Raw genomic sequence first — 144,179 nt, forward strand, 5'->3', positions numbered from 1 at the left:
TTGAAAATACTATTTGGCCAAATTATTTTTGCAAGAAATTATTTTGATGTCCTATACACATGGCATGATCATTGGGAAAGGTTTTTGGATCAAGGAGAAGGAGTATAAGAGTTGGAGGATTTATTTTATTTTTAGAGCACTTGCAAACAACAGACAAAAACCAATCAAGGCAAGGTCCAAAACACTCAAAAGTTTTTGTCAAACCACATTTTAGCATCATTTATTGACTTAAGTTTTGTGACATGAAAATCAGGGTGTGACAAGCCGCGTCGACTGTCCATGATGGAATGGATTTTTTGGTTAGAGGCGCTCTAATGAATACTCGCGGAAGGAGGATGGTGTGATTCGAATCTAGATCCTCGCCTCTCTTTATAGGCAGCTCATTCGCGCAGCTAGGGGGTAGAATGTAAACATACCCTGGCTTTTCGCATTCGTTCGACACGTGGAAGATTGCCATTATTGGACGTGGAAGCCAAGGAGTGCAACATTTATAAGAAGTTGGACACCATTCGGCGAGTACATGGAAGTTGGAGAAGAACCCGCCTTGCAATGCCGAAGACAATATGCGCACCGGACTCGTCGTCATTGAAGCCTGGTTCGGGGGCTACTGAGGGAGTCCTGGATTAGGGGGTGTCCGGATAGCCGAACTATCACCGTCGGCCGGACTCCAAGACTATGAAGATACAAGATTGAAGACTTCATCCCGTGTCCGGATGGGACTTTCCTTGGCGTGGAAGGCAAGCTTGGCGATACGGATATGAGATCTCCTACCATTGTAACCGACTCTGTGTAACCCTAGCCCTCTCCGGTGTCTATATAAGCCAGAGGGTTTTAGTCCGTAGGACGAACAACAATCATACCATAGGCTAGCTTCTAGGGTTTAGCCTCCTTGATCTCGTGGTATATATACTCTTGTACTACCCATATCATCAATATTAATCAAGCAGGAGTAGGGTTTTACCTCCACAGAGAGGGCCCGAACCTGGGTAAAAACATCGTGCCCCTTGTCTCCTGTTACCATCCGCCTAGACGCACAGTTCGGGACCCCCTACCCGAGATCCGCCGGTTTTGACACCGACAATGACCTTGAAGATAGAAAGGTTCCTGGGTCATTTTACCACATCTAGTCATAACACTAACAACATTATCATTGTTCTTACTATTCAACTCATTAAGAAAATCATCTTGTGACTTAAGTACTTGTTCTACTTGAGTTGTAACCATGGAAGCATGTTTACTAATAAGCTTAAGATCATTAACAATTCTACTCATATAATCACCCAAGTGGTCGAGCATGTAAGCTTTACGTTTTGATTGTCTACTAACATCAGCATTGAAATTTTCTTGTTTAACAATAAAAATATCAAACTCATCCAAGCATTGACTAGCAGACTTATTACAAGGAATATCACCTTCATCAAATCTATGGAGAGAGTTTACCTCTACTACCTGTGTCAGGTTGTCAAGACCATGTATTTCTTCAATAGGTGGTAGATTTTTAACATCTTCAGCTTTAATACCTTTTTCTTTCATAGAATTCTTTGCCTCTTTCATATCTTTAGCACTGAGAAATAGAATACCCCTTTTCTTCGGAGTTGGCTTAGGAGTTGGTTCAGGAAGTGTCCAATCATTAACATTACTCAATATATAATTCAATAGCAATTCAGCTTGCTCAATAGTTCTTTCCCTGAAAACACAACCAGCATAACTATCCAGGTGGTCTCTGGAAGCATGGGTTGGTCCATTATAAAAGATATAAAGTATTTCATTTTTCTTGAGAGGATGATCATGCAAAGCATTAAGTAATTGGAGAAGCCTCCCCTAAGCTTGTGGGAGAATCTATTCTTGAATTTTCATAAAGTTAAATATTTCCATTAAAGCAGCTTGTTTCTTATGAGGGGGGAAATACTTTGCATAGAAGTAGTAAATCATATCCTGGGGACTACGCACACAACCAGGAGCAAGAGAATTAAACCATAACTTAGCATCACCCTTTAACGAGACAGGAAACAACTTAAGAATATAGTAATAGCAAATTTTTCCTCATAAGCAAATAGGGTGGCCATATCATTCAATTTAGTAAGATGTTCCACAATAGTTTCGAATTCGTAACCATAGAAAGGATTAGATTCAACCAAAGTAATTAACTCAGGATCAATAGATAATTCATAATCCTCATCAATAACAAACATAGGTGAAGTAGCAAAACTGGGATCATATTTCATTCTAGCATTCAAAGATTTTTCTTCAAGCTTAGCTAATAGTTTCTTAAGATCTTCTGTATCATTGCAAGCAAAGAAGTCTCTAGCAATTTCTTCATCCATAACATAACCCTCAGGTACAACAGGCAATTCATACTTAGGGGAGAATCATAATCTTCATTTCAATAATATCATCAGTTTCAGCAATTTCATTCTCTCTAACCCTAGCAAGTTGTTCATCAAGAAATTCACCTAGTGGTACAGTATTATCAAGCAGAGAAGTAGTTTCATCATAAGCATCATGCATAGCAGAAGTGGCATCACCAATAACAGGCGACATATTGGAATCAATAGCAGGTGTAGGCGTCACAAGTTTTGAAGGAAATATGCCCTAGAGGCAATAATAAAGTTATTATTTTATATTTTCTTATATCGTGATAAATGTTTATTATTCATGCTAGAGTTGTATTAACCAGAAACTTGATACATGTGTGGATACATAGACAAAACACCATGTCCCTAGTAAGCCTCTACTAGACTAGCTCATTAATCAAAGATGGTTAATTTTCCTAACCATACACATGTGTTGTCATTTGATGAGCGGGATCACATCATTAGGAGAATGATATGATGGACAAGATCCATCCATTAACATAGCATATATATCGTTCAGTTTTACTACTATTGCTTTCTTCAGGTCAAATACATATTCCTTTGACTATGAGATTATGCAACTCCCGGATACCAGACGAATTCCTTGTGTGCTATCAAACATCACAACATAACTGGGTGATTATAAATATGCTCTACAGGTATCTCCGAAGGTGTTTTGTTGGGTTGGCATAGATCGAGATTAGGATTTATCACTCTGAGTATCGAAGAGGTATCTCTGGGCCCTCTTGGTAATGCACATCATAATAAGCGTTGCAAGCAATGTGACTAATGAGTTAGATGTGGGATGATGCATTACAGAACGAGCAAGGAGACTTGCCGGTAATGAGATTGAACTAGGTATGATGATACCGACGACCAAATCTCGGGAAAGTAAGATACCAATGACATAGGGAATAACGTATGCTGTCATAGCGGTTCGATCGATAAAGATTTTCATAGAATATTTGGGAGCCAATATGAGCATCCAGGTTCCGCTATTGGTTATTGATCAGAGAGGTGTCTCGGTCATGTCTACATAGTTCTCGAAGCCGTAGGGTCCGCACGCTTAATGTTTGATGACGATTTCTATTATATGAGTTATGTGATTTGGTGAAAGAATGTTGTTCGGAGTCCCGGATGAGATCACAGACATGATGAGGAGTCTCAAAATGGTCAAGAGGTAAAGATTGATATATTGGATGATATTATTCGGACACTGCAAGTGTTCCGGAATGTATCGGGTACATATCGGAGTACCGGGGGTTACCGGAACCCCCCAGGGGAAGATATAGGACATATGGGCCATAGGAGGGAGGCACACCAGACCACAAAGGGGTGGCCCCCCACATGGAAGGAGGCCGAATTGGAGTAGGAGAGGGGCGAAGCCCCCCTTTCCTCCCCCCTCTCTCTTTCCCCCTTTCCTCCTTCGGTAAAAGGAAAGGGGGGACGAATCCTACTAGGAGCCCAATTAGGACTCCTCCTACAAGGGGCGGGCCTAGGGCCGGCCTCCCCCTCCCTCCTTTATATACTTGGGGGGCGCCTACAACACACATCAATTTTTCCAAGCCGTGTGTGGCGCCCCCCTGCATAGTTTACGCCTCCGGACATATTCACATAGTGCTTAGGCAAATCCCTGCACGGACCACTTCACCATCACCATCACCACGCTGTTGTGCTAACGAAACTATCCCTCGAAACTTTGCTGAATCAAGAGTTCGAGGGACATCATCGAGCTGAACGTGTGTAGAACTCAGAGGTGCCGTACGTTTGGTGATTGATCGGTCGGAACGAGAAGAAGTTTGACTACATCAACCGCGTTAACAAACATTTCCGCTTTCGGTCTACGAGGGTACGTGGACACACTCTCCCCTTCTCCATGTTATGCATCTCCTATATATATCTTCCGTGAGCATAGGATTTTTTTTGAAATTGCATGCTACGTTCCTCAACAGTGGTATCCGAGCCAGGTCTATGCGTAGATGATATGCACGAGTAGAACACAAAGAGTTGTGGGCGGTGTTCGGCATACTGCTTACCACAATGTCTTATTTTGATTCGGCGGTATTGTTAGATGAAGTGGCCCGGACCAACCTTACATGACCTCGTTCATGAGACCGGTTCCACCGACAGACATGAAACTAGATTTGCATAAAGGTGGCTGGGGGTGTCTGTTTCTCCTACTTTAGTTGAATCGAATTTGACTGTGGCCGATCCAAGAGCATATGAGATGTTCCAAGAGCTGAAATTGGTATTTCAGACTCATGGCCGTGTCGGGAGGTATGAGACCTCTAACAAATACTTTGCCTACAAGATGGAGGAGAATAGCTCAGCTAGTGAGCATGTGCTCAGAATGTCTGGGCACTACAATCGCTTGAATCAAGTGGTAGTTAATCTTCCAGATAAGATAGTGATTAACAGATTCTCTAGTCACTATCACCAAGATACTAGAACTTCGTGATTAACTATAATATGCAAGGGGTAATGGAAAATATTCCTGAGCTCTTCACGATGCTGAAATCAGCGAAGGTAGAAATCAAGAAAGAGCATCAAGTGTTGATGGTTAACAAGACCACTAGTTTCAAAAAAAGGGCAAAGGAAAAGAAAGGGAACTTCAAGAAGAATGGCAAGAAAGTTGCCACTCCCATGAACAAACCCAAAGCTAGACCAAAGCCTGAAACTGAGTGCTTCTACTGCAAAGGAAATGGTCATTGGAAGCGGAAGTTCCCCGAATACATGGCGGATAAGAAGGATGGCAAAGTGAACAAAGGTATATTTGATATACACATTATTGATGTGTACTTTACTAGTGTTCGTAGCAACCCCTGGGTATTTGATACCGGTTCAGTTGCTAAGATTAGTAACTCGAAACAGGAGTTGCAGAATGAACAGAGACTAGTTAAGGATGAAGTGACGATGTGTGTTGGAAGTGGTTCCAAGATTGATATAATCATCACCGCACACTCCCTATACTTTCGAGATTAGTGTTGAACCTAAATAAATGTTATTTGGTGTTTGCTTGAGCATGAATATGATTGATCATGTTTATTGCAATACGGTTATTCATTTAAGTCAGAGAATAATTGTTGATACACATGAATAAAACCTTCTATGGTCATACACCGAATGTAAATGGTTTATTGAATCTCGATCGTAGTGATACACATATTCACCATATTGATGCCAAAAGATGCAAAGTTGATAATGATAGTACAGCATACTTGTGGCACCGCCGTTTAGGTCATATTGGTGTAAAGCGCATGAAGAAACTCCATGCAGATGGACTTCTGGAATCACTTGATTATGAATCATTTTATACTTGCGAACCATGCCTCACGGGAAAGATGACTAAAACTCCATTCTCCGGAACAATGGAGCGAACCAATGACTTATTGGAAATAATACATACCGATGTATGCGGTCCTATGAGTGTTGAGGCTCGCGGCGGGTATCATTATTTTCTAACCTTCACAGATGATTTGAGCAGATATGGGTATATCTACTTAATGAAACACAAGTCTGAGACATTTGAAAAATTCAAAGAATTTCAGAGTGAAGTAGAGAACCATCGTAACAAGAAAACAAAGTTTCTACGATTCGACCGCGAAGGCGAATATTTGAGTTACGAGTTTGGCCTTCATTTAAAACAATGTGGAATAGTTTCACAACTCACGCCACCTGGAACACCACAGCGTAATGGTGTGTCCGAACATCATAACCATACTTTATTAGATATGGTGTGATCTATGATGCCTCTTACCGATTTACCACTATTGTTTTCAGGTTATGCATTAGAGACAACTGCATTCACTTTAAATAGGGCACCGTCTAAATCCGTTGAGACGACACCGTATGAACTGTGGTTTGGCAAGAAACCTAAGCTATCACTTCTTAAAGTTTGGGGTTGCAATGCTTATGTGAAAAAGCTTTAACCAGATAAGATCAAACCCAAATCGGAGAAGTGCGTCTTCATAGGATACCCAAAAGAAACTGTTGGGTACACCTTCTATCAGAGATCCGAAGGCAAGATCTTTGTTGTTAAGAATGGATCCTTTCTAGAGAAGGAGTTTCTCTCAAAATAAGTGAGTGGCAGGAAAGTAGAACTCGATGAGGTAATTGTACCTTCTCTCGAATTGGAAAGTAGCTCATCACAAAAAACTGTTCACGTGATGCCTACACCAACTAGAGAGTAAGCTAATGATGATGATTATGAAACTTCAGATCAAGTTACTACCAAACCTTGTAGGTCAAAAAGAGCACGTTCCTCACCAGAGTGGTATGGTAATCCTGTTTTGGAAGTCATGTTACTAGACCATGACGAACTTACAAACTATGAGGAAGCAATGATGAGCCCAGATTCTGATAAATGGCTTGAGGCCATGAAATCTGAGATAGGACTCATGTATGAGAACAAAGTATGGACTTTGACTGACATGCTCGATGGTCAGCAAAATTGAGAATAAATGGACATTCAAGAGGAAGACGGACACTGATAGTAGTGTTACTATCTACAAAGCTCGAATTGTAGCAAAAGGTTTTCGACAAGTTCAAGGTGTTGACTATGATGGTATTTTCTCACTCGTATCGATGCTTAAAGTCTATCTGAATCATGTTAGAAATTGTAACTTTTTATGAAATCTGGCAAATGGATGTCAAAACTACATTCCTTAATGGATTTATTAAAGAAGAGTTGTGTATGATGCAACTAGAAGGTTTTCTCAATCCTAAAGGTGCTAAAAAAGTGTGCAAGCTCCAACGATCCTTCTATGGACTGGTGCAAGCATCTCGGATTTGGAATATACACTTTGATGAGTTGATCAAAGCATATAGTTTTATACAGACTTACGATGAAGCCTGTATTTACATGAAAGTGAGTGGGAGCACTAAAACCTTTCTGATAAGTGTATGTGAATGACATATTGTTGATCAGAAATGATGTAGAATTTTCAAAGGAGTGCTTGAAAGGAGTTTTTCAAAGAAAGACCTCGAGAAGCTACCTATATATTGGGTATCAAGATCTATAAAGATAGATCAAGATGCTTGATAAGACTTTCGATGAGTACATACCTTGATAAGATTTTTGAAGGAGTTCAAAATGGATCAGCCAAAGAAGGAATTCTTGCCTGAGTTGTAAGGTATGAAATTGAGTAAGACTCAAAACCCGACCACAACAGAAGATAGAGAGAGAATGAAAGTCAGTCCCTATGCCTCAGCCATAGGTTCTATAAAGTATGATATGCAGTATACCAGACCTATTGTGTACCTTGCCATGAGTTTGGCAAAGGGGTACAATAGTGATCCAGGAGTAGATCACTGGACAGCGGTCAAAATTATCCTTAGAGGACTAAGGAAATATTTCTCGGTTATGGGGGTGATAAAGAGTTCATCATAAAGAGTAACGTTGATGCAAGCTTTGACACCGATCTGGATGACTCTAAGTCTCAATCTAGATACATATTGAAACTGGGAGCAATTAGCTAGAGTAGCTCCATGCAGAGCATTGTAGACATAGAAATTTGCAAAATACATACGAATCTGATTATGGCAGACCCATTGACTAAACTTCTCTCACAAGAAAAACATGATCACACCTTAGTACTCTTTGGGTGTTAATCACATGGCGATGTGAACTAGATTATGGACTCTAGTAAACCCTTTCGGTGTTGGTCACATGGCGATGTGAACTATGGGCGTTAATCACATGGTGACGTGAACTATTGGTGTTAAATCACATGGCAACTGAACTAGATTATTGACTCTAGTACAAGTGGGAGACTATAGTAAATATGCCCTAGAGGCAATACTAATGTTGTTATTTTATATTTCCTTATATCATGATAAATGTTTATTATTCCATGCTATAATTGTATTAAACGGAAACTTGATACATGTGTGGATAGATAGAGAAAACACTATGTCCCTAGTAAGCCTCTACTAGACTAGCTCGTTAATCAAAGATGGTTAAGTTTCCTAACCATATACATGTGTTGCCATTTGATGAAAGGGATCACATCATTAGGAGAATGATGTGATGGGCAAGACCCATCCGTTAACATAGCATATTGATCGCTCAGTTTTATTGCTATTGCTTTCTTGATGTCAAATACATATTCCTTCGACTATGAGATTATGTAACTCACGGATACCGGAGGAATGCCTTGTGTGCTATAAAATGTCACAACATAACTGGGTGATTATAAATATGCTCTACAATTATCTCCGAAGGTGTTTTGTTTGGTTGGCATATATCAAGAATAGGATTTGTCACTCTGAGTATCGGAGAGGTATCTCTGGGCCCTCTCGGTAATGCACATCATAATAAGCCTTGCAAGCAATGTGAATAATGAGTTAGTTGTGGGATGATGCATTACGGAACGAGTAAAGAGACTTGCTGGTAACGAGATTGAATTAGGTATGAAGATACCGATGATCGAATCTCGGGCAAGTAACATACCGACGACAAAGGGAATAACGTAATGTGTCATTGCGGTTCGACCGATAAAGTTCTTCGTAGAATATGTGGGAGCCAATATGAGCTTCCAGGTTCCGCTATTGGTTATTGACCGGAGAGGTGTCTCGGTCATGTCTACATAGTTCTTGAACCCGTAGGATCCGCACGCTTAACGTTCGATGACGATTTGTATTATATGAGTTATGTGATTTGGTGACCGAATGTTGTTCGGAGTCCCGAATGAGATCACAAACATGACGAGGAGTCTCAAATGGTCGACGGGTAAAGATTGTCATGTTGGATGATAGTATTCGGACACCGGAAGTGTTCCAAAATGTATCGGGTACATATCGAAGTACCGAGGTACCGGAACTCCTCGGGGGAAGATATGGGCCATATGGGACATAGGAGGGAGGCACACTAGCCCACAAAGGGGTGGCACGTCCCACATAGGGAAGGAGGCCGAATGGGACTAGGAGAGGGGGCGGCGCCCCCCTTTCCTTCTCCCTCTCTCTCTCTCGTTCCCCCTCCGGTAAAAGGAAAGGGGGGTCGAATCCTACTAGGAGCCCAAGTAGGACTCCTCCTACTCGGGGCGCACCTAGGGTTGGCCTCCTCCCCTTTCCTCCTTTATATACGTGGTGGAGCGCCTACAACACACATCAATTGTTCCTAGCCGTGTGCGGCACCCCCCTCCATAGTTTATGCCTCCGGTCATATTCACGTAGTGCTTAGGCGAAGCCCTGCGTGGATCATTTGACCATCACCGTCACCATGCCATCGTTCTAACAGAAATCTCCATCGACACTTTCCTGGATCAAGAGTTTGAGGGACGTCATCGAGCTGAACGTGTGCAGAACTCGGAGGTGCCATACATTCGGTGCTTGATCGGTCGGAATGAGAAGAAGTTTGACTACATCAACCACGTTAACAAACGCTTCCGCTTTCGGTTACGAGGGTATGTGGACTCAATCTCCCCTTCTCGTTGCTATGCATCTCCTAGATGGATTTTGCGTGAGCGTAAGAATTTTTTGAAATTGCATGCTACGTTCCCCAACAAGTTTCCTCAAAACAGAAGGGGAATCAAGTGCAGAGCTAGATGGTAGTTCCTTACCTCCCTTCGTAGTTGAGGGAAAAATTTTAGTTCTTTGATCTTACAAATTCCTCATAGTGATCAACAGATATAAATGCCAAGTGACTCAGAGAAAAGAGCTATGCTCCCCGACAACGGCGCCAGAAAAAGGTCTTGATAACCCACAAGTATAGGGATCGCAACAGTTTTCGAGGGTAGGGTATTCAACCCAAATTTATTGATTCGACACAAGGGTAGCCAGAGAATATTCTCAAGTATTAGCAGTTGAGTTTTCAATTCAACCACACCTGGAAGACTTAATATCTATAGCAAAGTATTTAGTAGCAAAGTAGTATGGAAGTTACGGTAACAGTAGCAAAAGTAACAATAGTAGTTTTGTAGCAATCGTAATACTGGCAACGGAAAAGTAAGGTAGCAAACATCAATATGAAATGAGCTTGTAGGCAATGGAACAATGATGGATAATTATGTTTGGAAGGCATTCATCATACACCATTTATAACATAGGGTGACACAGAACTAGCTCCAATTCATCAATATAATGTAGGCATGTATTCTGAATATAGTCATACATGCTTATGGAAAAGAAATTGCATGACATATTTTGTCCTACTCTCCCGTGGCAGCGGGGTCCTATTGGAAACTAAGGGATATTAAGGCCTCCTTTTGATAGAGTACCTGACCAAAGCATTAGCACTTAGTGAATACATGAACTCCTCAAACAACGGTCATCACCGGGAGTGGTCCCGACTATTGTCACTCCGGGGTTGCCGGCTCATAACACGTAGTAGGTGATTCTAACTTGCAAGATAGTATCAAGAACACAAATATATTCATGAAAACATAATAGCTTCAGATCTGAAATCATGGCACTCGGGCCCTAGTGACAAGCATTAAGCATGGCAAAGTCATAGAAACATCAATCTTAGAACACAGTGGATACTAGGTGTCGGTGTCAAAACCGGCGGATCTCGGGTAGGGGGTCCCGAACTGTGCGTCTAGGCGGATGGTAACAGGAGACAAGGGCCACGATGCTTTTACCCAGGTTCGGGCCCTCACGGTGGACGTAAAACCCTACTCCTGCTTGATTGATATTGATGATATGGGTAGTACAAGATTAGATCTACCATGAGATCAAGGAGGCTAAACCCTAGAAGCTAGCCTATGGTATGATTGTTGTTCGTCCTACGGACTAAAACCCTCCGGTTTATATAGACACCGGAGAGGGCTAGGGTTACATAGAGTCGGTTACAATGGTAGGAGATCTACATATCCGTATCGCCAAGCTTGCCTTCCACGCCAAGGAAAGTTCCATCTGGACACGGGACGAAGTCTTCAATCTTGTATCTTCATAGTCTTGGAGTCCGGCCGACGGTGATAGTTCAGCTATCCGGACACCCTCTAGTACAGGACTCCCTCAGTAGCCCCTGAACCAGTCCCTACTGCACGTCTGCGCCTGTGTCTTCGATGTGCCGTATCCTGGACGGGCGTAGCACGGTGTCCATCTATAAAGGAGAAGAACTTAGTTTGAAAAAGGGATCGTGCGAAAAATGTATAAACAGAGTATAAGTCAGAAAACAAATAAAATTGAGCTTTGTTGTCTCTTATTGTACATGCGTGCAGCCCCTTGTAAGGGGGTACGCGGCTAGTAAGCCCCTTGTTTATTTGTGCCGGACTCGCCTAACCGCGTCCGGGATCTGAATGACCTGTTTGGGTGCTTTGATCGGCAAAGCCGGATTAATGTGTGGTTGTCAAGGCAGTCCCACTTTCTTCCGTACTCAAGGAACACTCGAGGTTTTCCCTTTAATGAGATTATGCCGCGTGGACCGGGCATTTTAAGTGTAAGAGATGCATAATGCGGTATAGCGTTAAAGCGGGCGAAAGCTTCGCGTCCCAATAGTGCTTGATAGCTACTTTTAAATGGGGCGATGTGGAAGACTAACTTTTCGCGACGGAAGTTGTCGGATGAGCCGAACACAACTTCTAGTGGTAGAGAGCCCGTACAATGGGCATATGGGCCTGGCATCACTCCTTTAAAGGAAGTGTTGCTATGGCGTATTTTGGTTGGGTCTATCCCCATTCTGCGGATTGTATCCTGATATAGTAGGTTTAGATCGCTGCCGCCGTCCATTAGGACTTGTGTAAATTGTAGTCCGTCAATTATAGGATCTAATATCAGAGTAGTCCATCCTGCGTTCCGGATACTTCTGGAGTAATCCCGATGGTCGAAAGTGACTGGTTTTGACATCCAGTGTCGGGACTCCGCTGGGGTGGACCGTGCGGCGCGTGCTTTAATGGGCGCCGCTCTATTTTTGCCTGTTGTCACACGAAGTGAGTTTACTGTTTTGACCTCCTGTGGGAAGTTCCTTTGTTTTCCGGTGCTCTGTATGTGGAGTTCGTCATCGTCCTCACTTGGCGTGTCGAGCCCCTTGTGTTCGGCATTTAGTCGGCCGGACTGTTTGAAGACCCAACAATCTCTGTGGGTGTGGTTTGCAGGCTTCCCGGAGGTGCTGTGGATTTGGCATATCTTGTCCAAGATTTTGTTTAGGTTGGATAGCTCGTCGTTGTTGTCCTTGAGAGGCAGTGTTTTGTTGTTCTGCCGAGAGCTTTTGAATCCGGCGTTGATTGCCATGCTCTTTGGGCCATTTCCCTTAGTCCGGCGCTGGTCCTTTCTGCGTCGTGGTTTCCCATTTCCATCCCTGACCTCGGATGTACTTGGGTCGCTGGTGCTGCATCTTGCCAGCGATCTATCCTCTCCCGCGCAAAAGCGGGGCATGAGGCTTGTTTGTGCGGCCATTGTCCTTGGCTTTTCCTGGCCGAGGTGTCTGGCGAGCCATTCGTACTGGACGTTATGTTTGAAGGCTGCTAAGGCTTCGGCGTCCGGACAGTCGACTATCTGGTTCTTTTTGGTGAGGAACCTGTTCCAGAACTTGCGGGCTGACTCTCCGGGCTGTTGAGTTATGTGGCTTGAATCGTCTGCATCTGGAGGGCGGACGTAAGTCCCCTGAAAATTTGCCCGAAACGCATCCTCGAGCTCTTCCCAACTTCCAATGGTATTTTCTGGGAGGCTTTTGAGCCAATGCCAAGCTATCCCTTTGAGCTTGAGGGGTAAGTATTTTATGGCGTGGAGGTCATCTCCTCTAGCCATATGTATGTGCAGGATGTAATCCTCAATCCAGACTCCAGGGTCTGTTGTTCCGTCGTACGCCTCTATGTTTACGGGTTTGAATCCCGCTGGAAATTCATGATCCAGCACCTCATCGGTGAAACATGATGGGTGTGCGGCGCCCCTATATTTGGGCGTGTCGTGATTTTCGAATACTCGACGTGTTGTTTTGCTTTCTGGAGCTTGCTTTTTGGACCCATAAATGGACCTGACCGGGCCGTCCTCTTTGCGAGGATCCTTATATGGATCACGCGCCGGCTTATGTGCGGCGCCGCTTGTCACTCTTTGTTTGCCATGTGGTCGTCTATCCGACCAGGCAGCCTCTTTGTTTTTATATTGTGGGGGCTATACGGCTTCCTCGTTAAATTCGGGCAGTAGTTTGCGCTTCGGGTAGCTTTTTTCTGGGCGACTATCGCCATATTTGTCTGCGGCCTTGAGTACTTTGCTCCATCTCATTCTGAGTACGTCTTCCGCTGTTTTGAGCTTCTGCTTCTGCTTCTTCAGACTTCGTGCGGTGGCGACGAGCCTTTTTTGGAGGTTCTTCTGCTCCAACGATGTGTCCGGCGTGAGATCATCCGGACTGTTGTTTTCACCGGGGATGGATTGTTTATCCAATTTACCCTGTTCGGATGGTTGCTCAGGGGCATGTTCGTCGTCCACCGGTTCGCCCTGCTCTATGGCTGGGTCCGTATGGGTGCTGTCGTTGTCGAGGCGGGACTTTGGGCGGCGCTTGCGTCGCTGTTTCGGCTGTTTTTCGAGGGAGTTATCCTTTGCAGCGTCCAGTTGTTCCTCGTTATCTCTTCCTTTAGGTGTGTCCACCATATAAACATCGTCAGTTGAGGTGGCCTTCCAGTGCCCTATAGGTGCTTGTTCTTGGTCGTCTCTGGCATCGTCGTCCATACCGTCGATATCTTCGGAGTCGAAGTCTCGCATGTCGGTTAAGTCATCGACAGTAGCTAGGAAGTGGGTGGTGGTGGGCTTTGAATTTCTTTGTTATCCGCATCCCAACCGTTCTGACCATAATCCGGCCAGGGCTCTCTTGATAAAGAGAGACACTTTAGTGAATTCATAATGTCGCCAAAAGGCGGGTACTGAAAGATGTCCGCAGCGGTGAACTCCATGATCGGCGCCCAATCGGATTCGATTGGCAGGGGCGCGGAAGGTTTGGGGTCCGGAGAGGAGTCCGGCACCTTGGAGTCACAAGCTTAACAAGGGACAGGGTCGGTATTCGGCTCCATTGCCGTAGAGGTAGTAGCCCCCGAGGCGGTGTCCAGCCACCCATCCTCGATCGGCGCAGTCAGCTCCGAGCTAAGGGTCGGAGCGGACTCTTGTGCGGCCTCCAGGGCACTGTCCGGCAGCAGAGCTAAATCATGCCCATCGTGACAGTGCGGCGCGCTCGGCTGTGGCTCGAATCCGTCGAAGATCAAGTCTCCGCGGATGTCGGTCGTATAGTTCAAACTTTCAAATCTGACCTGATGGCCAGGGGTGTAGCTTTCGATCTGCTCCAGATGGCCAAGTGAATTGGCCCGCAGTGCAAAGCCGCTGAATACGAAGATCTGTCCGGGGAGATAGGTCTCGCCCTTGACCGCGTTGTTGTTGATAATCGAAGGAGCCATTGGGCCTATAGGTGACGACACAGAGGAACTCTCAATGAAAGCACCAATGTCGGTGTCAAAACCGGCGAATCTCGGGTAGGGGGTCCCGAACTGTGCGTCTAGGCGGATGGTAACAGGAGACAAGGGACACGATGTTTTTACCCAGGTTCGGGACCTCACGGTGGAGGTAAAACCCTACTCCTGCTTGATTGATATTGATGATATGGGTTGTACAAGAGTAGATCTACCACGAGATCAAGGAGGCTAAACCTTAGAAGATAGCCTATGGTATGATTGTTGTTCGTCCTACAGACTAAAACCCTCCGGTTTATATAGACACCAGAGAGGGCCAGGGTTACACAGAGTCGGTTATAATGGTAGGAGATCTAGATATCCGTATCGCCAAGCTTGCCTTCCACGCCAAGGAAAGTCCCATCCGGACACGGGACGAAGTCTTCAATCTTGTATCTTCAAAGTCTTGGAGTCCGGCCGACGGTGATAGTTCCTATCCGAACACCCCTAGTCCAAGACTCCCTAGTGACAAGCATTTAGCATGGCAAAGTCATAGAAACATCAATCTTAGAACACATTGGATACTAGGGATCAAACCCTAACAAAATTGACTCGATTACATGGTAAATCTCATCAAACCCATCACCGTCCAGCAAGCCTACGATGGGATTACTCACGCACGACGGCGAGCATCACGAAATTGGTGATGGAGTATGGTTGATGATGATGATGGCGACAGATTCCCCTCTACGAAGCCTCGAACGGACTCCAAATCTGCCCTTCCGAGGAAGAATAGCTTGGCGGCGGCTTCATATCGTAAAACATGATGGATCCTTCTCTCTGATTTTTTTTCTCCCCTAACGTGAATATATGGAGTTGGAGTTGAGGTCGGTGGAGGTCCAAGGGGCCCACAAGATCGGGTGTCATGCCCTAGGGGGGTGGGCATGCCCCCCCCCCCCTTGTGGCCAGGGTGTGGGCCCCCTTCACTTGATTCTTTCGCCAGTATTTTTTATTAATTCCAAAACTTATCTCCGTAAATTTTCAGGTCATTTTGAGAACTTTTTATTCAAAAATAACATCATGGTAATTCTACTAAAAATAGCGTCAGTCCGAGTTAGTTCCTACTCAAATCATGCAAGTTATAGTCCAAAACAAGGGCAAAAGAGTTTGGAAAAGTAGATACGATGGAGACATATCAAACAACCACGTAAAACTTGCAACAACAAAGTAGAGGACGTCTAACTTGTTTTTGCAGGGCATGTTGTGATGTGATATTGTCAAGATATGATGTGATATATATTGATGTATGAGATGATCATGTTTTGTAATAAGTTCACGACTTGCATGTCGATGAGTACGACAACCGGCAATAGCCTTAGGGTTTTCTTTAATTATTGGATGACATGTGTGTCAATCACTAAGTGCAATGTAATTTCTTTACTTTATTGCTATGCATTACCAATAGTTGTACAAGAAATGGCTGGCGAGACAACCCCAACGCTATGATGGAGATCAAGTTTCGTGCCAGTGACAATGCAGATCATGCCGATGCTTTGGAGATGGAGATCAAAAGCACAAGATGATGACGGTCATATCATGTCACATATTTTTTTATGATTGCATGTGATGTTTATCCTTTATGCATATTATTTTGCTTAGAACGACGGTAGTATTATAAGATGATCCGTTCACTTAATTTAAGGATAAAAGTGGTCTCCTCTAGTATGCACCATTGCTAAAGTTCGTCATTTCGAAGCACCTCGTGATTATCGGGTGTGATAGACCCTACATTCACATACAACTGGTATAAGCCAGTTTTTGCACAAGCAGAATACTTGGGTTAAACTTGACGAGCCTAGCATGTAGCGACATGGTCTCGGAACACTGGAGACCGAAAGGTCGAACATGAGTCATATAGTAGATGTGATCAACATAGAGATGTTCACCATTGATGACTACCCCATCTCACGTGATGATCGGACATGGGTTAGTTGATTTGGATCATGTATCACTTAGACAACTTGAGGGATGTTGATTTAAGTGGGAGTTCATTAGTAATTTGATTATTTGAACAAAAAAATCGTGAACTTAGTCTTAATAGTTTTTGCATATCTATGTTGTGGATCAATAGCCTGTGCTACCGTTCCCTTGAATTTTAATGCGTTCCTAGAGAAAGCTAAGTTGAAATATGATGGTAGAAACTACACAAACTGGGTCCGTAACTTGAGGATTATCCTCATTGCTGCACAGAAGAATTATATCCTTGATGCACCGCTAGGTAACCAACACGTTCCCGTTAATCTAAACGTTGTGAACGCGTGGCAAACATGGACTGATGACTACTCGATAGTTCAGTGTGCCATGCTTTACGGCATAGAACCGGGACTTCAAAGATGATTTGAACGCCATGGAGCATATGAGATGTTCCAAGAGCTGAAGTTGATATTTCGAGCTAATGCCCGGGTTGAGAGATATGAAGTCTCCAACAAGTTCTATAGCTGCAAGATGGAGGAGAACAGTTATGTCAATGACACATATACTAAAAATGTCTGGGTATCATAACCACTTGAGTTAGCTGGGAATAGTTCTTCCAGTTGAGCTTGTTATTTACAGAGTTCTTTAGTCACTGCCACCGAGCTACAAAGGCTTCGTGATGAACTACAATATGCAAGGGATGCCAAAAACAATTCTTGAGCTCTTCGCGATGCTGAAATTGGTGAAGTTACAAATCAAGTGTTAATGGTTAACAAGACCACCAGTTTCAAGAAAAAGGGCAAAGGAAAGAAAGGGAACTTCAAGAAGAATGGCAAGCACGCGGCAAAGGAAAGAAAGGGAACTTCAAGAAGAACGGAAAAGAAAGAAAGGCCACCAGTTTTTGGTCCATTCGCTTTTTCGGGTTTTGTCACTGGCTTTTCTTTCCATGTTTGGATGTTTCTCATCTCAGTTGCTCTTATTGGAAAAAATAAACTGTAGGATGAAGCGGGGAGGCAGCAGCTCGCAAGCTTGTCAGGATGTCCCTGTTCGTCGTTCGGCAAGACAGGCAGGACACTCCCCCGAACCGTATCCGCAACCACCGCCTCCACCGCCAAATCCACCCTCCACTGAACAAATTATGCGCATGTTTGAGGAAAGAAGAAATAATAATTTGATTGAGTTGTTAAAAAGTATGCAAGCTATGGTTGGACAGAATGGAAACCCAAATGGACATCACTCTAAGCTGTCAGATTTTCAAAGAAATAACCCTCCCAGTTTCAGTCAAGCAATTGACCCTTTGGAAGCAGATGATTGGTTGCATACCATTGAGAAGAAACTTGAGATAGCTCGCACTGATGAAGCTGACAAGGTTCCGTTCGCTACCCACTATCTTGAAGGAGCCACTACTATATGGTGGGATAATGCTAAAGCACTATGGCCTGCGGGAGAAGAGAATGCGTGGAATAATTTCGAGGACCAAATTCTCAAGTATCATATTCCAGCTGGTATCATGAAGGTCAAGCACCGCGAATTTCTTGGTCTCACTCAAGGCAGTCTGTCAGTAAATGAATACTTGCACAAGTTCAACAATCTAGCCCGTTACTCCCTTTATGATGTGCCATGGAAGAGAGAAAGATAGACAGATTCCTTGGAGGACTTAACCAACAACTCAGGAGTGCTCTTTGCATGCTCGACTTTCCAGATTTTCAGTGTCTAGTGAACAAGGCTCTCATTGCAGAAAGAGAGTACAAACCTGTGCATGACTGTCAGTGTCAAAACCGGCGGATCTCGGGTAGGGCGTCCAATCTGTGCATCTAGGCTGATGGTAACAGGAAGCAAGGGACACAATGTTTACCCAGGTTCGGGCCCTCTCGATGGAGGTAAAACCCTACTTCCTACTTGATTAATATTGAAGATATGAGTAGTACAAGAGTAGATCTACCACGAGATCGTAGAGGCTAAACCCTAAGAGCTAGCCTATGATGGTATGATTGTAATTGTGATCGGCCTTCTAAGGACCAACCTCTCCGGTTTATATAGACACCGGAGAGGGCTAGGATTTACATGGAGTCGGTTACAAGGAAGGAAACACAATATCCGGATCGCCAAGCTTGTCTTCCACGCAAAGGAGAGTCCCATCCGGACACGGGCCAAAGTCTTCAGTCTTGTATCTTCAAGCTTCAATAGTTCGGACGATGTATACAGTCCGGCTGTCCGGATACCCCCTTAACGAGGACTCCCTCAGTAGCCCTGAACCAGGCTTCAATGACGATGAGTCCGGCGTGCAGTCTTGTCTTCGGCATTGCAAAGCGGGTTCCTTCTCGGAATACTCCAAAGTAATTATCGAACACTTGAATCGTGCCCGGATCCACAAAATAATCTTCACATATCGCTGTAGAGAGAATGATATTTCACAAATGCAATCTGCTGACAACTTTTTAGACAACGCGACAACGCATATTGCGAGGCGGTTTCCTTGACACGTCTTATCAAAGCAGAGATCGTCTCCCCTTATTACGGGATTCTCATCAATACGGGTATGGGTAATCCCACCACGCCATCAATCGTGGCGCTTGGGAAGCAAGCGATTCCCAACGGGCAAGTGGGGAGGCGCACCACTTTCATCGCCTCTATAAAGGGATAAGATTTCCCCATTTTTACCCACCCTTTCTTTCTCCCTTGCCCACTCTTGCCCCCTCAAGCTCCAGCGCCCAAGACCAAGTCTTCTTCGAATAGCTAAACATGTCCGGAGTAGGAGGCAAGTGGGTGGCTTCCACTGTCAAGGAGAAGCATATCGCTAATCTTCGGGCAGACGGATACTTGGCTGCAGACATAGAGCACCGGCTACCGGACGTTGGGCAGGTCATTCCGACCCCAGGACCCCACGAGAGGGTCGTGTTTGTCTCCCACTTCGTCCGTGGACTGGGGTTTCCACTTCACCCCTTTGTCCGCGGGCTCATGTTCTACTACGGGCTAGATTTCCATGATCTAGCCCCGAACTTCGTCCTCAACATCTCGGGGTTTATCGTCGTATGCGAGGCCTTCCTCCGCATCAAGCCTCATTTTGGCTTATGGCTGCAAACCTTCTGCGTGAAGCCGAAGATTGTGAGCGGCCAGCAGGCGGAGTGCGGAGGAGCCATGGTGGGCAAGATGCCTAACGTCACCTGGCTTGATGGCTCCTTTGCGGAAACTGTGAAGGGGTGGCAGTCGGGGTGGTTCTACATCACCGAGGTGCGTGACGCCAACTGGCCAGCGGCCCCCGAGTTCCGATCCGGCACCCCCATGCGGCTCACCTCCTGGGAAAAGAAGGGCATGTCCTGGGGCGAATCTACAGAGCTGACCGGAGTCCAAACCTGCATCAAGAGCATGAAGGACAAGAACATCAAGCTTGTCAACGTGATCCAGGTCATGCTCGTTCGCCGGATTCTGCCGTGCCAAAGGCGGGCATTCAATCTGTGGGAGTTTGTCCCAACCGAACACCAGACGCTTAAGAGGCTCTACGACATGAAGCACAAAGACGCATGGAAGGCGTTGTTCAAGGCCTCCGAAGTACCTCCTCCCACATCCGACGACCGTGGGCTCCACGCCGCATGACCTCCTAGTCAGGTGAGTTTTCAGGCTACCACCGGATTCAGTTCTTCCTAATATATTCATGGGGGAGCCTTAAGTAATTGTGCATATTTGCTCAGGATTATGCGGAGACAGCAGAGCAGATTGACAGTCCTGCTCCGCTGCCAGAAGGCCCTGCTGATGCTCTCCTGACGGAGATGCTAGTCCCGACGCCCTACAAGGTGCCGGAGAAGAAGGCCGAAAAGAAGGCCCCGGGGACCCGAAAGGGTCTCCGTCTTAAGGTTGTGCCGGAAGCCTCGTCCGAAGATGACGAGGCACACTCCTCCCACGAAGGGGAGGAAGAAGAAGAAGAAGACGCCCTATCCGGAAAGGATGAGGGGCCTGGGGAGGCGGACCAAGGGGCCAGAAAAGGCCCCCGGCGCAAGGCCGTCATACCCACGTTGTCCGATGACGACGAGACAGATTCCTCCCGCGGAGGCGGGAGGAAGCAAGAAGAAACTCTACCTCCCCGCACCGGGGAGGAGAAAAAGAGGAAAGCCGCCCCGGAGGGGGAGGCTGGGGCGTCCAAGAAGGGAAAGGTGTCCCTTCCGGATTACTCCGCCACGGCCGCTCATAGCAAGGAGGGGTGGCTGCCCAGGGGGAAGCCCCTGGTGCGATCGTAAGTATCCGCACTCTATCATGACTTTACTTCGTAGTTTTTGTTTTTATAATGCTGAACATATATGTAGTCCGGCCAGGGTTCATCCCGAGGTATCTTCTTCCGGGTCCCTAAGCGATTCGGAGATGAATTCGCTTCCGACGGCCACTACTCCTCAGCCCGCGGATGACACGGAGGTGTTGTTGTCACAGCCCTAGGAATCTTCTTGTACTTAGTGGCATTGCATCCATGCATCATTTTCAATTTCTATTAATTCTGAAATGGGGATGCTTAAACCCTAGCACCAAATGGATTCAACTAGGGTCAAAATAAAATCTTTTTCATTGAACTCAAAATGCCTCTAAAAATGTTCAACATTTTTGGTTTGAGGTGGAAGCATCTACCAAAAATGGTTTATATTTTTGCAGGACATGTTTGGGCTTTGAATTAATTCAAACATATTTGAATTGGAGCTATTTAAAAGCTATATATACTTTAGATGCTCCAAAAATGTTGGAAGTTGTTATGGGTCACTGGAATAATTCAGATAGCACCCCTAATTATTTCCAGGATTTTATAAAATGGTTTAGTATTTTACTAAATCAAAACAAAACAGAAGAAATAGAAAACAGAAACAAATAGGAGAGGGAGAGAGTTACCTGGACCTACCTACTATGCAGCCCCCCTGGCCGGCCCAGCTGGCAGCCCAACCAACTGGCCCAGCCCACCACCGCCTCCTTCCCTGTCGTCTTCCTCCTTGCCAGGAGGACGGGCGCGTGCCCGACACGCGCGCACCGCTGTGCGCCACCTCCTTCTTGCCGCCGAGGGTCTGGACGCCTCCCTGAGTGCCACGCACTCCCCCTCGACCCCTGCATCTCTCCCCTCTCTCCCGGAACCCCCTGCCCCTCCTCTGCTCTCTTCCTGCAACGCCACCATCGCCGCCGCTCGCTGTTGCTGCGGCCAGAGCCACCTCCTCGCCCTCCACCCAAGCTCAGAAGCTTCGCCGCATCTCCCTCATCCTCTCCCTCAAGCCACGCGCCTCGGGAGGCCCTAGAGCGCCTCCATCGTCGCCGTCTTCATGTCCGGTCACCGGAGATCGTCTTCGCCGCCCCGCCGACTCCAGCCTTTCCCCGAGATCACCGTCGATGCCGTTGAGTCCGCGGTGAGCCTCTGCTCCGTTTCCCTCTCCCCGTTCCTCCGTTCTCGCACTGTAGCCCCCTTCCCCGCCATGGCCGAAGCTCCTCGTCGCCGATCATGTCGCCGTCGTGGCCATAGCCACCGTAGCTCACTCCCAAACACGGCAACATGCTCCACACCTCACCAGGAGCCTGACACACACACCAACTCCCCCTCGCGTGCACTACAACGCCAAACCCGTAGGTGCCCGAAATCCGACCGCCGCGGAAATGCTCACCGCCGTCAACTCCGGCCATCCTAGCTGCCGCCGCTGCCACCACTAGATGTGCGAGAGCTCCAGCAAGCCGTAGCAGCAAACCGTGCTCAAACGGAGCCCCGTAGCGTTTTTCCGATACGCTCCACCGTGGGTTTGGTCGTCGCCGGCCGAACTCCGGCGAGGTCGACGTGGCCTGTCATTAGCCACTAATGACCCAGCTAACCACCCCTAGAGCCACTGCCATGTGGGCCCCAGTGCCTAGTTAGTTAGTTAACTACTCTGTTAGATTAGCACTGATCTCAGGAGGGCCCCGCCTGTCACTTTGACTTTGCCACGTCACACGTTGACCGACCCCGCACGTCAGTGTTGACCCGACTGACGTGGTTGTTGACTAGGCCCACCTGTCATCCACCCAAACTAGCCTGTGCCACTGACGTGTGGATCCCACACGTCAGGTTTGACCTGGACCCTCCTGTTGACCTGCTGAGGTCAGGATGACCTAATGCAGAAGCAATAACTGATTACTGGAATTTTCCTTATACAGGAAATTCCAGAAAATAACCAAAACTTCTAAAAATCATAGAAAATCAACCATAGCTCAGAATGAAATAAATTATATAGGAATAATGATCAGAAAAATGCAACCTATCCATCTATACCATTTTCATGCATGTTAGAACACATTAACCTTGCTGTTTAGGTGAAACAAGTTAATGCACTAATATAACCTCTTAAAATGGGTTTGCATTTGAATCTTTGGTTCAAATGGACTCATCCCAATCTGTTCTAGCTTGCATTAGCCCAAAACACATTCATATTGCCATGTCATAGCATGCATCATATTGTGCATTGCATTGATTGTGTTTCCTTCTGTGTTGCCGGTATTTGTCCCCTCTCGCTAGACGTGCTTCCGACGATGAGTTCGATGACACCGATGAAGAGCTATTTTATCTTCAGAAGTGCCAGGCAAGCAAAACCCCCTTGTTCATTCCGATACAATCCCACTCTCTCGCTCCTGCTCTCTTATACTGCATTAGGACAACAACGAATCATCTGTTATGTGTTGTGGTAGCTGAACCCCTTTATCCTCTGCATGACCTGTCATTGCCACAGTAAATAGATGAAACCGACTAGCATGAGTAGGAGTTGTTTGAGCCCTGTTGTGCCTACTCATTCATGCTTGTTTGTCATGCCTGCTACTGTTTAGAGTTGAGTCAGGTCTGATTCATCGGGGATGAGTCAGAGTTGTGTGAACATGTCCTTCTGTGTGTGAGCTAAGTGTGTGAACATGATTTGGTAAAGGTAGCGGTGAGAGGCCATGTAGGAGTACATGGTGGGTTGTCTCATTGAAGCCGTCCTCAGGAACTGAGTTCTGTGTTTGTGATCCATGAAACAGTTACTACCACGCATTGGGCCCGAAACCAATGGACCCTCTCGGCTTCTTAATCACCCTTGTCCTCTGTCTAGGAGTTGCAAGTAGTTTCTGGTGTTTGTAGTATGCTGGAGGCCATGGGCAGCGCTGACCGGAGGGGTGGGCTGTGATGCGGTAGGCATGTGGCCGGGTATACCAGGCGCCCATTTGGTGTCACGGAACCCTGTACACATCATTCGGGGCCGTATGTGGAAACCTCGGCCGGACTCCCTGCGGATGGAACCTGAATAGGCGATAAACCTGTACTAGAGACTTGAGTGTTTAGGTAGGTCGTGGCCAACACCCTCGTTGGTATTCCGCTTGAAGGTTGCCGAGTACATGTCGTGTAAACGGCGGTAAGTGGTGAGAGCGTGTGTGAAGAAGTACACCCTTGCAGGGTTAACATCATCTATTCGAATAGCCATGTCAGCGGTAAATGACTTCTGGGTTGCCTGTACAGTTCATAGACAAGTGAAAGTGGATACTCTAAAATACGCAAGATAAGCGTGAGTGCTATGGATGGCGTTCTCGTAGGGAGACGGGAGCGGATCCATAGTGGTGTATTGATATGGTGAATATGTGGACTCATGTGCGCCACCTCAAAAGAGTTACTTGCAGTCGTAGTTTAGGATAGCCACAGAGTCAAAGTTGGCTTGCTGCAGTTAAACCCCACCATCCCCTTTGTTGATAATGATGCATAAGTAGATAGTTCTGATGTAAGTCTTGCTGGGTACATTTGTACTCACATTTGCCTATTTTATGTTTTTGCAGAGAGACTTCAGTCTCACTAGTAGTTCTGTGTGGACTTCGACGTTTAGCTTGTTACCTCAGCTACGATCTTGTGCCCTCGGCAAGATCTGGTGGATAGTCAGGCTTCTCAGCCTTTTTCATTTGTAGATGTCTGTACTCGGACATGTTAAGCTTCCGCTTGTTCTTTGACATGTATGCTCTGAATGTTGGGTCGTGAGACCCATGATTGTAATATCTCGCTCCTCGGAGCCTATTGAATAAAATACTTGAGTTGTAGAGTCATGTTGTGATGCCATGTTGTATTTGCACATATCGAGCATTTTGTGTGTATGTTATTGAAATGCTTGGTATGTGTGGGGTCTGACTATCTAGTTGTTTATCCTTAGTAGCCTCACTTACCGGGAAATGTCTCCTAGTGCTTCCACTAAGCCATGGTAGCTTGCTACTGCTCCGGAACACTTAGGCTGGCCGACATGTGTCCTTCTTCGTTCCTGTGTCTGTCCCTTCGGGGAAATGTCACGCGATGAATACCGGAGTCCTGTTAGCCCGCTACAGCCTGGATTCACTCGCTGATGACCGACATGTTCGATGCTGGGTCATGGATGCCTGTCCCTGTAAGTTTGTGCCACTTTGGGTTTACGACTAGCCATGTCTGCCCGGGGTCCTTATCATATGGATGCTAGCAACACTATCATATACGTGTGCCAAAAGGCGCAAACGGTCCCGGGCAAAGGTAAGGCGACACCCGTGGGAATACCGTGCGTGAGGCCGCAAAGTGATATGAGGTGTTACATGCTAGATCGATGTGGCATTGAGTCGGGGTCCTGACAGTTGTCCCGAAGGCTCCTAGAGCGGGGGGAGGTGACTCTGGAGACGCCCCAAGTAGGATTCCAGATGTCGGACATGCGGGGTTCAAGATCCCCGCGGATCATGTCGATAAGAGCCACAGTAGGCCAGGCTCTCAGCCAAACACCGTTCCGGAACCCTCAATGGTTCCGGACTCAGGCGGGCAGCCCCTTGTTAGGGAGGGTGAGCCGTCTGCATCGAGGACTTCTGTTGCGCCCGAGGCGTCGGATTGTCTGCTGGAAGCGCTTCGCGGCGCTTCCATGGATGAAGAGCACCGTACTCTTATGAGTGCGGTGATTCAGAAGGTTTCGTCCGCCAAGAGCGGACTAACCGAAGCTTGCACCAACCTCCTGACAGGCTTTGAGATAAGTAATAAAATTGTGTGAAATTACCACCCGATAGGTAGTAGCCCCTAATACTCTATTTGGTGTTCGAAAAGAAAAACCAAACGGAGGGTCAATTATAATCCGCAGGAGTCTAATAATAAATATTCATGTGAATAAGCAGGCTGTGCTGCTTGCCGCTGCTGCCCGCACAACCGAGGTTGCCGAACTAAAGTGGGACCTGGACCAGGCGCAGGGAGAGCTCGACCTCACGAAGAGGCTGTTCGAATAGAACAAGGGTAAGTGATTCCCCGCTCTTATGTATTTAAGGATAGACAAAATTGGTTAGTGTAATGCCAAAGCATCGTGACTGTGTAACAGGGGCCACCGCCGAAGTGGCGTCCCTGAAGAAAGTGCTGTCCGAGGCCGAAGACAAGGCGGGCTTAGAATGCAAGGAGCGTGAAAAGCAAAGTGCTAGACTGGGCGAGGTGCAGCAAGAGCTCCGGGACCTTGGCAAGAAGTTCGAGTCCGTGGAGCATGATCTGAAGATGAAAGAGGCTGAGCTTGCGAAGGCCCTTGTGAGTATTAAAGACGCCAAGGCCGAAGCCGAGAAGGCACAATAGGAAATCCAGGAGGCCAAAAATATAGCGGCGGGTAAGAAATTCTTTATGCAAAGCAAACATGTGGAGGAGGCATTTCTTTTACTTACCCGAATTTGGAGCTCTCCAGGGGCATTCGCAGATCTGCCACGCAGCATATAAAATGCCACGGAGTTCTACCGGGCCCAGTAGGGGAGCTCAACGAAGAAGCTGTTCTGGTCCCAGTATGCTAGGGCCGAACACCCAATGCCTCTGAGTGACCAACTGAAGCAGTTGGTCGAACTCCATAGGGCGGCCGAAATGGCTATAAAAGATTTCATAGTCCGTATGTGGCCTGGTGAGCCCCTGCCGGCTAGCTACTTCGGCCTGATCAAGCGGATGGTGAATGCATGTCCGCGGCTCGAAGTCATCAAGCGGTCTGTTTGCATTGAAGGTGCCCGCCGGGCCTTTGCCCGCGCGAAGGTGCATTGGGGCAAGTTGGATGCTGAGAAGCTGGTGCAGGACGGTCCGCCAGAGGCAAGGAGCATCGCCATCCCGAGAAGTACTATGAGAGCGTTATGAAGGGCGCCCGTCTCTTGGCCGATGAGTGTACCAAGGACAAGATCTTTGAATAATGTACCTCTGCCATTGTTGTAATTTAAAGACGAAGTTACTTGTGCTATGTAGCACTGTTTGATTTAAAATATTACCTTCTATGCGGCTGTTTATAAAATTCTGAAAGTAGGCCAGTCGTCGAGTTCCGCCCCCATGTAACTAGTACTGGGGTGTTCGTGGAAAACCCAGACACTCTTTATCGAAATGTTTGGTCCCTGAACGAGGTATTCGGCGCAGTGAACAAGGCAATCGTACTATGCGGCTTTATAACTTTCACTTAGCCATAGAAGTCTACAATTTTAAATTTCGGCGAAGCCCCTAGAATCCGGAAGGCCGAATTCGGGCGCTATATACGCCTAGATCGAACGAAGCCGATTTATCGCCTAAAGCGGAAAAATCTTTAAGGATTTTAAAACCTCTCGAACAGCGACCAGCTCTCGCCACATCATGCTGGTCAGTTTTCGGCTTTCTCTACTGAGGTGCTCGTCCGGAAGAACCGGGACACAATCGCAGTAGTTCTCCCTGCGCTACCTTAGCCGATATAACAGAACGTAAGGTACCAAAACAAGGGAGCCGGGCTAACCCAACTGTAGACCCAAGACATGATTCAGAGCTGATGCATATAGTGCTATAAGTTCGGGGTGCCGCACTATTGAAAGTGTTCAGACTTGTCTTGCCGTATTATGGGGCGCCATAAGAAGCCCCTGGCAAACTGAACGTACCAAGGTGTACGGAGGCAATATCAAATAAACATTTGTAAGAAAAATGCTCAAATAAGACTAATAAGCTGACTCTATGTGTGATCTCCCATTGATGAATAATACGTTTAAGCGCATGTTTACAATGAATGCATTAAGCGGAGATAAATAGGACTATTTGACATGTCCTATCCAGGCGCAGGTCACGTACAGATAGATAAAACAGGTATACCGATCGTAAATAGATTCCACCTGTGTGTGTCCTTCTGTGCGCAAAACCTGTTGCCTCCTTGGTTTTCTCTCCTATGTAAGTCCGACAACCCGGCCCTTCTGAAGAGGCTGCACTAAAGCAATGTCCTGAAAGGTAAAAGGGAAATATTATGAAGGTATGTTGTGGTGATACCGCACTGTTGACTGAGTCACTGATGCGCCTCCGCCTGTGCCCATGGTAGTTTGAGTGCATAATTGTGTACGCGTGGCACGAATGCTGCTTTAATGGGGTTTGAGGGGAGGCCGGACTGCTAATCGCCCTCTTGGCGTGCCTGATGATCCTGTTGCGGGGTGCTCCGGACTCGCTTGACGGTGCTTGAGGTTGTCGTCACCGGATTGGTGGTTTGCCGAACGAGGCCGCATTGTACTTCTGCTGCGAGGGCTGCAGTATGCTCTTCTATACAAAGAGAGCGGTCCATGTTTCCATTTACTGTTATGACCCCGCGCGGGCCTGGCATCTTGAGCTTGAGGTATGCATAATGTGGTACTGCATTGAATCTGGCGAATGCGGTTCGTCCGAGCAGTGCGTGGTAACCACTATGGAAAGGGATGATGTCGAAGATTAACTCTTCGCTTCAGAAGTTGTCCGGAGATCCGAAGACCACTTCCAATGTTATGGAGCCCGTACTGCGGGCCTCTACTCCAGGAATTACACCTTTAAAGGTGGTTTTGGTGGGCTTGATCCCTGAGGGGTCGATGCCCATTTTGCGCACTATGTCCTGATAAAGTAGGTTCAGGCTGCTGCCGCCGTCCATTAGGACTCGCGTGAGGTGAAATCCATCAATGATTGGGTCTAAGACCAATGCGACCGAGCCACCATGATGGATGCTAGTAGGATGATCCCTACGATCAAAGGTGATCGGACAAGCTGACCATGGGTTGAACTTGGGGGCGACTGGCTCCATCGCGTAGACGTCCTGTAGTGCCCGCTTCCATTCCCGCTTGGGGATGTGAGTGGCGTAGATCATGTTGACCGTTTTCACTTGGGGGGAAATTTCTTCTGTTCCCCTGTGTTCAGGCACCGGGCCTCCTCGTCATCGTCGCTGTGTAGCACCTTGTCCTTGTTTTCGGCGTTTATTTTGCCTGCCTGTTTGAATACCCAGCAGTCTCTGTTGGTGTGGTTGGCTGGCTTGTCCGGGGTGCCATGAATTTGGCACGAGCGCTCCAGTATGCGGTCCAGACTGGATGGTCCCTGCTTGTTTCTTTTGAACGGCTTCTTCCGCTGACTGTACTTCGATCCACTGAATCTGGCGTTCACTGCCGTGTCTCCAGTGTTGTCGCCGTTGTTCCGTTGCTTATGTCTGTTGCGTCGTGGCTTGCCTTTATTGTCGCGGACATCCGAAGTGCTAGAATGTGGCGTGGTGCCGCTGCGAGCCAACCAGCTGGCCTCGCCCGCGCAAAAGCGGGTCATTAGTGTTGTGAGAGCTGCCATGGACTTGGGTTTTTCCTGGCCGAGGTGTCGAGCAAGCCACTCGTCACAGATATTGTGCTTAAAATCCGCCAGGGCTTCGTCATCCAGACAGTCGACTATTTGGTTCTTTTTAGTTAGGAACCGAGTCCAGAATTTCCAGGCTGACTCTCTGGGCTCTTGAGTAATGTGGCTCAGGTCATCAGCATCCAGTGGTCGCACATATGTGCCCTGGAAGTTGTCGAGGAATGCGTCTTCCAGGTTTTCCCAACTGCCAATGGAATTTGCTGGCAGGCTATTTAGCCAGTGCCGGTCTAGCCCTTTGAGCTTGAGGGGAAGATACTTCATGGCATGTAGATCGTCTCCGCGGGCCATGTGAATGTGGAGAAGGAAATCTTCGATCCATACTGCGGGGTCTCTTGTGCCATCGTATGATTCGATGTTTACGGGTTTGAACCCTTCTGGGAATTAATGATCCATCACTTCATCAGTGAAACAGAGGGGGTGTGCGGCGCCTCTGCACCGGGCTATGTGGCTACGCAGTTCGAATTGGTCTCGGTTGCTATGATCGTCCCGGCCGGACATGTTGATAATGTATCCGGCGTGACGGTCATCGTCGCGCGCTGGGGCGCGCCCCCGTGATCCATAGATCGATCTTGGCTGTCCTGTTTTGTTTTCTAGAATATCTTGTAGGTCCTGCCTATTGCCCCGGGCCGTAGTGTATTTGCGTGGGGGTGCGGGCTGGTATTCGGGCTGATATCCCGTTTTATCCCAGCCACGGGGTGGCCGGTGAGCCGTTTGGTGCTCGAGTCCGTATTCCTCGACTGCCAGGACTTCAGTCCATCTATCTGTGAGCAGGTCTTGATCAGCCTGGAGTTGCTGCTGCTTCTTCTTCAGGCTCCTCGCAGTGGCAATAAGCCGGCGCTTGAAGTGCTCCTGCTCCACGGGATCCTCAGGCATGCCGAACTTGTTGTCGCCGAGGCTAATCTCGTCTTCGAAGGGGGCATATAGTTGTCCTCCTCTAGATATCTGTCGGCCGCCTGTTCGTCTGGGCTGACCTTCTCATCTTCCTGTTCGGCCTGCTTGAAGGTGGGCTGGTCAAGGTTGTATTCCTCTTCAGCGCCATCCGGATTGCTTTCATCTCCAGGGCCGGTATTGCTGTGGCGGGGCTTGGAGCGGCGCCGTCGATGCCCATGCTATGCTTTTCTCCCTGAGGGGTTATTCTCCGTTGCCTCGTCGCCATTGGTTTCCTTCAGAGTGTCCACCATGTATATATCGTATGAGGAAGTGGCCGTCCACCGCCCTGTGAGCGGTGGCTCCTGTAATTCTCCTGCATCGTCGTCCATACCGTCGATGTCTTCGGAGTCAAAGTCAAGCACGTCGGTTAAATCATCGACCGTGGCAATGAAGTGGGTGGTGGGTGGGCAGCGAATTCCTTCGTCGCCTGCTTCCCACTCAAGCCGGACATAGTTCGGCCCAGAGCCTCCTGACAAAGAGAGAGACTTTAATGAGTTCAACATGTCGCCAAAGGGCGAGTGTAGGAAGATGTCCACTGAGGTAAACTCCATTACCGGAGCCCAACCTGGCTCGGCTGGCTCGAGGGTGTGCGGACCGGAACCAGCAACCGGATAAGAGTCTGGGGGCCCGGGGTTACAGGCTTCCACAGAGGTGAGACCTGTGTTCGGCTCCACCGCTGATGAGTGTGCGGTCTGCGGGGCGAGGTCCAGCCCTCCGTCCTTAGGCAACGCAACCTGCTCCAGATTTAGATCTGAGGCTTCTGTAGGGGTGATATCCCGAGCTTCGTCCGACAGCAGGTCTAAGCCGTGCCCATCGGAACTATTCGGTGCTCCTGGCGCGGGCCAAAATCCGTCGAAGATCAAGTATCCACTGTCGGATTTCGGGTTCCGGCAGACCCTTGAGGTTCGAACACTGGGGTGCGCACGAAGATCTCTCCCTACCGGCTCACTTCTCGAAGTCTCACAAAGATCTAAGCAAGAAAGATGAACACACAAGGGACACGAGATTTATACTGGTTCAGGCCACCATTGTGGTGTAATACCCTACTCCATTGTGTGGTGTGGTGGATTGCCTCAGGGGCTGATAGTGAACAGTATAAAGGGAGAACAACCTCGCGAGGGGCTGTTCTTGAGCTGGTGCGATGAACTGCTTGGGTGAGTTCACTCGCTTCTCTCTCTCTGGTCGATCTCCAGATGCCTCTACCCTATGGGTGGCTAGTCCTATTTATAGGCGGAGGCCCTGGGCCTCTTCCCAAATAATGAGCGGGAAGGGCGCCAACAATTGGACATTTTGAAGGGGAACATCTGGTACACTTATCCTGACTAAAGTTGGTCTTCGGCTGCCAAAGGTTCTGACGATGACACCGCCCTGGGCTCCATGATGACCTCCATCCTGCCGTTCTGCTGGTCTTGGTCTTGTTGCACCCAAACGGTAACCTTTGCCTGATGCCTTGGCTTGTGCTTGACCCCTTAGCACCGAAAGGGAAACAAGGACACTACGCAGGCCGGCGCCCGCCTGGCACCCACCTGGTCTTTGATCGTCGTGGCTTGCGTCACGGGCCCCTCGGGAGGTGCCCTGCCTTGATCTCTCCGCCTCCTCGTGAGCCTACCTGAGGAGGATGCTCCTGAGGAAGCTCCCTGTTGCCCCCCCCCCCCCCCCCCGCGAGGCTTGGCCCCTCGCGAGGGTCTTGAGCTTGAGATGATGAAGCTGGGCTGCATTGGGCCCCCACTTGAGCCATTCCGCAGGCCGTAGGCAGGCAAGTCTAGGGACCCCCGTTCCCAGAACGCCGACATCCGCGAATATCCGCCGTGTAGTTCAATTTTCTGAACCTGACCTGGTGGCCAGGGGCGTAGCTGTCGATCTGCTCCAAATGGCCAAGAAAATTGGTCCGCAGTGCGAAGCCGCCGAACATGAAGATCTGTCCGGGGAGAAAAGTCTCCCCCTGGACCGTGTTGTTGACGATTGAACGCGCCATCAAGCCCTGCAGCGATGACACAGAGGAACTCTCAATGAAAGCACGAATGTCGGTGTCAAGACCGGCGGATCTCGGGTAGGGGGTCCCGATCTGTGCCTATAGGCTGATGGTAACAGGAAGCAAGGGACACAATGTTTACCCAGGTTCGGGCCCTCTGGATGGAGGTAAAACCCTACTTCCTACTTGATTAATGTTGAAGATATGAGTAGTACAAGAGTAGATCTACCATGAGATCATAGAGGCTAAACCCTAAGAGCTAGCCTATGATGGTATGATTGTAATTATGATCGGCCTTCTAAGGACCAACCTCTCCGATTTATATAGACACCAGAGAGGGCTAGGGTTCACATGGAGTCGGTTGCAAGGAAGGAAGCACAATATCCAGATCGCCAAGCTTGCCTTCCACACAAAGGAGAGTCCCATCCGGACACGGGTCGAAGTCTTGAGTCTTGTATCTTCACGCTTCAATAGTCCGGACGATGTATATAGTCCGGCTGTCCGGATACCCCCTTATCCAGGACTCCCTCAATGACAACCGCCCCGCAAATAATGAGCGCAATCGCAAGTTTTAGCCAAAGAAAGATGGGTAGCCTATTCAAAAGGCCCGTACCTGGCAACAGACTCAAGTGGAATACAAACCAAATTGGCAGCAGAATGTGAACAAGACCACTACTCAAGTCAAGAATGTTGTGACCGGCCCAGTGCACAAGAGCGTGAGTGCAACAACGCCTGTTTTAGTTGTGGCCTGACTGACATTATGCTCAACAGTGTCCCAAGAAGTCAAATGCTCCTTTCCGACCGCAAGTCAATCACATGGGGCTCATCCAAGGTCAAGTTAATAATCTCTCCGCAGAAGAAGCCTTGGAAAACCCCGAAGTCGTTATTGGTATGTTTCTCGTTAATAACATACCTGCAATAATTTTATTCGACTCTAGGGCTTCCCACTCTTTTATTTCTCGGAGTTTTGTTGCTCAAAACAAATTTTCTTGCTCGCTTTTGGGGAAAAGTATGTTGGTTCAATCCCCGGGCTCCGTGATCAAAAGCCACCCGGTCTGCAAAAATTTGGAAATTGATATCAAGGGAGTCCGTTTTCCAACCACTGTGATAGTCATCGAGTCTGACAAGTTGGATGTTATTTTGGGAATGAACTGGTTGACTCAGTGGCAAGTGTGCATAAATTGTGCAACCCGAGAAGTCACTTTGACAAATCAGGAAGGCGAAATCATAAAATTTATTGCCCACAGAGGCATACCCAAAAGGGAGATTGTCTTCACTATAGTAGTTGAAGAATTTGATCTGATTCCTGTGGTCACTGAATTTCCCGATGTATTCCCCGAAGAATTACCAGGAATGCCACCAGACAGGGAGCTTGAGTTTGCAATTGATCTTGTACCCGGGACTGCACCGTTGTACAAAAAGTATTATCGAATTGCATCCTCCGAACTCATGGAATTAAAGAAGTAGTTGGATGACATGCTGCAAAAAGGATACATCCGCCCGAGTTCTTCACCATGGGGATCACCTGCAATATTTGTGGAAAAGAAAGATGGTGATCTCAGAATGTGTGTGGACTACCGTCAGTTGAACGATGTCACCATCAAGAACAAATACCCACTACCAAGGATTGATGATTTATCCGATCAGCTCAGTGGTGCAAAGGTATTTTCCAAGAATTATTTAAGGATCAGATATCATCAACTGAAGATCAAGAAGGAGCATATTCCTAAGACCGCGTTCACTACTTGTTACGGTCTTTACGAATATACGGTGATGTCCTTCGGTCTCACAAATGCCCCTGCCTTTTTCATGCATATGATGAATAAGGTGTTCATGGGATTCTTGGATAAGTTTGTGGTGGTCTTCATCGACGACATTCTCATATACTCTAAAAGTGACGAGGAACATAAGGAACACCTCCGAGCAGTTTTACAGAGACTTCGTGACCATCAGCTGTATGCAAAATTCAGCAAGTGTGAGTTTTGGCTCAAACAAGTCAGATTTCTGGGACATGTTCTATCAGCAGAAGGTATTGCAGTGGATCCCAGCAAAATAAAAGATGTGCTTGATTGGGCAGCACCCATGACAGTATCCGAAGTCAGGAGTTTTCTTGGATTAGCCGGATACTACCGCCGGTTCATCAAAGGATTCTCCAAAATTGCCAAGCCAATGACAGAACTCCTCAAGGAAGACAAGAAATTTGAATGGAATGAGGATTGCGAGTAGAGCTTTAACGAGCTAAAAACCAGATTGACATCAGCACCAGTCCTGACTCTCCCAGGTATTTACCGCAGCTTCGATGTGTATTGTGACACATCCAGAAAAGGTATTGGGTGCGTAGTTTTGCAAGACGGCAAGGTGGTAGCTTCCGCATCTCGCCAGCTATGACCTCATGAAGGAAATTATCCTACGTATGATTTGGAATGGGCCGTGGTTGTGCACTCTCTAAAGATTTGGAGACACTATCTCATTGGGAAGAGAAGTCAAATATTCACCGACCACAAAAGTCTCAAATATATCTTTACTCAGCCAGACTTAAACCTTCAACAGTGAATATGGCTCGAGCTAGTCAAGGACTATTATCTGGGAATAAATTACCATCATGGAAAGGTTAACATAGTCGCTGATATCCTCAGTCGCAAGCCTGCCAATTTAAACGCCATGATAGAGTCTTTGCCTCCAGAACTCCAGCAAGAGATTGCTCAACTAAACATGGTAATTGTTGATGCCGGTCTCGCAAATATTTTGGAAGTAACTCCTACTCTAGAAGAAGAAATCCGCATGGCACAGGCCAACAACAAGAGTCTGCAAGTATACTTCCAACGTCTGCGCGAAGGCCAGACTCAGGATTTCTCTACGGACGCACTGGGTACACTCAGGTTCCGAGGAAGGATATGCGTACCTGAGCAAGCAGATTTGAAGAAGAAAATTTTGGCAGAAGCACACAAGTCTTCATATTCGATACACCCAGGCAGCACCAAAATATACGAAGATCTTCGACAGATATTTTGGTGGGATGGAATGAAAAGGGACATCGCATATTTTGTCGCTTGTTGTGACATCTGCAGAAAAGTAAATGCGGAACACCAGAAACCCACCGGACTTCTCCAACCTCTACCCGTCTCACAATGGAAATGGGACGATGTTTGCATGGACTTTATCACCTGTCTACCCAAGACTCACCGAGGCAATGATGCTATATGGGTCATAGTGTACACGCTGACAAAAGTGGCCCACTTTATTCCCATCCGCACCACCCTCCGCGCTGATCAACTCGCACAGTTGTATGTATCTCGAATTGTCAGTCTGCATGGAGTGCCAAAAACAATCATTTCGGACCAAGGTTCATTGTTTACCTCCGCATTTTGGTCCCGACTCCATCAAGCTCTGGGAACTACTCTCAAATATAGCACCGCCTATCATCCACAGACAGACGGTCAGACCCAAATGGGAAGATTGTCTGCCATATGCGGGATTCTCATACAACAACAGTTTTCAAACCAGCCTAAAAATGTCACCCTTTGAAGCATTATACGGCCGTAAGTGACGCACTCCATTAAATTGGTCACAAACCAGAGACAGCCGTATCTTTGATATTGATCTGATATTGGAGGCAGAGAAGCAAGTCAAGGAAATTGGGGATAGACTTCAACTGGCTAAGTCATGAGAGAAAAGCTATTATGACGCCAAGCATAGACAAGTCAATTTTGAACCCGGTAAACAAGTGTATCTCCGAGTCACCCCCATGAAGGGAGTCAAGAGATTTTAGACCCGAGGCAAATTGGCACCAAGATATATTGGTCTGTTCCCAGTTATGACATGAGTTGGCACCGTTGCTTATCTGTTGGAACTTCCACCAAAATTATCGGATGCACACAACATGTTCCACCTGTCCGAGCTGAGAAGGTGTATTTCACCACCCGAGAATAGGACTAATTGAAGAAAATATGCCCTAGAGGCAATAATAAAGTTATTATTTATTTCCTTAATTCATGATAAATGTTTATTATTCATGCTAGAATTGTATTAACCGGAAACTTAGTACATGTGTGAATACATAGACAAAACATATAGTCCCTAGTATGCCTCTACTTGACTAGCTCGTTAATCAAAGATGGTTATGTTTCCTAACCATAGACATGTGTTTTCATTTGATGACCAGGATCACATCATTAGGAGAATGATGTGATGGACATGACCCATCTATTAGCTTAGCATTATGATCGTGTTAGTTTCACTGGTACTGCTTTCTCCATGACTTATACAAGTTCCTCGGACTATGAGATTATGCAACTCCCGAATACCAGAGGAACACTTTGTGTGCTACCAAACATCACAACATAAATGGGTGATTATAAAGGTGCTCTATAGGTGTCTCCGAAGGTGTTTGTTGGGTTGGCATATATCGAGATTAGGATTTGTATCTCCATGTTTCAGAGAGGTATCTCTGGGCCCTGTCGGTAATACTCATCACTCTAAGCCTTGCAAGCATTGTGACTAGTGAGTTAGTTGCGGGATGAAGTATTACAGAACGAGTAAAGAGACTTGCCGGTAACGATATTGAACTAGGTATTGAGATACCGACGATCGAATCTCGGGCAAGTAACATACCGATGACAAAGGGAACACCGTATGTTGTTATGCGGTTTGACCAACAAAGATCTTCGTAGAATATGTAGGAACCAATATGAGCATCCAGGTTCCACTATTGGCTATTGACCGGAGAATGTCTCGTTCATGTCTACATAGTTCTCGAATGCATAAGGTCTGCACGCTTAACATTCGATGATGATTGGTATTATGAGTTTATGTGATATATTGTAACAAAGTCCCGGATGTGATCACAGACATGACGAGGAGTCTTGAAATGGTCGAGACATAAAGATTAATATATTAGACGACTATATTCAGACACAAGAAGTGTTCCGGAGAAGTTTCGGATAAAACCGGAGTGCCAGAGGGTTACCGGAACCCCCCGGGGAACTAATGGACCTCGATGGGCCCTAGTGGAGAGAGAGAGGGGCCGGCCAGGGCAGGCCGTGCGCCCCCTCCCCCTGAGTCTGAATAGGACAAGGAAGGGGGCCCGGCACCCCCTTGCCTTCCCTCTCTCCCTCTCCTTCCTTCCCCCTCCCTTCCCCAAGTTGGAAACCTACTGGGAATAGGATTCCTAGTAGGAATCCTACTTGGGGAGCACCCTGCAGGGGCCGGCCGGCCTCCCCCCTTGCTGCTTTATATATGGGGCAGGGGGCACCCTAGAACACACAAGTTGACAATTGTTTTAGCCGTGTGCAGTGCCCCCTCCACAGTTACACACCTTGGTCATATCGTCGTAGTGCTTAAGCGAAGCCCTACGCCGGTAACTTAATCATCACCGTTACCACACCGTCATGCTGACAAAACTCTCCCTCGGCCTCAACTGGATCAAGAGTACGAGGGACGTCTCCGAGCTGAACATGTGCTGAAAGCGGAGGTGCCGTTCGTTCGGTGCTTGGATCGGTTGGATCACGAAGACGTTCGACTACATCAACCGTGTTAACTAAACGCTTCCGCTTTCAGTCTACGAGGGTACGTGGACATACTCTTCCCTCTCGTTGCTATGCATCACATAGATAGATGTCGAGTCATCGTAGGAACTTTTTTGAAATTACCGCGTTCCCCAACAGTGGCATCCGAGCCAGGTCTATGCGTAGATGTTATATGCACGAGTAGAACACAAAGAGTTGTGGGCGATAATAGTCATACTTCTTACCAGCATGTCATACTTTAATTCGGCAACATTATTGGATGGAGCGGCTCTGACCGACATTACGCGTATGCTTACGCGAGACTGGTTCTATCGACGTGCTTTGCACATAGGTGGCTGGTGAGTGTCTGTTTCTCCAACTTTAGTTGAATCGAGTGTGGCTACGCCCGGTCCTTGTTCAAGGTTAAAACATCACACTTGACGAAAAATCATTGTGGTTTTGATGCGTATGTAAGAATGGTTCTTGCTAGAAGCCCGTAGCAGCCACGTAAAACTTCCAACAACAAAGTAGAGGACGTCTAACTTGTTTTTGCAGGGCTTGCTATGATGTGATATGGAAAAGCATGATGTGATATAAATTGTCGTATGAGATGATCATGTTTTGTAACAAAGTTATCGTCAACTGGCAAGAGCCATATGGTTGTCGCTTTTTACTTTATCACTAAGCGGTAGCAATAGTCATAGTAACAATAGGTGGTGAAACGACAACGATGCTATGATGGAGATCAAGGTGTCGCGCGGGTGGCATTGGAGATCATGACGATGCTTCGGTGATGGAGATCATGAGAACAAGATGATGATGGCCATATCATGTCACATATTTTGATTACATGTGATGTTTATCCTTTATGCATCTTATTTTGCTTAGAACGTCGGTCGCATTATAAGATCATCCCTTACTAAATTTCAAGGTACAATTGTTCTCCTGAGTATGCACCGTTGCTATAGTTCGTCATGCCGAGACACCACGTGATGATCGGGTGTGATAAGCTCTACGTTCACATACAACGGGTGCAGGCCAGTTTTGCACACGCAGAATACTCGGGTTAAACTTGATGAGCTTAGCATATGCAGATATGGCCTCAGAACACTGAGACCGAATGGTCGATCATGAATCATATAGTAGATATGATCAACATAGTGATGTTCACCATTGAAAACTACTCCATCTCACGTGATGATCGGACATGGTTTAGTTGATTTGTATCACGTGATCACTTAGATGATTAGAGGGATGTCTATCTAAGTGGGAGTTCTCAAGTAATATGATTAACTCAACTTTAATTTATCATCAACTTAGTACCTGATAGTATTTTGCATGTCTATGTTGTTGTAGATCAATGGCCCGTGCTACCGTTCCTTTGAATTTTAATGCGTTCCTAGAGAAAGCTAATTTGAAATATGATGGTAGCAACTACATGGACTGGGTCCGTAACTCGAGGATTATCCTCATTGCTGCATAGAAGAATTACGTCCTGGAAGCACTGATGTCTACTTCACAACCTTCTTCTTGTAGACGTTGTTGGGCCTCCAAGTGCAGAGGTTTGTAGGACAGTAGCAAATTTCCCTCAAGTGGATGACCTAAGGTTTATCAATCCGTAGGAGGCGTAGGATGAAGATGGTCTCTCTCAAGCAACCCTGCAACCAAATAACAAAGAGTATCTTGTGTCCCCACCACACCCAATACAATGGTAAATTGTATAGGTGCACTAGTTCGGCAAAGAGATGAAGATACAATTGCAAAATAGATAGTAGATAAAGGTTTCTATAATCTGAAATAATAAAAACAGCAAGGTAACTAATGATAAAAGTGAGCATAAACGGTATTGCAATGATAGAAAACAAGGCCTAGAGTTCATACTTTCACTAGTGCAAGTTCTCTCAACAATAATAACATAGATAGATCAAATAACAATCCCTCAACATGCAACAAAGAGTCACTCCGAAGCCACTAATAGCGGAGAACAAACGTATATTATGGTAGGGTATGAAACCACCTCAAAGTTATTCTTTCAGATCAATCTATAAAAGAGTTCGTACTAGAATAACACCTTACACTATAAAAAATACACTTCCGTGATGATACGTGTTTGTCACAGTAGGTCGTGTTTTTTGTCATGCATGTACATCCATGACAAATTTATGACATAATCAAGATAGTCATACATGTGCTGTCGTAGAAGTGTTCGATGACATTACCAAAATTATCATCACGGAAGTGTCCACTTCCATGATGATAAATCGCGCATCACAGAAGTGCTTTCGTCAAGGGTGACCGACACGTGGCATCCACCGTAACGGAACGCCGTTAAGCTATCGGGTCGGGTTTTGGATCCGATAACCCGTTAACAGCCCCGACCAATGGGGATTTTCCACGTGTAAAATCATCATTGGCTGGAGGAAACACGTGTTGGCTCATCGTTGGGACAGATGTCATCCACTCATTGGACAGAAGGCACCTATGATACGTCGACACGTTGCACGGCTCAATAGAGGCCCATTCTTGTGAAAAGGCCGGCCCGTTTGGCTTGGTCAAAAGGTGACGGGCCGGCCCATGGAAAGCCTGTTAACGGCCTATTCGCATATAGCGCATTTACAGCCCGCTAACCCGAGGCCCGTTATGCCCTATCCGAATTAGGCCCAGTAGCGTCATCTGGGCCATCCAATATGATTCCAGCCCGTTTTCACTTCTGGCCCATATATGGCCCATGACGTCTTTAGGCCCATATGAGGCCCTATGTAACTCTTGGCCTATTAACGGCCCGTGGTGAAACTGGCCCGCGATGAACAGTGTATTACTTTAGACCCATTAACGGCCCGTGGTGAAACTGGCCCGTAATGAATAGTGTATCACTTTATACCCATTAAGGGCCCGCTATTCAGTTGGGCCGTTTACAGCCCATGTTATCTTTCAACCTTCTCAGAGCCCATTTATTCTTGGGCTTATTTGCAGGATTCATTTACTTACGGCCCGTTACTGTCATTTTCTGCTTGTGGGCCAAATTTAGCCTGTCGTTACAGTCGGCCCGTTTGTGGTCCGTCAGTATGTTGGGCCATTTTCATAGAATCACCAAATACGGCCTATTAACAGCCCCTTATGGTTAGCAAATAAAACGTACGATTTCCATTATAGGCCCGTCTACGGCCCATTAAAGGCCAGTACAAGACCCATAAATGACTCGGCGGTCCATGGATCCTACGAGACGTAGAAGGCCCATGGACCCTGCAAGACGTAGAAGGCCCATGGACACTGCGAGACATAGAAGGCCCATGGATCGTGCGAGACGTAGAAGGCCCATGGATCCTACGAGACGTAGAAGGCCCATGGTCGGGCGAGTTGGCCCCCGTTTGAACGATATAGCATATTCAAAGAATTATCCTACTCAATACTATCACCTCTAAAAAGCATACACTATACAACAAAGAGATCAAGGCATAGAAAGGTAGAATAATCCTACACTATACAATAAAGAAATTACAGCCGATTATACCCACTGGGCATTATGGTACGACACAGGTGATAATAAAGCATACACAAACAGAAAATTACATACACTGGGCAAATACGGCTCATACATCATGGACGCGCATCAACTTAACTCCATTTGAACTATAATCTCTTCAGAAAATAGGATTGGCCGGATTCAGATAGCACAAATTTCAGTCTGCAAAATCTCCAATTCCTTCATGGTTACCTCGGTGTCTTGTTTCATTTTTTTGACTCCTACATCTAATACCTGCATGTCCAGTCTCAACTTGTGATTATATGTTGACAATCATGTACACGTTGTCTTGCCACCTCTAGTTGATGCTCGAGAACATCAGCACATTCCAATTCCGATCCATAATCATTTGGCAACGGCCATGCCGCACTGCTCGCAGATTTTTGTGTTGATGTCACTTCATCCTGAAATGTTTCTATAAGTACACATGACTAGGGCAAAAATATAGTTACAACAGTGAAGCAAACAAGACACTATTTTGTACTGCATGGCAAAACAGGACTAACAATAATGTTACATGTCACTTTCACAAAAAAAATGTTACACGTCATGAAGCATAAGCAGGTGATATTTTAAAAATTATAAAAAAGATAGTCTGTGCAGCCTGCATACAGAAATCCCTCTTAGCTCACCAGAGGAGCATGATGTTGGGGCCCAATCGAAAACACAGACAAGTTACAAATTTAGACAACATGTTGCGTACAAGTAAGCAAGCAGTTGGCCATTCTGTACCTCAATTAAAGTCATAGGGAGCATAATGAACAGTAGAGGGTTTCATACAAACATACTAGAGCAGGCAAAACTATGCAATCATTAGCATAGTGTAAACTAGATTGTGAGCCTCATGCAATAATAGTTGGTTAATAAACTTCAAAGCTTCAAGCACACTTCAGCAGAGTAATTAAATGGTAAGGCCTTTGATTATGTCAACTAATAGTGATACAAGTACCGAACATCAGTCATAATTATTTGGGCATCTCATTAAGTGAGGACAAATAAAGAAATTGAAAAGAGAAAATTAACTATGCTTGAAACAAACAAGGAATTGAAATGTTGAGTTGCATAGAGTGACTTACCTTAGCAGGTTGAAGAGGCTCAGCACAGCTCCTACTTCTCTTGCAAGGCTCCTTCCTAACATCTTGTACTTGGAAATCCTCAATCTTATCTTCATTGCACCCCCTCTGCAAGGTGACACAAACTAGTTACTCGTCTCCATGAAAGATAAATATGCATACTTTCTAGTCAATGAACACAACAGGATGAGATTATAACAAAACAACACCACATAATGAAACATGCCGCATCTCTTGCACTTGCACACAATGAAATGAGCATTTACTATGTCTGCACTATGTAAAAACTAGGCATACCTTCAAACAGGATCTCCAGGTACTCTTGGAGAGCCTACTGTAGTGTACAGCCAAACCTTTATTCACCTATGAGTTATACAAGGCCCCACTACAACAGCCCTTAGTGTTTAAATTGTTGACAAGCTCTGTTAGAGTGTTAGGTCAAGAACAACAAGTAATCAAAGCAAACAGTCCTAGTATGGTTGGCTGATGTAAACAAGCAATTGAACAGATGTGTGAGCCAATCTTACATATCAAGAAAAGAAGCAAAGAAGGAGGCTTAAAGACCATCACTTGACTGACCAGATTTAAGGGGCATTTAAACATCATGTGCAACGTAAGAACTAACATAAACATTGCATATTCTAGATTCTACAAGTGAATGCACATGTATTAGGTTAGGCCATGTATGATGATGCCTAAATGTACATATAGCAGGCAGGAGTGATTCATCATTGCACGCACAATTGAATTGCAGGTTAAGGGCCAGTTCGATTCCGCCTTTTCAGGGTATATTGTCAAAATAAGCCATAAAAGATGTAAAGAAGTCATTTTTGAGTTATGGTCTTGGGCTTAACTAATTTCGCTTTGGAGGGGGGTGTTTCGGGTAGAACCTCACTAAAAATTGAAGGGAAGGGGAATAGTGAAATGACTCTGTTGTCTGCCTATATTACACTCAAAAAGCAACTGCTGACGCATGTGTCACACCTGACCCTCAAGTAAAAAAACACGCAAGAATTCATTGCCCTGCCCGCTTGCATCTCCTCTCCCCTTTCCCTCTACCTCGATCCCCTGCCTACAGCACTAGGGTTCCTCCAGCGAGCCGTCGCCACTGTTCCCATCTGGCCTGGTCCTCGACGATGCTATGTCCAACTAGGCTACACGGCCGGCGGGTAGGGGAAAATATCCATGGCTGCTCCTCCCTCTAGCGCCGCCCCTCATTCTCATGGTCTCCAGCAGCTGCTCCACTATGGTTCGTCCAACGCACTACTCCAGCGGGCACTGCACAACTACGGCTGATGCCACACTGCGGCAGAAGGCACCTTGTTCCCCCTCCCCTCCTCCCAGGCCTTGGCCTTGAGGTGCTGTCGAAGGATGAGCTCATCCAACAAGGTGAGGATCTCCTCTGATTTTTGGCCAAATTTTCATTCTGATCCACTATACGATGAATTGCTATGAGCTGCTTCTGCTGTTGCTATATGATGCATTGCTATGAGCTGCTCTTTCCGCTGCTCTATGATGAATTGCTATGAGCTGCTGCTGCTGTATGATGAGTTGCTATGAGCTGTTGCTGCTGCTATATGATGAATTGCTATGAGCTGCTGCTGCTGCTATATGATGAGTTGCTACAAGCTGCTCCTGCTGCTGCTATATGATGAATTGCTATGAGCTGCTCCTGCTGCTATATGATGAATTGCTATGAGCTGCTGCTAGTATATGATGAATTGCAGACTTCTACTGCTGTATGATGAGTTGCTATGAGCTACTGCTGCTGCTATATGATGAGTTGCTACAAACTGCTCCTATTGCTGCTATATGAAGAATTGCTATGAGCTGTTCCTGCTGCTGCTATATGATGAATTGCTATGAGCTGCTGCTAGTATATGATGAATTGCAGACTGCTGCTGCTGTATGATGAGTTGCTATGAGATGCTACTGCTGCTATATGATGCTTTTAGGTGGTGCTGCTATATGATAATAACCAGCCACTTGGACCATCGAATTTCAACAAATAATTGTTCTTCATTTAAATGTGGGTCATGCGTTCTTCGTTTAAATTAGGCAATGGGATCTCTATGGAAAACATTGACCAAAGTAGATTGTGCCAATTAGATGGTATCTTTGTATTTGCATTTTGAGCAAATAGTGATGGTCTGTTTTCCTATCATATTAATTACTGCACTGGGTTCAATTTGTGATGTTTGCAAGTCAAATTAATTTCCACTTGTGCAGCAAAATGAAAAATATATATAATGCAATCTAGACTTTCCACTGATTGTACCAAAGATAAGCTGAAAATGCAATGAAAACAACTGGTTGGCGTATTACATGGAGCTTATATTCACAGGTGCTTATTTTCTTAGGATAACCCATAATAACTGTCTCTAAGAAACTTGGCTAATAGAACTGGCATACAAATAACATGTCACGATGATTGCAATGGAGGAGTGACGTACCATAGCACACCGTGTAGGCTCACCGCTGCCTCTCCTTTTTTTGCGATGTTCCATGAAATTGCCACATACATCTTGTACTTTTTCATTGTGTAACCCTATCTGCAAGTTGACACGGCTAATTTCAGACATCTCTACATGATACTACATTGCATATCCCTTGCGCATATTTAAACCACCAATTAACGATTGCATGCGTACCATAAACTAGCCATGACTCTGTATGCTGGACTGACAGGCACTCTAAGGGAGCCTAATGTAGTGCACTGGAATTCCTACATGCCACCTACGATTTTGTGTAATGTACTGCCCCTGTTCCTAAATATATGTCTTTGTAGAGATTCCAGTATGGACCACATACAGATATATATAGATGCATTTTCGAGTGTAGATTCACTCATTTTGCTCCGTATGTAGCCTATAGTGGAATCTCTAGAAAGACTTATATTTAGGAACGGAGGTACGAGGTAGTATCATGTATGACATCTACATATCTAATTTAGCAGCCAGTAGTAGAAATCATTGTCTGCACAAAGGGGTTACTGGTCGAAAATCCTAGCAAAACACGCTGGCAGGCACAGAACAATACAAGAGAGAGAGACGCGCTTACAAGATCATAGCAATGCCTCAGTCCAGGATCTTGGTTGGCCAAGCTGTTAGATCCAGAAGAAACATCGTCCTTGTAGTTGTTGCCAGCTGCATAACAGGTAACAACGACCGGTTAGTATATTTGAAGTACATCGGGCAGGTGATGCTGGACGGGTTTAAAGGTGACAAGTACCTAGGCCGTGGCGGGTGTTTGGCATCTCTCTAGATGGTGGGAATCAGGTTTGAAACATCGAGGGTGATGACGCTGCGCTGGCTGTTGGGGTCCGGTAAGGAGATCTAGAACCGTCGAGTAGTGTCATGGAATTAACATGTCAGATGTCCTCATGAAAGGACTTAGTCGTGGAGCCATCGCAACGGGTTAGCTCGAAGAGGTTAAACCGGACAAGGGACACGGGAGTTTTATACTAGTTCGGCCCCTTCGATGAAGGTAAAAGCCTACGTCTAGTTGTGATGGGATTGATTGGGTTTCGATGATCAGGGAGCAAATACGCTTGCCTGAGTCTCGAGTTGTTGTCTGTTGTCCTTAAACCGCCGCCGGGTCGTCCCATTATATACATAGGTTGACGCCCGGCCGGTTTACAGAGCCCCGAAGCCGACTCATACAAAGTGTCCGGTTCGGTCTCTCCTTCCCTAACTTATATTACAAGTTACATAGTTATGGCGGTTTACCACTATGGGCCCTAATCCGCTTTGGGCTTCGGGCCTCTAAGCTTCATTTAATAACTTCACCATCTTCTGGATCTTCATGGACTTCAGCATAGTCGAGGGTGAACCGGGCCCTCCTGGCTGGTTTACACTCAGTAGCTATATCCCCAACATTAGGCCCCAGTTTGATTTGAACCTGTTCATGTCAATCTTCAATAACTTCAAAGATATATTGTAAACGTCCCCTTGTATTTTCGTAAACCGCCAGATTTGTCGGCGTTCTGGGAACGGGGGTACCCAGACTTGCCTGCCTGCGGCCTGCAGCGTGGCTCAAAGAGTGGCCCAATACGACCCGTCTTCACCAGCACATGCTCAAGACCCTCGCGAGGGGCCAAGCCTCGCAGGGCGGACGACAGGAGGCTTCCTCAGGCACGGTCTCATCAGGCTGGCTCGCGAGGAGGCGGAGAGATCAAGGCGGGGTACCTCACGAGGTGCCTGTGACACAAGCCATGACGACCAAGGCCAGGCGGGCGCTAGGCGGGCGCCGGCCTGCGCAGAGTCCTTGTTTCCTCTTTGGTGCAAAGGGGGCAAGCGCAGGCAAGGGTATCAAGCAAAGGCAACCATTTCGATGCAACAAGACCAAGACCAGCAGGACGGCAGAATGGAGTTCATCGTGGAGCCCAAGCCGGCGTCATCGTCAGGGTCTTTGGCAGGCAAGGACCAACTTTAGTTAGGATGAGCATACTAGATGTTCCCCTTCAAAATGGCCAATTGTTGGCGCCCTTCCCGCTCAATATTTGGGAAGAGGCCCGGGGCCCTCGCCTATAAATAGGACTAGCCACCCACAGGGTAGAGGCATCGGATCGGCATCTGAGACACACACACAGAGAGAGAGAGAGAGGCGACTAAACCCTGCTAGTAGTTCATCACCCCAGCCAAGAACAGACCCTCGCGAGGCTGTTCTTCCCCTATACTGTTCCTCATCAGCCCCAGAGGCAATCCACCACACCACAAACTGGAGTAGGGTATTACACCACAATGGTGGCCTGAACCAGTATAAATCTCGTGTCCCTTGTGTTGTTCTTCGTGTAGTTTTAGATCTTGGCGAGGCGGTGAGACATGGGTAGGCAGGAGGTGTGATCTCCGCGTGCACCCCAGTGTTCAAACCTCAAGGGACTGTCGGAACCCGAAATCCGACATTTGGCGCGCCAGGTAGGGGTGCGCTGGAATCTGCCTTACGTCGCCTCGTGTTTCACCGCCCGTCCCATCCATGTCAGACGCACGTCGCGCCCGCGCTGAGCACCGGGCCGCTCTCGCCACTCGTGTCGCCCAGACGGCCCCCGTCGGCGGGCGCCCCCGCCGTTCCACGTCGCCTGCCGTCAAGGCCGCCACCGGCCCGGCGGGGATCGAGCAGCAGGCGTCGTCCCTGCATCCTTCGTGCGGCGAGAGGGCCACACCGCCACCCCGTCGCTGACTCCAGCCGGCTCCTCGTCCCATGCCCGTCGCGCCCCTGCGGACGCGCACGCCGCGCTACTCCTGGCACGGGAGCTCCTGCACTACCGTCCGGTCGACGACCTCTACGACGAGTGGCTCGCCCACATTACCGAGCTTGTCAGCGCCGCTGGGGGCTCCCCAGCACCATCCCTCTCACTGCACCGTGCCCCGCCCTGCGCGGGCGACGAAGCTCCGGGGGTGCCTCAGCCGCCTCCCTCTCAAGAAGGCGCCTTGGCCCCAAGGCGCGTGGCCCCTGGGCGGAACCTACTCCGTCCGGCGCCAGCACAGCAAGAGAAGAGCTGCCAAGAGATCCCTCGTCCCCAAGAAGCCGCCCGTGTGCTCCCCGCACCGGCTCAGCACGAACGCGCACCTACTCCAGCGCACCCAAGCGGCCTTGGCGTTCGTCAAGCTTGGCATCCCGGTCCTTGGCGGCAGCCTCACGAGCCTTCGTGTCTTCCTCCTTCTCCTGGTGGACACGGGCCTCCTTGGCAAGCTAGTCGCGCAGGCCTTGCAACTCGCTCTCCAGCACCTTGTAGCGACCCTGGACATCCGCAACCTCACCCAAGGCGGCGTCACAGGCGGCCTTCGCCTCAAGGATGGCTTGCTTCTCCTAATTGCAAGCCGTCGCGGCCTGAGCCAGCGCCACTCGGACTAAAGCATCAGAGCGGACCTAGCCAGAGACCAGCTCCAGGCGCCCGGCCACCAAGGAAGGGTCGGCGCCTAGAAGATCTTTCCGCAGCTGGTCCAGCTCAGTAGCAGCATGATCCAGAATGGTAGAAGGAGTCGGGGAGATGGCGGTTGGCGGAGTAGGAGGAGAAGACGGCAGCGTAATCACAACACCATGGGTCAGGACCTCCTGCGCCTTGACGGCAGTGGCAGTGGCGTCAGGCAAGGACACCTCGGGAGTCGTTTGGGCCATGGGGGCTGAGCTCGCTCTAGCTAGCCCCGCCAGGCCTCGCGAGGATGACCGAGCAGGAGAGGCCCGCGTCTTGCTGCCCCCTCCTCCCGCGGGTGGGGGTGCTGCCCCGGACGAAGCATTGAGAGCCCCCTTGAGTTTTTTCACCGCAGGCACCAGCCTAGCCAAGGAATATGGACATCAAGCCTCAACAACGAAGCAAGAAGCAAAATAAGAATCAAGCACTTACTCGTCATTGCTCGCGAGCTCAAGCAACCTCCGGCCGAACATGAAGCCCGAGAGCCGGATGCTGGGATCAACCTCAAGAAGCTCAGGAGCAGGAGGCGCGTCTGCAGATTGCCTCGGAGCCGGAGCAGACCCGCGGGGAACCAGCCCCGTCCTGTCCTTCTTCGGGATTAGGGCGAGCTCTCGCCACCCCGCTCGCCGCCATCCTCGTCGTCATCCAGCATGAGACGAAGGGTGTGGGACCTACACCGAGGGAGGGGCGCTCTCGACTCCCCGTCGGTCGCCTCTGAATCAGGCTCCTCCTCCTCCTCCTCCTCTTCCTCCTCTCCGCTGGAGTCGCCGGAGGATAAGTTCACCGTCGCCAGGGCCGCTGGGTCCTCAGGAACCTCCGCGGGCACAGGCCCGCCCTCGTTGAAAGTAGACCTGGAGTTCACCACCTGCTCCCAATCATCCTGAAGGAACAAGGGCACGGGAGCATCCTCCAACCTCGCCACATTTCCCCCAACCTAGGATTGGGGGACCGCGGCCAGATCCTCATCGGCCAGGACTTCGTGGTTCGAGCGAAGGGCGGCATCAGCCCCCCCGAGCCTCCACAGCGGAAGCGGGTGTTCCCGGAGTGGAGCCACCCGATGCTCCAGGAACTCCCTCAAGAGCGATGCCCTGGTTAGTTTCGCCGTCGCCATGTTGTCCGGCCACAGGTCCGCGTCCATCTTCTCCAGCACCGGCCTTGCGCGGGATCAACAAGCTCCGTGCGGGACCAAGCGTTAACGGACTTGGGCTACCCCGTTGGCAGAATCAACCAGGAGTGGGTGCGCCCGGCATCCACCATGGCCCACTTGATCCTAAACCCTCGATTCTCTTCCCGGGCTTCGCGATGGCATTAGAGCTGCCATGCGCGACGAAGCTCACGCACGCGATGATGGGGCCACGGAAGAACTTCGAAAAAGGGGGCACCAGACCGGCGGCGATGGTGCTCACGAAGAGCGGGTAGAAGGTGCTTCCCCTGCCCTCAGGAAGGGTGGAGCCAACCTTGAGCGCGGCCGCCCCGTCGTTTCCTTGTGCTGCCATCATCTGGTGCGTCCGAGCAAGGTTCTTCTCCGACACATTCGGAGGATCCAGAGCGGGCGAGTACCATGCTCCGGCTGGGGTCTGGCGAGGCGCCATGCCTTGCTAGGATGCAGGGTTGGAGTAGATCTGGGGATTTCGGAAGCAAGAAGGACAGGAGCAAGAAAGGGGATCTGGGCAGTGAAGGAGAAGGCAAAGAAGGTAAGCCTATACGGGAACCGCTCCCTTATCAATTTGTGCAGTTGCCGAGGTGCCGTGGGGAGCCAGACGCCCATGTCCAATCAACCGCCACGTAGCGCCCAAGGCCGTAGGCTATTGGGGCCCGCGGCGCTTCGCACTTGCCCCTTCGCTTCCCTGCTAAGCCAAGTCCAAGCGCGCCTTGGGCCCGGGGGCTACTGTCGGTGTTCTGGGAATGGGGGTACCCAGACTTGCCTGCCTGCGGCCTGTAGCGTGGCTCAAAGAGTGGCCCAGTACGGCCCGTCTTCACCAGCACATGCTCAAGACCCTCGCGAGGGGCCAAGCCTCGCGGGGCGGATGACAGGAGGCTTCCTTAGGCACAGCCTCGTCAGGCTGGCTCGCGAGGAGGCGGAGAGATCAAGGTGGGGTACTTCACGAGGTGCCCGTGACGCAAGCCATGACGACCAAGGCCAGGCGGGCGCCAGGCGGGCGCCGGCCTGCGCAGAGTCCTTGTTTCCTCTTTGGTGCAAAGGGGGCAAGCGCAGGCAAGGGTATCAATGAAAGCAACCATTTTGGTGCAACAAGACCAAGACCAGCAGGACGGCAGAACGGAGGTCATCGTGGAGCCCAAGCCAGCGTCATCGTCAGGGTCTTTGGCAGCCGAGGACCAACTTTAGTTAGGATCAGTGTACTAGATGTTCCCCTTCAAAATGGCCAATTGTTGGCGCCCTTCTGCCTCAATATTTGGGAAGAGGCCCGGGGCCTTCACCTTTAAATAGGACTAGCCACCCACAGGGTAGAGGCATCGGATCCGCATCTGAGACATATATATATATATATATATATATATATATATATATATATATATATATATATATATACACTAGCAAACATACCCGTGCGTTGCAACGGGAGGAAAAAATGTATCAGATGCCATTAGCTCGGTAAGCATGACTCAAGAACACATAAGCCCATGCCATCAATATCAATATTGCACTCCATTCATGTTCCCTTGCCACTCATGGCCTCCAGAGCGCTCCTCGTAGCTGAGCCTAGCCGCTGGCTCGACATTGCCGTAGCATTCATGTTGAGCACTGGCCATGCCGGCCTGAATATTTGCCCTGTGAGCTCTTCCTCAAACCTCAAGTAATTTTAAATTTCCACTTTAAAAAATTAAATTAAACATTAAGTATATGTAAGTCTTAAATTCAATCAAAATATAGTTTTGAAACTCAAGTAATTCTAATATTTTTTGGAACAAAAGAAGCTTAATTTTGAGTTAAAAACTTAAAATAAGTAAGATTTATTTGTACTATTTAAGAGGTGTACTGATGTATGTTGTTGATTTAAACTTTGATAACTGATGAGATATATTTATATATACTATATAGTTAATCTATATTAGCACATGCACACACGCACCTTCGGTGTTTCCTAGCGGCGCTGAACCTCACGGGGATAGACTTAGACCGAACTGAGGTAGGTCGAAGATAGACTGCTGTCAGAGCAGCTGCCGCTGCTTCAGCGTGATGGCTGCCACTGTATAGATCCATAATGTGCAGTATTTTGCTAATGTGTGTACAGTTGTACACTACTAAATCCATAATGTGCAGTCTCAGCAATGTATCTGAGCATTCATTAATCCACACACGGTACAAGCATCATATACACTGGGGAGCTCACCATTGAGAAAAAAAATCTGAAAAAAAAAGGAAAAGAGAAGAAATTACTGCTGTATTTTGCTAGATCTGGCGTTGATGAGACCTTGCAGGTGGAGAAGCAGCTTGCTCGAAGCAGGTCCAGTGTGGGACGACAAGGAGATCTGTCTCGGCAGCTTGCACCGTCGCGCGCGTTGCTGGAGTAGACGCCTAGAATGGAAAAGGAAGGCATGGTAGAGGGCGGGCGGAGTGTATTTGACAATTACAATGAACAACAACGAGGAAGAGGCAAACGGGTGTCTAGGTTCCTACCTTAAGCAACTGGATTGTATTCATATTACATGTAAACAGGCGACACAAAAAAGAAAGCCTCGGTTAATTGAATCATCGCCGGCCAATACACAATCGCATCACCAGGTACACAGCCAAACCGTTCTTTGCATGTCGCTTGAGGAAGGCGCCTATCTCGTCTTGCTCTTGAGCAGCTTCAGCCCAGCCATCGATCCAATCTGCTCATGATAGTTGTGGCCTGCGACCAAGCGCGAGCCCACTGGTTACTGCCTCCCTGCCGCCCAATGTTGCTACCCGTCCTGTGCCGCTTAACGCCTGTGACACATAAGCTTGTACGGTGTCCTCCAAATTAAGGAATCAATCTACTCCAACCAGCCCATGGGCGTAGCTCCGGTCATCTTGTCGTCATCAGCCAACGCACGGGCCTCTGCAGCCAGCCAACCCACGTCCAATCTTGTCCCATCCTTGTCTTCCTTCCTTCTTCCTCACCAATCAACAACTGCAGATTCCCTTGATTGATCCGGCAGGAGCATAGGCGACGAAGGTCTCAGGCTGCGACAAAAGTGCCATGGGGATCTCGGATTTGCTCGTCAACTGGCTCCGAAGATTCCCCGTTCGCCTCTTCGATCTCATGGTCGTAATCTGCCTTGTCGTTCGACGACTTCCTCTGCTACTGCCTCGCCTCCACCGAATCACCTCTCCCCTCCTCTTCCCTCGCTGATATTTATTGGAGGAATTAGAGAGATATGGAGATCGAGTCTAATTCGTGTAGAGAGGGCAAAAGAAAAAAACGGACTGTGAAGACATGCGCGGGAATAAAAGAAGTGTCAGAGGCCCAGACCCATATTCGAGAAGCGCTCGTGACGGGCCGAGGAACGCAGGCCCGGCCGAGCTGCGACTTTTTTAATGAACAAATTGTAAAAGCGTATTATGACATGAGAAGAAAGCGTATTGCGACGGTGAACCCGGAGACCCAATCCGTGCTTTATTATTAGGGAGATATGTCGGAACCCGAAATCCGGCAAGATTGCCTTCTCTTGTAAATCTTGTTAAACCGCCGTGACGTCATCTTCGGGACATAGCAACAGTCCATCATGACATCATCTCTGTATAAAAAGATTAAAAAGATTCCCCTCACTTAATGGTCATCCTGAAAATCGAGGCGATAGGCACGCCCACTCTGCCGCTTCAGGCTCCTTGATTCTCGCGCCTGCCATTTATCCTTTCCTCTATAAATAAATCCTGAGGGCCCTTTTCTCTTTTTTCCCTTTTGTGCCTTCTTCTTCCTCGCGACGCCCCAGTTCTGAAGCTCCGCCGCCGCCCGCGACCCTTGAGAGCTTCATCAACATAGGCCGCTGCATCAACCTGAAACGGACCAGAGCTCGCTGCATCCTTCCGCAGGAGATCTGCACCGGTGAGTTTCCTCCTTCCTGCATCGTTAGATCTATGCTAGGGTTCGTGTGTTCATCTGTACGGTTCTTCGTTCTTCATCCTCAACTCTTAGCTTTTCCTTCTGCCGTGGCTACTTTGATCCAATAACTGTGTAGATCTTGTGCGGTAGTTATTCCACATACATTTTTTAATATTAGCCGATCTTCCCTTTCTTCTATAGAGCACACAACCTTCCTTGTTCTGCTTCAATGCCATTTATAAGTCGCTGTAATTTTTCTTTTCTGAGGCTTGGTAGATCCAAATAAATTTGGTCATTATGTGAAACCTGTTTCTGTCAACACTTAGCATATTTTCATCTGTCTCCTCCACCAAAGGGTGGTTTAAACCTTGTAGCAGTTAGTAATCCGGCACTTATCAATAGCCCTTGGTTAAACCGCCAACTGAACTTGCATGACGATGTTCTGGTTTAACTCTGAATAGTACACTTAAACCGTTAGTTTGTAAACCGGCTTTATTTTTCCTTTCAGTTCCCCTTCCAAGATGACTAAACAATTCTCAGCTTGCAATTGGGTTCCGTCCCAGATCACGGAAACACAAATCAATGGATACATCACCACTGGTGCTTTAGCCTCAAAAAGGGTCCTTCATTGGCGAGTTCCAGAGTCTGAATGTCCACCTGAACCTCAAGATGGAGAAGTGATTGTATTTATGCAACACTTAGACCGGGGATTCAACCCGCCCGGATCAAAAAATTTCCGGGATGTCCTTGCAAGCTTCCAAATCCATTCGCAAGATATTGGACCGAACTCTATGTCCAATATATGCAACTTTCAAGTATTCTGCGAAGTCTACCTTCAAGATGAGCCAACTGTGGAGTTGTTCCGGGATTTTTTCCATCTGAACCGCCGTACGGATGGTCCCAACACAGATCTTGGTGGCGTTTCAATTCAGAAAAGGAAAGAAGTTGACTTCCCTCATGCTAAACATCATAGCCATCCTAAAGATTGGAACCAGAGTTTGTTTTATTGCCGGAACACTGCCCCTGATGGAGAAAATCCTCTGCTGGGTTATCGCCCTCACCGGCTTAGCAACGGTCACCCATTACCTTCACGCTTAACCACCGCAGAACAGAAGAACTTTGCACCTCAACTCGCCAAGCTCCGGGCTCTCATGGCCAACGGTTTGACTGGCATTGATCTTGTCCGTTGCTGGGTTTGTTGGGGCATTTTGCCTTTAAGCCACTGCCCCAGATTGATGCAGGAATATACTGGCAACGTCAAAGACCCTCAATGATATCACGAAGTAGTAATGACTGATCTTGAGGTTACTGAATCTCTGAAGAAAATGCTTGATGAGCCGATCTCTGCATGCAGCCAAACCGGGTTGCCACCTTTCTGCGTCTCCAATAAACCGCTGGTGGTAAAGTTCATGTGAATACTTTACTGATTTGCCTCCGTATTAAGTTTGTACTAACCTTTTCTTGCCTTAATTTCAGGCTAACAGCTCCTTTTGGAAACGGACTAAACCGGCCAGGGCTCCTCGTGCAATGAGCAAGGCCACCAAGAAAGCTGCCAAGAAGAAAACCACCGAGTCTTCTGATCCGCCAAAAGATGAGGAATCAGACGGAGAGGTAGAACTTGGCTCACTTGGTTCCTTTTTCGTACATCTTATTGACAATGACTATTCCCAGGATGATGCTGAGGCCAGCCACACAGACCATGTTGAGGTAATCCTTCTTTCTTCTGATTCAGATCTTGTACCGGTTCAAAGAGTTCGCCATACAGTCCGGAAAGTAAAACAATCTCACCCCCTTGCTCATTTGGATCTAAAATTTTCTTTGAAGACACAGCAATTTAAAGAACGTCGCACAACCCGGCATAGTGGTCAGCAAATCACTTCGTCTGGTTTAGCAGATACACCAACCCGGAAACGTCGTCCAGAGGTGACTTGTTCTCCTAAAAAACTTTATCCTTTGAAGGGTTTCTTCCGATGCCCACTCAATCCATCTGATCCGAATTACCAGGCCTCTTCCAACTCGTCTGGCGGTTCATCAACCACTCAGTTGCCTCCTCTCAAGGTCGTCGTTGGGTAAGTACATTATTCCTCAACTTGTTTCTTCATGTGTCGGTTTGTCATATTCTAACCTTTGATGTTGTAGTGCCAAGGCCCAATTAAGTAAGAAAGCCAAGACCAGTGACCCTACTGATGATGTTGATCTGGAGAAGACCCAAGAGAATGATGGCGAAAATCCTGAGATTGCCATAGACAGCTCTGCTGTGCAAAACCCAGGCGCTGATGCTAACCCACCAGAGGTTGAACTGGATGTACATGCTGATACATCACATCTCCATGCCCCTCCAAGTCCAACTGTTGAGCAGCGGGATTCAACTGCTGATCCGCCAAGCCCAGTAAACAGACCGCCGACCCCTGCTACCAAAGCGCCAAGTCCTGTTAAGAATGTCAATCCATCCAGCCCGGCCAAAGATGATGATGTTGTTGTTACTGGCACTGCATATACCGTCCTTGGTAATCCGATTGCTCTATCAAAGCACGCTGCCAAGGATGAATTTGCTGCTATGAGCAAGGGGAAGGGAAAGACTGATTTGTCAGCCTATGTTGATCTTTCTGCTCAAGACCTTAACTCTGGTTTCTTGAACCGGCTTTACACCAGCCATGATTATCAAGCCGGTTTGTTAAATATGATGAAGGAGCGCTATGAGGTAAACAGTTTGATCTTTTTTCTCTGTACCTTCATTGCATTGTAGCCCCCAAGGGTCGGTTTGTCTTTAGAAAGTCAAACCGGGTCTTTTATATTCCGTATTGTACTTTGTTGATTTTCCTTGTGTATTGTATGAGCAAACATACATTAGCCCCCAAGTGCCATGATTAAAAATTTTATTAATGTGTGGGACTTCAACAATTAGTAGGAAAAAATGATCCACATTAGCCCCCAAGTGCCAAGTGTGTAACTAGTTATATGCTTGGGACTTTCAAAGATATTGACACATTCTTCTGACCATTGCAGACTGAGATAAATCAACAAGTCTCTCAAATTGCAGATCTTCAAGAGAATCTTAAATCCCAACAAGCAGAAACCACCAAGGCAAAAGAATAATTAAAAACCGCCTTAACCACCATGGAGCAGCTCAAAGAATGGTTCATGTACGAAAGGGCCAACTGGGACACTGAAAAGGCTGGATTGCTGAAGTGGGCGGAAGATGCTGAATCAGCTCTTAAACCGGTGGCGGAAGAACTTAGTGGATTGAAGCGCCAAGTGAATGCCATGACTTCTGCAATATTTGGTAAGTATCCTTTGCCAAGGCTTTGTAACTATTTAGCTTTGAAATTTTTCTGGTTTAATCATGAAATTCTTAAACCGCTGTAGGTAGCCGCATTGCTCATCTGGGCTCTGATATGCGGAAGAAACTAAAGGACGCCTATAAACTGATTGAACAGTTGTATTCCGGTGCCCAATGGGTTATCTGCGCAGCTTCCTATGACAATGCGGCCCCAACACTGATCAAGGACACGCTGGCCATGTTATCTATGACGCCAGCACACATAGAAGAGTTGAAGCGATCCGCTGCCAGGGCTGGCACTTTGTTGGCACTTACTCGAGCCAAGGCGTGGATAGCTGATCTTGATCCGGTTGACATAGCCAAGGGCTTCCCTAGTGAACAAGAAAACAGTGAAGTGTTTGATAACGAAGCCCTCAGACGTGTGACGAGGGAGATGCGTCCTCTGGCGAGTCAGTTGGCAGAAGAAGCTAACTTGACGGTTCACCGATCCTTTTATGATGCTAACAACAAACGGGTTGAGGCTATCATTCCAGAAGTGCAAAATCTTATTCTGCCAATCCGTAAACACACTTACGCCCCTGACGTTGATCCGACTGAGCTTATAAGTGAAGAGGCTGTCTTTCAGGCCTTAACTCGGATTGACTGGACCACCACTGACTTCCAGCCATTGGATGGAGAGGAGGAGGCTGAACCGACGCCAGATGACCCATCTACTTCACGTCAACATGGCGATATAGCGTGACTCGGCAATCCGGTTGATATATCAGAAACTGTCCGGTTTAAAACAATTCCATATTTTGGGCTGCTAAGTGCCTTGTAATAGGGTAGCAAAAAATACTTTGATCTGCTGCCGTCGTGTAGTAGGAGATACTTTTATGTGATCCGCCATGATAATTTCAATGTTGGTTCATGTATCATAATATGCAATCCCTATGTCGGCATAAAAAGAAATTGTCCTGGCGGTTTACCGCCGGACGGGTCATAATGCCCAAGATAAGGCCTGATTGATAATAAAACCGTAAAAATAATAAATGACTCATACCTATGATGTAATATCACTTAAGTTGGTTAACCAACTTTGATTGTAAGAAGGGTGAAAACCCAAATCTGAAATTCTTGTATAGCTCCATCATATATTGATGGCGTATAATAAGTCATACTGGGTGATGATAAGCACCAGATGATCAGAACTGGCGACAAGTCGTCAAAGCCAGGCCGGGTTAATGAACTCCGGTTTGATAATAAGGTCTGTCAACGTGTAGTTGAAAACCAAGCCGGTTTAAGAAACACTGGGCTAATAAGATGACTGGTAAGTCATCCCAGGTCAAAGAAACCGGTTTAACAGAAAACTTATCAAAAGAAAAGTGACAAACGCAAATAAGACTGTGTAGTCGAGGCTTTTCAAGGGTTTCCAGGCCCAAATTCGAGGCTTTTCATGGGCTGCCAGGCCGCTGAGTTAAACCATTTAGCAAAGCCTTTTAAGATGGACCTCCAACTAACCAATCACCGTTTTAACTTTGACAAGTTCAGGGTCTCAATGAGAGTAACTGTCAAACGTTCGGAGGGTCTTGCCAGGATTACCTGGATAGGAGTGTCTTACTTGATGAAGGCAGGTTAACCCGGGGTTTTAGGTAAATATACCAGGCTTCCAAGCCGTGGGTCGATACCCAGCTACAAGGGTCCTTTCAAACTCCTTGGTATTTGACACAAGGAGCCCCCAAGTAACATGATGAGCTGTGCTCATGGGGTGCCTATGTTTAGCTGTGCATAGCATCCAGACTCTCTTTGGCCCCTTGGGTGCGAAGCTCCCAAGCTATGTTGCGGCGTGATAGCCGGTTTAACAGGCAGTACTCCGCTTTGTCAGCTGAACCCCTATGTAACTCAAAGCATATGTGAGAAAAATAGCAGAGGCCCTGCTTATAGCAAGGATGCTGATTTATTTATTGATCATAATATATACATTGTCGAAATATGTACATAAGGAAAGCCTATGGTCTCCTCCTCAGTGTTGCGTGAGTTGTCTCGAACGTCAATGAGGTAGTATGATCCGTTGTGCAGATTTTTGCTAACCACAAAGGGCCCTTCCCAAGGTGGGGATAACTTGTGCATGTCGGTCTAATCCTGGATGAGCCGGAGCACCAAGTCGCCTTCTTGAAACGTTCTTGTCCTAACCCGGCGGCTATGATACCGCCGCAGGTCTTGCTGATAAACCTCCGATCGAGCCACAGCCATGTCCTGTTTCTCATCTAACAGGTCCAGCGCCTCTTGGCGTGCTTGCTCGTTGTCCGCTTCAACATAATTAGCAACCCGGGGCGAGTCATGACGAATATCACTTGGTAAGACTGCCTCTGCTCTGTATACCATGAAGAAAGGTGTGTAACCTGTTGATCGGTTGGGGGTGGTGTTGATGCTCCATAACACAGAAGGCAATTCTTCCACCCAACAACCCGGCGTCCGCTTTAAAGGAATCATGAACCGGGGTTTAAGACCCTTTAAAATTTCTTGATTGGCTCACTCCGCTTGACCGTTGGATTGAGGGTGCACCACAGATGCTAAGTCAAGCCGGATGTGCTCTCTCTGACAGAAATCCTCCATCTCACCTTTGGAAAGTTTTGTACCATTATCCATGATAATACTGTGTGGAAAGCCAAAGCAGAAAATAATCTTTTTGAGAAATTGAACCGCCGTAGCTGCATCACACTTGCTGACAGGCTCCACTTCAACCCACTTGGTGAATTTATCAACTGCCACCAACAGGTGGGTATTCTTATCCTGGGAAAGCTTAAAGGGCCCCACCATATCAAGCCCCCAAGTAGCAAAGGGCCAAGTGATAGGAATCATCTGTAGTTCTTGCTCACGTCGCTTTACCAAATCCTCCGCATCACGAAAAGCTTTGGCAACCAGTGACTTTGAACCGGCATGATGACCACAATCCCCTTCATGAATTTCTTGTAGGATGTCTTGACCTTCTTCCGGAGAAACACAACGTTGAAATACGCCTGAAACACTACAGCGGTGTAACTCGCCATTGTGAATAACCATGGACTTGGATCGCCGGACTATCTGTCGAGCCAGGACTTTATCATCTGGTAATTTGCCTCAATTCATATACGCCAGATACGGAACCGTCCAATCTGGTACGATATGCAAAGCAACCACCAATTGAGCCTCCGGATCAGGAACAGCCAAATCCTCTTCTGTAGGCAACTTAACAGACGGGTTATGCAAGATATCTAAAAAGGTGTTAGGAGGTACCGGTTTACGCTGAGAACCGAGCCGGCTCAAAGCGTCTGCTGCTTTGTTTTTGAGCCGATCGATGTGCTCAACCTGGTACCCTTTGAAGTGACCCGCCACAATATCCACCTCACGTCTTTTAGCCGCCATGAGTGGATCCTTAGAATGGCAAGTGCCAGAAACTTGCTGAGCCACCAGATCAGAATCTCCAAAACAATGAACTCGACTTAAGTTCATCTCTTTAGCCACACGGAGACCATGGAGTAATGCTTCGTACTCAGCTGCATTGTTACTACAGGGAAACATCAAATGGAGAACATAGCAAATTTTATCACCTCGAGGGGAAGTAAGGACAACTCCAGCCTCGAGCCCTCCAACTGTCTGGATCCATCAAAATGAATAGTCCAGTATGTCTTATCTGGTTTGTCTTCTGGTGGTTGTAACTCGGTCCAATCATTGATAAAGTCCACAAGTGCCTGAGATTTGATGGCTGTTCGAGGCACATACTTCAAACCGTGTGGACCAAGCTCAATTGCCCACTTTGCAACCCGGCCAGTTGCTTCCTTGTTTTGAGTTATATCGCCCAAAGGAGCAAAACTAACCACTGTGATGGGATGGCCTTGAAAGTATTGCTTGAGTTTTTGACTTGCCATAAAAACCCCATACACCAACTTCTGCCAATGTGGATAGTGTTGTTTTGACTCGATCAGGACTTCACTGATGTAGTATACAGGTCGTTGAACCGGATATTCCTTCCCAGCTTCCTTACGCTCAACCACAATTGCCACACTAATCGCTCGGGCATTGGCAGCCACGTATAACAGCAAAGGCTCTTTATCAACCGGAGCTGCAAGGACCGGCAGTTCAACCAACTGCCGCTTTAATGCCTCAAAAGCCGCATTGGCTGCGTCACTCCAGATGAAATCGTCTGTCTTTTTCAACATCTGATACAAAGGAATTGCCTTCTCTCCCAAATGGCTGATAATCCGGCTAAGGGCTGCAATCCGACCCGCCAGACGTTGAACATCGTTGATACACTTCTGTTTAGCCAGGGATGTAATCGCCTTGATTTTTTCCGGATTAGCCTCAATGCCCCAGTTGGATACCAGAAAACCTAAGAGTTTGCCTGCCGGAACACCAAAAACACATTTATCCGGATTAAGCATCATTTTGTAAACCCGAAGATTGTCAAACGTCTCCTTGAGGTCATCTACTAGTGTTTCCTTCTTCCTAGATTTTACCACAATGTCATCCACATTACGCCCAATCTGTGTGTGAAGACAATTCTGCACACAACGCTGATAAGTTGCCTGGGCACTCTTAAGCCCAAAGGTCATAGAAACATAGCAGAAGGCTCCAAAAGGAGTGATGAAGGCTGTCTTCTCCTGGTCCTTAACTGCCATCTTGATCTGATGATATCCTGAATAAGCATCCAAAAAACTCAGGCACTCACAGCCCACCGTTGCATCAATGATCTGATCAATACGTGGGAGAGCAAAGGGATCGGCCGGACAAGCTTTGTTCAAGTCTCTGTAGTCCACACACATACGCCAAGTGCGATTTTTCTTAAGAACAAGCACCGGATTAGCCAACAGCCGGGCTACCTCCTCACCAATTGCCTTGCGTCTTTCCTCATTAAAGCGACAAAGAAATTGCTTGACCGGTTTAAACTTGGGATCAATATTAAGAGTGTGCTCAGCGAGTTCCCTCGGTACACCTGGCATGTTAGAAGGCTTCCATGCAAAATTGTCCCGGTTCTCATGGATGAACTCGATGAGCGTGCTTTCCTATTTCGGATCCAGATTTGTGCTGATGCTGAACTGCTTGGAAGAATCGCCAGGCACGAAATGCAGGGTTGGGTCATGCTCAGTGGTGGGCTTCTTCAGAGGGATCATATCTGCCAGATCAACATTTTCCTTGTAAAACTTTAGCTCCTCTGTAGCACAAACCGACTCAACATAAGCCGCATCACCTTCCTCGCAATCCAAAGCGATTTTTCGACTTCCATGAACCGTAATAGTCCCTTTATGACCCGGCATCTTGAGGTGCAAGTAAATATAACAAGGCCTCGCCATAAATTTTGCATAAGCCGGTCGCCCAAATAGTGCATGGTACGGGCTCTGGATTCTCACCACCTCAAAGGTCAATGTCTCAGACCGGGAGTCATGTTCATCACCGAACACAACTTCCAAAGCGATCTTACCTACAGGATATGCTGATTTACCTGGTACCACACCATGAAAAATAGGGTTGGATGATTTAAGATTCTTGTCTGTCAACCCCATGCGACGGAAGGTCTCATAATACAGAATGTTGATACTGCTTCCTACATCCATGAGTACCTTGGTGAACTTATAACCTCCCACCTGAGGCGCCACCACCAAAGCCAGTTGACCCGGATTGTCAACCCGGGGCGGATGATCCTCCCTACTCCACACAATAGGCTGTTCGGACCACCGCAGATAACGTGGTACTGCCGGTTCAACAGCATTGACTGCCCTCATGTGAAGCTTCTGATCATGCTTGCACAAACTAGTGGTAAACACATGATATTGTCCACCATTCAACTGCTTTGGGTGGCTCTGGTAACCCGACTGCTGCTGATTTCCTTGATTACTCTGCTGGTTATTACCACCTTGGTTGTTTTGGTTGCCCTGATTATTCTGAAATCCAGAGATTGAGCTACCGCCACCATGAAAACCTGGACCTGAACCGCCTGATGGACCCTGATCATACCAGAAAGATCAGAGTTTTTGAACTCCTTCATAAATGTTACAATCCTTCAAGAGATGCGTTGCAGGAGCCTCCTTGGTCCCATGCTTTGGGCAAGGCTGATTTAACAAACACTCCAGATTCATTCCGCGGACGCACTGAGGCGGTTTACCCTTACGATGCTGCACATTAGCATTAGCCACAACATCTGAATCCGCTTTACGCTTACCGCTATCCCAGTGGCCTCCTTGCTGTGCTACTATCCCTTTGCACCGCCGTTCTTCTTTCCCTTCTCTGGTTTCTCATCATCAGAATCGGGATCCTTGTTATTATCAGAATCGGCATACTTGACCAAGGCTGCCATGAGGGTTCCCATGTCGTTGCAGTGGCGCTTGAGCCGTCCCAACTTCATCTTCAGTGACTTAAACCGGCAATTGCGCTCTAGTGTTATGATCGCTTGGCCAGCGTTAATCCGGTCAGACGAGTGCAAAACCTCTGAAACCCAGCATACCCAATGAGTTGTTGACTCGTTCTCCCCTTGAACACAAGCATCCAGATCCACAATGGACATGGGCTGTTTGCACGTGTCTTTGAAATTGGCTATAAACCGGGCCTTCAACTGATCCCATGACTCGATGGAGTTAGCTGGTAGATTTTTCAACCAAGTACGGGTCGTTCCTTCCAACATCATCGTGAAGTACTTTGCACAGGCCGCTTCATCTACATCCAGCATCTCCATTGCCTTCTCATAACTCTTGACCCACGCCTCAGGTGGCTGATCCGCCATGTAATTAGGCACCTTACATGGACCCTTGAAATCTTTGGGCAGACGCACATTACGGAGAGCTGGAATAAGAAACGGCACTCCCCAGGAACTGAAGGCAAGCCCGGTGCCTCGGTCTACTGATGTTGTTGGCTGAACCGGGGCGGGTTCATGATGACCCAAAGCGGCCTCCCTTCGTGCCCTGCCATGATCCACCACATCTTGGGCATTACGATGCCGCGCGCTGGTAGACACTTCCGGTTCATCCATACGCCTGCTATAGCTTGGGCTCGGACGAGGGGTTGAATGAATTCTATCCCGGCTATAAGAATAAGCTTGCTGATGTACCACGGCGGTTTGAAGAAGGTCCCTATCCCGCCGCGTTTCAATTGCTGCTATTGAATCGCCCTCCATCGGAATGGCTGCCAGGCGTGATGTTGCGGCAATCATGTTATCTAGAGGAGTAAAGAAGTGACCCGGCGGTGTAGACATGTATTGCGGCAGGTTATCTGTTCGCCGTGGTGGTTCTGTTATCCGTAGTTGATCTGGAGCTATCCTAGGCGCATCGGTCCGGTTCGCAGCTGCCGGATTGCTCGGCCCAGCACCTGGTGTTTGAAAGAGATTCGGTCCTTCGTAGAGTGGCGGCAGACGAGACCGGTACTTCCTTCGCATCATATCCTCTGATGCGGTCCGATCCAGCATGAGCTGATAATTCTGCGCCAGTATCCGCTGTGAATGGGCATCCAAAGCAGCCCGTTCTTCAGCCATCCTAGCATCCTCAGTTGCCAGGTCCTCCTTAGCCTGTGTTATCTGGTCCTTCAGCTTCGCAATGTCCGCATTGTGCTGATCCCGCATCTCCAGGGTGACTGTCGTAGTTAACAAAGTTGCTCAGGCATCAATTAAACCAGAGAGGACTTGAGCCGGTCGGCGCACCGGGACCCCTGCCGCGGCTGCTGATCCGGTATTCATTGCTGCTGTTGATGAAGACTTCAAAGTGGGCTGTGTTCCGGCCATGTAAACAGCAACTCGACTTGGCGGTTCAAGGAGGTCCGGAATACTGTTGCCATCGGAATATCCTTCGAACAAACCATTATGAATCTGGTACAAGGACTCGGTTTCGCTAGTGGATGACTCGCCGTCGGAGTATACGACCATCTCGCCTTCAGACACCGGTTCAGATCCGATCCCATGGACACATCCTACGAATGCACGCTTCACGGCGGGCTTAAGCCGGGCTGGACTCGCACGCTGAGCCGTCTCGACGAGGTCGGTGCAGATGTCCGTCTCAGGCCCTGGTTAGCCGATCTTGCCGATGAAGACATGAATTCCGCTAAAGGGGACCCGGTACCCATACTCGATTGAGCCGGCCTCCGGGCCCCATCCTTCGTCGTCGATGTAGAGCTTGCCGCGACGACTCTTGGTCATCCGGCCGACCACGTACCCCTTGAGTCCTTCAAAGCTGCCCTTCAAGAACTCGAAACCACCGTGCGATAGCCCCACGGTGGGCGCCAACTGTCGTGGAATTAACACGTCAGATGTCCTCATGAAATGACTTAGTCGTGGAGCCATCGCAGCGGGTTAGCTTGAAGGGGTTAAACCGGACAAGGGACACGGGAGTTTTATACTAGTTCGGCCCCTTCGATGAAGGTAAAAGCCTATGTCTAGTTGTGATGGGATTGATTGGTTTTCGAAGATCAGGGAGCAAATACGCTTGCCTGAGTCTCGAGTTGTTGTCTGTTGTCCTTAAACCACCGCCAGGTCGTCCCTTTATATACACAGGTTGACGCCCGGCCGGTTTATAGAGCCCCGAAGCCGACTCATACAAAGTGTCTGGTTCGGTCTCTCCTTCCCTAACTTATATTTCAAGTTACATAGTTATGGCGGTTTACCACTACGGGCCCTAATCCGCTTTGGTCTTCGGGCCTCTAAGCTTCATTTAATAACTTCGCCATCTTCTGGATCTTCATGAGCTTCAGCATAGTCGAGGGTGAACCGGGCCCTCCTGGCTGGTTTACACTCGGTAGCTATATCCCCAACAAGTAGGGTGTTTGTGGAGCGGCTTTGGTAGGGTGGACTACGGTGTGGGCGAAGCGGATCTGTGGCCGTGGATGAGGGTGTAGGTGAAGCTGCTCCGGTGGTTGGGTTAAGGATGGTGTCGACGACGCGGATCTGCGGCCGTGGACGGGGCGTCACAAGCTGCTCCGGTGGTTGGGTTAAGGATGGTGTCGACGATGCGGATTTGCGGCCGTGGACGGGGCGTCAGAAGCTGCTCCGGTGGTTGGGTTAAGGGTGGTGTCGACGATGCGGATCTGCGGCCATGGACGGGGCGTCAGAAGCTGCTCCGGTAGGTTGGATGAGTGTGCGAGGAAGCGGATCTGAGGCCGTGGACTTGTGAGTTGGCAAAGCGGCCCCGGTAGGGTTCAGAATGGTATAGGAGAAGCTACTTCGGTAGGGTTGATGCTGGTGTCGGTGAAGCGGCTCCGGTAGGGTTAAGGAAGGTGTCGGCGAAGCACCCCGGTATGGTTGACGAAGGTGTCGGCAAAGAGGATCAGAGGCCGTCGACGGGGGCGTTGGTGGGGCGGCTCCGGGGGGTGTGGACGAAGCGTCTCCGGTGGGGAGTACGAATGAGCCGCTGCAGATGCGCGGCGGTTGACGAGAGTACCGGCGAAGCAGATCCGGCGCCGTGGACAAGGCCGGCACTGAATGGGCTGCGGTACAATGGTGGATGAGCAGTCTACTTGTTTTTAGGGGAGGTGGGAGGGGTAGATGCGGCCGCAGAAGCAGATTCGGCGAGGTGGACACCGCTGGCAGTGAATGGGCTATGGTACGCCGGTGGATGAGCAGTCTAGGGTTTCGAGAGGGGAGGGGAGAAAGGGCGATGAAGTACGGACAGCGTGATGTAAGATGCTCTGGTGCTGTGGAGTTAGTCGTTTTTGCGGGAGGAGGGGAGAGGAAATGGGGGTGGCGTGTAGTGGGGGGAACCGGAAGTTACCAAAGCAGCCCCGACCTATCATGTAGGTGAGGGCAGTATTGTAACTGTTGGTCTCCGTGCACCAAGGACAAAAGGGGATTTAGCATGCTAAAGACTAAGGTGGCGGAAATTTTAGAAGGAGGCGGGAGATTTTGCCGCCCGCGGGATCATTCGTATCTAGTTTCAACTAATTTTGGACCGTGCTAGCGGGAAGGTCATGCTAGACTGTGTACATGAGGCACGCGTCAGCAGTTAATAACTGGTGTGAAGTCCACCCCAGAAAAAAAGATAATAACTCGGGATGATGCGCCGATAACTTGGACGTTGACACGGGCGTGGCCAATCGTACGGGTGTAGTGGCGCGTTCACAAAAAATGATCAAACGCTCAGCCTATATATTTCTTGTGTAAATAGATAATTTAATGCCATTGGTTATTTACTTTAAACATAATGCATTGACGTGTTAGTGTAGAGGCGCACAAAAAGAAATGGATATTGTAGTTAGCTACTTAAAAGTGTTACCTCATATGATTACATAGCCTCCATTTCATAAATTGCGTAACCGTTGAATTCATATATGAATATTACATATATATTACTTCAAAATAGAAACTTAAATCATCCAAGACTAATGAATTTGAATGCAAGAGTGACAATGGTGCATGTGCATGATAGCTACATTGGTTGTTTGAAGAAACATCACTGTAACTTTGGCATGCACAACTGAAAAAGGTTTATTTAAATAGAAAAAAATGTGATATGTGAATGTCCAATCTTTATAGCGTTGAATCGATATTGTACCTTTGGCCACAATACGAAGTAGATATTGACTTATGTTCAAGCGATGCACGTCCACGGTCGCTAGATAGTGATATGTGAATGAATTGTGCAATCTCTCTCACACGCATACATATCTCATTTCCCTGTGGGCATCGGAATCACACACGCGCACTTCATGTATTTCTCTCCCTCCGTCAGGGTTAAATTTTTCTTTCTACACCGTCCTACGAGTCTCTCACACAGAAACACACATGCTCTCTATGTCTAACACGCCCACCCCTTTAATTCCGCCCACCCACAGCCACTAATGTCTCAAAGCATAATAATGTCCCTCACACATATGCTATCTACCTATCCCTTAATACAGCTAGATATGTGTCACACAAACTCCTTCTCCCTACTAGCAAGATGCCCATGTGCGTTGCACGGAACATCAAGATGCATTTGTATGAGAAGTTTATCTTGTGGGGGAAAAGGATGAACGAGGGAATGCCTTATTTGCAAATGCAGAGAGGGGTGTGGGTATCTTTTTACAAAATTCCCATATATTCCTTCATGTCCATCGGATATAAATCGGATGGCCTATGTTGCAGGATGGCAGGAACACCATCATCACCAACTCTGTTTTTTTATAAGAGTAGAGATATGTGAGTGTCACTGCCCCCTCCCCCCCCCACACATACACTTCCCAACACCGAAGGAGTAGGGTGACACCTCGATCTTGATACTAATCTATCGACTGGCTTCTCTCTCAAACATACACACACACACACTACCCGACACCAAAGGAGTAGGGTGACACCTCAATCTTGATACTAATCTATCGACTGGATTCTCTCTTAAACATACACACACACACACACTACCCGGCACCGAGGGAGTAGGGTGGCACATCGATCTTGATAATAATCTATCGACTCCTCTTTCAAACACACACACACACACACTTGCTAGTTGTGCCTCTGTGCCTACCGCGCACACTCTCGATACATCTTTCTCTCCCTCCCCCCCCAGCAATGACAGCGGAAGGGTGACAACTCGATCTGATCATAATCTGTCAATTGGTTTCTCTCTCAAACATTGTGTCTCGGTGCCTCGCTCGGTAGCCCCCTCGATATGTAGACTTCTCACGCGTGCACAACTGTAGTGACGATGACGCTGAACCAAATGTGCCTCGTTTTTACCGGCCTCATGTGATAGTTTTCACCCTGTTTTCTGTTAATTAACAAGGCAACCTTTTCTTTGTTACTACTCCCTCTGTTCCAAAATAGATGACTCAACTTTGTACTAACTTTAGTATAAAGTTGGGTCATCTATTTTGGAATGGAGGGAGTACTAGTGAATTTGAAATCATTCAGGGCAGACATAAAACATATCACTTCAACCCAATTATCGCATCAACTACTTTTAAAGAAATTAGCTAGCTGCCCGTGCGTTGCACGAAACATCAAGATGCATTTTCATGAATAGTTTATCTTGTGAGAGAAAAGGCTGAACGAGGGAAGGCCTTATTTGCGAACGTGGAGAGACGTGTGGGTATATTTTTGCAAAATTGCCATAGTTTCTTTCCTATCCGTTAGATATAAATCCGACGGCCTATATTGCAGGATGGCACACACACCATCGTCACCAACTCTGTTTTCTACTCCCTCCATCCGAAAATGCTTGTCATCAAAATGGATAAAAAAAGATGTATCTAAAACTAAAATACATCTAGATACATTTCCTTTTATCCATTTTGATGACAAGTATTTCCGGACGGAGGGAGTATTTGTCTTTTTAGAGATTTTAACAAGTGACTATGACCGGACCTTACCAACATACTCAAAAAAGTAGTCCATATTTTTTATGTTACCCTCTTTTCTTGGCGGTGCAGTGCCATCTGGATACCTCATAAATAAATCAAGAACAAATCTGACCCCTTCCTGAAAAGACATACGTAGCAAAATGAGTGAATCTACACTCTAAAATATGTCTACATACACATCCGTATGTGGTAGTGCATTTGAAATCTGAAAAAGACAAATATTTAGGAAAGAATTGAGTATATATAAGAGTAGACATGGAGATATATCTCCAGCATGGTCTACAACAAAAATGTGCTGGGCTGGTTAGCGCCGGATGCTCGCAACGTGATGACATGAGTTCGAATTCTGTCTTTTAACTTTAGATTTGTATATTATATATTACTCTACTTATTTAATATATACTTCTTTCGCTACTGTACCGACAGTGGAACCCACAGAGTACTTAGAATATTAAGGATGGACTTGTTTCTTTTTAACTTTCTGTACGAAGCTGTAGCCACCCTGCAAGTCACGTGTACACTGTACATGCAATTAACTTTTTATAGAGGGACAATCATACAGGCAATTAACTCAAATGGATTGGATGTCCCTCTATTATTTCCAGCATAAAGAGCATCTCCAACGGCAGCCAGCATATTTCCTCCCGCTTCCTTCCGCGGAGGACGACATCAAACGCCAGCAGCATACATTTTTACAACTGTAACCAACCAGATGAAATTCGTGCAAACACGGACTGATTTCATATAAGATGAAGGATTTCGTACAAAAAAAGCCGGATCTTCATATAGACATGATGGATTTCATTACATTTACATGAACAAAGAGGTGCCAATCAGGCTCTCTTGTATAATTAATACTCCCTCCGTCCGGAAATATTTGTCCTAGAAATGGATATATCTAGACTTATTTTAGTTCTAGATGGTCGCCCACGGATCCCTTTGTCTTCCTCATGTCCGTCAGACACTTGCGGGGTCGACGAAGGTCCTCGGAAGAGACGAAGCAGCAAAGAAACCACCTGAATCCGCGGTCGTCTCCTCGGCGGTGGCCTTCATGGGTCCCAAGTGACGGCGGCCTCCCGTGTTTTACTTCTCCTTGATGATGGCGGCGGACAGGGAGAAGCTGGCCACCGACTGGTCGCTCTCCACGCACCCGGCTTCTGTCTCTGCCTGCATGGCGCTGCCGCAGGCACGGGAGGCACGCCCACAGACACGGGAGGCGCGGCCACCGCAGACACTGGTGGCGCGGTACGACGCGGTAGCGACGGTGCCCGTACCGGCGTGCTCGCTGCCGTGCCGGCGTGGAGAAACTCGCCACTCCTCATCAAGCTGAACTGGAGCGGCGAGTTGCTGAACCACGCGCCTGCTTGGGGCGGCAGCTGGTTCCATCGGGCCAAGCGAGGTTGGTGAAGCACTGAGCGGCCTCGCCCGTATCCGGAGGGCTCGGCGGGCCACCCAGACGGGTAATATGCCGGAGAACGGCTCATCGGAAGCCATCGGAAGGGTGGAGAAAATGGTGAAGGAGGAGATGGGGGAGCGGCGGAGGGGTGCGATTCTTGCCCGCTATCTGTCTGGCCTCGTGTAAATAGAGGGCGGATGGTAGGAGCTTGGCCAGCGTGTGGCCTCATTTAAACTGAGGGCGAACTGGAGGAGCTCGGCCGGTGTTGCGTTTAATTCCGGCCCGCTCATGAACGGACATGTGGCCGGAGTAGGATTCTCGGTTTGCATGCGGGTTTAACGGAGGTGTTTAATGGAGGCGTCGGGCGTGCAGCGGGCGGCGCAGTACTATTCGATTTGACAGCATTAATGAGTCGTCAAATCACAAAGGCCCTCGGCTCTCGTGAAACCGACCGAGCTAGACTGCCCCGCCCTCTAGCCTTTTAAGAAATGTATATACTCCACTTTTGTACAGTTGTAGTATCGATGGATTGCGCCATGGAGCAAAACTTGGAATTAAAAAAGGTGGTACATATAGAGAGCGCTCTTGAACTTTTATAGTTTATATGTCCCTTTTATAGTTTGTGCCAAATTTTGACTAAAGATTTAATTAACAAAATGTTAATGCATGTCTAGAAAAATTATCTCATTGGATTCGTCTTTGAACATAGTTTCGAAAAATATAATGTTTGGTGACATGCGTGAACATTTTCTTAGTTTAATCTATGGTCAAAATTTGGCACAAAATACAATGGGGACCAATAAACAAGGACAGAGGTAGTAGTAACATAAGTGTGGTAACAAGCAAAGCTTCATTTATTAGGTTATAGACTCATATTGCATTGGGACATGTGATGTTACAGTAACTAGCCACATAAGCAAATTTGCTGAGTTGGACTTGATGTTACTGCTGAAGTTACTCCCACGGTGGCTAGTCTTACTAGTATTTGGTTTTCGTAAGATGACTAATAATACTCACCTAGACGGAGGGAGTATTCGATTTGCCAGCGGGCGACACAGTTCCCGATACGCCTTTAATGCAGATGAGGGAGGGAGTAGCGGTTCCCGATATGTTGAACGGCCTATGCATCCTCCTTCAATTAATGCATGAGGGAAGTAATGGAGGAGGTCCAGGAAAAGAGGCTGCAGGATGTGAATGCAATGCAGTTTGCCCTCATTGCCCTCATATAAAGGCACCCCTCCTCCATTCCAATGCATCTACCACATCGTACGCACCTAAGCACTTGCCTAAGCACCTGCTCTAAGCGCAAAAGAGCTCGCTCCAGACCCAGGGCGGTGATGCGCGTGAGCGGCCAGCGGCTGCGCCAGATGGTCCACGACGCCGGCCTGCGGCATGGCGCCGAGGATTGTCTCCAGACGGTGTTGGAGACTGACTGGTGGATGGCCGCCGTTGACGCCAACTACGACTCTCAGTTGGAACAGATGATCGTTGCCACTAGCAACAAGTTCACCGTCCTCAAGAATCTCGCAGACGACATCGCCGTACTCCTCCAGTCTGCACACCTGGGCCCCTCATTGCCTGCCACCCTAATCGGCCTCCATGGCCGGAACCTCTTTCAAGCACTGGTGGCCCTGCGACTACCCACCTACGCCACGAAGAATGTCCATCTAGAGGTCGCGCTTGCCGCGAGGCATCTCGCCTTGCAAGAATTCGTCGACCTACACATCCACGCGTACGAGCAAATCGTGTACATAGGTATCTACAAGGCCAATGAGGACGCTACGACGTTGGCCTTCCTCAACCGGCTGGAAGCCTTGGATGCCTTTGTTGAGAAGCACCTCGACCTCGCCACAAAAGCCGCCGCTCCTTAGTCGCCGGACGGTGGCCCGGCGCACTAAGTTGAGGAGGAGTTCGTACGTTCGTGGATCCATCTTTCTTCTTGCCTTCTGTAACCACCGCTGAGATCGCATCATCGTGGCCTTAATTCTTATTGTGTTGTTGCATTCTCGTTCCGATCAACACCGACATGTGCGATCCCTTTGCTTAATTATATGCATCACTTTAACTAGTACTCCATCCATCAATTTATAAGTTGTGCTTACCTTTTCCATCAACTTCGTGCAACGCGCGCACTACTGGAATCAGCTACTTTGCCATCTGCCAGCTCTTTGCCGTCTGCTAGCAGACGGCAAAGAAGCTCTTTGCCATCAGCTACCCAAAAGCAGACGGCAAAGAACTGGCTGATGGAAAAGAAAGCCTTTCCCATCAGCCTGTTCTTTGTCGTCCGCTAGCAGACGGCAAAGAGGGAGGGGGGCCCCACCGAGGAGCTAGTTAAAAAATACTTAACGGCCCCCCTCTTTGCCGTCCTCTAGCGGACGACAAAGAGCACATTAGTGGACGGCAAAGGCGGCGGACGGCAAAGATTAAACATATCTAACGGCCGGCGCGCCCCCCACACCCCGCCCCTCTCTCTATTTCTCTCCCCCCTGCTCCCACACGTGCGCCGCCGCCCCCACTACTCGCCGCCGCCCGGTCGCACCACCGCCCCGCCGCCCCACAGGCCCCCCGCCCCGTTGGCCCACCTCCCCCACCGCCCTGCTGTCTCGGCGCCGCCGCGCCCCGCCCCCCCCCCCCCCCCCCCCCCGCGCCCCACCGCCCCGGGCCCGGCGACGACGCCCCGCCCCCCTCCTCCACCGCCACCCCCCGCCTCGTCGACACTGCCGCCAGGCGCCGTCGCCCCACCGGGCCCCCGCCCCATCGCCCCCGCCACCCTGCCGTCTCGGCGCCGCCGCGCCCCGGCCCCTCCGCGCCCTATCGCCCTGGGCCCGCCGCCCCAGGCCGCCCCGCCCCCCTACTCCACCGGCCCAGGTGAGCTCTACCTCTCCTCTGTTTTTCCTTTTTTTCTATTTTTTTAGTTTTAGGTTTATGTTTAGTTTAAATTTAGTTTTAGTTTTAGTTTTAGGTTTAGTTTTAGGTTTAGGTTTAGTTTTCGTTTAGTTTTAGGTTTAGATTTAGTTTTTTTCCTTTTTTTTGTTTTTTTGTTTTTGGTTTATGTTTAGATTAGATTTAGGTTTAGTTCAGTTTTAGGAAAGAAAAATAAGAAGAAGAAAAAACAGGAGAGGAGGAGAAGAAGAAGAGGAAAAAGGAAAGGAAGAAGAAGAGGAGGAGGAGGAGAAGAAAAAAGAAGAAGAGGAAGAAGAAGAAGAAGAAAAAAGAGGAGTGGAGGAGAAGAAGAAGAGGAAAAAGGAAAGGAGGAAGAAGAAGACGAAGAAGGAAAAAAAGGAAGAAAAGGAAGAAAAGGAAGAAGAAGAAAAGGAAAAAAGAGGAAAAAACCCCGACCCGACATGGCACCCCGACCCCGACCCGGCACCCCGACATGACACCCCGACCCCGAGACCCTGACCCCGACACCCCGACCCCGACCCCGACACCGACACCCCGACCCCGAGCCTGACCCGACACCCCGACACCGACACCGACACGGCACCCCGGCCCCGACCCGGCACCCCGACCCGACACCCCGACCACGAGACCCCGACCCCGACCCCGACCCCGACACCCCGACACCGACACCCCGACCCCGAGCCTGACCCGAAACCCCGACCCCGACACCGACATGGCACCCCGACCCCGACCCGGCACCCCGACCCCGACACCGACACCCCGACCTCGACACCGACACGACACCCCGACCCCGACCCGGCACCCCGACCCGACAACCCGACCCCGAGACCCCGACCCTGACCCCGACACCGACACCCCGACCCCGAGCCTGACCCGACACCCCGACCCAGACACCGACACGGCACCCCGACCCCGAGACCCCGACCCCGACCCCGACACGGCACCCCGACACCGACACGACACCCCGACCCCGGACACCTCCCGAAAAGGTGTTCTTTGGCCTTTGGGGTCATATTTTTGTGAATTATTAGTTAGGTCATATATTTTTCGATTTTGTTATGAAAAACATCATATATAATTGTGTTGATCGGGTAGTTTTAAATGTGAAATTGTTTATGTTGTACTTGATGATGATACACTTCAGTGATATACATATTATTATTCATGTCGGTACTTTTTTTCATCTTGTACTAATTTCATTTATTCTTTGTCATGGCAGGTCTTGAAAGATGGTGGGCACTGGTCGGGTGCGCGCCGAGGCCCCTTCTTTGTCGGCGCGTAGTGTGAGGTCTTCCTTTCCACACGCACCTCTCCACTGAGCGTTGCTGGAAAGTATGGAGACACCGCTGGGCCCTTCTTCGTCGACCGCGGTGCCCAGCAGGGGACGGGGTAAGAAGAAGGGCCGAGGTGGAGCACGTGGTCGTGGGAGAGGAGGTAGGGTGACTCTTACGGCGCCTTCCTCGCTGCCGCCCCCAGTTGTTTCACCCGAGCACGTGACTGCTAGGGTGGACTCGTCTGAGGAGGAGGCTACACGGACTCCGTTCCACGAGCCTCCGGTCCACGGGTCTTCGGCCCATGAGCCTCGAGTCGACGGGCCTTCGGCCCACGAGAGTTGGGCCCACGAGACCCCGGAGGAGCACACGTCTGGATGGGGTACTTTGTCGGGTCAGCCTGAGGAGCCGAGTGGCCATGCTGATGATGGCGGGGAGCCGAGTGGCCATGCTGATGATGGCGGGGAGCCGACTGATTTTGAGGAGGGGGAGGAGGGGGGCAACGTCTACCAGCGTGGTGCTACACGGCTCCCGTCCGTGCCGGCGACCCGCGAGCAGAGGTGGTTGATTTTCCCTGATGGGGAGAGGTAAGTGCATTTAATATTTTTGTACCTTCTGCATTCACGTTTCTTCCAATAACTAATGCGTTGGCCTTGTCATGCTACAGGGGTTGGGACCACCATGAAAGTGTCCGCCGGCCCAACTCCGTCCTTGGAGTTCTGATTCGGCAAAACTTTCCGGGGTTTGTCACGTTGCCTGGTGAGGGTCGGCTTCCAGAGGTTGGATTGAGTTGGGAGCATACTTGGCTGCCCCGGCCCCGCTGGGTGAGAATATCGACGGTGTCTTGTGCAAGATGAGGGCAGACATGGTGATCAGAAAATTCTGGGTAATTTCTCCTTTACACAATTAAAAATCTTCAACTAGCTAGTTATTAATTGTACTAATCAATATTGTCTCATTTGATTGCAGACATTCTACAGGTGTGAGGAGGGATACGAGGAGGAGGCAGTAGATGTTATCCACAAGGAGTGCAAGCGCCTACTTCAGAACTTACGTCATGAGGCTCGGGTGCAGTCTGTTCGAGACTACTACGCCGACCGTGGTATCAAGAAGTCCAAGCAGGAGTGCCGCGATAAGTTCTTCAGTAAGGAGCAGTACATGAAGGTAATTCTTAAGGCCTTGTACTTAATTCCTTCATTTAGTAATTCATAGCCGTAGCGCTGAAGTTTCTATTTGCTAACTTAGGCCCCTCAGAGATGGTGTGCGGATCGGATGGATTGTTGGGAGGTGTTGGTCGATGGGTGGTGCTCAAAAGAATGGCGGGCCACCCACAACGAGGCCAAGGACAAACGTGCCCAAATGGAAGGTGTGCCACACCACCAAGGCAGCTCCAACTTATTTCAGTACGGGCGGAACTGGGTATGTGGTTTGCTTCATGATTCATGCAATTCATTCATCATGCTAGCTTTAGCCCTTTAATTACTAATTTACTTTGTTTCTCTCTTTCAGGCACGCTACAATAAGGCGGATAAGGTGCCAGAGGTGTACGACCTGTATGCCATGGCCCACACTGGCTCTTACAAGAAAGTCAAGGCATTCTCTGCGTCTGACCTCGATGATCCAAAGAACTTCACCAACATCTCCGCCCACGACAAGCTCGTGCAATATAGAGATCAGGGGAAGGCGAGGAAAGGGGAGGACTTTAACCCGAGCCAGGGTCCCATTGATACAGAGTTGCTGATGATATCTGGTGGCGGGAGGTCCCATGGCTCCATAGCCATGGGAGATGGACTTATCCGTTGTCCTAGCACTCTCCCGGAGATCAAGGCGCGCCAGTCGAGCTCCGCTCCTGAGATAAGGCCTCGTGAACGGCCAGTCCAACTCGCCATCAAGGTTAGTTATACGTACTCAGCTATCTTTCTCCATTACATTGTGTGCGCTTCCATCAATGATTACAAATGGTCATGTGAGTGGTGTTGCAGGCTGCTATACAGAGTGAGAGAGATAGAACGGAGAAACTTCTGGCGGAGGCGGCGGAGAGGCAGCGGGAGTTGGAGGAGAGGACGACAAAGATGTTGGAGGAGGAGAGGGCACGGAATGACATGCAGGCAAGGGCCATGTATGAGCTCCTTGTGGTAAGTTTCTTCTGCAGATTACTTGCTAGTCTTAACATTTGAGTCTCATTACTAACTAGTATGACTCTGTTGTGAAAACCAAATGTGCAGTCTGTGTGCGAGAAGTCCGGTCAGACCGCTCCGCCGATGCCAGTGATTGCTCCTGGGAGCACGGTGAGTTTAATTTGAATGGACATTACTTGCTAGTCTTAACATTTGAGTGTCATAATGCTAACGAGACATTGGAAATGATCTTTGGTGCAGCTTAACTCCAGAAACGCATCGCACGATCCTTCTCCAGCTACCGGCACGAGCCAGCCCGCTCCTACACCTCCCTGATCACGGTAAGTTTCTCTAGACTTAGACTTAGCTTTATTTCCTCCAATATGCTTACCATAATGACCTAGAGTTAGCTTCTTTTCCTTCAAAATGACTTAATAAGCTTACTTATGTCAAAAATTGCATAATTAACTTAGTTAGCTCATAAACGATCCATTTTACCTAAGTTAGCTCTAATATGACTCATTTTACCTTAGTTAGCTTACAAGTGATCCAATTTATCCAAGTTAGCTCTAAAATGACCCATTTTAGTAGATTAGCTCGTAAATGATCCATTTTACCTACGTTAGCTTTAAAATGACCCATTTCACCTAGGTTAGCTCCAAAATGACCCATTTCACCTAGGTTAGCTCCAAAATGACCCATTTCACGTAGGTTAGCTCCAAAATGACCCATTTCACCTAGATTTGCTCCTAAACGATCAATTTCACCTAAGTTAGCTAAAAACGATCCATTTCACCTAAATTAGCTCTTAAATGATCCATTTCACCTAAGTTAGGTCATAAACGACCCATTTCAACTAAGTTAGCTCATAAAAGCTCATAAATGATCCATTTCACCTAAGTTAGCTCAAAAACGATCCATTTCACCTTACTTAGCTCAAAAACGATGCCCTTCACCTTAGTTAGCTCATAAACGACCCATTTCAACTAAGTTAGCTCATAAATGATCCATTTCAACTAAGTTAGCTCATAAACAACCCATTTCAACTTTGTTAGCTCATATATGATCCATTTCACCTAAGTTAGCTCATAAATGACATATACTTCTTGTTCTAGTCTTCTTCTTGTTCTAGTCACCTATTTCTAACTTTCTTATTTTACCATTTTGCAGATTTCATTCACTTCATGGAAGCTAGCTTGCTATGATGGAGTGCTTGCTTTTCCTTTGATGAAACTTTGCATTGTATCTAGCGTGCTATCATGGAACTTGCTTATGTATGAACAATGTGTATGGATGGAACTTGCTTATGTATGAACAATGTGTATGGATGAAACTGATGTGTGAAACTGATGTGATATGTGATATGAAACTTATGTGATGGATATGTGATATGAAACTTATGTGCTGGATATGTGATATATATTTGCTATGAAAATTTCTGGAGTAAAAAAACAGAAAAAAGAGACAATATGCAGGATCTTTGCCGTCTGCCACCGACGGCAAAGAGGTCTTTGCCATCAGCAGCGGACGGCAAAGAGGCCATGTGGCAGGCAACTGTGCTTCCTGGGAGGCTGACCAATTTGGTCAGTTTGCCCAAAGTGGATGATGGCAAAGGCTTTGCCGTCCGCATTGGACGGCAAAGGCCTGCCATTAACCACCTAACGGAGTAACATCGCATTTATTACCGTCCGTCTTCTTTGCCGTCCGCTGCTGATGGCAAAGGCCCCTTTGCCGCCAGCTACCCAAAGCAGACAACAATGCAGCTCTTTGCCGTCCCCTACTTTGCGTTCACCTTTTGCCGTCCGCGGCTGACGGCAAAGGTCTTTGCCGTCCGCCATCCATGCCTTTGCCGTCCGCCGTGGCAGATGGCAAAGTAGCGGATTCCTGTAGTGGCGGGCATCTTGCTAAAAACACTATAATATGTCTATATAATCTGTATGTGATAGTCCATTTGAAATCTCAAAAAGACAAATATTTAGGTACGGAGGGAGTAATATATTAGGAGTATATCAAAACAATAGTGATTTCTTTCAAGTTTGTGAACAAATACTACTATTCTACTACTTTGGATCCGTCGCAACGCACGGGCACATTGCTAGTAAAAGGAAAAGGCCTGCCACGTTCGCATCGCACCCCCACACGCCCAGGAATCGGGAGTACAACACGGCCCGTCCGGCACGGCACATAGCTTAGGGAAGGCGTGTTGCCTAGCAGTGGCGGAGCTGGAAGCAAAACGTTGGGCGTGCCAGTCCAGCCAGGCTATAGAAATTACCCTTGCGTTAATGTTCCATGCCTCAAAACTTGATGTACAACTACGAAAATCCTGCTAGGTTGGGCGGGCCAGGGCACGTGTTGGCCTCACGTAGCTCCGCCCCGATGCCTAGCATTTTCACTTTCATGTGGGACCGCCCGTTGAGCAAACCGACACCCCGCCCACCACCGGGTTGGTAAACAGAAACAAGGGGAAGATCTAGTTGTAGCACGGAAGCCAAGAAATTTTGTGTCAGACGGGGCTCGTTGATAGAGTAGGAGCATTCCGTATTTGTACCACTACTACCAAGTTTTTACTCTTAATACTATTATATTACTAGTACTACCACTATACAACTAGTTGATACATGCACGGCCCAACATCGTAGGAACAAAAAACAGGAAGATCTTGTTTTGGGTGATTTATCTTTTTTTTTCAATCAACGTAGTATGAATAATATGATGTGGGGGGCACCCATGAAGCTTATGTGGCTTGGATGCATGTCTACGGAAGGTTAGAGAAAAATAAATAGATAATGTGTTTAGAGTGCACTCCACTAAATAGATATACTTTGGATCCATTACAATGGACCAGCACATCTATATCTATACCCCCTATATAGTGTGTGAAAAACTTTGATAGTTGGTCATTGGATGAAGCCAATCCGACGGTACAAAGATGGCAAATCCGAGCACTACTGGCCATTGGATATCATCCACCAGATTCTGCCACATGTATAATCTAGAAGACTCCATGGTTGAACTTAATTCATGACTAACTTTGCTACAACTAAGCTCAGGCAAAGTTATTAATAAGTTCCTCAAAATGAGAGCCACAAGTTGGCAAGCCTAAGGGAATCTTGCCACATTTTTTGTGTGTATGTCATGTGGGGCCAGTGTGGCTTGCCTAAGGTGTGGCTTGAACCAAACACTCACCTAAGTTAATCAAACTTGCCTAACCTTACATTCCACCAAATTTTTCCACAAGTTGGCAAGCCTAAGGGAATCTTGCCACATTTTTGTGTGTATGTCATGTGGGGCCAGTGTGGCATGCCTAAGGTGTGGCTTGAACCAAACACTTACCTAAGTTAATCAAACTTGCCTAACCTTACATTCCACCAAATTTTGCCACAAGTTGGTAAGCCTAAGGGAATCTTGCCACATTTTTTGTGTGTATGTCATGTGGGGCCAGTGTGGCTTGCCTAAGGTGTGGCTTGAACCAAACACTCACCTAAGTTAATCAAACTTGCCTAACCTTACATTCCACCAAATTTTGCCACAAGTTGGCAAGCCTAAGGGAATCTTGCCACATTTTGTGTCTGTATGTCATGTGGGGCCAGTGTGGCATGCCTAAGGTGTGGCTTGAACCAAACACTCACCTAAGTTAATCAAACTTGCCTAACCTTACATTCCACCAAATTTTGCCACAAGTTGGTAAGCCTAAGGGAATCTTGCCATATTTTTTGTGTGTATGTCATGTGGGGCCGGTGTGGCTTGCCTAACGTGTGGCTTGAACCAAACACTCACCTAAGTTAATCAAACTTGCCAAACCTTACATTCCACCAAATTTTGCCACAAGTTGGCCAGCCTAAGGGAATCTTGCCACATTTTTTGTGTGTATGTGATGTGGGGCCAGTGTGGCTTGCCTAAGGTGTGGCTTGAACCAAACACTCACCTGAGTTAATCAAACTTGCCTAACCTTACATTCCACCAAATTTTGCCACATGTTAGAATCCAGAAAACTCCACATGTAGAAGCATAATGCACAAACCACCAGAATCTCATGCGTGCAATGCACGTATACCTTCCTACTAGTACTAGTAGTAGTAAGAAACAAATTCCAGTTTTGCTCGTACTGCGGGAGCACCACAAGGCCTGCCGTAGGAGTTACATTTTCCTCTTGGGGCCCACGTGACCGAACTTCAGTGGCTTAGTGCCTGGCCTATGAGTCAATGACATGTGGGCCTTAAATGCGGCTGGCCCACATGTCATTCTCATGGTGGGGGCGTGGTTCGCGACTCACTCGTTCGAGATGAACCGGCCGGTGATGGCGTGGCCATGGCGAGGGTACCACAACTGGGCGTCGGGGCGTTACGAGGCGTAGATGGCCACACCGGCGGGTACTACCTGTAGTACATAAGTACTCTAGTAGAGGATTGATGCCCGGGACGAAATGTGTCATAGCCGCTGGATGAAAATTCGATGGTGCGGGAGTACGGATTGGAGCACAGCAGCGGAGCAGGCAAACCGCGTCCAATCGGGTGTATCTGTGGTAGAAAGTTGATGGTCGCCGCAGTTCAGCTGGCCCACATGTCATGCACACAAAGGCAGAGGAGCGGTGGGGCCGAGAGGGATCAGGGGCACGAACAATCCTACCATTCTGTCATTGACATGTGGGGCCCATAAGCATGGGTCCCACCTGTCAGCAAAGGAAAGGCAGGGCAAGGCAGTGATAGCCACGTCAGAGGATCCATGTCCACGTCGGGGGACGTTGTGCCGTGGGTTGGAGCGGCGTCGTGGGAATCGCGTGTGGGTGTGGCAGTGGTAGAAACAAGAAACGTGATGGTCTCCGTGGTTCAACTTCCATGGACAAGTTGTCGTGTCTGTTGACACATGTATATGAAAACTAGAGTGTTTATATTTCAAGCACGTGAACAAGTATTGTTCTACTAGTTTGGATCCATTGCAACGCACGGGCCAGCACATTGGTAGTACTAGTGTCCATCTCTATCTCTAGAGGCCTTCCCTCGTTCATCCTTTTCTCTCACAAGATAAACTACTCATACAAATGCATCTTGATGTTCCGTGGAATGCACGAGGATGTTTCCTTGGTGGTCTCTCCAGCGCGGCGTGACCGTAGTTGCAAGTTGACACCCCTTGAGATGCCGACATCGAGGGGCACTCGGATTTCCTCCGATGAGCAGGTAAGATGAGTTTGATCACGTAGTAAATGCATTCTAAATACTACTTCCTTGTCCATTTCCTAACTCTCCCCCTGCCCACTGCTTCACAGGCTAGGCTCGGTGCGAGTGGAGATTGGCTTGCTTATGTACGGGAGGGTACCAACATCAATTTGCACAACATTTACAACGGTGACACCGTTCCCGTAGAACCTTTGTCCAACATTGGGATCAACCATGCAACGGGCCACAACATGAATTGGTACGATGGAACCACGGTGAGATTGAATAAAAGATAGCACGAACCTTGCACATGGCGGTCAAAGGCGGACCATGCTGTCTGTGGCCGATTTGTTGCCGTACGAGTAGGAAGACGTTGTGCTCCTTTCTAACCGCATCTTCGCGGTGACAAACCAGGTGACTTATTTTGTATGGGACACATCCTATGATATACACTCCCTCTCTCCTAGTTTATTTGTTTTGAATCTTTTTGTTTAATAAGTTTCAAATTCAAATTTAGAGCTCCCCATCACATGTTGAGATTACAATGTCCATTAAATCGTTGCGTGGATGTATAGTAAAGAAACAAATCTCGAGTTTGGCACGAGTTCGTGCTGCGGGAGCACCACAAGCCCTGGCGCATGAGTTACATTTCCCTCTCAGGGCCGTCGGGACTGAGCTTCAGCGCCTTACTACACCTACCTTTGAGTCAATAACATGTGGACCCGATAGGTGACTGGTCCACATGTAATGCTCCCGAAGGCAGAGGGGCAGTGGGGCCAAGAGGGGTGAGCCGCAGGTCGGGGGACGTGTGGTTTCATGGATTTGAGCAGCATCGTGGGAATCGCAGGTGGCTGTGGTAGAAACTTGATGCTCGCCGCATTTTAGGTGGCCCACATGTCATGCACACAAAGGCAGAGGGGCGGTGCGGCCGAGATGGGTGAGGCGCACGTCGGGGGGCGTGGTGCCGTGGGTTGGAGAGGCGTCGTGGGAATCGCGAGATGAAACGTGATAGTCGCCGTAGTTGAACTTCCATGGACAAGCTGTCATGTCTACGGACACATGCACTGTATACCGATCACTAGAAGGAGTAGCAGAGAAAGCTATATATGTGGATAAATAGTTCCTTATAGTCAAGTGGACCCATGCTACTACTCTGTTCCAAAGACATGCACACCATCGAAATAGTCCATCTATATCAATATACATCGAGAGGGAATAATTTTTTTTACAAGAGAGGAAATAGTTCATCCATCCATAATGCCCTCCTGCTGGTGCAACTTTTTCTTCTTCTTCTTCTTCTTCTTCTTCTTCTTCTTCTTCTTCTTCTTCTTCTTCTTCTTCTTCTTCTTCTTCTTCTTCTTCTCATTCTTTGTGGGAGACGGCTTCGCAACAAGCTCTCTGGACCTTGCAGCTATCTCGAAACTCACACGGGCATGGAGGGCAGCATATTTTATCCGCTCGTACGTCAAGGGATAATTCTCCCATCCAGACGACCTTAATGCCACCGTCTTGTCACCCTTCTAAAGATTTGTATAGAGCACAAAATTTGCTATGACAAATAGGGATGGTGTCTGTTTAGCACAATCTTCTACAGGAATTTTGATTCTGGTTTGTAGGTCAGCGATGCTTTTCAAATCAAGGTTGTACGGCTCCAGCTTATGTTTGTCCCCTTCGATGGATGCCCCACAGAAGTATATGTTCTCCTGAGACAAGAAATCGTGAAGCTCACCTAGTATGGAGGGCGAATGTATGATGTGGTACACCAAAACATCATCTTCGAGGCACAACTGAAGGACGGCGGCGCGCTGGATATTCCCAGGGGCACGCTCCGTGTACTCTGCGTCGAGACCGATGACCCTCGTCTCTACCTTTTCGAGGGAGTTGGATACATTGTTGATCCACTGCCGAACAAACCTTGGGTTGACGGCGACGGTGGCAACTATGCGCATCGAGCCTTCGACGAGGACATGTTGGACGCTAAAAACCTGCATCTCGATCTCTTTCGCCATTTGGAACCACTGGAACAGAGAGCTATGGTTTGGAGAATTAGGATTAGATGGCTAGTCTAACTGAAGTTGTAGATGATTATTTAAAGAGGTTAAAACAATGTGAACGCAGTGGGGTTTGGATGCAAATGAAGACGAAGGGGAGGTGAAGAAGCCGGGGCGAATCGGTTCCCCATGGAGAAGTAAATGGGAGAAGTGGCGTGCAGGTAGTTGATTAGACGACTAGGTAGACTAAACGAAAAGGCTATGCGGCTAGACTGAGGAGTCGTACCTGTTCGTGTACATGCCCATCCTTCCTGATAGGTGGGACCTATACAAATAGATAAAAAAATGTGTGTAGCTTTTTTTTGAGCCCGTGAGTGGGAGACACAACATTCTCTGGTTAAGGAATACTCCCTCCGTTTAGGTGAGTATAAGTCACCTTATGAAAATCAGGTTTTCCCAAAACCTTTAGGTGTGGAGCATTAACTTCCTGCTCGATCCCCTCCTAGTCTTGTTAGCCAGCATTCTCTTCCTCTGCTGCCGCGTCCTACCTTTCCATTTTTCCACTTCTCAAGTGTGGAACGATCTGCATGCCGTCCTTGATGCACCAGAATGACTTGATTGGGCATGCATGAGAATTTGGTTCTGCTCGCAATATGGATGATACCTGAACGATGAAGTGAACATGCATGCTAGCACGGGAGGCCTATTTCCGCTATACAATACTAGAGTACTTATGTTCCTACTACTACTAGTAGTAGTAGAACAACTGTGGTACACTTGATGGTGAAAATGCTATTCATCCGGTCCTCACAGTGAAGTGACAACACCCTGCGCCTGACACTAGTCCAGGCGAGGCGGCGTGTTCGGGTTACCAAAGTCAGCTTCACCCTGTGCACTATGCAGTCTGTCACCACCGCTATAAAGCACATTGGTGCCTCGCCTCGTCTCCCTCTCTGCTCCCATAGCACCACTCCATCTCCATCTCCTTCTCCGTCTCCGTCTCCGTCTCCATCTAACTGTGGCCCCATGTACCGTCGCCTCAGTCGCCTCCCCTAGTACCACTATTCCCTCGCTAGCCGCTCCAGCACCGACATCCTTTTCCCCTGTAAATCAAGCCCCCTTCCAAACTCCACCATGGCCGAACGCGAACTACGCAGCATCCATATGAGCCGCGATTGGAGCAATCTCCCCAGTGACATCCTCGACCTCTGTTGTTCGTGTATGGATATGTTGACCGCCCTGCGGCTGGCTGCATGCCCGAGGGACATGCACACGGCCATCATCGAAGCGAGGCCTAAGCTTTTCAAGACACCCTGCTTGCTGCTATCTGGTCTTGCGAGATTGGCTCACCATGATACGGAGACGTGCATGATGCCCCTCGACTTCAATCCGATCTCCATTAGCCGAAACTTCTTTGCAAGTATGTAGTGTGTCGCCGTACATCATTTCCCTCGACATCGATCCGATCACCATCGCCCAAAACTTCTTAGCAGGTATCTACTGGGTCGGCATGAACTCCCACTGGATGGCTGCTGTCGGTGTCAAAACCGGAGGATCTTGGGTAGGGGGTCCCGAACTGTGCGTCTAGGCGGATGGTAACAGGAGACAAGGGACACGATGTTTTTACCCAGGTTCGGGCCCTCTCGATGGAGGTAAAACCCTACTCCTGCTTGATTGATATTGATGATATGGGTAGTACAAGAGTGGATCTACCACGAGATCAAGGAGGCTAAACCCTAGAAGCTAGCCTATGGTATGATTGTTGTAATGGCTGTTCGTCCTACGGACTAAAACCCTCCGGTTTATATAGACACCGGAGAGGCTTAGGATTACACAGAGTCGGTTACAATGGTAGGAGATCTACATATCCGTATCGCCAAGCTTGCCTTCCACGCCAAGGAAAGTCCCATCCGGACACGGGACGAAGTCTTCAATCTTGTATCTTCATAGTCTTGGAGTCCGGCTGACGATGATAGTCCGGCTATCCGGACACCCCGTAGTCCAGGACTCCCTCAGTAGCCCCTGAACCAGGCTTCAATGACGATGAGTCCGGCGCGCATATTGTTCGGCATTGCAAGGAGGGTTCCTCCTCCGAATAATTCATAGAAGATTGTGAACACCAGGATAGTGTCCGGCTCTGCAAAATAAATTCCACATTCCACCGTAGAGAGAATAATATGTACACAAGTCCAATCTGCTGACGTGTTTTGGGGCATGACGTCACACCACTACCAAGCCTTTACTTGAATCGTTTTTTATTATACCACCTCAGTGCGTTTAGCGAAGCGGTTTCCTTGGCACGTCTTGTCGAAGCAGAGATTGTGTTCCCCTTATTCCGGGATTCTCATCAGTACGGACGTGGGTAACCCAACCGCGCCATTGATGGTGGCGCTTGGGAGATAAGCGAGTTTTACCAGGCCGGTGGGGACGCATAGTCTTCGTCCGCCCATATATAAGGGGATAAGGATCCGCCTTTTCACCTACACCTTCTTCCTCCTTTGCTTATCCATCTCCGTGCACTCGAGCTCCAGCGCCCAAGCCCGCGCATCTCGTCTCAACCTTCTCCGACCATGTCCAGAGCGGGAGGTAAATGGTTGGCCTCCTCCGTTACGGAGGAGCACATCGCCAAACTGCGCAGCGCCGGATATCTTTCCAGCGACATCGCGCACCGGCTGCCCGACAAGGGGCAGCTCATCCCCACCCCCAGTCCCCATGAGAGGGTCGTATTCCTTCCCCACTTCCTTCGCGGACTGGGCTTTCCACTTCACCCCTTTGTCCGGGGGCTCATGCTCTACTACGGCCTGGATTTGCACGATCTGGCGCCGAACTTCATCCTCAACATCTTGGCGTTTATCGTCGTGTGCGAGGCCTTCCTCTGCATCCAGCCCCACTTCGGCTTGTGGCTCAAGATCTTCAATGTCAAGCCGAAGGTAGTGAAGGGCACGCAAGCGGAGTGCGGAGGCGCCATGTTGGGCAAGATGCCCAACGTCCTCTGGTTTGAAGGGGCCTTCATGGAGTCCGTCAAGGGGTGGCAGTCGGGGTGGTTCTACATCACCGAGCCGCGTGACCCGAAGTGGGCGGCGGCCCCCGAGTTCAGATCTGGTATCCCTATGCAGCTCACCTCCTGGAAAGAGAAGAGCTTGCTATGGGGTAGTTCGGAGGAGCTGACGGGACTCCAAGCCTGTATCCAGAAGCTGGTGAACAAGAAGCTCAGGCTTGTCAATGTGATCCAGGCCATGCTCATCCGCCGGATCCTCCCCTGCCAACAACGGGCCTTCAACCTGTGGGAGTTCGATCCGGCACAGCACCAGGCATTGAGCGGGCTCTTCGACACGACGTACCAAGGCACCTGGAGGGTGCTGTTCAAGGGCGCCGAAGCTCCCGCATCTGCGACTGAAGATCGCGGATTTCACTCGCAGCGTCCAGCTGATGAGGTAAGTGATTCTACCCCTTTACGGACACTTGTTATTAATAGTTTGACCCTAAGCGGGTTTCAATCTCCCTTTTCCTTTGACAGGACTGGATGAAGAAGGCCGAGCCGATCATCTGCCCGGCTCCCATGCCAGAAAACCCAGTAGACGCCCGTCTAGCGGGGCTGCTGGTTCCGGCACCGCATGTGGTGTCGGAGAAGAAGGCCAAGAAGGTGGCCACGGGTACGCGAAAGAGTTCCTGTTTTCAGGTGTCCGACGACTCCGAGGCGGACTCCTCCCTCGAAGACGAGGAGGAAAAAGAGGACTCTTTCCCAGAGGAGGGAGAGAGGAAGAGGAAGGCTTCCCCAACAGGGGAGGCCGAAGGGTCCAAGAGGGGAAGAACTATTCCCCCGGACAGCTCCGCCAACGCCAATGTTGGCGGCGAAGAGTGGCCCTCAAGGGCCAGGCCTCCGGCAAGATCGTAAGTATCTGGATTCCTGAATGATTTATAATTTCTTTTTATGTCACATAGTGTCCTTCTAATGCCGCACACTGCCTGTAATCCGGCCGATGATGATCTCCCTGCTTGATCGAGCGGGTCGTTGGCTCCGTCGGATGTAGATTCCATCCCGACCACCTCCACCCCTTGCGACACTAAGGACGCCGAGGTGGGATCCCGAGAAGGGACCCATCAGGAGGAGGCTCTGGAGGCGCCACAAGGCAGCCTCCCGGACTTTGCGCTGGACTCTACGCCGGAACCTGCAGTGGTTCCAGAGTCCGGCAGGCGACCCCTTCGCAAGAAGGGCAAGACTGTGACACCGGTGGCCCCCGTCCAACCGGAGGCACCGGACAACTTGTTGGAGGCGCTCAAAGGCGCTTCCATCGAGGAAGAACACCGCACTATCATGAGTGCGGTGATTCAGAAGGTTCAGCTCGCCAAGAGCGGGCTGACCGAAGCCTGCAATAGCCTTCTAACTGGCTTTGAGGTAAGAAGTTAAATTTATGTAATGTAATACCGCATAGACAGTAGCCCCTGATGCTCGGTTCGGTGTTCGGAAAGAAAAGCCGGACTGAGGATCTAAAAAGATATACGCAGGGTTGCTAAAAATTATGTCAATATGGGTTTGCAGGCTGCGCTGCTGCCCTCCGCCGCACTAACAGCGGAGGTCGGTGCTTTGAAGCAGGACCTCGAGCGGTCCGAGCAAGAGCTCGGCTGTGCCAAGAAGCAGCTCGAGGACAAAGAAGGTGAGTAACACCACTTTGAATAGTTACCTTACAGAAAAGGATTTAGGTTGCGACAAAAAATAACAAGGATAACATGGGTACTGCAGGGGCCACGAATGAGGTGGCAACCCTGAAGCAGGAGGTGCGGGTGGCGGAGGTGCGGCAGGAGCTCCAGGCTCTCATGGAAAAGCATGAGAGTTTGGAGCGCGACTCAAAGACTCGAGAGTCCGAGCTTGCCTCGGCTCTCGAAAGTGCCAAAGCCACCAAGGCCGAGGCCCATAAGGCCCTTCAGGAGGTTGAGGATGTGAAGAAAATAGCGGCGGGTAAGGCATTTTTCATGCAAAGCAAGCATGTTAATGTAAACTACCTGACACTTACCCGAATTCGGAGCTCTCCAGGGGCGTTTGCAGATCTGCCTCGTAGCGTGTACGATGCCGCCGCCTTCTACCGAGCCGAGGAGGGGAGCTCAACGGAGAAGGTCTTCTGGTCTCAGTACGCTGAGGCCGGCCATCTGGTGCCCCCTAGCGACCAGCTGAAGCAGCCGGTCGAGCTCCACAAGGTAGCCGAGCAGGCCATGAAGGGCCTCATAGTCCGGCTATGGCCTGGAGAGGCCATGCCTGGGTGCTACTTCAGCCTCATGCGGCAGCTGGTGGATGCATGCCCCTGGGTGGAGGTCATCAAGCGCTCCGCCTGTATTGAAGGTGCTCGTCGGGCCCTTGCCCGCGGAAAGGTGCATTGGGGCAGGCTGGATGCGGAGAGGCTTATCACTGACGTGCCGCCAGCGGGCAAGGAGTATCGTATGCCTGAGATGTACTATAAGAATGTCCTGAAGGGTGCCCACAAGATTGCGGATGAGTGCCCCAGAGATGTAATTATTGAGTAGACTCACCATGTGTTATCCTGTGCGCTGAAAACATTGTTCATATGCGCTAAGCAACACTTGTTTGATTTAAAATATTACCTTCTGTGCGGCCGTTTATTAAATCTGAGAGATGGCAAGTTGTCGGCTTCAACCCCCATGCCACGAGTGCTGGGGTGTTCGGGATAAACTTGAGCACTCTTGTTCCCATTTTTAGGTCCATCTAGGGAGGCGCTCAACACAACGATCAAGGCAACCGGACTTATAATGCTTTAACACTCTCACTTAGCCATAGAATTCTATAATTTTAAATTTCGGCGAAGCCCCTAGTATTCAGAAGACCGAGTTCGGGGCGTTATCCACGCCTTGGCCGGACATTATCCGGTTCTTCGCTCGAAGCGGCATAAGTCTTTAAGGACTCGAAAAGACCTCTTGAACAGCGACCAATATCTCGCCTTATCAGGATAGTCAGTTTTAGCTTTCTCCACTAAGGCGCTCGCCCAGCTCAACCGGGGTGCAATCGCAGTGGTTCTCCCAGTGCTACCTTAGCCGACGGAACGGAACGTATGGTACCAAAACATGGGAGCCGGGCAAACCCAACTATTGACCCAAGACATGATTCGGAGCCGATTCATATAATGCTATAAGTTCGGGGTGCCGCACTTGTGAAAGTGTTCGGACTTATTACACCATAATGCGGGGAACGTAAGCCCCTGGTGTATTCGGCCGTACCAAAATATACGGATTCGGGATGTCATTGATGAACATATATATAATGCAATGCAATTATAAGCAAAAAGTGCTGCATTGTTTATTCAAGAAAATCTGCTATGAGTGCGGAATGATACAAATAGTGCGATAAGAAAGGGATTGGACTAATTAAACATGTCCCCCTCCAGGGGTGGGCTGCGGACTGGTGTATATAATCAAATTTAATGCTCGTAATGGAGACCACCTGAGTGTTCGTCGCAGCCTTTTTCCCTCCCTGGCTGTTGCATCGTGAGTTCGGCAGGTTCGCTTCCGGACAGAGCCTCTGGTGAACGGAGTCCTCTGTATAAAAATAAGGAAAATAAAAATAAAAAGAGCAACACACTTGGGAGCCCCTGGTGTGGTCGAGCCGCACTCTGGGTATGTTGTGGTCGTGCCCCTCCCCCTGTGCCCATGGTATCTCCAGAGCGTAATGATGTACGCGGAGAGCTGGTCTTACAATCATGCGAGGGCTGGGGTTGGGGCCGCATTGCTACGCGTGCTCGGAACGTGCCAGGTGGTCTTGGTTGATGTTGCTCGGAACATGCCGGACTCGAAAATTGCCTTAAAAGGCTGCTCTGTACTTCTGCCGCGAGAGCCGCTGTATGTTCCTCCGTTCGGAGGGAGCGTTCCGTATTTCTGTTGACCGTGATGACTCCATGAGGGCCTGGCATCTTGAGCTTGATGTATGCATAATGCGGCACCGCGTTGAACTTTGCAAACGCGGTTCGTCCGAGCAGAGCGTGATAGCCGCTGCGGAACGGGACTATGTCGAAGATTAACTACTCGCTCCGGAAATTATCCGCGGGTTCGAAGACCACTTCCAGTGTGACTGAGCCTGTACAATTGGCCTCAACACCTGGTATGACGCCTTTGAAGGTCGTCTTTGTAGGTTTAATCCTTGAGGGATCTATGCCCATCTTGCGCACTGTATCCTGATAAAGCAGGTTCAGGCTACTACCGCCGTCCATCAGGACTCTCGTGAGGTGAAATCCATCGACGATTGGGTCTCAAACCAATGCGGCTAATCCACCATGGCGGATGCTGGTCGAATGGTCTCTTCGATCGAAAGTGATCGGGCAAGAGGACCATGGATTGAACTTCGGGGCGACTGGCTCCATCGCATATACGTCCCTTAGTGCACGCTTCCGCTCCCTCTTGGGTATATGGGTTGCATATATCATGTCTACCGTCCGCACTTGTGGGGGGGAACCCTTCTGTCCTCTACTGTTCGGCGGCCGGGTCTCTTCCTCGTCATCGCTATGCAGCCCCTTGTCATTGTTTTCGGCGATTAACTTGCCTGCCTGCTTAAATACCCAACAATCTCTGTTGGTGTGGTTAGCTGGCCTTTCGGGGGTGCCATGTATCTGGCAAGAGCGGTCGAGTATTCTGTCCAAATTGGACAGACCCGGAGTGGTTCTTTTGAATGGCTTCTTCCGCTGACCGGGTTTAGAGCCTCGGAATCCGGCGTTGACTGCCGGATCCGCATTCTTGTCGCCGTTGACGCGGCATTTGGTTTTGCTTCGATGCGACCTGCCATTGTGGTCCTTGGTATCCGGACTGTCAGCATTTTTGCTGAGGTTGTTGCTTCGAGCTAGCCAGCTGTCCTCTCTCGCACAGAAGCGGGTCATGAGTGATGTGAGGGCTGCCATGGATTTCGGCTTTTCCTGTCCTAGGTGCCGGGCTAGCCACTCGTCGCGGATGTTATGTTTGAAGGCTGCGAGGGCCTCTCCATCCGGACAGTCGACGATTTGATTTTTCTTGGTTTAGAACCGTGTCCAGAACTATCTGGCCGATTCGTCTGGTTTCTGAATTATGTGGCTTAGGTCATCGGCGTCTGGTCGTCGCACATATGTGCCCTGGAAGTTGTCGAGGAATGCAGCTTCCAGGTCCTCCCAACACCCAATTGACTCTGCGGGCAGGCTGTTGAGCCAATGTCGAGCTGGTCCTTTAAGCTTGAGCGGGAGATATTTGATGGCGTGGAGATCGTCTCCGCAGGCCATATGGATATGAAGGAGATAATCTTCGATCCAAACCGCGGGGTCTGTTGTGCCATCGTAGGATTCAATGTTGACGGGTTTAAACACTTTAGGGATTTGATGATCCATTACTTCGTCTGTGAAGGATAGTGGGTGTGCGGAGCCTCTGTATTGAGCAATGTCACGACGTAGCTCAAGAGAGCGTTGTCTGCTGTGTTCGGCCTGGCCGGAGTTGCTGTATCCGGCATGACGGTATTCGTCGTGGGTCGTGGGGCGCCCACGTGATCCATAGATAGATCTGGATTGTCTTGCCTTGTCCTCCAATATATCCCGCAAGTCCGGCGCGTTCCCTCGTGGCTTCGTACTTTTTGAGTGATGCCGAGGTACAGTCTGGGTGGAGGGCCTAGGTGCCTCTCTTTCTCGACCACGGGGTGGTCGGTCTGCCGTATTGTGCACTGGTGATGAAGGTATATATGCTTCCTCCTCTAGTCGGGGGAGCAACTTGCGTTTTGGGTAGCTCTTGGAGGGGCGTTCGAGTTCATACTCTTCGGCCGCGAGGACCTCGGTCCATCTGTCGGCCAGCAGGTCTTGATCAGCTTGAAGCTGTTGCTGCTTTTTCTTTAGGCTATTTGCCGTGGCGATAAGCCTGCGTTTAAAACGCTCCTGTTCGACGGGATCCTCCGGCACGACGAATTCGTCGTCGTTGAGGCTTGCCTCGTCTCCGAAGGGAGGTATGTAATTATCATCCTCGACCTCTTCGTCTGCCGCTCTCTCGTGAGGGCTTGCTTCTGCATCCTCCTGCGCTGAATCTTGCTGGAGGGGGTTGTCTTCGGCACTCTTTGGGGTGTTATTATCTCCGGTGCCAGAATCTCCATTCTTGCTGTGGCTGGATTTAGAGCGGCGCCGTTGACGTCGGCGCTTGGGCTGTTTCTTTGAGGAATCTGCCTCCGCTGCTTCTTCGTCATCCCCATCTTTTGGGGTGTCCATCATGTATATATCGTATGACGAGGTGGTCTTCCAGTGCCCGGTAGGCACTGGTTCTTGATCGTCTCCGGCATCATCGTCCATACCGTCGATGTCTTCGGAGTCATAGTCTAGCATGTCGGTTAGATTGTCGACAGTGGCTACAAAGTGGGTGGTGGGTGGGTTTTAAATTTCTTCGTCGTCCGCATCCCAACCATCCTGGCCGTAGTCCGGCCAGGGATCTCCAGATAGAGAGAGATGCTTTAGCGAATTTAGGATGTCGCCAAAGGGTGAGTGCTGAAAGATGTCCGCAATGGTGAACTCCATGATCGGTGCACAATCAGATTCGATTGGCAGGGGCGCGGGAGGTTCGGAGTCCGGCAGGGAGTCCGGCACCTCGGAGTCATGAGCTTTACAAGGGACGAGGTCAGGGTTCGGCTCCATCGCCGTGGAAGTTGCATCTCCCGAGGCGGTGTCCAGCCACCCGTCCTCGATCTGCGCAATCGGCTCCGGACTACGGGTCAGAGCGGATTCGTGTGCGGTCTCCAAGGTACTGTCCGGCAGCAGAGTTAGGTCATGCCCATCGTGACAGTGCGGCACGCTCGGCTGCGGCTCGGATCCATCGAAGATCAAGTCTCCTCGGATATCCGCCATGAAGTTTAGGCTTCCAAATCCGACCTGATGGCTAGGGGCGTAGCTTTCGATCTGCTCCAGATGGCCAAGTGAATTGGCCCGCAGTGCGAAGCCGCCGAATACGAAGATCTGTCCGGGGAGAAAAGTTTCACCCTGGACGGCGTTGTTGTTGATTGAATAAGCCATCAAGCCTATCGGTGACGACATAGAGGAACTCTCAATCAAAGCACCAATGTCGGTGTCAAAACCGGCGGATCTCGGGTAGGGGGTCCCGAAATGTGCGTCTAGGCGGATGGTAACAGGAGACAAGGGACACGATGTTTTTACCCAGGTTCGCGCCCTCTCGATGGAGGTAAAACCCTACTCCTGCTTGATTGATATTGATGATATGGGTAGTACAAGAGTGGATCTACCACGAGATCAAGGAGGCTAAACCCTAGAAGCTAGCCTATGGTATGATTGTTGTAATGGTTGTTCATCCTACGGACTAAAACCCTCCGGTTTATATAGACACCGGAGAGGGTTAGGGTTACACAGAGTCGGTTACAATGGTAGGAGATCTACATATCCGTATCGCCAAGCTTGCCTTCCACGCCAAGGAAAGTCCCATCCGGACACGGGACGAAGTCTTCAATCTTGTATCTTCATAGTCTTGGAGTCCGGCTAACGATGATAGTCCGGCTATCCGGACACCCCCCTAGTCCAGGACTCCCTCAGCTGCCTTCAGAGAAGACGATAAACAGTTGGTGCTCGTGAACTTCCAGACCTCCCATGAGATTATCCTTCCTCTGTTGGATTATATAGAGTATTACCATCGCGGTCCAAGTCATCTAGATTACTACGTCAGTTGGACAGACCTTGTTTTGTAGAAGATTGTAATCTGCCAAGTACCCACAGGACATGCGAATTACGCAGACTTCAAGCTAATTGCTTTGTTCGACCGCGGACTCGCCTATCTTTATGCTGGTTCCTTTTTTAGCTGGAGACAACTCGGCTCACAGTGGATCATCGTCAAAGGTGATACACACTTCTGTGATGCTATTGAACACAATCGCATCATCTACGCAATCGACAAAGCAGATGGCACCACGTATTGCTGGGATGGCGCGTGTAAGTTGTTTCCATCTCATCTTAATGATGACGCCATGACACTATTTGAACTTTTTTTCATGATTGGCATATCCCTGTTTGAGCAGAATTTGAGTAGAACTATGGCAATATATTAGAGACGCCGTAAATCAGCTATATTTGGAATGAGTTAATTCATGCCATTGTGACCATGTCATTACAGCCAATTTGTACCCTGAATAATCAAACGGTTAGGAATATATGGATATTGTCCTTATTTTACAGTAATCTATATACTACTACTAAATATGAGTGTGTATCAATGGCCATGTTAGTTTCCTCATTTTCATGATGTAGAAACATGCACCACACTATTGGTTTCATCTAACCATACATTAGGGAAGTAAATGTGCATATGGAGAACTCTATATTTGGAAGTAGTGAAATCCTGCAATGCCTACCATGTGTACATACCTATATTCGCCCTTCAGCAATCAATGACTAGAATAATATCCTCACAAAATTTTTGCCCACAGAACACGAGTATATAACAATGCATGGTCTGTTAGTTACCTTGAAGAATTTGTTGTGAGGACAGAACATGATTACATAACATGCATGACATGGTAGTTTCCTGTGAAGAATCGATTGCGAGATAACATGAGTATAACCATGCATGGCACTTCTATATTTTTAAACCCAGTATACATTTCCCTGTATTTTCCTCCTAGTTCCAACAGGGACATATCAATGTTGTTTCTTGCATTATCCTACTCATACTCTAAACAATGTTGATCTTACATTAACAATGACTGTCCTTTTTGATATGATGCAGTGTCCCTACAGTTACTGCCCTTTGTAATTACACCACCTTTGCCAAAAACAGGGAATCACAACTGGTTCCTCGCTCGATCAGACGATGGCAAAAGACTGATGATCATTCGGACACAAGAGCCGGAAAAGTTATATTGCAAGAACCCACTGTATACAAGCATCATGTAATACGTGAGTATCCGGACAGAGGCTGTTAGGTCTATGAGCAGGATACCAGCTTGTTGGGGCCTTTAGGATTTTTTAGTTGGAGGCGGCTAAAGAGCCTTGGTTCACACTCTTTGTTGCTCAGACTCAATTATCCGATTAACCAAGAGATCACCGTTGGCAAGGACCTTGATGGAAGAGAGGCTCTGTTTGCTATGGAAAACTGTGTCTCTGATGGAAGATAATCACGACAAGACATACATCAAGTGGCACATGATATCCCATTGTCACCATAGATAATCACGGCAAGACATACATCAAGTGTTCTCATAAAAGACTCAATCCGATAAGATAACTTCAAAGGGGAAACTCAATTCATCACAAGAGAGTAGAGGGGGAGAAACATCATAAGATCCAACTACAATAGCAAAGCTCGCGATACATAAAGATCGTGCCATAGAGGGAACACGAGAGAGAACACGAGAGAGAGAGAGATCAAACACATAGCTACTGGTACACACCCTCAGCCTCGAGGGTGAACTACTCCCTCCTCGTCATGGATAGCGCTGGGATGATGAAGATGGCCACCGGTGATGGGATCCCCCTCCGGCAGGGTGCCGGAACGGGCTCCCGAGAGGTTTTTGGTGGCTACAGAGGCTTGCGGCGGCGGAACTCCCAATCTATCTTCTGTTCTGGATGTTTTACGATACGTAGGTATATATGGGTGCAGGGGGTACGTTGGTGGAGCTACGGGGGCCCCACGAGGCAAGGGGGTGCGCCCGGGAGGGGGGGGGGGTGGGCGCGCCCCCACTGTCGTGGGCAGCCTGTATCTCCCCTGACGTGCACTCCAAGTTCCCTAGGTTGCTTTCCTTCCAAAAATAACTTCTCCAGTTGATTTCGTTCCGTTTTGACTCCGTCTGATATGCCTTTTCCTCGAAACACTGAAATAGGCATAAAGCAGCAAATCTGGGCTGGGCCTCCGGTTAATAGGTTAGTCCCAAAAATAATATAAAAGTGGATAATAAAGCCCAATATTGCCCAAAACAGTAGATAATATAGCATGGAGCAATCAAAAATTATAGATACATTGGAGACGTATCAAGCACCGCTAGGTGCTAGGCCTGCTGCAGATGCTACTGATGACGTTAAGAACGTCTGGCAAAGCAAAGCCGTTGAGTAATCGATAGTTCAGTGTGCCATGCTTTACGGCTTAGAATCGGGACTTCAAAGACGTTTTGAACGTCATGGAGCATATGAGATGTTCCAAGAGTTGAAGTTAATATTTCAAGCAAATGCCCGAGTTGAGAGATATGAAGTATCCAACAAGTTCTACAGCTGCAAAATGGAGGAGAATAGTTCTGTCAGTGAACACATACTCAAAATGTCTGGGTATCATAATCACTTGACTCAGCTGGGAGTTGATCTTCCAGTTGATTTTGTCATTGATAGAGTTATTCAATCACTACCACCAAACTATAAAAGCTTCGTGATGAACTATAATATGCAAGGGATGAACAAGACAATTCCTGAGCTCTTTGCGATGCTAAAGGCCGCGGAGGTAGAAATCAAAAAGGAGCATCAAGTGTTGATGGTAAATAAGACCACTAGTTTCATGAAAAAGGGCAAAGGGAAGAAAGGGAACTTCAAGAATAATGGCAAAAAATGTTGCTGCTCAAGAGAAGAAACCCAAGTCTAGACCTAAGCCTGAAACTGGGTGCTTCTACTGCAAAGGGACTGGTCACTGGAAGCAGAACTGCACCAAGTGTTTGGCGGATGACAAAGTGAAAGGTATATTTTACATACATGTTATTGATGTGTACTTAACAAATGCTCACATTAGCGCATGGGTATTTGATACTGGTTCTGTTGGTCATATTTGCAACTTGAAACAGGGGCTACGGATTAACCGAAGATTGGCTAAGGACGAGGTGACGATGTGCGTGGGAAATGGTTCCAAAGTCGATGTGATCACGGTCGGCATGCTACCTCTACATCTACCATCGGGATTAGTTTTAGACCTAAATAATTGTTATTTGGTGCTAGCGTTGAGCATGAACATTATATCTGGATCTTCTTTGATGTGAGACGATTATTCATTTAAATCAAAGAATAATGGTTGTTCTATTTATATGACTAATATCTTTTATGGTCATGCACCCCTGCTGAGTGGTCTATTTTTGTTGAATCTCGATAGTAGTGATACACATATTCATAGTGTTGAAGCCAAAAGATTGAAGTTTAATAATGATAGTGCAACTTATATGTGGCACTGCCATTTGGGTCATATCGGTGTAAAGCTCATGAAGAAACTCTATGCTGATGGACTTTTGGAATCACTTGATTATGAATCACTTGGTGCTTGCAAACCGTGCCTTATGGGCAAGATGACTAAAACTTCATTCTTCGGAACAATGGAACAAGCTACTGACTTATTGGAAATAATACATACCGATGTATGCGGTCCGATAAGTATTGATGCTCATGGTGGGTATCGTTATTTTCTTGCCTTCATAGATGAATTGAGCAGATATGGTTATATCTACTTAATGAAGCACAAGTCTGAAACATTTGTAAAGTTCAAAGAATTTTAGAGTGAAGTGGAAAATCATCGTACCAAGAAAATAAATTTCTACGATCTGATCGTGCATGAGAATATTTGAGTTACGAGTTTGGTCTTCATTTGAAACAACATGGGATAGTTTCACAATTAACGCCACCTGGAACACCACAGTGGAATGGTGTTTCCGAACGTCATAATCGTACTTTATTAGATATGGTGCGATCTATGATGTCTCTTACTGATTTATCGCTATCGTTTTGGGGTTATGGTTTAGAGATGGTTGCATTCACTTTAAATAGGGCACCATCAAAATTCGTTAGGACGACGCCTTATGAACTGTGCTTTGGTTTGTCGTTTCTTAAAGTTTGGGGCTGCGATGCTTATGTGAAAAAGCTTCAACCTGATAAGCTCGAACCCAAATTGGAGAAGTGTGTCTTCATAGGATACCCAAAGGAAACTATTGGGTACACCTTCTATCATAGATCCGAAGGTGAAATCTTTGTTGCTAAGAATGGATCCTTTCTAGAGAAGGAGTTTCTCTCGAAAGAAGTGAGTGGGAGGAAAGTAGAACTTGATGAGGTAACTATACCTTCTCCCTTATTGGAAAGTAGTTCATCACAGAAATCAGTTCCCATGATTCCTACACCAATTAGTGAGGAAGCTAATGATGATGATCATGAAGCTTCAGATCAAGTTACTACCAAACCTCCTAGGTATTCTAGAGTAAGATGCGCACCAGAGTGGTATGGTAATCCTGTTCTAGAAGTCATGTTACTAGACCATGATGAACCTACGAACTATGAGGAAGCGATGATGAGCCCAGATTCCGCGAAATGGCTTGACGACATGAAATCTGAGATGGGATCCATGTATGAGAACAAAGTGTGGACTTTGGTGGACTTGCCCGATGATCAGCAAGCCATAAAAATAAATGGGTCTTTAAGAAGAACACCAACCCAGACGGTATTGTTACAGTTTACAAAGCTCGACTTGTTGCAAAAGGTTTTCGACAAGTTCAAGGAGTTGACTACGATGAGACTTTCTCACCCGTAGTGATGCTTAAGTCTGTCCGAATCATGTTAGCAATTGCTGCATTTTATGATGTTGAAATTTGGCAAATGGATGTCAAAACTGCATTCCTGAATGGATTTCTTGAAGAAGAGTTGTATATGATGCAACCAGAAGGTTTTGTTGATCCAAAGGGTGCTAGCAAAGTGTGCAAGCTCCAGCGATCCATTTATGGCTTGCTGCAAGCCTGTCGGAGTTGGAATAAACACTTTGATAGTGTGATCAAAGCATATGGTTTTATACACACTTTTGGAGAAGCCTGTATTTACAAGAAAGTGAGTGGGAGCTCTATAGCATTTCTGATCTTATATGTAGATGACACATTGTTGATTCGAAATGATATAGAATTTGTGGATAACATAAAGGGTTACATGAATAAGAGTTTTTCTATGAAAAACCTCCGAGAAGCTGCTTACATATTGGGCATCAAGATCTATAGAGATAGATCAATACGCTTAATTAGACTTTCACAAAGCACATAGCTTGATAAAGTTTTGAAGAAGTTCAAAATGGATCAGTCAAGGAAAGGGTTCTTGCCTGTGTTAGTGTGAAGTTGAGTCAGACTCAAAGCCCGACCACCGCAGAAGATAGAGAGAAAATGAAAGTCATTCCGTATGCTTCAGCCATAGGTTCTATCATGTATGCAATGTTGTGTATCAAACCCGATGTATGTCTTGCTATAAGCATAGCAGGGAGGTACCAAAGTAATCCCGGAGTGGAGGACTGGACAGCGGTCAAGAACATCCTGAAATACCTGAAAAGGACTAAGGATATTTTTCTCGTTTATGGAGGTGAAAAAGAGCTAGCCGTAAACGGTTACGTCGATGCAAGCTTTGACACTGATCCGGATGACTCTAAGTTGCAATCCGGATACGTATTTTTATTGAATGGAGGAGCTGCCAGTTGGTGCAGTTTCAAGCAGAGCGTCGTGGCGGGATCTACCTATGAAGCGGAGTACATTGCTTCTTTGGAAGCAGCAAATGAAGGAGTTTGGATAAAAGGAGTTCATATTCGATCTAGGTGTCATACCTAGTGCATCGGGTCCAATGAAAATCTTTTGTGACAATACTGGTGCAATTGCCTTGGCAAAGGAATCCAAATTTCACAAGAGACCAAGCACATCAAGAGACGCTTCAATTCCATCTGTCATCAAGTGTCGAAAGGGGACATAGAGATTTGAAAGATACACATGGATGTGAATATTGCAGACCCGGTGACTAAGCCACTTCCACGAGAAAAACATGATCAGCACCAAAGCTCCATGGGTGTTAGAATCATTACTATGTAATCTAGATTATTGACTGTAGTGCAAGTGGGAGACTGAAGGAAATATGCCCTAGAAGCAATAATAAAGTTATTATTTATTTCCTTAATTCATGATAAATGTTTAGTATTCATGCTAGAATTGTATTAACCGGAAACTTAGTACATGTGTGAATACATAGACAAAACATATAGTCCCTAGTATGCCTCTACTTAACTAGCTCGTTAATCAAAGATGGTTATGTTTCCTAACCATAGACATGTGTTGTCATTTGATGACTGGGATCACATCATTAGGAGAATGATGTGATGGACATGACCCATCTATTAGCTTAGCATTATGATCGTGTTAGTTTCATTGCTACTGCTTTCTCCATGACTTATACAAGTTCCTCAGACTATGAGATTATGCAACTCCCGAATACCGGAGGAACACTTTGTGTGCTACCAAACGTCACAACGTAAATGGGTGATTATAAAGGTGCTCCAAAGGTGTCTCCGAAGGTGTTTGTTGGGTTGGCATAGATCGAGATTAGGATTTGTCACTCCGTGTTTCGGAGAGATACCCCTGAGTCCAAATAGGACAAGGAAGGGGGGCGGCGCCCCACTTGCCTTCCCACTCTCCCTCTCCTTCCTTCCCCCTCCCTTCCCCATGTTGGAATCCTACTAGGAATTGGATTCCTACTTGGGGCACGCCCTACAGGGGCCGGGCGGCCTCCCCCTTTCTCCTTTACATATGGGGGCAGTGGGGTGAGGGAGTCCAGGATTAGGGGGTTGTCGGTGTCAAAACCGGCGGATCTCGGGTAGGGGGTCCCGAACTGTGCGTCTAGGTGGATGGTAACTGGAGACAAGGGGCACGATGTTTTACCCAGGTTCGGGCCCTCTTGATGGAGGTAAAACCCTACGTCCTGCTTGATTAATATTGATGATATGGGTAGTACAAGAGTAGATATACCGCGAGATCAAAGAGGCTAAACCCTAAAGCTAGCCTATGGTATGATTGTTGTAATGTATGTTGTGTCCTCCGGTTTATATAGACACCGGAGAAGGCTAGGGTTACACAGAGTCGGTTACAATGGTAGGAGATCTACATATCTGTATCACCAAGCTTGCCTTCCACGCCAAGGAAAGTCGCATACGGACACGGGACGGAGTCTTCAATATTGTATCTTCATAGTCTTGGAGTCCGGCGGACGATGACAGTCCGGCTGTCCGGACACCCCCTAGTCCAGGACTCCCTCAGTAGCCCCTGAACCAGGCTTCAATGACGATAAGTCCGGCGCGCATAATGTTCGGCATTGCAAGGCGGGTTCCTCCCTTGAATAATCCAGAGAAGATCATGAACACCAGGATAGTGTCCGGCTCTGCAAAATAAATTCCACATTCCACCGTAGAGAGAATAATATGTGCACAAGTTCAATCTGCTGACGTATTCTGTGGCCTGACGTCACGCCACTACCAAGCCTTTACTTGAATCGTTTTTTATTATACCACCTCAGCACGTTTAGCGAAGCGGTTTCCTTGGCACGTCTTGTCGAAGCAGAGATCGTGCTCCCCTTATTCCAGGATTCTCATCTATACGAGCGTGGGTAACCCAACCGCGCCCGTCGCCACGCCTCCTCTATCGAAGGTGAATCCCGAACGGTCACGGAGACGGCTCTTGGTATTTTCCCCCATTATAAGAGGACAAAGGCTCGTTTCTTTTCTTCAATCTTCCATCGAATCTTCTCCTTGCTCCAAGTTCCAACACCCAGAGCCCCAGATTCGAGCACTTCGGATCTTCAACAATGTCCGGCTCCAACCTTCAGGGTCGGTGGATGCCCTCCTCCGTTATGGAGGAGGACGTGCTAAAGCTGCGTGAGGCCAAGTACCTGTCCTACGAGATTTCGCACAGGTTGCCCGCCCAAGGGCAGGCCGTACCCACTCCCGAGCCCGGTGAGTACGTCGTCTTCGTATCCCACCTCCGTCGGGGTTTAGGCTTCCCGACGGACCCCTTCGTGAGAGGGCTCATGTTCTACTATGGGCTGGATTTTCACGACTTGGCTCCAGAGTCCATCCTCCATATTTCCGCATTCATTATTGTCTGTGAAGCCTTCCTCCGCGTCACCCCCCACTTCGGCCTGTGGCTGAAGACCTTCAATGTGGAGCCGAAGATGATCGGGGGGCGTCAAACGGAGTGCGACGGGGCGGCCATAAGCAGGAGGAGGGATGCCCCGTGGCCCGAGGGCTCCTTCCAAGAGGAGCTCGGCTTGTGGCAGCAGGAGTGGTTCTATATCACCGCTCCGAAGGGCCGCAAGCAAAAGCAGCCGCCTTCATTCCGCCCGGGACCTCCACGCCGGTAGGTGTCGTGGGTCAACCAAGGGCTCAATTGGGGGCCGTCCGAAGACGTGCCCTTATTGCAGGGCCGGATTCGAGACATCCAAGCGGGAGAGATCAATCTGGTTGTGGTGATGCAGGTCATGCTAATCAGGTGTCTTCTGCCCTGCAAACGCCGTCCTCTCCGGTTATGGGAGTTCAATCCGGAGGGACCAGAAATTCTCCAACACTTCATGGGTATGACACCCGTGGAGATGTACAAGTTGTTCTTCGGACCGCAGGTGGCGTGTCCGGAATTGACCGAGGACGCAGGCCTAAGCTGCTATCGCTCGAATACTCAGGTAAGTAGCTCAGAGTCCGGACGTTCTATTTATTTGCCTTTCTAAAATTCGCCTCCTGGCCCATTACTCTTCATCAGGAGTGGGTAGCGCGATCGAAGCTGATAAGGTGTCCGGCCCCCCTCCCAGAGACCGCACCGGAGCCTGTGCTGGTCAGAATGTTGGAGGTCGCGCCCATAGAAGGGGGCGATGGGGAAAATAGAAGAGCTATCACTTCGCCCAAGGGGGCGTCTGAAGAGGGGGGGATCGAAAATCCCTCCTTCCAGGGGGAGAAGAGGACCGCCTCTGAAGATCCGGAGGCCAAAGCCCCTAAGCGGGGGAAGAAATCTTCACCGGGGGGTCCTGCGCCCGGGGAGAACCCGGACGTACAATCATCTCTAAAGGACCAGCCCTCCAGTGAGCCGTGAGTAGGAAAAGGGGAGTTCATTAATAAGAAAATACCCCCATTTGTGCTTCTGTGGATAACCGAAATTTTTACCTTATAGTTCGGATCTGCGGCCTTCTCAGATGAGTTCGTCTTCGGGGGATCTTCGTCCGGAGATGATGGAGAGCGAAACACCTCCGTCTGCTACGCCGTCGGACAGGGTAGACGAGCCTGAAGTATCATCCCAGAGGGTATCCCAGAGTCCGGTGGGGCCGGAGAGTTCGGCGCCAACTAGTGTCCGGCCGGGGGAGCTGAAGGATCTGCTTGAGAGGGCATCCATCTCAGAAGATCACCGTGCTTTGATGAGTATGGTGATTGGAAGGATTTCGTCCGCCGAAAGCAGATTGCATAATGCCGTCAGGAGTTTGCTGGCGGGATTTGAGGTACGCAGGAACGATGCACCTTTTTGACAGTTTTGCACATAGAAGTGCGCCCTATATAGATAGTAGCCCCTGAGACTCGGTCGGTTGTCGAAAGCGACAACGTGCCGAGGATCAAAATCACAGGTATTGAATGTCGCCCTTCCTATGCAGGTGGCGGATAGTCCGGGGGCTAGCCGGACTATTGGAGTTGCCGAGTTAATGCGGCAACTCGATGTGGCGGATGCGGACATCGCGCTTGTCAACCGGCGACTTGACGAGTCGCAAGGTAAATGAATTCTCCGCAGTCACTTATTTAAGGGAGTCAAAGCCCGCTTCTGACAATATATATGTTGTGATACAGACGGTGCTGCTGCTGTGGAGAGCCTTCGGGCCGAGCTTGCTCAAGCTAAGGAGTGAGCCCGAAGGAGTGATGCGGCTGCCTCGAGGGTGGCCGAGGAGTTGAAAGCCGAAAAGGCTGCACACTGCCTAAGCAGAGAAAAGAAGGCCGAATTGGCCGTGAAATTGAAGGATTCTGCCGACCGCAACGAGGCTCTTGAAAAGGAGCGCCTATCGGAGCGGGAAGACCTGGGGAAGGCCACCGCCGAGGCCAAGGATGCCCGTTCTGCAATGCGGGCTATGAAGGAGGAGCTGCGCCAGGCCGGAGATATTGTGGCTGGCAGGCCTTTTCTGCTGTGTCGCCGGTTTACGGATCCAAAGTATGCCCAACTTGGCCAGCTGTGGGGTCCGGAGGATCCATATATGGACTTAGCGGCAAGTGCGGCTGATGCCGTTGTGCACTTCCGGAGCCAGAAGGATCACAAGACGGAAGAGCTATTTTGGTCTCAATTCCATAGTTTGGATCATTCACTTTCGTTGACCGATCGGTTGGCCGAATGGGCTGAGCTAAACAGATTGTACGGACTTGCCATGACTGATATCGTGGCTCATGTCTGGCCAGAGAGGCCCAAGGCGACGAGCTATTTCGGCTTATTGCAGCAATTTCTTGGAGCGGTGCCGCATATCAAGGAGATGAAGCGGTCGGCCTGCATAGAAGGTGCGCGGATGGCCCTTGCCTGTGTTCGGACGAAAGCCGGTTGCTCGCCGAGCACTATTTTGGGGAAGTTATGCGTGGCGCTCGTGTAATAGAGTCGCAGTGCTCGAAAAATGTCATGTTCAAATGAACGTTTTATCTTGTAAAACAATGATTATGTTGTAACCGCTTTTTATACTTGTGCATTCCAAGTATTAAAATATCTCCTATGCGGCCGTTTATGTATACGTTTGTATAACCTGAAAGATTGCAGTCTCCGGCTTCAGCCCCCACGCACAAGGTGCGGGGGTGTTTGCAAAAAATAGCGCGTTTTCACACTTAATCCGGCGTCTCGGTCCTGTTAAGGAGGTGGTAGCATAGCAAACGAGGCAATCCAGACTATGATGCTTTATCACTTTCACTTAGCCAGTGGAGTTCGAGGGTGGGGCTACGACATAGCCCCTTGGGGCACCGCGCTTCTCCGAATGCGGGGCGCGCGTGTGCCTGACCGGGAAACGGTCCTTCGTCAAAGCGGGGAATTCTAAACATTCCGGTAGTCGATCGAGTGGTTAACCAGTCTCTCGCTGTATCATGACAGTCAGTTTTCGGCTTTCTCTACTGAGGTGCTCGCCTAGCCGAACTGGGGCACAATCGCAGTAGTTCTCCTGGTGCCGCATTAGCCGATGATACGAAACGTAAGGCAGCAAAACACAGGAGCCGGGCAAACCCAACATTTGACCAAAGACATGATTTGGAGCTGATGCATATAAGGCCTAACTCGAGACGTCGAACACTCCCTAAGGTGTTCGGTCTTTGTAATAATGGGCAGAACAATGCCCTAAGCCCCTAGTGTCCAGGTACGGGCATGGTCCTCTGACGCGGCCGATGCCAAAACGTCAGGCTCCGCTTTGGTTATAATGAGAAACCAAGGAATTATAACAACAAGAGACAGTAAAAAAGGTTTACGCAGGGTCTTAATCTGAAAAGAATCCTCGCGACGGGTCCCTACTGCATGTCTGCGCCTGTGTCTCCGTTGTGCCGTTATCCTGGACGGGTGTGCACGTTGTTCATCTGTAAAAAGAGAGGAACTTAGTTTGAAACGAACTTGTGCAAAAAATATATACGAAGGAAGAAATATAAATAAGTAAAGCAGAGTCTGTGTGAACTCGCTGTTTGCTTGTGCGCGCAGCCCCTTGTGAAGGGATGTGCGGCTAGGGAGCCCCTAGCTTACTTATGCCGGACTCGTCTGACCGTGTCCGGGGTCTTTAAATGACCCTCGCACTGAAATGATGCCACGTGGACCAGGCATCATGAGTGTAAGAGATGCGTAATGTGGTATGGCATTGAAGTGGACAAAAGCTTCTCGTCCCAAGAGTGCTTGATAGCTACTTTTAAATGGGACGATATGAAAGATTAGTTTTTCGCGTCGGAAGTTGTTCGGTGATCCGAACACAACTTCTAGTAATAAGGAGCCTGTGCACTTGGCGTAAGGGCATGGTGTCACTCCTTTAAAGTAAGTGCGGCTGTGTCGAATTTTAGTAAGGTCTATCCCCAACTTGCGAATTGTGTTTGGATACAGCAGGTTTAAGTCACTGCCTCCGCCCATCAGGACTTGTGTAAATTGTAGTCCATCGATTATAGGATCCAATATCAGGGCAGTCCATCCTGCATTTCGAACGCTTCTGGAATAATCCAGGTGGTCGAAAGTGATTGGTTTTAATGTCCAATCTCTATGTTCCGCTGGGTTGGACCGTGCGAGACCCATTTTAACGGGTGCCGCACTGCTTTTCCGTATTATCACATGAAGTGAATTTACTGCTTTGACCTCTTGTGGGAAATTCTTTTGTTTTCTGGTGCTCTGCTGGTGGGGTTTATCATCTTCGCTTGACGCGTCGAGCCCCTTGTGTTAGGCGTTTAGTCGGCCGGACTGTTTGAAAACCCAACAATCTCGGTGGGTGTGGTTTGCAGGCCTTCCGGGGGTACTGTGGATTTAACATATCCGGCCCAAAATCTTGTTTAAGTTGGATAGCTCATCGCTGTTATCCTTAAGAGGCGGTGTTTTGTTGTTTGGCCGCGAGCTTTTGAATCCGGCGTTGACTGCCGTGCTCTTTGGGCTTTTCTGTTTATTCCGGCGCTGCTCTTTTCTGCGCCGTGATTTTCCGTTTCCATCTCTAATCTCGGATGTACTTGGGTCGCTGGTGATGCATCTTGCTAGCCAGCTATCCTCTCCCGCACAAAAGCGGGTCATGAGGCTTGTTAGCGCGGACATTGTCCTCGGCTTCTCTTGGCCGAGGTGTCTGGCGAGCCATTCGTCTCAGACGTTGTGTTTAAAAGCTGCTAAGGCTTCGGCGTCCGGACAGTCGACTATTTGGTTCTTTTTGGTGAGGAACCTGTTCCAGAATTTGCGCGCTGACTCTCCGGGCTGTTGGGTTATATGACTTAGATCGTCTGCATCCGGAGGGCGGACATAAGTTCCTTGAAAATTTGCTCTAAACGCATCCTCGAGCTCTTCCCAACTTCCAACAATGTTTTCTGGGAGGCTTTTGAGCCAATGACGGTCTGGCCCTTTGAGCTTGAGGGGTAGGTATTTTATGGCGTGGAGATCGTCTTCTCTAGCCATGTGTATGTGTAGTATATAATCTTCTATCCAGACTCCAGGGTCTTATGTTCCGCCGTAGGCCTCTATGTTTATGGGTTTAAATCCTGCTGGGAATTCATGATCCAGCACCTCGCTGGTGAAACATAGTGGGTGTGCGTTGCCCCTGTATTTGGGTGTACCGCTGTCTTCGGACACTTGGCATGTTGTATTGCTTCCTGGGGCCCTCTTCTTTGGCCCGTAAATGGACCTGGCTGGGCCATCTGTCTTTCCAGGGTCATTAGTCGGTTTATATGCGGCGCCGCTTTCAGATTTTGGCCTATCATCTGGCCATCTATCCAACCAGGAGGCCTCTTTGTTTTTTGACTGTGGGGGCTCTATGGCCTCCTCATCAAATTCTGGCAGTAGCTTGCGCTTCGGGTAGCTCTTTGATTGATGGCCATTGCCGTATTTGTCTGCGGTTTTTAGCACTCTGCTCCACCTCATTCTGAGTGTATCTTCCGTTGTTTTGAGCTTCTGTTTTTCTTTCTTCAAGCTTCTTGCGGTGGCGACGAGTCTTTTCCAAAGGTTTTTATTCTCCGGCGGTGTGTCCGGCGTGAGGTCGTCTAGACTGTTGTTTTCGTCGGGCCTGGATTGATTATCCGACTCATCCTGTCCGGACGGGTGCTTGTCTGCGTGTTCACCGTCCGCTGGTTTGCCCTGCTGTATTGCTGGGTCATTAGGAGCGCTGTTGTTGTCGAGGCGGGACTTAGGGCGGCGTCTGCCTCGCCGTTTTGGTTGTTTGTCGGCGGGATTATCTTCTGCCGCGCCCCGTTGGTCCTCGTTATCGCTTCCTTTTGGGGTATCCACCATGTATATGTCGTATGACGAGGTGGTCTTCCCGTGCCTTGTAGGCGCTGGTTTTTGTCCGTCTCTGGCATCGTCGTCCATACCGTCGATGTCTTCGGAGTCGTAGTTTAGCATGTCGGTTAAATCGTCGACAGTGGCTACAAAGTGGGTGGTGGGTGGGCTTTGAATTTCTTCGTATCCCGAATCCCAACCGTCCTGGCCGTAGTCCGGCCGGGCCTCTCCGGATATCGAGAGGCGTTTTAACGAATTTAGGATGTCACCAAAGTGCGAGTGTTGGAAGATGTCCGCGGCGGTGAATTCCATAACCGGCGCCCAGTCAGATTCGATTGGCGGGGGCGTGGGAGGTCCGGAGTCCGGCACCTCGGAGTCACGAGTTTTGTGAGGGACAAGGCTAGTGTTCGGCTCCATCGCCGTAGAGGTTGCAGCCCCCGAGGTGGTGTCCAACCACCGGTCTTCGACCTGGGCGATCGGCTCCGGACTAAGGGCCGGAGCAGATTCTTGTGCGGCCACCAAGGCACTGTTTGTCGACAGAGCTAGATAATGCCCATCGTAACAGTGTGGCGCGCTTGGCTGTGGCTCGAGTCCGTCGAAGATCAAGTCCCCGCGGATGTCGGCTGTGAAGTTTAGGCTTCCGAATATGACCTGACGGCCAGGGGCGTAGCTTTCGATCTGCTCCAGATGGCCAAGTGAATTAGCCTGCAGTGCGAAGCCGCCGAATACGAAGATCTGTCTGAGGAGAAAAGTATCACCCTGGACAGTGTGGTTGATTGAAGACGCCATCGAGCCTATCGGTGACGACACAGAGGAACTCTCAATGAAAGCACCAATGTCGGTGTCAAAACCGGCGGATCTCGGGTAGGGGGTCCCGAACTGTGCGTCTAGGCGGATGGTAACAGGAGACAAGGGACACGATGTTTTACCCAGGTTCGATCCCTCTTGATGGATGTAAAACCCTACGTCCTGCTGGATTAATATTGATGATATGGGTAGTACAAGAGTAGATCTACCGCGAGATCAAAGAGGCTAAACCCTAAAGCTAGCCTATGGTATGATTGTTGTAATGTATGTTGTGTCCTACGGACTAGAGCCCTCCGGTTTATATAGACACCGGAGAAGGCTAGGGTTACACATTGTCGGTTACAATGGTAGGAGATCTACATATCCGTATCGCCAAGCTTGCCTTCCACGCCAAGAAAAGTCCCATCCGGACACGGGACAGAGTCTTCAATCTTGTATCTTCGTAGTCTTGGAGTCCAGCGGACGATGATAGTCCGGCTGTCCGGACACCCCCTAGTCCAGGACTCCCTCAGGGGTCCTCGGACAGCCGAAACATACACTTTGGTCGGACTGTTGGACTATGAAGATACAAGATTGAAGACTTCATCCCGTGTCCGTATGGGACTCTCCTTTGCGTGGAAGGCAAGCCTGGCAATTCAGATATATAGATCTCCTTCTCTGTAATCGACTCTGTGTAACCCTAGCCCCCTCCGATGTCTATATAAACCGGAGGGTTTAGTCCGTAGGACAACAACAATCATAATCATAGGCTAGCTTCTAGGGTTTAGCCTCTACGACCTCGTGGTAGATCAAATCTTTTAGTACTCATATCATCAAGATCAATCAAGCAGGAAGTAGGGTATTACCTCCATCGAGGGGGCCCGAACCTAGGTAAACATCGTGTCCCCCGCCTCCTTTTACCATTAGCCTTAGACGCACAGTTCGGGACCCCCTACCCGAGATCCGCCGGTTTTGACACTGACATTGGTGCTCTCATTGAGAGTTCCACTGTGTCGTCATGATAAGGCTTGATGGCTTCTTCAAACGTCTTCAACAACGTTGTCCAGGTGAGGTTTTCCTCCCCGGACAGATCTTTGTATTCCGCGGCTTCATACTGCGGGCCAATTCACTTAGCCATCTATAGCAGATCGATAGCTACGCCCTTAGCCGTCAGGTCAGGTTTGGAAGCCTAAACTACACTACCGACATCCACGGAGAATTGATCTTCAACGGATTCGCGCCCATGTCAGGTGCGCCGAACAGTCACGACGAGCATGACTTAGATCTGCCATCGGACAGTGTTTGGGAGATCGCACCTGCGGCGGTCCCGGGAATCAATCCGGAGCAGATCATGCCATCCGAGGATGGGTGGATGGACCCCGCCAAAGAGGCCGCACACTCATCGGTGCTGGAGCCGAACACAGACTTCATCTCTAAACATATCTGTGTCATCGGACCCTCAGACTCGTCTCCGGCTATAGGATCCGAACCGCGTACATCCGTGCCTATAGAATCTGATTGGGCACCGGTCATGGAGTTTACCTCCGCGGATATCTTTCAGCACTCGCCCTTGGGTGACGTGCTAAATTCATTAAGGTCACTCTCTCTCTCTCTCTCTCTCTCTCTCTCTCTCTCCCTCTCTCGCTCTCTCTCTCTCTCTCTCTCTCTCTCTCTCTCTCTCTCTCTCTCTCTCAGGGGACTCTTGCACTACTAGGGAAAGGGCTATAGATAATATGGACATTAATGGCGCACCACACATGTGGTGCGCCACTACTATATACTAACGACGCACCATGTGTTGGTGCGCCATTAGTGTCCAAATACTAATGCCGCACCACATCCACGGTGCGCCACTACTAACAATTTTTTTAATTTTTTTCAAAACTAGTAATGGCGCACCAAGGGATAGTTCGCCATTACTAGTTAAACTAGTAATGGCGCACCACACCCTCGGTGCGCCACTACTAATTTTTTTTCAATTTTTTTTTCAATTTTTTAATTTTTTTGTCAAAACTAGTAATGGCGCACCGTGTGTGTGGTGCGCCATTACTAGTTAAACTAGTTTGACCACGTGATATGTGGTCTACTTGTTGGGAAAATTTATAAATATGAATTTCTACTTTATTTGCAAAATCTCTCTGGAATTTGTAAAATGGGCATAACTTTTGCATACGAACTCGGATTAAAATCATCTACTCGAAAAGTTACATCCGAATTTAACCGGGGGAACCCCGTTAAACATTTTCAAGATCCTCAAAAACCTAACAGAGAAAAAGTTACGGGGCTTTTAAGATCTAGAGGGGAAAAAATGGAAAAAAAATTCAAACTTACTAGTGGCGCACCATTTGCTAGGTGCGCCACTAGTAACAGAAAAAAATTGGTTTCGAATTTTTTTGTTTGGATTTTTTTTCAAAAAATGATACGTAATATGACCGGGAAGTTTGAAATATTTTTCAAAATTTCATCATACTCATGAATATGAACAAAGTCCTAGACATCAACAAGGTTTAATAGGATTGATATGATAGATATATCAACAAGTCCTTGTTAAGTGAGGTGGTGCTGGGGTTGGATAGAATTGCGAGGTTAAGCGTGCTTGGGCTGGAGTAGTGTGAGGATGGGTGACCTTTCAGGAAGTTTGACCACTTAGTGCGATTTGACTTGAGATTAAGCATATTCACCCGAGATTAAGCCATAGTGACCCGAGATTAAGGAAAAATTTGAAAAAAAAATTGAAAAAAAATTCTAAAAAAAATTTGAAAAAAATTTGTTAGTAATGGCGCACTTCTATGTGGTGCGCTATTACTAAGTCAGATAGTAATGGCGCACCGTCTGATATACTAATGGCGCACTCCCTGGTGCGCCATTATTATCTAGTATACTAATGGCGCACCAGGAGTGCGCCATTAATATTAAATTCTAATGGCGTGATGCTAGTGGCGCACCTGTAGTGCGCCATTAGTAGCCAAAACTTGTGCGCCACTAGCAGGCCTTTTCCTAGTAGTGTTGGCCGAACTATGTCCGGCTGGAGTTGGAAGCGGACGATGAAAAAATTCATTCCCCACCCACCACCCACGTAATAGCCACTGTTGATGACTTAACCGACGTGCTTGACTTCGACTCCGAAGACATCGACGGTATGGACGACGATGCAGGAGAAGAACAGCAACCACCGTCCACAGGGCGCTGGACAGCCAACTCATCATATGATATATATATATACATATATATATATATATATATATATATATATATATATATATATATATATATATATATATATATATATATATATATATATACGGTGGACACCCCCAAAGAAAGAAATGGCGATGAGGCAACAGAGGATAATCCATTGGAGAAGCAATCTAGGCACCGGTGTCATAGGTGCCGCTCCAAGCCCTGCCACAGCAAAAAAAATGATACCGACACAAGAGATGATAGTAATCCGATGTGTGTCGAAGACGAAAACAATCCTGCCCAGCCAGGCTTCGAGCAGGCCGAGCAAGAAGATGGGCAAGCTAGCCCTAAGGAACAAGCAACAGATGCAGAATCAGAGGATGAAAATTACATGCTCTCTCCGAAGACGAAGTGAGCCTTGGCAACGAAGAATTCATCGTGCCTGAGGACTCCGTCGAGCAGGAGCGCTTCAAGCGCCGGCTTATAGCCACTACAAAAAGCCTAAAGAAGAAGCAGCAACAGCTTCAAGCTGATCAAGATCTGCTAACTGATAGATGGACCGAGGTCCTGGCAGCCGAGGAATACGGACTCGAGCGCCCACCCAAAAGTTACCCAAAGCGCAAGTTGCTACCTCAACTCGAGGAGGAGGCATTAAAGCCCACACTACTAGCGTACGATGCGGCTGACCGGCCACCTCATGACCGGGACAAAGCGACGTATAAGCCTGGACTTAAGCCCGCTCCCCGTCACCAATCAAACAATAACACTAAGGCCCGGGGCTACACGAAGGACCTGCGAGACATATTTGAAAACAAAGCAGGACAGTCAAGATCGATCTACGGATGATGACAGTCACGCCGGATACACTAAACACAAGTCCAGCCGGGCCGAATACAACAAACCAGACTCATTTGGACTGCATCGTGATGTAGCCCGGATAGAGGCGCCACACACCCCCTATGCTTCACTGATGAAGTAATGGATCATGAATTCCCAAAAGGGTTTAAACCCGTGAACATTGAATCATATGATGGCACAACATACCCCGCGGTATGGATTGAAGATTTTCTTCTCCACATTCACATGGCCAGCGGTGATGATCTACAAGCCATCAAGTACCTCCCACTTAAGCTCAAAGGACCGGCTCGGCATTGGCTGTATAGCGTGCCAGCAAACACCATTAGCAGTTGGGAGAACCTGGAAGACACATTCCTTGACAACTTCCAGGGCACTTACGTGCGACCACGAGATGCTGATGACTTAAGTCACATAACCCAACAGCCCGGAGAGTCAGCCAGGAAATTTGGACCCGGTTCCTAACTAAAAAGAACCAAATTGTTGACTGTCCCGATGCTGAAGCCTTAGCGGCCTTTAAGCATATCATCTGCGGCGAATGGCTTGCCCAACACCTTGGCCAAGAGAAGTCAAAGTCCATGGCAGCCCTCACGAGACTCATGACCCGCTTTTGCATGGGCGAGGACAACTGGCTGGCTCGTACCAACATCACACCAAGAAACTCTGACAATTCATATGCCAGAGATAGCAACGGCAAGCCACGACGCAATACACACAAGCGGCGCAACAATGGCGACAACGCCGAAGACACGGCAGTCAATGCCGTATTCAGTGGCTATAAGTCCGGTCAGCGGAAAAAGCCATTCAAAAGAAACAATCCGGACACGTCCAGTTTGGACCGCATACTTGATTGCTTGTGTCAAATTCATGGCACCCCCGATAAACCAGCCAACCACATCAACAGAGAATGTTGGGTGTTCAAACAGGCCCGCAAGTTGAATGCTGAAAACAAGGAAAAGGGGCTGCATAGCGACGACGACGAAGAGCCCCGGCCGCCGAACACAGGAGGACAGAAGAAATTCCCTCCCCAAGTGAAAACGGTGAACATGATATACGCATCCCATATCCCCAAGCGGGAACGGAAGCGTGCACTAAGGGACGTCTATGCGATGGAGCCAGTCGCCCCAAAGTTCAATCCATGGTCATCTTGTCCGATCACTATCGATCGCAGGGACCATCCTACCAGTATCCGTCATGGCGGTTCTGCCGCATTAGTCCTTGACCGCATCATCAACGGATTGCACCTCACAAGAGTCCTTATGGACGGTGGCAGCAGCCTGAACCTGCTCTATCAGGATACAGTGCGCAAAATGGGCATCGACCCCTCAAAGATCAAACCTACAAAAACCACCTTTAAAGGTGTCATACCAGGTGTAGAGGCCTGTTGCACGGGCTCAATCACAATAGAAGTGGTCTTCGGATGTCCGGACAACTTCCGAAGCAAGGAGTTAATCTTCGATATCGTCCCCTTCTGCAGTGGCTATCACGCACTGCTTGGACAGACCACATTTGCCAGATTCAATGCGGTACCACATTACACACACTTAAAGCTCAAAATGCCAGGACCTCGTGGGGTTATAACAGTAGATGGAAACACAGAGCGCTCACTCCGTACGGAGGAGCACACTGCGGCCCTCGCAGCAGAAGTACAAAGCAGCCTTTTTAGGCAAGCCGCCAATTAGGCGATTAAGCCCCTGGACACCGTCAAGCGAGTCCGGATTACCCTGCAACAGGATCGTCCGGCACGTCCAGAGCTCGACTAGCAATTCGGCCTCCGTCCTAGTCTCATTCAAGCGGCGAAATTTGTGTCGTGTCTACATAATTACGCACTCAAAATACAATGGGCATAGGCGGAGGCACGACTATGACACGGTCCACAATGCGGTTCGATTGCCCCAGGATCCATGCATGTTTACACCTTTTTTTCCTTTCAAGTTGCTATCTTCGGGTGGCTCTTCCGTTAGCCCGACTATCGGACCCATAGCGGGACGGACACACCAAGGAGACAAGAAGCTTTGGCGTACAAGGGAATCCTCAGGTGGACTGTGGTAACGATCGTTATACATGTTTTACATACCCACACGCAGCTCGCTCTTGGTCAGGATGTGTCAAACAGTCCTATTCCGCTTATCAAACTACTTGTATGCATATGCCTTGGTGTATTATTTAAATAACAATGGAAAATAATGTATAGCGTCAGCTTACTATTACATTTCTCTGTGCTTTTCCTTTACCATTTATTTATTACAAATTGCACCCGTACATTTTGGTACGTTCAGTTCGCCAGGGGCTTCAGTGTACCCCATAACACGGTAAGAAAAGTCCGAACACTTTTGACAGTGCGGCACCCCGAACTTATAGCATTATATGCATCAGCTCTGAATCATGTCTTGGGTCAATAGTTGGGTTTGCCCGGCTCCCATGTTTTGGTACCTTGCGTTCCGCTATATCGGCTAAGGTAGCTAAGGGAGAACTACTGCGATTGTGTCACAGTTCTTCCGGACGAGCACCTCAGTAGAGAAAGCCGAAAACTGACTGTCATGATGCGGCGAGAGCTGGTCGCTGTTCGAGAGGTCTCAAATCCGTAAAGATTTTTTCTTCTTCGGGCGAGGAATCGGCCTTGTCCGATTTAGGCATGCATAGAGCCCCAAGTTCGGCCTTCCGAATACTAGGGTCTTCGCCAGAATTTAAAATTGTAGACTTCTATGGCAAAGTGAGAGTGATAAAGCTGTATAGTCGGATTGCCTTGTCGTTGCGCGAAATACCTCCTTAAAGGACCAAAAATTTGGATAAAGAGTATTTATATTTATCCCGAACACCCCAGTACTAGTTACATGGGGGCAGAAGCCGACGACTGGCCAACTCTCAAATTTTATAAACGGCCGCACAGAAGTTAATATTTTAAATCAATAAGCATTATAAAGTGCATATGAACTCGTTTTCATATTACAGGATCACATGAGTACATTTATTCAAACATTACATCCTTAGCACATTCATCCGCCACAAGGCAGGCACCCTTCAGGACACCGTCATAATACTTTTCGGGGTGACGATGCTCCTTGCCCTCCGGCGGTCCCTCTGTCACCAGCATCTAGGCATCCATCTTCGCCCAGTGCACTTCCGCACGGGCAAAGGCTCTGCGCGCACCTTCAATGCAGACTGACCGCTTAATGGCTTCAAGCCGCGGACAGGCATTCACCAGGCCACATCCGGACTATGAGATCCTTCATGGCCAGTTATGCTGCCTTGTGAAGTCCGACCAGTTGCTTCAGCTGGTCGCTCAAAGGCATCGGATGTTCGGCCCCAATATACTGGGACCAGAACAACTTTTCCGTTGAGCTCCTTTCCTCAGCTCAGTAGAACTCTGCGGCATCAGAGACGCTGCGTGGCAGATCTGCAAATGCTCCTTGAGAGCTCTGAATTCGGGTAAGTAAAAGGAAAGTCTCCTTCACATGCTTGCTTTGCATAACGAATGCCTTACCCGCCGCTATCTTCTTGGCCGCCCGAATCTCTTGAAGGGCCTTCTAGGCTTCGGCCTTGGCGTCTTGCACGCTTTGGAGGGCCTTCGCAAGCTCGGACTCTTGCATCTTGGAGTCATGCTCCACGGAATCGAATTTTTTGACGAAGTCCTGGAGCTCTTGCTGGAACTCATTAACCCAAGCCTCATGTTTCTCGTGCTCGGTGCGCTCCTTGGCCGCCTTGTCTTCGGCCTTGGACAACACCTTCTTAAGGGCCGCCACTTCGGTCGTGGCCCCTATGAAAATTCATGATGTTTGTATTAGCATCAAGGATTTTGCCTTTATATAACACACGGACGGGGTATCGCTTACCTTTGTTCTCCTCGAGCTGCCTCTTCATGAGGCCAAGCTCTTCCTCAGCCCGCCCCAGGTTCTGCTTCAGTCCGGAGACCTCTGCAGTGACGGCGGCGGCGGCCAGCAGCGACGCCTGCTTATTCACATAGACATAATATGATTAGACTCATGTGGATGTTATTTGATCCTCTGTTCGGCCTTTCTTTCCGAACACCAAAAAGAGCATCAGGGGCTACTGTCTGGACTGTGATATTTTCTCATAATTTATTTACTTACCTCAAAGCCTGTCAGGAGGCTGGCGCAGGCTTTGGTCAATCCGCTTTTGGCGGACCGAACCTTCACAATCACCATACTCATAAGAGTACGCTGTTCTTCATCAAGGGAAGCGCCCTGAAGCGCTTCCAGCAAGTTGTCCGATGCCTCTGGATGGACAGAGGTCATCGGCACAGGCGGCTCGCCCCCCTTAGCGAGGGGCTGCCTGCCTGAATCTGGAACCACTGGAGGTTCCGACACAGTATCTGGCTGGGGGCCAAACTTGCTGCAGACCCCTTTATCAGAATCCATGGGGGTCTTCCCCCCCCCATGTGCCCGGCGTTGGGGATTTCGCCTTGGGGAACCTCCAGAACTGTCTCCCCCTGGCCCGGTATCCTCTGAGACAACACCTCGGTGTCGTTCGCAGGCCAGGGGTGGTGGACGTCGGGAGCGAGTCGTTGTGCATCGCGGACGCACTCAAAGACCCATCTGAGGAGGATAAGTCGATGCGTGCTTTGGACGGACTGCACGATCATATTCAGCATGATAAGAATCAATAAAGCAAAATATGCCAGAAGTATTATGGTATCCAGATACTTACGACTTCGCCAGGGGCTTGTCCCTGGGCAGTGCTATGTCTTGAGCTTGCGTTGGTTTTCCTTGAAGAGGAAAGGGTGATGCAGCAAAGTAGCATAAGTATTTCCCTCAGTTTTTGAGAACCAAGGTATCAATCCAATAGGAGGCTCCTCAAAAGTCCCACGCACCTACACAAACAAACAAAGAACTCGCAACCAATGCAATAAAGGGGGTTTTTAATCCCTTCACGGCCACTTGCGAAAGTGAGATATGATAGAGATAATATGATAAGATAAATATATTTTTGGTATTATATAATATAGATGCAAAAGGTAAATATGCAAATAAAAGTAGATTGAAAGCTTATATGATAAAAGATAGACTCGGGGCCATAGGTTTCACTAGTGGCTTCTCTCAAGATAGCATAAGTATTACGGTGGGTGAACAAATTAATGTCGAGCAATTGATAGAAAAGCGAATAATTATGACATTATCTAGGCATGATCATGTAAATAGGCATCACATCCGTGACAAGTAGACCGACTCCTGCCTGCACCTACTACTATTACTCCACACATCGACCGCTATCGAGCATGCATCTAGAGTATTAAGTTCATAAGAACAGAGTAACGCATTAAGAAAGATGACATGATGTAGAGGGATAAACTCAAGCAATATGATATAAACCCCATCTTTTTATCCTCGAGGGCAACAATACAATACGTGCCTTGCTACCCTTTCGGTCACTGGGTAAGGACACCGCAAGATTGAACCCAAAGCTAAGCACTTCTCCCATGGCAAGAAAGACCAATCTAGTAGGCCAAACCAAACTGATAATTCGGAGAGACTTGCAAAGATAACTCAATCATACATAAAAGAATTCAGAGAAGATCCAAATATTTCTCATAGATAAACTTGATCATAAACCCACAATTCATTGGATCTCGACAAACACGCCGCAAAAAGAGTTTACATCAAATTGATCTCCACAACAGAGGGGGAGAACATTGTATTGAGATCCAAAAAGAGAGAAGAAGCCATCTAGCTAATAACTATGGGCCCGAAGGTCTATGGTAAACTACTCACAACTCATAAGAGGGGCTATGGTGTTGATGTAGAAGCCCTCCGTGGTCGATTCCCCCTCCGGTGGAGCGTCGACGAAGGCTCCAAGATGGGATCTCGCGGATATAGAAGGTTACAGCGGTGGAAATTGTTTTTCGTTGGCTCCCTAGATGTTTTCGGGGTACGTAGGTATATATCGGAGGAAGAAGTACCTCGGTGGCCGCTCGTGGGGCCCAGGAGATAGGGGGCGCGCCTAGGAGGGGTGGGCGCGCCCTCCTATCTCCTGGCCGCCTCGTTTGCTTCTTGACTTGCACTCCAAGTTCTCCGGATCACGTTCGCTCCAAAAATCACGCTCCCAAAGGTTTCATTCCGGATGGACTCCGTTTGATATTCCTTTTCTTCGAAATACTGAAATAGGCAAAAAAATAGCAATATGGGCTGGGCCTCCAGTTAGTAGGTTAGTCCCAAAAATGATATAAATGTGTAAAATAAAGCCCATAAACATCTAAAAGGGGTAATATAATAGCATGGAACAATCAAAAATTATAGATACATTGGAGACGTATCATGCAGCCACTCCTTGTCGCTGTAGGCGGCTGTTGTGGAGTGGTCCGGAGGAAGGGTCCTTCCCTTCTTGGACCCTTCGGCCTCCCCATGCGGGGCAGCCTTCCTTTTCTTCTCCCCCTTGGTTTGGGGGGGGAGGGTTTTCCTCTTCCTCCTCCTTGTTTTCGTTGGAGGAGTGCGCCTCGGTGTCTTCGGACGATGAGTCCGACACCACCTTGCGCCGGAGACCTTTCCTGGTCCCCGTGGCCTTCTTCTTGGCCTTCTTCTCCGGCACCTCGTAGGGTGCCGAAAACAGCATCTCCATTAAGAGAGCTGTTGTTGGATCTTCAGGTAGTGGAGCTGGACAATTGATCCGCTCCTTGTTAAATCAGCATGGAGGCTTTGATTCCTCCCATGAACATGCTGGGAAAAGCGCATCTTGTGAAATACAGTTTGCTTACTGGATTGGCGCAGCACTTTGCGCTGAGTCCGTGATGCTCTGTAAGGGGAGGAGGCACCTCGGTGGCCTTGAACAGCACCTTCCAGACGTCTTTGTGCGTCGTGTCAAAGAGCTCGCGCAGCGTCTGGTGTTCGGCCGGGTCGAAATCCCACATATTGAAAGCTCGTCTTTGACACGGGGGATCCGGCGGAAGAGCATGAACTGGACCACGTTGACAAGCTTGATTTTCTTGCTTATCATATTCTTGACGCAGTTCTGGAGTCCGGTTAGCTCCGCTGGCTCACCCCAGGCTAAACCCTTCCTTTTCCAGGAGGCAAGCCGCATGGGGATGGTAGATCGAAAATCGGGGGCCGCCGCCCAGTTGGAGTCACGCGGCTCGGTGATACAGAACCACCCCGATTGCCACCCCTTCACGGTCTCCACATAGGAGCCTTCGAGCTAGGTGATGTTGGGCATCTTGCCCACCATGGTGCCTCCGCACTCTGCTTGCTGGCCGACCACTATCTTCGGCTTCACGTTGAAGATCTTCATCCACAAGCCGAAGTGAGGCTTGATGCGGAGGAAGGCCTTGCACACAATGATAAACGCCGAGATGTTGAGGATGAAATTGGGGGCCAGATCATGGAAATCTAGCCCATAGTAAAACATGAGCCCGCGGACAAATGGGTGGAGAGGAAATCCCAGTCCATGGATGAAGTGGGAACGAAACACAACCCTCTCATGGGGTTCCAGAGTAGGGACGATCTGCCCTGCGTCTGGGAGCCAGTGCGCGATGTCTGCGGCCAAGTATCCGGCCTCCCAGAGCTTCGTAATGTCCTCCTCCGTGATGGAGGCCATCCACTTGCCTCCCACTCCAGACATGTTTGGAATGGCTCTACGGAGAAGGTGAGGCCTTGGGCGCTGGAGCTCCAGCGTGCGAGAATGGATGAGCGAAGGAAGAAGAAGGCGTGGGTGAAAAATGGGAACCCCTATCTCTTTATAAAGGAGATAGAAATTGTGCGCCTCCCCACTTGCCCGTTAAAATTGCTTATTCCCCAAGCTCCACGATTGATGGCACGGTTGGGTTACTCACACCCGCATTCATGAGAATCCCGTGATAAAGGGACACGATCTCTGCTTTGACAAGACGTGCCAAGGAAACCGCCTCGCAATATGTGTAGTAGCTGGTTGAGAAAAATGGTTCGAATGATGACCGGGCCATGGCATGATGTCATGCTGTGAAAAGTTGTCAGCAAATTAGATTGTGGAATATTGTGCTCTCTACGGTGGAATGTGGAAATTATTTTGCAGGGCCGGACATGATCCTCGTGTTCAAAATCTTCTATGGAGTATTCTGAGAAGGACCCGCCTTGCAATGCCAAAGACGATCTGTGCGCCGGACTCATCGTCATTGAAGCTTGGTTCAGGGGCTACTGAGGGAGTCCAGGATTAGGGGGTCCTCGGACAGCCGAACTATATACTTTGGCCGGACAGTTGGACTACAAAGATACAAGATTGAAGACTTTGTCCCGTGTCTGGATGGTACTCTCCTTTGCATGGAAGGCAAGCCTCGCAATTTGGATATGTAGATCTCCTTCTCTGTAACCAACTTTGTGTAACCCTAGCCTCCTCTGTTGTCAATATAAATCGGATGGTTTAGTCCGTAGTACAACAACAATCATAATCATAGGCTAGCTTCTTGGGTTTAGCCTCTACGATTTCGTGGTAGATCAACTCTTGTAATACTCATATCATCAAGATCAATCAAGTAAGAAGTAGGGTATTACCTCCATCGAGGGGGCCATAACCTGGGTAAACATCGTGTCCCCCACCTCCTATTACCATTAGCCTTAGACGCGCAGTTCGGGACCCCCTACCCGAGATCTGCCGGTTTTGACACCGACAGGGAGCACCCTAGAACACACAAGTTGACAATTGTTTTAGCCATGTGCGGTGCCCCCTCCACAGTTACACACCTCGGTCATATCGTTGTAGTGCTTAGGCGAAGCCCTACGCCGACAACTTCATCATCACCATCACCACGCCGTCGTGCTAACAAAACTGTCCCTCGGCCTCAACTGGATAAAGAGTATGAGGGACATCTCCGAGCTGAACGTGTGCTAAACGCGGAGGTGCAGTACGTTCGGTGCTTGGATCGGTTGGATCATGAAGATGTTCAACTACATCAACCGCGTTAACTAAACGCTTCCGCTTTCGCTCTACGAGGGTACGTGGATACACTCTCCCCTCTCGTTGCTATGCATCACATAGATAGATCTTGCGTGATCGTACGATTTTTTTGAAATTACCATGTTCCCCAACACTAATAGGTCAGAAATTGAGATTGCCAAGGATTTAACTTATGAGGAGAGACCGTTCAAAATCTTGGATGAGGCAGAAAGGGTTACACGCAGCAAAGTTATCAAATTTTACAAGGTCCAGTGGGAGCATCATACAAAAGAAGAAGCCACCTGGGAAAGAGAGGAATTTTTAAGGTGGGAGCATCATACAACCGAATTTTGAGGACGAGATTCATCTTAAGTGGGGGAGGTTTGTGACAGCCTGATTTTTGCCTTCTCTCTTTTCCCGGACTTGTTGTTGCCTTTGCTTTGGATTTGGTGTTTTGGATCAATTCAAATGGACTTGAACACTTGGGCATACCCTTGATTTTCACCCAAGTGACCCATCTAACTCGAACTCACTTTCTCTTCTCTGAAAAACTCCAACAAAAGCCCAATGGATATTTTTCATAAAATAAAAATATTCATTTTTCTCCTTGAAAATCACTTTAGAGAAGAAAGCTCCAAAGAAACCCCTAAATTTCTTGCTCAAAAAATCCTGCATAAATTCATAAATATTCTTTGAACCCTAGGGCACCTTCCTGAGCAAAAATATTGCATAACTTTTTGTAATATTTTTGCTACAGAAAATCATTTCTCTTCTGGACAGAATGATCACTTTGTACAACAAGTATATTTTTGCCTAATATTTTGGGGCTAATCTTTTCTGAGCTTGTTTACCTTCCTAACAGATCAGTAAACCCCAAAGCACAGCCCTTAACTCTCACTAGATTTTTCTCACTTAAGCTCACAAGTTTCTGTCCAGAAACTTGCTAGGAAGATAGCCACTCCCACAGTGCACCTGTGACTCAACCAAGCGTGCAAACAATTAAAACTACTAAGGACTAGTTGCCAGACATGTTGTTTGGGCTTAGCTCAGCCTGATGCCATAGTTCACGCGGTGACCACGTTCGCCCAAGGTGGCTGGCATGCACTGGACGTTCTCTGTGTTGCGCCAACGCCTCTGTTTCGCGCGTGCTCGCACTACAAAAAAAAGACACATCCATGACATTTGGGGCCGAACGAATTTTTTTTTCTGTCATACTTATGACACTTCTATGACAATAATTGTGACAAAACCCGGTATCATCATAGATGTGGTGGGCTCCTACTTCTATGACAAAAAATCATGACAGAAAATGGGCTTTTCGCCCTGGGCGGGCTGGAGACGCAGCTGCATGACATTCTTTGCGCCGTCCATGACGGAAAAATAGTGGTACAAGCGAGGGCGAGGAAAATTTTGGCGAGTTCCCGGTTATGGTGGGTGGTCGGGGGCCGAGCGATGCGCATTTCTCTCGTACACGTACGCGTGTGTGCGAGGCGTTGGGCTCTAACTGAACCTGAGTGAGGCGTTGGGCTCTAACTGAACCTGAGTGAGGCGTTGGGCTCTAACTAAACCCGAGCGACTGCACTAGCTATGTTACTGAACCCGAGCGATTGCGCTGCAGGCTACGCATTACTGAACCCGAGCGATCGATTGATGGGTGTTAACTAAACACGATCGAGCGATTCCTTCCCTACTGTTGCTAACTGAAGCCGATCGATGCTGCCTCTGGATGAACAGTGAGCGTTGCGGGGGGGGGGGGTTGGATGAACAGTTCCCGGTGGGGGTGGATGAACAGGACCCCATGGTGTTGCCTCTGGATGAACAAGACACCGATCGATCGAGCTAGTTGGGACTGGATGAACAGGACCCCGTGGACGGCTGGATGAACAGGACGTCCCCATGGAGGACTGGATGAACATTATACAGTGGAGGGGTGGATGAACAGTAGCCCATGGAGGGGTGGTTGGATAGGAGCCCGTGGAGAGGGGTGGTTGAACAGTAGCTGGTGGAGTAGCGTGCGGTGGAGGCTGGATGAACAGGAGCCCGTGGATGAACAATCGCAGGTGGAGGCTGGAGGAGGTCGACGGTGCATGAACAGTAGCCCGTGGAGGCTAGAGGAGGTTGACGGTGGAGATGAACAGTATCCTATGGAGTCCCGTTTTGCGGTATGCCACACCCTCCCGATGAACAGGACCACCGCTTCGACCATAGTGCTCCAACACAAGTCCGTTTCCTTCGTTTTGCGGTACGCCACACCCCTCCCGATCAACTGGACCCCGTTTCGACCATAGGAGGTCCAACACAAGTCCGTTTCCTGTGTTTTGTGGTACGCTAGACCCCTCCCGATGAACAGGCTCCCATTTCGAACATGGCCGGTCGAACACAAGGACGTTTCCTCCGTTTTGCGGTACGCCAGCCTTCGTTTCCATCGGCTGTTCCGTCCAAGCCCTCCCGATGAACACGATGACGCATTCCGTTCCGACCCAGCTGATTGGCTCCCCATGAACACGACGACGACGTTGTTTCTCCATTCTGACCCAGCCATGTACATGAGCCCTGGTCGTACCTATGCGCGAGTAGGCGTTCGAGACCCCGCCCGTATGTACGTACGTGGTCGTATTTTCTTTCTTGCACACTGGCCGCTGTACGTACGTGTACATGCTACGTGCGCGCCTCTACTACGACATGTGCGCGCCTCTACATCGACTAGTATGTACTTACACGTTCGCGACCAGAATGACAAGGCTACGTACGCTTAGACCAGGTGTGTCCCGACTGTCAGGCACTTCCTTGTGTGCGAAGATGTAGCTAGTGGGTCCCAGCAGTCAGGGGGCGAATCATTTTTTTCCCGGACGCACTTCCTTGCATGCGAAGATGTAGCTGGTGGGTCCCAGCAGTCAGGGGGAAACATTTTTTCGCGAAATAAGGTGGCCCATCCGGTGGGTCCCTGTTGTCAGGTGGAGGAATAATTATTTTGGGTGTAATAAGGAGGCACTTCCTTGTGGCCGCCATGGACCCAACTGTCAGCCTCTCCACGCACAGTACTCTTCCGATGGAAGTCGATCATTGTCCATGTTGACTACGCCGCACTGGGAGCACCAGGGTAGTTGACGACGGCGAGGCCTAGGAAGGGGACGACGCGGAGCATGGGAAGACGCGGTAGTGGAAGCCCACATGGAGAGGAGTATGAGGGTTCACTGGTTCGGCTGCGGTGTGAGGCTGCCATCGCCGCAGAATAACAGGGGTTGTGGGTGAGTAGAGGGATGGCCTGGCCAGCGGTGGGAGTAGTACGGGGCAGTGAGGCCTCCGCGGCATCACAGCCGGCCACGGGAGGCAGGAGCACGCGACACGACCGGCGCTGCTTTGAGCGGCTGGAGCAAGAAGACCAGAGGATAAAGAAGCACTACGGCCATTGGATGGACATCATACGGTCACTGCAGCTAGAATCGTTTATATTGAATAAGTTCACAAAGCCCTTTGTACGCGTCAACTTAGTAGGCCCATAGGTCAGCCTCCGAAACCGTGCACCCCAGATGCCAGGGGGAGGAATCATTTTTCGGGCGGCTGAAGCAAGAATATCCAAGATTGAAAAAGAAGCACGACATCCGTTCGATGGATATCCAACGGCCACAGGTGCTAGAACCGTGTGTTGTTGACAAAGCCTTGCATACGCGTCAACTTAGTTTTTTCAGGGGACGCGTCAACATAGAAGGCCCACAAGTGTGTGGTAGAGAACATATAGCCCGTTTGCGATTTGTAAGAATGTACATCCCATTTTTTAATTCTACTAGAATTTAGTACAGCCCATTTACAGTTTGTTAAAAGTACAACCTAACTTCTAGCTAGGACAACGATTAATAATTTCAACCTACCGCTCAAAACAGAATTAAAAAAAATTCCCACATTTTGATGGGATCCGAAATATTTTTATCCAAAATTTCTAGTCAGATTAAATATAATTTCAAAATAAAGTTGTATTATGTTAAAATCCAACAAAATATTGCGCGCAACAAGTAATGAAATTACAATTTTCAAATTCCAAAAATAATATATTTTTTAAACCAATTACGCGTTTGGTGCATTTTTTATAGTTACTGCCCAGTTATTATAATTACATCCCATTTATTATTTCGTAAAGTCCATTTTCTTGTTAAGCCTAATGCATACCTCCTAGGAAAGTTCGCAGCCCAGTGGGGCGGAGAATAACAAGTTGACCCGGGTATTGTGTACAACTATCGAACCAGTTGCATTGCTGATGTTGGAAAAAAAGGCCTGTGTAGTACAGTACAACCTAACATGGCTACTCAGCCCACATTCAGCGACGCCGGAAAGGCCCAAACAAGGCTTCTGTACAACTTTTTGAAGTCACTGAGCTCAATTAATAACTTAAGAAAAAAGTTAGATTACGGTGGAACCTAATTAAAAGCTATCACGAGCAAATAAATAATTCAACGGGTCCCACTTGTGCGTGTGTGTGTGTGTGTGTGTGTGTGAGAGAGAGAGAGAGAGAGAGAGACCAATCGGTCGATGCTCGTAAATACATCTTTCAGCCATATGCATTGCTGATGCTCAGTAAAATCTTATATAGTTGACACAATTATATTGCTGATGCTCATGAAAGGACTTAGTCATAGAGCCATCACGACGGGTTAGCTTGAAGGGGTTAAACCGTACAAGGGACACGGGAGTTTTATACTAGTTTGGCCCCTTCGATGAAGGTAAAATCCTACATCTAGTTGTGATGGGATTGATTGGGTTTCGATGACCAGGGAGCGAATACGCTTTGCCTGGGTCTCGAGTTTGTTGTTTTCCTGTCCCTAAACCGCCACCGGGTCGTGCCTTTATATACAAAGGTTGATGCCCGGCTAGTCTACAGAGTCCCGAGGCCGACTCATACAAGTGTCCGGCTCGGTCTCTCCTTTCCTAACTTACAATACAAGTTACATAACCATGCCGGTTTACCACTATAAGCCCTAATCGGCCTTTGGGATCCGGGCCTCTAAGCTTCATTAGTAAAACGCCATCTTCTGAATCTTCGTGGGCTTCAACATAGTTGAGGGTGAACCGGGCCCTCACGACCGGTTTACACTCAGTAGTTATATCCCCAACATTAGGCCCCAGATTGATTTGAACCTGTTCATGTCAATCTTCAATACTTCAAGAAATTCAGTGAATATCTTCTTATATTTTCGTAAACCGCCATAATGTCTTCTCCTGTAAACCTTGTTAAACCAACGTGACGTCATCCTCTAGACACAGCAATGGATCATCATGACATCATCTTTGTATAAAAAGATTTTAAAAAGATTCCCTTCACTAATGGTATCCCGAAGATCGAGGCGACAGGCGCGCCCTCTTTGCCGCTTCAGGCTCCTCGATTCTTGCGCCTGCCACTTATCCCTTTCTCCTTATAAATAAAGCCGACGGGTCTTTCCGTTCTTTCCCCTTGCCTCTTCTTCTTCCTCTCGCGAACCCCTACCGCTCGAGCTCCACCGCTGCCACAGAGCGCACCGTCGTCTTCGTCCCTGGCCACTGCATCACCCTGAATCGAACCAGAGCTCGCGGCATCCCTCCGCAGTAGATCTGTACTGGTAAGTTTTCCCTTTTCCGCATCTTTAGATCTATTCTAGGGTTAACGAGTTCATCTATACAGTTCCTCGTCCATCTTAGTTCTTCGTTTTTACTTCTGTCGTGGTTTCTTTAACCTAATAGTAGTGTAGATCTCGTGCGGTAGTTGCTCCGCATCCATTTTCAGCACTAGTAGATCTTCCTTCTTTGTAAAGAATCCTCAGTAGAACGTATGAGAATTCTGCTTAACGCCATTATAGGTCGCAGAAATTTTTCTTTACTAAAGCATGGTAGATCTAAATTAATTTCATTATTGTGTGAAACCTGTTTCTGTCAACACTTAGTAGATTTTCATCTCTGGCTCCTCCACCTAAAGGCGGTTTAAATCTTTGTAGTGGTAATTCGCCATATATCATTAGCCCTCACTTAAACTGCCGTCTTGTCTTGAATAATAAACTCCGGTTTAACTCACTTATATGCCTTCATCAAATTCGCCGGTTTAACACCGATTAGTACACACCAACCAACTGTCGTAAACCGGCCTTCATTTTTCCCTTTGCAGTTTGTTTCCGAGATGACAAAGCAATTCGCCGCTTGCAACTGGGTTCCGTCCCGGATCATGGAAACGCAAATCAATTGATATGTTGTAATGGTCACTTTAGCTTCAAAAAAATGTCCTTCACTGGCGAGTTCCTGGCCCTGAGTGCCCTCCTGAGACTCAAGATGGCGAAGTTATTGTTTTTATGCATCATCTAGACCGGGGCTTCAGCCCTCCCGGATCAAAAAATTTCCAGGATGTGCTTGCGAGCTATCAACTCCGTCCACAAGATATTGGCCCAAATTTCGTATCAAATATATGCAACTTTCAAGTATTTTGTGAAGTTTACCTTTAGGAAGAACCATCTGTTGAGCTCTTTTGGGAGTTTTTCCATCTAAACCGCTGAACTAAGTTTTCTGATGGTCCTAACACGGAACTTGGCGGGGTATCAATCCAGAAGAGGAAGGAAGTTGATTTCCCACATGCATCACACCAAAGTCATCCCAAAGACTGGAACGAAACTTGGTTTTATTGTCAGAACACCGCCCCTGCTGGAGAAAATCCCTTGCCGGGTTACCGCCCTCACCGGCTTAGCAAGGGCTACCCGTTACCTCGACGATTAACTGCCAAAGAACGGCAAACTTATGCAGCTCAACTCGCCAAGCTCCGGGCTCTCTTGGCCAACGGTTTGACTGGTGTTGATCTCATTCGCTGTTGGGTTAAATGGCACATCCTGCCCTTAAGTCGCCGCTCCGGATTAATGCATGAATATATCGGCAACGGCAAGGACCCTCAACGGTTTTATGAAATAGAAATGATTGATGATGAAGTTACCGAATTGGTGAAGAAGATGTTAGACGAACCAATCGCCGCATGCAGTCAAACCGGGCTGGCCCCCTTTTATACCGCCAATAAACCACCAGCGATAAAGATTTTAACTTTGTACTTTCTTGATCCGCCTCCGCTTTAACATTGCTCTAATAAATCTTTGTTTAATTTTTACAGGCCAATAGCTCCTTCTGGAAAAGGAAAACTTTAGATAAACCGGCAAGAGCTCCTTGTGCCAAGAGCAAAGCTATCAAGAAATCAGCCAAGAAGAAGACCGGCGAAGCTCCTGATCCGCCCGAAGATGTTGAAGATTCAGATCAAGAGGTAGAACTTGACTCCCTTGGCTCCCTTTTCATACATCTTATTAACAATGACTATTATCAGGATGATGCGGAGGTCAGCCGTGCGGACCATGTTGAGATAATCTCTCTTTCCTTCGATTCAGATCTCGTGCCGGTTCAAAGATTTCACCGTGCAGTTCGGAAAGTGAAATACTCTCACCGTCTTGCTTATTTGGATCCAAAATTTCCTTTGAAGACACAAAAACCTGAAGGGCGTCGCACAACCCGACACAGTGGCCAGCAAGTCACCTCTTCCGGTTTACCGGACACACCAACCCGAAAGTGTCGTCCGGAGGTTACTTGTTCTCCCGAAAAACTTTATCCTTTGAAGGGTTTCTTCCGATACCCACTCAATCTGTCTGATCCGAATTACCAGGTGTCTTCCAATTTGTCTGGCGGTTCATCAACCACTCAGCCGCCTCCCCTTAAAACCGTCGCTGGGTAAGTGTACTATTTTTCGGTTTGTTTCCTCCTGCGTCGGTTTATCATACTAATCTTTATTTTGATGTTGTAGCGCCAAGGACCGATTGAGTAATAAAGCCAAGACCAGCAGCCCTACTAATGATGTTGAACCAGAGAAGACCCCCAAAAATGCTGGTGAAAATCCTGATGTTGTCATGGATGACTCTGCCCCGCAAGACCCAGCTACTGATGCTAATCCGCCGGAGGCTGATCTGGCTACACATGTTGATACATCAAGTCCACGTGCCACGCCTTCAAGTCCAGTTGCTGATCTGCTGAGTTCAGCTCCTAATCCGCCAAGCCCTGCTGCCAATCCGCCAAGCCCTGCTGCCAATGCACCAAGCCTAGCCAAAGACAATGTCAATCCACCGAGCCCAGCCAAAGATGATGATGATGTTATTGTCACTGGCACTGCTTAGACCGCCCCAAGCAATCTAGTTTCTTTATCGAAGCATACTGCCAAGAACGAATTTGCTGCTATGGGCAAGGGGAAAGGGAAGATCGATTTGTCAAGCTATGTCAACCTCTCTGCTCCGGATCTTCATTATGGATTCTTGAACCGGCTTTATACCAGCCGAGATTATGAGGACGGTTTGGTGAATTTGATGAAGGAACGCTATGAGGTAATCTTCCAAACACCTTCATCTTTATTCTGTATATTCATTATATTGTAGCCCCCAAGGTCCGGTTTATCTCTTGAAGACAAACCGGGACTTTAAAGATAAAGAACACTTGGACTTCATAGCCCCCAAGGGACGGGTTGTCTTTTGAAGACAAACCAGGACTTTTATATTCCATACTGTACTTTGTTGACTTTCCTTACTTGTGTACTTTATTGATCAAACACACATTAGCCCCCAAGTGCCAATATTAAAACTTGTATTGATCTTTGGGACTTCAAACAATCAGTAGTAAAGAAGCAATCCACATTAGCCCCCAAGTGCCAAGTGTATAACTTTTTATATGCTTGGGACTTTTGAGTAAATATTTAACATGCTCCTTCTCTTATTGTGTCAGGCTGATATAAATCACCAAGGCTCTCAAGTAGCTGATCTTCAAGAGAATATTAAATCCCAACAAGCAGAGACTTCCAAGGCCAAGGATGAGCTTAAAACCACTTTGGCAGCCATGGAACAACTTAAAGAAGGGTTCAAGATGGAGTGTGCCAACTGGGAGACTGAAAAGAATACATTGCTGAAGCGGGCAGAAGACGCCGAGTCAGCTCTTAAACCAGTGATGGAAGAGCTAACTGGGTTGAAGCGCCAAGTGAATGCCGTGACTTCTGCAATATTTGGTAAGTAACCTTGTCAAGATTTCTTGAATGACCATCTTTGTAATTTTGCCGGTTTAACATCAAATCTTAAACCGATGTAGGTGGCCGCATTGCTCATCTGGGTTCGGATATGTGGATGAAGCTAAAGGCAGCATATACACTGATAGAACAACTATATACCGGTGCCCACCGGGTTATCTATGCAGCCTCATACAACAATCTGGCCCCAACATTGATCAAGGACACTCTAGCAAAGTTATCCATGACACCGGCGCAGATTGAAGAGATGAACTGATGCGCTGCGCAGGCTGGCGCTTTGTTGGCACTTACCCGAGCCAAACATGGATAGCTGACCTGGATCCGGTTGATATCGCCAAGGGCTTTCCTAGTGAACAAGAAAATAGGGTAGAGTTTGATAATGAAGCCCTAAAAAATGTGACAAGGGAAATGCTTCCTCTGGCGAGTCAATTGGCAGAAGAAGCTAACTTGACAGTTCATCGGTCCTTCTATGATGCCAACAATAAGCGGATTGACACTGTCAAGCTGGAAGTGCAAAATCTTATTCCGCCAATCCGTAAGCACACTTACGCCCCTAATGTTGATCCGACCGAACTTATAAGTGAAGAGGCTGTCTCTCAGGCTTTAACCCGGATTGACTGGACCACCACTAACTTCCAGCCACTGGATGGGGAGAAGGAGGCTAAACCGATGCTAGACGATCCATCAACTTCATGTTAACATGGTGATGAGTCCTGATCCGGCAATCTGATTGATGCTTCATAAACTTTGCTCTGTGGAAAGAACAATTCCGTATTTTGGGCCATAAAGCGCCTTCTAATAGGCTAGTTAAAATACTTTGATCTCCTGCCATCATGCACTGGGATATACTTTGTTTGATCCGCCATGTCAATTTTAGTCCTGGCTTATATATCTTCATAATATTATGCAATCCCTATGTCTGCATAAAAGAATCGTCCGGGCGGTTTACCGCTGATGGGTCATAATGCCCAAGATAAAGCCTGGTTAATAACCAGAGAAGAATAAATATGAAATAACTCATAGCTGTGATATGAAATCACTTAGTTGGGTGAAAACCCAAATCGTGAGCTGTTATAACCCTTATCTTATAATGATGTTCTGAATAAGTCACGCCGGGTTACGAGGAACACCAGATGATCAAAGCTGGCTACATATAGTCAAAGCCAGGCCGGGTTTGTAAACACCAATTTGATAAGATGGTCTGACAACTTATAGTTGAAAGCCAACCCAGGTTACCAAACACTGGATTAATATGATGACTGAAAAGCCATACCGGGTCAAAAGACACCGGTTCAAGATAAATTCATCAAAAGGTGAAAACTTAGCAAAAAAGCAAACAACAAACCATGTAGCCTAGGATTTTCAAGGGCTGCCAGGCCCAAATTCAAGGCTTTTCATGGGCTGCCAAGCCACTGAGTTAAACCATTTTGCAAAGCCTTTTAAGATGGGCCTCCAACTAACCAATCATCGTTTTAACTTTGACTAGTTCAGGGTCTATATAAGATTGACTTGTCAAACGTTCGGCAGGTCGTGCCAGGATTACCTGGATAGGAGTTTCTTACTTGATGAAGGCAGGTTAACCCGGGGTTTTAGGTGAATACACCAGGCTTCCAAGCCGTGGGTCGATACCCAATTACAAGCGTCCTTTCAAACTCTTTGTTGCTTTGCACAAAGAGCCCCCAAGTAACTTTGTGAGCTGTGCTCAATGGGTGCCTATGTTTGAGCTGTGCATAACATCCAGACTCTCTTTGTCCCCTTGGGTGTGAAGCTCCCAAGTTGTTTTTGTGGCATAGTAGCCGGTTTAACAGGTAGTACTTCGCTTTTTCAGCTGAAGCCCCCATGTAAACAAAGAGATTTGAAGAAAACGGCAGAGGTCCTGCTAATAGCAAGGATGCCGGTTTATTATATTGATCATAATATATACATTATTGAAATATGTACATAAGAAAAGCCTATGGCTCAAGTTTAGTAAGGCCGAAGGAGAGCTATCCTCCACGGCCGCCGAGTCTCCTCCTCAGAACTGTGTGAGTCTTCTCGAACGTCAATGAGGTAGTATGATCCATTGTGCAGATTTTTGCTGACCAAAAAGGGTCCTTCCCAAGGTGGGGATAACTTGCACATATCTGTCTGATCCTGGATGTGCCGTAGCACTAAGTTACCTTCTCGAAAGGTTCGTGTCTTAACCCGGCGGCTGTGATAACGCCACAGGTCTTGTTGATAAACCGCCGATCGAGCCAAAGCCATGTCCCGTTTCTCATCTAACAGGTCCAGCGCCTCTTGGCGTGCTTGCTCATTATCCGCTTCAACATAATTGGCAACCCGGGGCGAATCATGACGAATATTACTTGGGAGGACGGCCTCAGCCCCGTAAACCATGAAGAAAGGTGTATAACCCGTAGATCGTTTTGGGGTGGTATTTATACTCCATAACACAGATGGTAATTCTTCCACCCAACAACCCGGCGTCCGCTTCAAAGGAACCATAAGCCGGGGCTTGATACCCTTCAGGATTTCTTGATTCGCCCTCTCACCTTGACCATTGGACTGTGGATGAGCCACGGACGCTACATCAAGCCGGATGTGCTCTCGTTGACAAAACTCCTCCATGTCACCTTCAGAAAGGTTTTGCCATTATCTGTGATGATGCTGTGTGGAAAACCAAAACGGAAAATGATATTTTTGAGAAATTGAACCGCCATGGCTGCATCACACTTGCTGACGGGCTCCGCTTCAACCCATTTAGTGAACTTGTCAACCGCCACCAACAGGTGGGTCTTCTTATCTTGGGAGCGCTTAAAAGGTCCCACCATATCAAGCCCCCAAGTGGCAAACGGCCAAGTGATAGGAATCATCCGTAGCTCCTGAGCTGGAACATCAGCTCGACGTGAAATTTTCTGACAAGCGTCACACCGCTTTACCAGATCCTCCGCATCAGCATGAGCCATCAACCAATAGAACCCATGACGAAAAGCTTTAGCCACCAGGGACTTTGAACAGGCATGGTGACCACAATCCCCTTCATGGATTTCACGTAGAATCTCTTGTCCTTCTTCAGGAGACATACAATGCTGGAATACGCCAGAAACACTGCAACGGTGTAGCTCGCCATTGTGAATAACCATGAACTTGGACCGCTGGATTATTTGTCTGGCGAAGACCTCATCATTTGCTAACTCGCCCTGGTTCATATACGCCAAATATGGAACCGTCCAATCCGGAGTGGTATGTAAAGCGGCCACTAATTGGGCCTCTGGATTAGGAACAACTAAATCCTCCTCTGTAGGCAACTTAACAGACGGGTTATGCAAGATATCTCAGAAGGTATTGGGTGGTACCGGTTTACGTTGAGATCCCAGCTGGCTTAAAGCATCTGCTGCTTCGTTTTTGCGCCGCTCAATGTGCTCAACCTGATAACCCTTAAAGTGACCTGCCACAATATCCACGTCGCGTCTATAAGCCGCCATGAGTAGATCCTTAGAATCCCAAGTACCAGAAAGTTGCTGAGCCACCAGATCAGAATCTCCAAAACAGCGAACCCGGCTTAAGTTCATTTCCTTAGCCACCCGGAGACCGTGTAGTAAGGCCTCGTACTCAGCTGCATTGTTAGTACAAGGAAACATTAAGCGGAGAACATAACAAGTTTTATCACCTCGAGGGGAAGTAAGAACAACTCCAGCCCCCGAGCCTTCCAATTGTTTGGATCCATCAAAGTGAATAGTCCAGTATGTATTATCCGGTTTGTCCTCTGGTGCCTGTAACTCGGTCCAATCATTGATGAAGTCAGCAAGCGCCTGTGATTTGATTGATGTCCGAGGCATATACTTCAATCCATGTGGGCCAAGCTCAATTGCCCACTTTGCAACCCGGCGAGTTGCCTCCCTATTCTGAATTATGTCACCCAAAGGAGCTGAACTGACCACTTTAATGGGATGGCCTTGAAAGTATTGTTTGAGCTTCCGACTTGCCATAAAAACCCCATAAACCAGCTTCTACCAATGCGGATACCGTTGCTTTGACTCAATAAGTACTTCGCTGATATAGTAAACTGGTCGTTGAACCAGATATTCCTTACGAGCCTCCTTGCGCTCCACCACGATTGCCACACTGACAACACGGGCATTAGTAGCCACGTACAATAACAAGGGCTCTTTGTCAACCGGAGCAGCAAGAACCGGCGGTTCAACCAACTGCCGCTTTAAGTCCTGAAATGCCGCATTGGCTGCATCGCTCCAGACGAAATCGTCTGTCTTTTTCAACATCTGATACAAAGGAATCGCCTTCTCTCCCAAACGGCTGATAAACCGGCTAAGGGCTGCAATTCGACCCGCCAGACGCTGAACGTCATTGATACACTTCGGTTTAGCCAAAGATGTACTCGCTTTGATTTTTTTCTGGATTAGCCTCAATGCCTTTGTTGGACACCAGAAAGCCTAAGAGCTTGCCAGTCGGAACATCAAAAACACATTTGTCCAGATTAAGCATCATTTTGTAAACCCGAAGATTGTCAAACATCTCCTTGAGGTCATCTATCAAGGTTTCCTTCTTCCTGGATTTTACCACAATGTCATCCACATAGGCATGAACATTACGCCCAATGTGCGTGTGAAGACTATTTTGCACACAACACTGATAAGTTGCCTGGGCACTTTTGAGCCCAAAGGGCATAGAAACATAGCAGAAGGCTCCAAAGGGAGTGATGAAGGATGTCTTCTCCTGGTCCTTAGCTGCCATTTTAATCTGATGATAACCTGAATAAGCATCCAAAAAACTCAGGCGCTCACAACCCGCCATCGCATCAATAATCTGATCAATACGCGGGAGAGCAAAAGGATCTGTCGGACAAGCCTTGTTTAAATCTGTGTAGTCCACACACATACGCCAAGTGCCGTTTTTTTCTTAAGAACGAGCACCGGATTAGCCAACCACTCAGAGTGAAATACTTCGATGATAAATCCAGCAGCCAACAGCCGGGCTACCTCTTCACCAATGGCCTTGCGTCTTTCCTCGTTAAAGTGGCGAAGAAATTCCTTGACTGGTTTAAACTTAGGATCAATATTGAGAGTGTGCTCAGCAAGTTCCCTCGGTACACCTGGCATGTCAGAAGGCTTCCATGCAAAAATGTTCGGTTCTCACTGATGCTAAACTATTTGGATGAATCGCCAGGAACAAAGTCAACAAGTTTAGTCTCATCAGCCGGTTTGAACTTCAGGGTTGGGTCGTGCTCAGTGGTGGGCTTCTTCAGAGGGGTCATGTTTGCCGGATCAACATTGTCCTTATAAAACTTCAGCTCCTCTGTAGCACAAACCGACTCAGCATAAGCCGCATCACCTTCCTCACAATCCAAAGCGATCTTTCGACTTCTGTGCACTGTTATAGTCCCCTTATGACCAGGCATTTTGAGCTGTAACTATATATAGCAGGGTCTCGCCATGAATTTTGCGTAAGCCGGCCGTCCAAACAATGCATGATACGGGCTCTGGATCTTCACCACTTCAAAGGTCAATTTTTCAGACCTAGAATCGTGCTCATCTCCAAATACAACCTCCAAAGTGATCTTACCAACAGGATACACTGATTTACCTGGTATTACACCATGAAAAATAGTATTGGATGGTTTAAGACTCTTGTCTGTTAACCCCATGCGACGAAAAGTCTCATAGTACACGATGTTGATACTGCTTCTTCCATCCATCAGGACTTTGATAAACTTGTAACCTCCCACCTAAGGTGCTACCACCAAAGCCAGTTGACCCGGATTGTCAACCTGGGGCGGATGATCCTCTCTGCTCCACAAAATGGGCTGCTCGGACCACCGTAAATAACGTGGCACTGCCGGTTCAACAACATTAACTGCCCTTTTGTGAAGCTTCTGATCGCGCTTACACAGGCTAGTAGTGAACACATGATACTGCCCACCATTCAACTGCTTGGGGTGACTTTGATAACCTGACTGCTACTGATTTCCTTGATTATTCTGTTGGCCATTACCACCTTGGTTTTTCTGGTTGCCCTGATTATTCTGAAATCCAGAGTTTGAACCGCCGCCACCATGAAAACCTGGACCTGAATCGCCCGACGGACCCTGATCATACCGGAAGACATCGGAATTCTTGAACTCCTTCATGATATAACAATCTTTCCAAAGATGTGTGGAAGGGGCCTCCTTGGTCCCATGCTTTGGGCAGGGCTGGTTTAACAAACGCTCCAGATTCATCCCTCCACCGCTCTGGGGCGGTTTACCTTTACGACGCTGCATATTTGTGTTAGCCACAAGATTTGAACTATCTGCCTGGCGCTTACCATTATTCCCATGGCCTCCTTGGTTGTGATGCTGTCCCTTTGCACCGCCGTTCTTGTTTCCCTTCTCCGGTTTCTCCTCATCAGAATCAGGATCCTTGGTATTATCAGAATCGGCATATTTGACCAAGGCTGCCATAAGGGTTCCCATGTCATTGCAGTGGCGCTTGAGCCGTCCCAACTTCATCTTTAGTGACTTAAACCGGCAATTACGCTCCAGCGTTATGATTGCTTGGCTAGCATTAATCCGGTCTGATGAATGCAAAACTTCTGAAACCCGGCGCACCCAATGAGTTGTTGACTCCTCCCCTTGAATACAGGCATCCAGATCCACAATGGACATAGGCTGTTTGCACGTGTCTTTGAAATTGGCTATAAAGCGGGCCTTCAACGGGTCCCATGACTCGATGGAGTTGGCTAGTAAGTTTTTCAACCAAGTACGGGATGTCCCTTCCAACATCATCGTGATGTACTTTGCACATCCACATCCAGCATCTCCATTGCCATCTCATAGCTCTCGACCCACGCCTCAGGTGGCTGATCCGCGGTATAATTAGGCACCTTACACGGACCCTTGAAATCCTTGGGCAGTCGCACATTATGGACAGCCGGAATGAGACACGGCACTCCCCAGGAGCTAAAAGCAAGCCCGGTGCCTCAGTCTACTGATGCCACTGGCTGAACCGGGGCGGGTTGGTGCCGACCCACATATTGGGCTGCCAAAGCAGCCTCCCTTCATGCTCTGCCATTATCCACCACGTCTTGAGCATTTACCTCACCACGCGCCGGATTGGGTCCTAGAGGGACATTACGGCGCCGCACACTGCTAGACACTTCCGGTTCATCATGTGCCTGCTATAGCTTTTGCTCGGACGGGGGGTTGAATGAATTCTATCTCGGCTATAGGAATAAGCCTGCTGCTGCACCACGGCGGTTTGAAGAAGATCCCAGGCCCGCCGCGTCTCAATCGCCGCCAGTGAATCGCCCTCCATCGGAATGGCTACCAGGCAAGATGCTGCGGTGATCATGTTATCCAAAGGGCTCGAGAAGTGACCCGGTGGTGTGGACACGTATTGCGGCGGGTTATCCGTTCGTTGAGGTGGTTCCGTCATCCGTGGTTGATCCGTCGCTCCCCTAGGCGCGTCGGTCCGGTTTGCGGCTGCCGGGTTACTCGGCCCAGCCCCCGGTGTATTAAAGAGATTCAATCCCTCGAAGATCGGCTGCATACGCGATCGGTACTTCCTTCGCATTACGTCATCTGATGCATTCTGATCCAACATGAGCCGGTAATTATATGTTTGTATCTGCTGTGACTGGGCTTCCGAAGCGGCCCGTTCTTCAGCTATCCTAGCATCCTCAGCTGTCAGGTCTTCCTTAGCCCGCGCTATCTGGTCCTTCCGCTTCGCAATGTCCGCATTGTGCCGATCTTGCGTCTCCGGGGTAACTGCTGCGGTTAACAAGGTCGCCCAGGCATCCATCAAACCGGAGACGACTTGAGCCGGTCGGTGCACCGGGGCTCCTTCCGCGGCCGCTGATCCGGTATTCATTGCCGCTGTAGATGAAGATTGCAAAGTGGGCTGTGTTTCGGCCATGTAAACAGCAACCCGGCTTGGCGGTTCAAGGAGGTCCGGAATACTGTTACCATCAGAATATCTTTCAAACACACCATCATGAATTTGGTATAGGGACTCGGTTTTGCCAGTGGATGACTCGCCATCGGAATGAACAGCCGTCTCGCCTTCAGACACTGGTTCAGAACCGATCCCATGGACACATCCTACGAACGCATGCTTCATGGCGGGCTTAACCCGGGCTGGACTCGCACGCTGAGCCGTCTCGACGAGGTCGATGCAGATGTCCGGCTCAGGGCCCCGTTCGCCGATCTTGCCGATGAAGACATGAATTCCGCCAAAGGGGACCCGGTATCCGTACTCGATTAAGCCAGCCTCAGGGCCCCATCCTTCATCGTCAATGTAGAGCTTGCCGCGACGACTCTTGGTCATCCGGCCAACCACGTACCCCTTGACTCCTTCAGAGCTGCCCTTCAAGAACTCGAAACCATCGTGCGATAGCCCCACGGTGGGTGCCAACTGTCATGGAATTAACACGTCAGATGTCCTCATGAAAGGACTTAGTCGTAGAGCCATCTCGACGGTTAGCTTGAAGGTGTTAAACCGGACAAGGGACACGCGAGTTTTATACTAGTTCGGCCCCTTCGATGAAGGTAAAAGCCTACGTCTAGTTGTGATGGGATTGATTGGGTTTCAATGACCAGGGAGCGAATACGCTTTGCCTGGGTCTCGAGTTTGTCGTTTTCTTGTCCCTGAACCGCCGCCGGGTCGTCCCTTTATATACATAGGTTGACGCCCGATCGGTCTACAGAGTCCCGAGGCCGACTCATACAAGTGTCCGGCTCGGTCTCTCCTTTCCTAACTTACAATACAAGTTACGTAACCATGGCAGTTTACCACTATAGGCCCTAATCCGCCTTTGGGCTCTGGGCCTCTAAGCTTCATTAGTAAAATGCCATCTTCTGAATGTTCGTGGGCTTCAACATAGTTGAGGGTGAACTGGGCCCTCACGACCGGTTTACGCTCAGTAGTTATATCCCCAACACACATTGAACTTGCATACAAAAATTTCATGCAGGCGGCACAATCAGGATGGAAGCAGTGGATCGCTACGGGTAGGGCTATGTTGAAACCAACGAACTCGTACATCATGGTTCATCGTCTTTATCAATGACGGGGAAATATCTTGAATGTTGTGCAAAGAAAATAGACAGACAACACAATAAGTTCTGCTAGCACATTAAGTTGACGTACATCCCTTTCTAAAAAAAGTTCAGGTACAAAATTAGAACAGGTCACAATCAAATCTACTAGCACATCAGTGCTTCACACCCATAGCTCGGATTTAACTAGTATCTGACAAGATTCAATTGTTACCTCAAATTAGAGCACATCCAGGCAGCTAGCCCTGCCTCTTCTCCCGAAGAAGTAGTGGCCTCCGCCGCGCGATGGAGTAGGCCCTGTGCCATCCATCGTTCCGAGCAAAACGGGGAAAGTCTGAAGTTGACTCCTATAATGGACGTCGTCGACGGACCCTGACACCAGCGGGGGCCGCATGACTTTGATTGATGGATTGACCACTTCTTCGACATGCATGAACACTCGATACAGGTACATCCCTAACGTGGTATGCGGTGGCCTTGGTGGGGACGAATAGTACAACCCCGATTCCTGCACCGGTATCTAAACACCAATCACCTTCGGTATGGTGGACGGCTTCTTCATCCATGCTATAACCGTCAGAGCCTAGCTGCCTGGAGGAACAAACATACTTACGAGCTCACCTCCAAGGTCGTTGATAAGCTCATTCATGGACTCGCGGTTCCAAGCACGTCAAGGCATGGCTTGGAAGGTAAGCTTTGTTAAAAACTCAAGCTCAGAGGGCATCGAGCCCCATCCTGGGTGCCACCGATCAAAGCTCACCAGCGCGCCATCGCAAAACAAACGCTGGGAAGATTCGAACACACGACTGCAGTCGAAAGTTTTCCGAAACCTGACGAAGAAATCAGCCGGTGGCGGACAGACTTCAACGAGCAAGTCACTTATTTGGATGCCATTTACAATGCGAAGAGCTTTGACAAGGTCATCCAGCGGGACGGGAGGCCGGTCGCCATTGATGGTTACATCAGCACTTTGCAGGCAAACTGGTCGTCAAGCGCCGCCATGCCACTGTTGAGCGACAGCACGCAGCAACCGAAGGCAGGACGGACCTCAGGATCTCCAGCTCAGAGATCTGCATTCACAAGTGACATGATAGTGCGCTTGAGTACAGGGAGTACAGGAGGGGGATTTGGGGGAACTGGAGTAGGAATCGATATTCCAGAGGTGGGGGAGGGTCGGGAGATTGGGGATGAAAAGGTAGCATGAATTTCGAATACGCTCCAATATGCTCTCGGAGAGCAAGCGCCCGAAAACACCGGTGGCGCCCACATGTCGGCCTAAGAGTCCTTATTCTTTCTTTTTTGGAGAGCCCGGCCTTTTTTTAGGATCTTTTTAGAGCCCGGCCTGAGAGTCATAATTGACCTGTTTGGCATTGCATTACTACTCGGCCCATATTCAACGACACCTCACTGGCCCAAACAAGTGTACATCCTCAAAAAGACACTGAGCTCAAATTATATAACTTGAAAAAAGGAGATATACTCTAAACACTGGAGAATGGTGATGCCCTCATTTAGCCCACCAGTAGTTCGAGACAATAAACAGTTCGAAACAAAGATATATACAACATTCAAACACTGACTACTGACTACTACTGACATAAACAGCAAGACAAGATAGTTCATAAGAAGTCCTGCTACACCACCAAAATGCACCCATCTGTAGCGCTCAGACTCTCATGATCCAGACAAAAATGACATTCTAAACAGAGGCAAGTATTACATAGTAAGAATGACATAGACGAGGATGACCAAATGATAAGGAATATGCATAACAAAAAAAGAACTACCTATCCAGAACCAGCAGCAAAGACAACAAAGTCATTCGAAGAGATGATCCAACACCATCATAATTTGCATCCCCGCTTCAGCGACCAGTGATCCGGAGACACCAGTACTCCACCCTTTCGATGCAACAGCCGAATTACCTATCAACCTGAAGGCTTGAACCACATCACTGCCTATCGTAATTGAGACATCCAAGGATCAAAGTTAATCAGGATGCCTTTGTCATTCTAACCTTCTTTTGGCTGTAGGCTGTATCGTTGACAATCAGGGGAGTTTGCTCCCAAACTCCTAGGGCTCGCCGTGTAGACACATGTTTCCATAGCAAACGGAGCCTCTCTGCCATCAAGGTCCTTGCCAACGGTGATCTCCTGGTTAATCGGATAATTGAGTCCGAGAAACAGAGAGTGTGAACCAAGGCTGTTTACCCGCCTCCAACTCAAAAATCCTAAAGGCCCCAACAAGCTGGTATCCTGCTCATAGACGTAACAATCACTGTCCGGATACTCACGTATTACACGGTGCTTGTATACAGTGGGTTTTTTGCAATATAACTTTTCCGGCTCATGTGTCCGAATGATCATCAGTCTTTTACCGTCGTCTGATCGTGCGAGGAACCAGTTGTGCTTCCCTGTTTTTGGCAAAGGTGGTGTAATTACAAAGGGCAATAACTGTAGGGACACTGCATCATATCAAAAAGGACAGGCATTGTTAATGTAAGATCAGCATTGTTTAGAGTATGAGTAGGATAATGCAAGAAACAACATTGATATGTCCCTCTTGAAACTGGGAGGAAAATACAGGGAAATGTATACTGGGTTCGAAAATATAGAAGTGCCATGCATGGTTATACTCATGTTATCTCGCAATCGATTCTTCACAGGAAACTACCATGTCATGCTTGTTATGTAATCATGTTCTGTCCTCACAAACAAATTCTTCAAGGTAACTAACATAACATGCATTGTTATATACTCGTGTTCTGTGGGCAAAAATTTTGTGAGGATATTATGCTAGCCATTGATTGCTGAAGGGCGAATATATGTATGTACACATGGTAAGCATTGCAGGATTTCACTACTTTCAAATATAGAGTTCTCCATATGCACATTTACTTCCCTAATGTATGGTTAGATGAAACCAACAGTGTGGTGCATGTTTCTACATCATGAAAATGAGGAACTAACATGGCCATTGATACACAGTCATATTTAGTAGTAGTATATAAATTACTGTAAAATAAGGATAATATCCATATATTCCTAACCGTTTGATTATTCAGGGTACAAATTGGTTGTAAAGACATGGTCACAATCGCATGAATTAACTCATTCCAAATATAGCTGATTTACGGCGTCTCTAATACATTGCCATAGTTCTACTCAAATTCTGCTCAAATAGGGATATGCCTATCATCACAAAAAGTTCAAACAATGTCATGGCGTCATCATTAACATGAGATGGAAACAACTTACACGCGCCGTCCCAGCAATACGTGGTGCCATCTGCTTTGTCGATCACGTAGATGATGCCATTGTGTTCAATAGCATCACAGAAGTGTGTATCAGCTTTGACGATGATCCACTGCGAGCCGAGTTGTCTCCAGCTAAAAAAGGCACCAGCGTAAAGATAGGCGAGTCCGCGCTCGAACAAGGCAATTAGCTTGAAGTCTGCGTAATTTGCATGTCGTGTGGTCACTTGGCAGATTACAATCTTCTGCAAAACAAGGTCCATCCAACTGAAGTGGTAATCTAGATGACTTGGACCGCGATGGTAAAACTCTATATAATCCAACGGAGGAAGGATAATCTCATGGGAGTTCTTGAAGTTCACGAGCACCAACTTTTTACCGTCTTCTCTGAAGGCAGCCATCTAGTGGGAGTTCATGCCGACCCAGTACATACCTACCAAGAAGTTTCGGGCAACGGTGATCGAATCGAAGTTGAGGGAAATGATGTACGGCAACCCACTACACACCTGCAAACAAGTTTCGGCTAATGGAGATCGGATTGAAGTCGAGGGGCATCATGTATGCCTCCGTATCATGGTGAGCCAATCTCGCAAGACCAGATAGCAGCAAGCAGGGTGTCTTGAAAAGCTTAGGCCTCGCTTCGACGATGGCCGTGTGCATGTCCCTTGAGCATGCAGCCAGCCGCAGGGCGCTCAACATATCCATACACGAACAATAAAGGTCGAGGATGTCACTGGGCAGATTGGTCCAATCGCGGCTCATATGGATGTTGCGGTTTGCGTTCGGACATGGTGGAGTTTGGAAGGTGGGGGTTTTTGGGGGCTTGATTTACAGGGGAGAAGGCTGTCGGTGCTGGAGCGGCTAGCGACGGAATAGTGGTACTGGGGGAGGCGAGCGAGACGACGGTACACGGGGGCACAGTGAGATGGAGACGGGGACAGAGATGGAGATGGAAATGGAGTGATCC

This window comes from Triticum aestivum, chromosome 1B (genome assembly GCF_018294505.1).
Source record: "Triticum aestivum cultivar Chinese Spring chromosome 1B, IWGSC CS RefSeq v2.1, whole genome shotgun sequence".
Lineage (NCBI taxonomy): Eukaryota > Viridiplantae > Streptophyta > Magnoliopsida > Poales > Poaceae > Triticum > Triticum aestivum.